Source organism: Streptopelia decaocto, assembly GCF_964273445.1.
Source record: "Streptopelia decaocto genome assembly, chromosome: 1".
Lineage (NCBI taxonomy): Eukaryota > Metazoa > Chordata > Aves > Columbiformes > Columbidae > Streptopelia > Streptopelia decaocto.
The window spans coordinates 154,848,996-154,993,174 of NC_138663.1; the positions used below are offsets into that span (position 1 = coordinate 154,848,996).

The window sequence follows — 144,179 nt, forward strand, 5'->3', positions numbered from 1 at the left end:
CCGTGGAAATGCGTCACTCAGAGCAGTGACAGCAGAGGATGTCATCTCCATTCATGCAGGAGATGCATTGCTCTCTGCCTCCCAAGCACGTGGGAGCAGAAAGGCAGCGCCTCTGCCAGCGACAACAAGCTTGCACACAGGCAGGTTAGAGCTCTGGGACAGAGCAGAAGATGAGTAAGGGACACAAAACCAGTTTTGTAACACCAGATGTAATTGCCCCGGATTGCTACTGCTGCAGTGCTGGATTAGCCCATGCACTGTGGCAGGATACTGTTACCCATGGCATACATTTCACTTGATTATAATCTCCTACGCATCACAGCCACCCCTCCTCTGAGCTCCATCTGTGCTGAGATTCTGTGATTATGGTCCTTAAACATTTTTAAAATAATTGTCTCTCATCCCCAGTTAGGCTCATATAGCTGAGGCTCCAGATCTCCACCTGGAACCACAGCCTTGGAGGGGACAGAACAACAGAGTAATTGCAGGGTCCATCACTGGCTTAAAATGCATGAAGAGACCCCTCATCTTTTTGGTGGTGCTGGCAGGGAATAGTTCTAACCTTGCCGTAACAGTCATCCCAAAATATCTTTTCTGAACAGCCTTACAAAAGCTGCCAGACAAATCTTTCATAGCTTTAAGTATTACTGGTACTTTCCAGATAACGTAATTCTGCTTTCCCTGGGCCATTCCTGACATATTACACACACACTGCGTGACTGCAGGGGCAGCAGGACAACAAAAGGTTTGCCAAGGCTGACTACCTCCCCGGAACCCAACTCCTGGGACTTCTCGCCTCTCGCCTCTACAAAACACACTGATACGGTAGGTGAAGCTGAGGAAATGTGCCAAGACCCAAGTGTCCTTCTGATTAAAAAAAAAAAAAAAAAAATATATATATATATATATATAAAAAAACCCAGCCAAAACTTTCCCTTCAAACAGTCAAACTTTGCTTTATATCCCCAAAGGCAGCAAAGCCCAATCTGCACTTCTGCAGAGCAAAACCAGCAACTGTTTTTAATGTCCTAAAGAAGTCATAAGGGGTACATTGCCAGCAGCTCTCTCCTCAGTGGACTAGGAAGGGCTTAACTACGGCTTCTGTTTGTTAAGTATCCAGATGGTAATCCTTTTAGACTTTTATAAAGCAAAGTCAGCATCCTATTCCTGCTTAAAAGACAGCCAGCACAGGCTTGCCTGGGAAGCAAGTGCACAGCAAAATACAGCAGGTAGGTCAATACTGAATTTACAGCCCTTTTATAGGTCTGGACAGCTGTTACAAAGATGCGATGATAGATCTAGGTGAAGATGTCCCTGCTCATTGCAGGGGGTTGGACTAGACAACCTTCATAGGTCCCTTCCAACCCAAACGATTCTATGATTCTGTAAGAGTAGTTCATTCAGTCTTAACACAGGTAGTTTAAGTTGGTCCCTCATTTGTGTGCCCCAAACAGAGCCAGTGAAGGCAGCTCTGCTGTAAAACCTCCCATTAGGTAAATTAAGACCACCAAAATCTTTGCTCTATAAAAAGCCCCATGGAATTAGTTCAAGATCTCTTTCCTTGCCATAAGGAAAAAATAGCAGATGGCATTGAGTCCTTCTCTGAGTAACCAGCTGAGAAATGGCAGAGGGACCAGGGGAGGTAAGACAACACCCCGTGGCAGGGCTGAGTGCTCCTCAGTGAAGAAGTAAAATTCTTCCCAAGCTGTGAAAGAGTTCAGATGAAAGTTCAGCATTAATGACTGTTTTCCCCAGGGAGCAGGGATCTCCAAGCAAGCAGGGTGAATAAGCAGATGAGAAAGAGGCTGGCACCAAGGGAAAAGCCTGTCCCTATTGAAAACAGTGTTGTCCGAATACAGTAGAGAACTAAGATTAACGAGAAAATTCGAACTCAACCAATCCCTTGAAGGCAAACAGCTTCAGACTTTGATAAATTAACTACAGAAGGCTTGAAGACAACCACAAAACTCATTGCTGAGGGTAGCAGAAGTGTGTGGGTTTATAATAAAAGAGGAGTAAATATGCTGAAAAAAAATCCAGGGGTGTGTTGTCAGTATGTGAACACAAAGGCAAAGGATCTGGTTCACCCATGACTTTATCCAGTCAAAAGCACTTCTCACACCCAGCAGTGCCAGATGTTGTGCCTTATTGTTCCCTCCACAGCTTTACCGCCTCCACCCAACCCCAGGTTCCAGTATAAGTTGGGGAATGACCTGTTAGAGAGCAGTGTAGTGGAAAGGGACCCGGGGGTCCTGGTGGACAGCAGGATGACCATGAGCCAGCACTGTGCCCTTGTGGCCAGGAAGGCCAATGGCATCCTGGGGTGTATTAGAAGAGAGGGGGTTAGTAGATCGAGAGACATTCTCCTTCCCCTCTACTCCGCCCTGGTGAGACCACATCTGGAATATTGTGTCCAGTTCTGGGTCCCTCAGTTCAAGAAGAACAGGGAACTGCTGGAGAGGGTCCAGCACAGGGCAACAAAGATGATCAAGGGAGTGGAGCATCTCCCTTATGAGGAAAGGCTGAGGGAGCTGGGTCTCTTTAGCTTAGAGAAGAGGAGAATGAGGGGGTGACCTCATTAATGTTTATAAATATGTAAAGGGTGAGTGTCACGAGGATGGAGCCAGGCTCTTCTCGGTGACAACCAATGATAGGACAAGGGGCAATGGGTACAAACTGGAACACAAAAGATTCCACTTAAATTTGAGAAGAAATATCTTCTCAGTGAGAGTGCCAGAGCACTGGAACAGGCTGCCCAGGGAGGTTGTGGAGTCTCCTACTCTGGAGACATTCAAAACCTGCCTGGACACCTTCCAGTGTAACCTCATCCAGGTGTTCCTGCTCCAGCAGGGGGATTGGACTAGATGATCTTTTGAGGTCCCTTCCAATCCCTAACATTCTGTGAGTCTGTGATTCCTCATGCAAGTGCATAGGAGCTAAATGACCTGTATGAGTTTACATAATGGGTCTTTACTGTGATAGGAAACACATCCAGAAGCTGGACAAAATGTCAAGGAAGTTACTAGGAAAAAAAAACAAAACCCAAAAAACCCAAGCCACAACAAACTGTTACTTCTCGTATTACAGAGCATGTGCTTAAATAGCACTCCAAGGCTCTTCACTTGCCAACAAGTGAAGGGAGGTCCTCCCCACACCACCCAAAGCCAAACCTTAACTCAGTTGTCTCCTTGCTTCTCCTGTTAGGCAGAAGAACACTTGCCTCACAGGTAAGAGATCACACAGACAGATAGTACAGAATGCATCTATTCTCACATGAACGTGCCCTTTTAGCCTGACCCAGAGCAGCCTAAGTGACAGAGGATGGTTAGATGGTGGAAATAAGCCCTCGATTTATAGTTCCATTCCTCACTGTCTTGGTTCTTGCAGTGAGCCGAGGTGATGCAGCACTGGGCTCCCCAACAACTTTGCTACCCAGCTGTGGGGCTGGCACTGCCAGGGAGGGACAGAGCATTAAATACACAGCACATGGCCAATAGCAGTCAGGAGCCGCTGGAAAGGGGGGGTGCAGCCTGGTGTCCCCTCTTCTCAGCATGAAAACTTGGAGCATTTCTTCATTCTTCTGAGCTCTTCAAGATCCCCTATGGCTTAACACAATTTAAAATGATTACTGATCTGGCAACAATGTGCTTTGCTCCCTTCTTTGAGATGCGTGTCATCTCATTGTATGTGCAAACAAGGTTAATTTAACATGTGACATTAAATCTAGTAAAGAAAAAAGAAAAGAATGCTTTTGTCAAGCATTGGAACAGGCTGCCCAGGGAAGCAGTTGAGCCACCTCAGCTAGGTGAGCAAAAAAAGGCCTGTACCAAGGAGAAAGGATTTCTTATTTTAAAACAGCGAGTTTGGTTTGAGGATCATATTCTGTATTGCTTTACACCTTTGGCTGTTGCTAAACAGGAATGCCACCAGTATCACCTTTGAGCGCAAGTGACTTTAAGCTGTGGATTCATCCCAGAATCATAAAGAATAGAAAAGAAAATCCTCCAAGGATGAAGATGCTAATCTGGAACAAATTTCACCTTGCAGTAGTTTGCACTTCAGCAAACCACACAGGCCCTGTCAACACCAGCCTGCAGACATTCCGCTGGCTGCTGACACCAGTTAAGAAGTCCCTGCGATTTGGAGAATGCAAACACGTTTTCCACATCCAGAGAAGTCCAGCAGATGCTACAGCAAAAAAAGATGAGGTGAATTTGCTCTGGGAACTTGCCATTCTTCCTCAGTCATTCACCAGGACACGCAGGACCTCCAACAAATCCCACAGGAGGTTCTGAGACCCTGAATGTTTTAATCAAAGACTTGAGTCACACACTGAACATGTTAAGACAAACTCCAAATTCCTAGAGTGGAAAAACAATGTTCCTTTTTCTCTGTTTTGCGTTTTCTCTTTTCCTTATAAAAATGCAACGGTCCCTTAAAGTTTTTGATTACTGATACGCTTTGGAAAGGTATTTTTATACAGAAGTCTCTGGTGCCACTAAGATATCTTTCCTCAGTGGTACTGAGTTAAAGGCTGTCCTTCTGTATTATGTTATACTTGTCAGCACCGAATTTCATTTATCACATTATCACCTCTTATAACGTGTCAGGGATCCTTCTGGAATTCCCCAGCTTATTTTTGTTTTCACTGTCTTGAATAATTTCACATTATTGTCACCACACTATTTTCTTTGTTTCTCAGTAGATTTTTAGGGACACACTCAGTAGCACAGCTTCCCACGGGACACTGTAAACCTGACTATTTATTGCCTCCTTGCTCTAGCAAATTAAAACAAAAGGTAACTCCCCCTTCTCATCCCAGCAAAGCTTGATTTCTGTAATGATCTTTAGTGACTGACCTTATCAAAAGTTTATGAAAATCCATGTATACTGCATTAACTGGAAGACCCTAAACTACATGCTTATTGACACTTTCAAAGAACACACAAAATCTCCTTCCTTTTCCACACTATGCCTTGCTATTTACCAGCTAACACCAATGCTACTTTACCTTGTCTGCTTTAACTCTGTCTTCTTCTGGAACAAATCTGGCAGGTTTCTTGCTCCTGATGGGTTCAGAGAAGATCTTAACATTTTCATACTTACTTATCACCGTTTTTTAATTAAGGTTTTAACAGTTTTATATCATGTTGCACTGAACTTGCTACTATTAACAGCAGAGGAACTTTAAAATTTGTTTTAAATTTAAACCATTCTAATCTATAATCCAGTAACATGAATATAATTCTGCTCTGCCAGTTAACAGTTGGACTCGATGATCTTGAGGGTCTCTTCCAACCAAAATGATTGCATGATTCAATATATTAAAAGAGGATGCTACTGCTGAGTTCAGTGACAGGCAGAGTTAGGAGGAATACTCTTCCCAGCTTTCCTGGTAGCTTGATAACACCAAAAAAGACCCACACCACCAGACTTAAAATCCCCAAGACCCCAGCCACACAACTCACATTAAAAACAAATACATTCTAAAAGTATTTGAAGAGTTAGATCTACTTCGTTGCATTTGGCAGCCTGCTGCGTTTTGTCTTCTACAAATGGTCTAGAAGGTAAAATTCCCATGAGTGTTTACAAAACCAGAAAAGGCAACTGAGTAATTGAGAGCTTTGTGAAATTGGACATCAAGTTAATGACAGAACAACAACAACAACAACAAAACAAAAACAAAACAGAACCAAAATCACCTTTTTACACACAGTACTATTCACAGAAGTCTGGAGAAATTTAATTCCATGGGGAATTAAATGGGGAATGGGGAATACCTCCAGACAACACTAACTTTCAATGTTAAACAAAAGATGTTTGGTGGTAAAAGCATTTATAGAAATTATATAGTAAATATAGTCAACAGCTACATTTCAGAGTATCAGTGTTGCTTCTTATAACAAGAAACTAAGCCATACCTACACAATTTGTAAATGTGCTGTAACACTGTTCCTATAGCTATTGTACTGTTGAGTTGCTTACACAAGAAACACAGAATCACACAGAATTGACTGGGTTTGAAAAGACCTCAGAGATCATCGAGTCCAACCCTTGGTCCAACTCTAGTCCATTTACTAGATCATGGCACTAAGTGCCATGTCCAATCTGAGTTTAAAAACATCCAGGGACGGCAAGTCCACCACCTCCCTGGGCAGGCCATTCCAATGCCTGACCACTCTCTCTGTAAAGAATTTCTTTCTAATATCCAGCTTAAATTTCCCCTGGCAGAGTTTAAGCCCATGCCCCCTTGTCCTATTGCTGACTGCCTGGGAGAAGAGACCAATCCCCACCTGGCTATAACTTCCCTTCAGGTAGTTATAGAGAGTGATGAGGTCACCTCTAAGCCTCCTCTTCTCTAGACTAAACAACCCCAGCTCCCTCAGCCTCTCCCCATAGGTCTTGTGCTCAAGTCCCTTCACCAGTCTTGTTGCTCTTCTCTGGACCCGCTCCAGCACTTCAATATCTTTCCTGAACTGAGGGAATACACAATATAGAACTGCCAGTTCCTCTGATTTCATTTGAAAAATAAACTATTTATGTTCAGCATCAGTCCCAGTGCCAAATCTTGGGGCAGAACTGTAACAGCAGCACCAGTGTGAGCTACATTCAACCCCGGTGACAAATACAATAAATATGACAGTGGGAACGTGCCTGCTAAAAAGACCACGTCTTTAAAAAAAGGCCTGGCAGCCATCCCAGCAGGAGCGTATCTGCTTTTTTCTTTCTAATAACAGCTACTGACCTCGCTCGGGACCACTCGTTTGCACTGCTTGTAAAGTCAGGCATGTCTGTGAAACTCAATGTTTATGTCATCAAATTAATACAGTTAACATCTTAATACTAAGTCTCAAGTACTAAGAAAAGAATAAGGTGTCTTAACTATCAAATTTCAGAGGAAAGAAACTGGTGAGCACTTGAATGAGCGTCCAAGTGTTTCCTACACCAGGTGTGACTACTAAAGACACGCAGCAGCCAACGTGTGAAATACACAGCCACGGTGACAGAAAGGCTTTTTTCCTTTGACATTCTTCAAGAGAGCGTCACCTGAATTCAAAAGCAGCTCATCCAAAAAGGCAAATGCCTATAAATCTAGAAGCCTACATTCCCACCTGTGTTCCCCCACCTCCATCACTTCTACTGCCAACCTCAAGTTTTTCATTCATTAGCCAGGGGTTGTTCTCTAACTTTATGACTGCCAAAGTTCCCTTTAAATTTCTCTACCCTCCAGTTGAATTTCTTTCTACAGAATCTTTTCCAAAAAGGAGAGGGGAGCATAGGATGGCTGTGAAGAGGTAAACACACATACAACTCTCAAATTCTTGAATTGTGTAAGGAACACGTATTTGGTTGATCTCCAACATCGACAACATCCACCTGTTTTAAAACAAGCAACTGCAGGATCTTCTGATGAAAGTGTGATTTTCACGTTTCCACTCTCTCCTTCAGCAGACACAATATTTCCTATGGTTTCGATGCCCACTTAATGGGAAGCTGTTATTTCCTCAGGACTGTCAGTTCCCTGTAGTCTCTGTGACTCAGGGCAGGAGCGGATACCCAGAGCCTCCCCGGCCAGATGCCAAGCAGGGCACTGAAGACTTGACCTTTTCTTGGCAGTAGGAGCTTCATGAACTTTTCTCTGCGTTTGGGCTACCGCCAAGTTGCCACACACATTATTTATGTGCTAGTTTGCCCACAGTGAGTTGCCTGTTTGGGTGAGCGCTCCTGAACGGAAGGCGAGCGCAGGGAACACTAAATCTGCAAAAACAGAGCAAGAGGTCGGAGGAAGCTGAGATTTTATTTCTGAAGGTTGGTAATGCTTGGGACTTCAAAGCTTAAGAGTGTTCTTGTTTTGTACTGCAAACAGGGAAGAGTTTAGTGTAACATAGTAAGTTCTTCAAGCGCTGCCCGGTAATGTTACTCTAAATAGCCTGCAATGCGACTGGTTGGAGCAGAGAGTTATTCCTTCCAGGTGCGTGCCTGTATAAAAACCTCTGGAGCCTGCATCCCCCCCGCGGGAACCTCCAGCACCCTCCGTCACAGCAGGTAACCACACAGCAAACAGCTAACCTGTCTGACGTGTGCTTGTGTTCTCTGCTCACTAACAAAGGAAATACTTCCGTCTGAATTGTTGTATTTCAGGTCAGCCAAAGAAACCAAGTGTACATGACCCCTACTGTTGTGCAAGATGTGGCTATCATTGCTGGTTTTCACTGTTTGGATACGTTTACCTTGTGGACTCATATGTTTATGACAGTGATGTTCCTCACATTGACATTTCCTTTATTTCTTAGCATTTATATTAGTATTTTAACATACATGTATTTTTATTAGTGCATGAGAACATGAGAAAGTTGCATGAGTTCTAAAACAGGATGTTTGTGTATGGTGTGAGTGTTGAGGGCAAAGCCCTCTCTCGCAAAGAACATCTGAGCAAATGGAGTTGGCTTTTGCCCAAGTGATTCAGACTAAAATGGACTTTGCTGTGTAACTTTGTGTAGAGGTGAGAGAAACACGTATCAGCAGAGCTGTGTTTACAGCTGAAGACCCAGTAACACAGTACTGCTCACTACCCTACTTTTTTTGGAGGGAGGGGATGTGGGGGAGTGAAGGGAGGGCTATGTAACTAGATTTGAAAAGCTCTTTCCCAGCAATGGATTTTAGAAGTTTAAAGAGGCAGAAAGTTTATTCTCATAGGGGATAAACTGTTACCTTACTGTTTATCATCATCTTATGATTTGCCCTTCAGCGTTTAATTACCTTGTTAGTTTTATGTGGCATTGTCAAATAGATATAAGTTTGTGAACTATTGTTTCTTCCTTAGGTTCTGAAGAAACCAAATGTGATTTTGTAAGTTGTTTTGTTCACAACAGTTTAAGATTATTAGTTAAGTCAATATGGGTTTAAAAACTTTGGAAAGAACAGAATTTAGATGATTGTTTCCCTTCAAGATCATTTTGAAAAGATACCAGCCGCTAACATTCAGAAAGAGCCAACAGTTTCGAAGGGAACAGATTTTGATTGCAATAGTATTATACTAAATCAAAATGCTTTCAGAGATATACCATTTTCAGAGAGCTATGGATCAGAAAAATGTCAAAATAGTAAAAAGCACCAGTGTTTACAATTCTAGTAACAGAGCAACGACTCGACCATATCACACATAGGGCAAGTAATAGTGCAAACACCACCTATTTGCAAACAGCTTACTCACTTCTTACTTGTGTCTGTAGTCTTCAGGCACAGTTTGTCATTAAAAATGATAAAATAAAGCTGTGCACCATGAAGGCCAAGATCCTAATATACAAGAATTCTTGAAATTGTAAGACTAAATCTGTCCTGTAGTTTGCAGCTAAAAAATGCTTTGCTTTTTACTCCAGTTTATGAAATATATCATTAATAGTTGTGGCAGTAGGCTATATATGTTAAAAAAATCAAACCCACCTTTCTGTTTTGCAAAAACTACACCTATTACAAGATATTATTATAGCATCTAGAAGCCCCAGGATAAACCAGAGCCTGGTGTGATACGTGACATACAAATGCAAAGTGCATTATCTTTATCTCCCCAGTTTCCCATCTAAGAACTCAGGCAACTGATGGATTTAAGGACTGCATCAGTCTCACCACAGTATCAGTGTAACCACTGAGTGTCTTTTAGACCTGCCAATCATTTTATGAAGGGATTTAATAAAAAACAAAGCACCTTTATAAATATTTAAGCAGGCTCTTCTTTTAGAGGAGCTCAAAGGACAAAGCATGAGAAAGGACAGTAATTTTAATTTTGAAAATGTAACGTCTAATTTAATTTAGAACTCAGTCTGTACTGATTTAGTAATAACAGGGTATGTCTATCATGAGCAAAGATGCAATTTATTTACTGCAACTATTTAACAATGGATCAACAAATATACACTTACTAAGCTTGTTTCCAAGCTATTTTGTGGTATTCACTACTATGCATAGCCAGCTGAAATTTGGCCTGTTGCAGTACAAACTTATCTTAGCATAAAAAAAATACAGAAGGATCACTTTCTACCCAAACTGACAAGTTAAACAGTTTACTCATTAAACAAGCCTTTCCAGTTTTTACATAGAAGGTACCAGACAATGCAAAGTCTCCCCCTGCTTTGCAATTTCAGAACTGGCCTTTCACTTAAATAGCAGATTTCATGCTACAAGAGCCTTACAAAATAATGATAACAATAAAAAGCAAACAAAAGCACACAGACACAAAAAAAACCAACCCCAAGCAAACCAAGCAACCAACCCTGAAAATGTAGTGCTTCTCATGTTTAAATATGAAATGTTCAGGAGACTGGGTCCTCACACAAGTGTTTCCTGGCTGTAGCCATCACTGGTTCTGATATTGTTCTCTTTTCATTACACACCTTGCCAATTACACAAGTTTTACTTTCTCAGAGACCTTCTAAAACATTAAAACACGATGAGATTTTATTTTATCTCAAGATACTAAAAAGAGGCATTTCGGAAAACTGGAGGTATATTTTTGATTACGTGAGACTACACAGAAACCATTGCTGTTGTAAGGAGGCACAGTTTCATGTGTGAAATGTGAACATGGATGCATTAACTCGTACACCAGAAAATGTTGTAACTGCAGCATTACTGTCAGCCTCTTACCTACCATAGTCATATCTCAAATTATACACAAAATGTATGTAACAACCAGAACCTGTTACTAGGTAGGTAGAGGCCCTCTGAGAAGAAAAAAAGTATATATATATATAAAAAAAAATACTTCTGCAGAAATCAGTTTAAAGCACTCTCTTTTCTGAAACAGTACAAAACCCACTGCCATGACGGAACAGATGCAGCACTAGCGGAGTTAAAACACAAATCCTGTCCTCATCAATGAAAAGAGTAGCAATAAGGAATGTATCAGGTATCAGTAAAACTGCAATGGTGTCAGTACCATGTGTGCAAAATAAACCACCCACGCAAGTCAGGAGTCATTCTGCTCCTTAAAAAATAAATAAATAAATAAATCTACTTGCAGGCATTGCTGAACCCCCCCAGTTGCTGCCAAACCTCTCCCCCTTCTGGCCAGGGTATCTCCAACAGCCTCCTATGGTATGATGGAACCCAAATTACACAGCATTTCGTCTACAGTGCACATGGCTGGAAAGAGCAGACAAACATGCCTTCTCAAAAATGAACAGAATAAAGCCAATGATGGATAAAAACGTAATACGCTTCAGCCATCATTCTACATGGGAAGGGTGAACCTGTACAGTCTCTGGTCAGAGCAAGTTATGAGCCTTTGTTTTTTTTTTTTTACTCTTTATACATATGTGCGTATATATACACACATGCATATATACATAGGTGCTATCACTGAAAAATACTCTAGTTGAGCACAAAGTTTCACGGTCATGTTTCTCCCCAGGCAAATGCAGATCCAGCCCTACTCCTGCTTTTACTGCTTGTAGGTTGGTATCACGCAGTTCCTTCTTATGCCAGGTGCTGCCCTGGATGCTGAAGGTGCACAGTCATTCATAACACACACACACAACTCTCCAAAAAAGCTTACCCATCCAAACTTCTCATTGAAATTATTTCCTGACCACCATTTGCATACTCGGCAGTTCACTGCATTTCAGGGTAATCCAATTAGCTGTTCTGCAAGAAAAGGCAGGGAAGAAGAGGCAAGTGCATGCAAGGAGACAAAAATCAAGAGCACTGACAGCAGCAAATTAAACAATTTTACGGCAGGAACATCACCGTCCAGAGTTCTTTGGGAAACAGTAAATCACACAGTTAAAATAACAGATGTTAAAAGGTTGTTCATCTTTGCCAGCTGTTACTTCAACTGGCAGGAGGATCACACAAGCAGCTCACTTTTCAGACTAATTAGTAGCATCCTTTGAGTCACAGAATGCTAAGACTTTGCATAAATGATAATATAAACATTGCAAAATAATAAGTGATAAACGTGATAAAATGAAAAGTCTGATAGTATTACTGCATTATGTCACCTCTCATCACGGCTTCCTGTCTCTCCAACCTGTCGCTAAAAAAAAACCCCAAACCAGAGCCCACCCAAACTACGTGCTGCCTTCTTCCAGTCATCTCTCACACAAGGAGAGTGCCCACAAGTTTTATAACATTATTCTTCCCTTTCCATTTCAGCTCTTTTGCCATGATCTCTGCACAGCAGCCACCGTTCCCCAACAACATTCAGAGAGTCATGGACTGCCCAACTGAGGAAGAAGAAACCTGTGAAGAGCAGTTTGAGTCTGAAAACTGCACCTGCAGCTCCACGTGTGCATCCTCAACAGCAGAACCCAACTCAGGTTTAATCCAATTTAAATATTGCAATTTCTATGGCATGGTAACATCTCATATTTTCACTTTTCTCAGTCTTCAAATAGGAAATGTCACTGTGTCACTCTTCCTTTTGATCTCTACTTTTTCCCACATTTTTTCCCTATATTTATATTTATTATCAGACCACATCTCCAAAAAGAACTCTCTAATTAAGACTTATGTTTAAAAAAAAAAAAACAAACTCTGGATTTTATTTAGACATCTGATGATTATTCTCAATTACAATCAGAGATTGATTATAAAATGCATTAACTGGGTTGGCACTGTTGAAGCTTTGTGATTACAAATTTCAACAGGCTAAAATGCTCAAACACCTACCAAGGACTCCAGGCAGACATCAATTAAAATCCATTGAAGCCAGAGCAAAACTTTTCCTTACAGTTAATTTTGCACCATCTACACATGTTGTGACAGACTTCCACTAACAGCACAGCCATCGAAAACAAGAGTGTCCTTGTTTCCAGTGAGATCAGACAGAGCAGCAAAGCCGAGCTCTCCTGAAAAATCTGAAATACCTGCCCTGATGAGACATGTTAGCACAACTGTAGTACGGACACTTAGTGAGCAGCACCATGTGTCACTTGAAGAGTATCTCACTACCCTCCTTTCGTGGAAGGGTTAAAAAAACCTTGATAACCACTAAATAAAGCTGAGTTTTCTTCAATGGAAGAAGTAAATCCTAAATTACAGCTTTTTTTTTTTTCTTTTGTAAAAAGAAGCTTAATGTTTAGCTATGTGTTGGTTATCCTCTAGCAGCCATATCAAGTAAATTAAGTATATTAGCATATAAAGACAAAAAGCAAGATGCAACTATTTGGTGTTTGTATCTGATTTTGAAAGTCGCTAGAGCAGACAGGTCTCAAATAAAACATGAGATGCAGAAGGCAACTTCTCTGTATTTAGTATTTTGACACGCACTAATATATCACAAAAGTTTTGTGAGGGAGGGAATACAGTGATGACTAAAGGATTCAGAACTACCTCTGGTTAAAAGCTGCGATAACACTTCAATACTTCTACTCAGAACAGAGCAGTCACCTTGCAAAATTTTTAAGCAGCTATGATATCACACTGACAATAAGAATTTGCAATAGCTGATCTGACCCAAGGATTGAAATACAAATAAATATTTTGCAGCAAACAAAAAACCCGTAATTTCCCACTGAATAAACTCCCCACAAATGACAACTACAGCACACACCCATACAATGGCATACTCCAAAATACAAGCTAACTTGGTCCTGAAGGTTTTCTAGCCCTATTAGCAGAGTGATATATTTGAATTAGTAGATTCTTCCCAAAAGGCTCCTTTCTATCATGAAATTGCCCATGCAAACACTCAAGAGTGGCAGGCAATGACTGCTGATCCTTTCAGTCTATGGCCAGCCAGACCATCCGCTTCTGGACACCAACCAGTCCCGAGGCCAAGGACCTGACAGCTTTCCCAGTCCATGTGTCTACGTACTACCTTCAGAAAATACTTCTTACTCTTTAACAAGTTGCATACAAATACCTGCATAGAAAAGTACAAATTGTGTCTTTTTTCTCCCACAGATTTACCAGTAACCCTTAAAATACTACAGAACTGGGTTCCTAGAGTTTCCCACTACTTTGACAAAGAGCACTACACATACGTGGGCCACGAGATCGTCATTCAGGAGTCCATAGAACACTTTGGATCCGTGGTGTGGCCAGGGGTAAGTACGTGATGCGGCACCCAGAAAGCTGACATGACAGAAGGGTAAACCATGACAGTGGCACACAAATATTGAGGAAGCTTTCTTAAGTGACACTCCTGGTAGCTGAGGTTTCTCCATGGAGAACAAAATTGCGAGGTGCTTGAGCAGAAAGCTCTGCCTTATGCCAATTTGCCAGTCCACAACAAAAGAACCATGGCACCTACGTATTTGTAAATTAGAGGCAGATGTTGAAGAAAAGTTAAGAAAGGGAACTCAGAAAGAAGTGTTCAGCTTCTTCCATATTTCCTGGCAGTCACTGCTGGGAAGAAAACAAGCAGTGGTACAAAAAGGAGGCTGAAAAAGAAATTTGGGAGAGATTAAACAAAGGACCTTAAAACAAATTTGCTTCTTTTAAAGAACAAGCTGGAACAGTTTCATTGCAACATGGAAAACAGTACTTGCAAAGACTGAAGAAGAACTGTTTGCTTCTGCTCTTAAAACATGAATTTTATGTGGATTGAGAAAACTGCCTTTAAGGGAAGAAGGTCAACTGACAAAGACATGAAAATTAGGATTTCAAAATTTTTCAGATCCACATTTATTAAAAAGCTCACAGAAAATGGCAGACAATTTCAAAACAATAGATGAAAAGAAAGCGTATGGGTGGGTGAAACAGTATCTTATTTCGAAGTGTCAGTTCATCAGTTCTCACGTTAATCAGGTGTCAGAATGCAGATAGTAAAACTTTCCAAGAAAATCAAGAGGTCGCACAAAGTAGACTGGTGATGCATTAGCTGTCAGCTTTCCCAGAGCTGGTAGCCAGTGTTGCATTATGAAAAGCACAAGAGTTTCAACAGTAACAGTAACACAACTCTAAAGGAGAGAAACAACAGGGGGAAGGTAGTTTCTTTGGCATCGGTTTATGTTGTTTACAAACAGCCAATTTATATTCTATTGATGACACCTTTACAAAAGTTTGATAAACAATACTTCCATTCAGTGTGGTTGTTCGTTGGTTTTCTTCTTAAAGTTTACACTATTATCAGCAGATAAGTGTTGAGTAAATAAATTTAATATTTCCTTTGAAAACAAACAAATTAAAAAAAAATCTCTGCTGAAGCCTGAATCTACTTTATGATACTGATAACAAACCATAACATTTATGATAATAACCCAGAACATTAGGCTTTCCATATTGTTAAACCTCGTGTTTGCTGTTCTGACTGTGTGGTTCACATTAAAACACTGCCTACCTTGAGCTGTTAGAGGACTCTCAGTGTACAGAGTGTGCAGCAAATCCACATGCCATAAACCTAAAAATAAGCTGCTTAACTTTCTTTAATATAAAAACCAGGACACATCATAATTCTTTCCATGTTACATTTTTATGTTACAGCCTTCAGTGTTTTTCATTGTATATATAAAAAAACTTGTATAAAAAAAAAATCTAATGACTTTTTGTGCAACTTACCTGTTACCCCCTTATATGTTTGTGTTAACCGTTTTAGGCACTGGCTTTATCTCAGTATCTGGAAACAAATCAAGAACAATTCAACCTCAAAGACAAAAAAGTTTTGGAAATTGGTGCTGGAACAGGCTTGCTTTCCATTGTGGCCTGTCTCTTAGGTTAGTAAATTTATATTTCCTTTTGGATTTCTTGTGAAAGATGATCTAGAACTGCCACTGTCACTTTAAGGCAATGAAAGAACAGTTGAAGTAAACTTTGTCACTGCCTTTTTAAAAATGAAAATTATTGTAAAATACTGTTTTGTCAATAAAAGTAACTACCCTAGTTATTTGTGAGGGGGAAGCTGGGGAACTTATGTAGATAAAGTTTCATATATATATATGTTCAACTACATACTGATGAATTTACACAAATTCGTGTTTTCTTTAGGAGCTTATGTCACAGCTACTGATTTGCCTGAAGTTCTTGAAAATCTCTCATATAATATTTCAAGAAATACACAAAACATGAATATGCACAAACCTGAAGTGAGAAAACTGGTATGGGGAGAAGGCCTCAATGAAGACTTTCCTGTATCAACTCACCATTATGATTTCATCCTGGCAAGTGATGTTGTGTACCACCATACAGCTCTGGACTCCCTGCTAGCAACTATGGTGCATTTTTGTAAGCCAGGAACAGTATTACTATGGGCAAATAAATTCAGATTCAGTACAGACTATGAATTTTTGGAAAAACTTTGCAATATATTTAACACAACCATTTTAGCAGAATTTCCAGAATCAAATGTCAAGCTGCTTAAAGCCACAGTGAGAGAGAATTAAAGAGGAAATTGTTACTAATTTGGATTTAATGGGAGCACCCTGCAGTTTGGAATGTTCTGAAGCATTACGGTGCACCTTCTGTGCATTTATGTTTGTAAAGTTGCAGTTGTATCTGAATTTTGCATTACAAGTTATGACAAAGCGTATAGCAATGTGTCTTTGGTTGATACATACGACCTGTTCAAACTGACCAATTTCACTCCACTGAAGGAACAATGTTAGTAGCAACAGTTAGTAAAAAGGCTTTAACAAAGCACTGATATTCTGGGCTGCACTGAACTTCTGTTGTTTGTAAGGTATTTTCTTCCAGCAGCTTTCATTTCTGTACTCTTTCAGACACCAATACGATTTTTAGCTTAATTATTTGTTTTTATTAATTATAAAATCTTTTAAAGTATCAGAGTGCACATGGTGTTTTTTGATCTTCAACTTTGCAAATTTATTCTGCTGTGTTTTACATTTTTGACATTATTAAACATATATGTATAGCTTTACAATACCTGATCAAGATTTAACTGTCTGGCACCTTTATACATGTATCAGCCTGTCCTGATACTCAACTTCACATGGATTTTTGAGTTTGCCTGAAATCACTCCAAAATGAAGATTTACAAGAGCACCTATGCATCAGCAATTCCGAGTTACACATTGTAACAATTTGAGAGGTTGAATTTTTCTTAAAAAAAATTAAATGTAAACTCTTGCAAACAATACAGGTAATGATGTCCTGTTACTTTAGTCTAATAAATAAGTTTTTAGCTACTCTTGCAGTAGCTTTAAGGCCTTCATACAATTGAAATAAAGATCAAACATGTTAAAATTCAGTTTACTGTAAAAAATACAGAGCTTTTACAGGTTTGTCGTTAAAAGTAACAGTTAAGAACCTAACATGCATGCAGGAAGCCTTTCCAGCCTAATTCCAAATCCTTGGTGTTGGCAGTTCTGGCACATCCATTGCCAGCAATGGGATGCACAATAAGGAAACCCCCTGATGACAGGAGTTGGGTTGACAGGTATTAAGCCTTACCCAGGTACCTTTACTGATAAATACACACAATTTAATAATCAGCATTCAGTAACGAAAGCATGCGTTCCAATAAAAAGTCAAACATATTTTCATGTCCTGCCCCATATAAAAATCACTTGAAGATTACAATTGTTGATATTCTAGAATACACAATAATCAGGTGGATACATGACAGGAAGCCAGTTTTCAGTGAAAGTTGCACAATGAGTCCATCCAAGCAACTTCATTAGCTGAAATAAAGAAAGCTAACATTAAAAAAAGAGAGAAGCTCTAGGGTCATATTTTAAAAATCTTAATGCTTCCAACAAACACTCCACTGATATCAACATCTTACTAGAGATGTCTTATCAGAAAGATAACAGATATGGAGAACTGTTGCTCTTTGAATTACTTAGTCCTGAAGGGAAAAAAAAAAACATTCTGTACCATCTACAGGGACTCCAGTGGTGGTCTACAAAGATGATGAGGGGTCTAGAGCACCTTTCTTAAGAAGAGAGAATGAGAGCTGGGTCTGTTCAGCCTAGAAAAGAGAAGGCTGAGAGGGGATCTCAATGTTTATAAAGGGTGGATGTCAAGAGGATGGGACCAGACTCCTTTCAGTGGTGCCCAACAATAGGATGATGGGCAACGGGCACAGACTGAAGCACAGGAGGTTCCATCTAAACATGAGGAGAAACTTCTTTACTGTGAGGGTGCCAGAGCACTGGAACAGGCTGCCCAGAGAGGTTGTGGAGTCTCCTTCTCTGGAGACATTTAAAATCCGCCTGGACACATTCCTGTGTGATCTGCTCTGGGTGAACCTGCTTTAGCAGGTGGGTTGGACTAGATGATCTCCAGACGTCCCTTCTAACCCCAACCATTTTGTGATTCTTTGATACAGTCTTTCAATTCAATGCACAAAAATGTCCTAGGAGTTACAGTAATTTCCATTAATTCTCCATCTATATTCTACTAACAATATTTGTGATTAATAATAGTAAAAATAAGTGATTAAACAGCAACATAATGGGATTTTATACATTCAGAAGATCTTTGGCTAAAGCTGTCTCTACTTTCCTTATGCCCCAAAGTAAGTTTCAGAAAGTAAATCTGCTAAAAATGACAGTTTCTCAAAAACTAGCTATTGTAGAAAAAGAAAGAAGAAATCACTATTAAAAATGGAGGCCAACCCACAAAAGCTTGGATAAAGTTAAAATGTTAAGTTTAGTGAGTTCTACAATGTAAGAGGTATCAAAAATTAAAAAATACTTCTTATACCTTACTTTTAAAAGCTTACTCAGCATGAACATAGCCCATTACTTTACACCTTACCTGAATGCAGTTTTTCAAATTGTCTTTCGTTGGCTTTTCTTCTGCAAGTTTTGTGGCAAATTTCAGACCTCTCCCATACATTTTATTTACCAATGCGTGCTTATAGGCAAAAGTCAAAACCTACAATGCAAAAACCAAAAAGAAATTAAGTATTTTAATATTTTAATCTTATCAGGCTTAACAAGTAACAGCAGATTCTGTTCAGGTAGCAGAAGTGATTTAAACAAAGCAAAACATTTACACAAGGTAGCTTGCATTTTTCTTTGCAGTAAAACAGATGATTCACAGTAGAAGTTGTGAACGTGAACTTGCTAGAGACTATTTCTGACTTCATAAACATATTTAACTTCAGAACATCTCATGTAACACAGATGTTACTATTCTGATTTTTTTATTCACTACATTTCTAGGTTCTTCGGATTTTCATTCTCTAGAGGCAACTGTATAGTACATATTAAAAATAAGATAATTAAAAAAAATCAAGAACATGGCAGGTATATTTTTTTGACCCATAGAAACAAAGACTCAATTGAGAGTTTTGATACCTAGGAAGTCACAAACTTACTGCAGAAACAAGTATGAATGTACATAGTAAATGAGACATTTCTATATATACACACACACAGAAAAATGCACTTAAGTACAAACAAGCAATGAAGACAGGTAAGCATGAAGACAAGACACAGGTTTTGGGTCAGTTCCTCACTATTGGCAATTTATTAAGAAGTGATTATAAAAAAAGCTTCCTCTTGATAACACTAATTCTAAAGAGACAGCTTACAATACTTGTCAATGCTATAACTAACATGCACATATTAATGTGTCTACTTATGTGCTAATGTAAAATAAATCAGGTTCTTAACACCCAAACACCGACAGCATTCAGGGTGTTGCAATATAGTTCATACCATTTCACCAGTTACAGCACTAAGAATTAGTGCAATTAAGACATTGTTTCAAATATTCCCCTTCGAACACTCATAGCAAATACATTTTTTAAAAAAAATTTCACTCAAGTTCCTGAATATGGTAGTGTTTCTGTTGTTGGCAAAGTTTATGAAACCTCATATTAGAGTTTGCTATTCATTTTCCTTCACTCACTACAATATTTTTCCTTTCCTCTTACTTCTCCAACAAAAGTTAAATTTTCCCACTCTCCACTTAAAATATCTCATTAAGAAAAGATAAAAACACTTCAAGGATGTTCAGAAATAAATATTTTGCATTACAGCAAAAAAAAAATTAAATATTTCTTAAGAATATAAACACTAAGGAATCTGAGTTCCCAGTCCTGCAAGTACTGAAGAACTTGCCTAATTTTTGCTGCCTGAATGCTTCCATTGAATGTTAAACACATGCACAGGTCTTTGCAGGATCGTACTTAAAAGATTGAGCTAAGAAATAATAAGCTTAATTATTTAGCAAGTAAAGGTATAATTTTGAAGCTCTGAAGTATTGCCAAGCACTCAAGAGTTGCTCATTCTTCTTCTGTCTTCAAGTAGGTATTTTGTTCTGTTCAAGTATTTATTTAAGCTGTTGTAGTTTAAAACACATACATATACGCAACAATGAGCATACAGCACCACTCACACACAGATTTTCCAAATATTGCTATTGGAAAAATACTTTGCATGCTGCATTCTCAATCCAATTATTTTGGATATTTTCCTGAAGCAAAACACATTAGCAAACACTTTGGAATAACTGCTCAGTGGATCCATTAGCAGATTTAGTTCGTTAAACTAAACTTAAAAAAAATCCCTTCTGCAAATGATGATAGAACCACAAAACAAAACAAAACCAAACAAAAAATAATCAAATGGAAAATGCATTGGAGCTCTCAGCAAATAACATATTGGAGGCTAACCAGAAATAATGTCACTGCTCTATTAAGAAAGCTCTTACCTGACCCTGTAAGTTTTGAATGGTTATTGAACATCAGTGATAAAGGCAGGAGGAAAGCCACTTGACAGCATTTCTTTCGTAACAGGGCTTCCTAGAGTTTTTGTGGCAAGAAAACAAAGCATTTTACGAAACACCCTTGCTCTGGCCAAATGAAAGTTTGGGTATTTCTAAATGAGAAAAAAGTTCTCTGCTGGACCAAAAGGTTGAAAACAATGCTCCAAGAGCTCTTGATAAAAGACGATAATTTCTGTCTTAGTGTTTGGAAAAAAAACCCAATCAACTGTATACAAATAAAACTACTTAACGTTCATTAGCACTTCAGAAGTTAGAGAATAATGCATGAGATGCTTTAAAATCAGAACAGGTTTACAAACAAAAAATGTTAGATAAGAAATAATACTTTTAAACTTGTACACATATTGGTCAAATTAAGCCTTATAATTAAAATATTGCAAGCTTTACAAGACCACAGAAGTGAAGACTATGATTCCTGCATATGAGTAAACAACAAGTAAACTGGAGCGCTATTAAGATGTAACAGAGAAAACCACTGCTATCGTAATGTGTAACAACAGCAAAAAACCCAACTTGTAGCATCTAAAAGCAGTTGCTAGATGAACAAATAGGAATTAATTTCAAGTATTTGATATTGTTTTCATAATATCAATAAATATAATTAAGGCTAGCTTTTATGGAACATGGGATATAGCCCAAAAATTAGCCAAAGAGTGGTGAACAAAGGGTAATAAGGAAAGGCAACACATAGAACTAGGACATTGGGGGGATAAATCACTGTTAGATACTTTATTCCTCAAGCTAATGCCCTGTAATACTAAGTGTGCTAAGATCCAGACCCACGAAAGTGGTTTAATGTCCATCTCCTAATGAACTGCCTGACTTGCCATTGGCTACACGATGCCTATTTAGGACAGTAAATTGCTGAAATGATCCATCCCAAGACGTTTGCAGGGCTAAAGTATTTAAAAGCCTGAAAACACTCTTTAAAAAAGAATACTTTTTAAATCCAGCAACATTATACAACCTATTATAATAAAACTTTTCTAGTATACTAACAGTTATCTATGAAAACAGACTTTTATAATCAGTTAGTTCATTATTTAAACAGTTGATTAAAATGCATCTACATGCATTAAAATACTAGGGTAAGCAATATAATCTATCGATAACACACTCCAACTACTTGCAAGAACATTGAAGTTGTAATGTTTATAATTACCAGCAGGCAATTTTTTTCAGGTTCATAAAAATCTATGGTAATAAACTAAAGTTTCTTAGCTATGTTTGTTGACTCTGCTCTGTTAACGGGCCTATTACAAATAAAAGTAATATTCATATTAAAAAACTGACTTTTATTTACAAGAGAGGGAGAGGAGTTAATGGAATCAAGAATCCAGCACCAAGTTTTTGGCAATGAGTGAATACAATCAGCTGGAAGAGACAGCTGCATCTGACAGTGCAGGCAGTAAAATGAAAAACAATCCATGCTAAAGATGTTTAGAAGGCAAGATGGAAAGGTCTGGGGTTTTATTTGTTCTTAAACTTATTTTTAAATATGACTTTTTGCTTATCCCCAACAGCTAATTTAAAGGTTGAGGGGCATTAAATTCTAGAGATGAGTCATTACCAGTAACAATCAGGCAACACCATACTACTCTCCTTTAGCTGTTTTGTTTCAAACTGGGGCTTTTGGCCTACAAATTTTAAAGCTATGTTCTAAGTAAAATAAAAATTGCATAACTTATATTCCATTACTAAAACCCCTATGTTAGCATAATTAAAAAATACTTCCTGCATAGAGCTGTCTCAACTGGAGTTTATTTGAAACGCTTTTGTGTACACAGGAGACATAAATATTTTCTTTCACGTTTCATTTAAAATAAATCTTCAGTTATCAAAAGCACTTACTATCAAAGTCAGTACCAGCTTCCCTATGTACTTGCCACAATATGGGGACAGGGATGATACTTCAATGGAAAACAGGCAGTTCAAAGGCACTAACAAATGCCATGTGGCAATGCCCTGGAGAGAGGTGAAACAAGCAATAGTACTTGGTTTAGTAGAGGGTGAGCAGAAACAATCAGGAACATCATCACTTTTCTGTGTATCTTTAAAAACGACATAGAACATGGTCTGTTTTCAGAATTTCACTTAGAATTTTAATTACTGACATCAGGATGAGCTTTGACTTACAGAAAGCTTAGAAGTAAGAACACTTAGAGCAATGTTCTATCTAAAGCCATATTGGCACTTGAATGATCAGTGCGATATGCAAGTGCCTTATTTCCTTTCTTTCTCACCCAGTTGTTCCATCTTTTGTGTGCCAATGCCAAAAAGGCATGACCATGTACAGGAAGAACGCCACCTTTTTGTTTCCAGCAGCATGCTTTAGAATAAGCTGGCTGCCTCTGAGGACTCTCATTTGAAGGACGTTCACTCAAGGTCTATCCTGGATCCTACATCACTACTCCGCTCTACCCTTACACCTTCAAAATCTCTTAAATTCCCCAAAAGGAAATGAGTTAAGCAAAGTTAGGAGATAGAGCCAAGTCACAACACTTCATTTTATCAGTCTGGTCTGAGCCATTCCAGAGGAGCATCATAGAAAGGCCGTTAAAGCCATAACTACTTCTTTTTTACCAAAGTGAATTTTGCTAAGCACAAGTCAGCTGCACTGAAGAACAGAATCAACCCTTTTGCCCTCAGCCTAGCAAAAAAACAGAATCTGTGTTGAAGTCTTAAACACTACTCTACAAAATTAACTCCTCAACATTCTTTCTAAACTCCCCGTCTCAAAGGAAGCAAGCTACACAGACAGTACAGTTCCACTTAAACATCAAAACTCCAAATTTTCCTCTACCAGTCTGCAAAATCAAATTATTTGCACTAAGCTATTCATTTTGGTTTTAAAATAACCAAATACTCCACAAGTATAACAATATATTGCATGCAATACTAAGGCAGAGATTTATACAAGTGTTTTTTCCAAATAAACGGAAGCAGCTGTGAAGGAAGACGACCAAAGACGACTATAGATACTTAAAACATTCTATTGGCCCATCTCTACGGCAAAATACACTTATTTTTATTCAAATAGGAAGCTGAGAGAGCTTTAAGCACAATTCTACTTACAAAACCTGTCTGCCATTAAAAATAAAAATTAATGAATACTGATCACACAGCTTGAACATAAAATGCAGTTTGGCAGAGATGGGTGGCATGAAGGAACTGTAAAGTATTAAGTTAATTTTTGAAGAAAAGTTACAGCCCATGACACACATGTACAGCTATTATCACAGTTTACAACAAAGACAGAAGGAATATAACTGTAATTACTTTTTTTTTTTTTAAGGCTTTTTTGTGTCAGGCCATATCATAATTATATGGTCTAAGTCATGAATAGCGATCCTTAAAAAAGCTAAATAACACATTATTAGATAATCATCATATGTTTTAAGACTTTGATTGACCAAAGAACATTCCATCATTGGCAAGAAACTGTAGTGCTAACAGCTGAAACAACTATTCTGAACAGCGTAATTGGTAACTACAGCCAGTTCATAAGAAACTACTGGATGGGCATGACACCTGTCAGTAAAGGAAATGAAAGAATATGAACAGCCGCAAGCATGAAACTTCTAGGAAGCAATAAAGGAAAAACAAAAAGTTTTTATCTCAACTGAAAATAACTCCCTTCATCCTAGCCCTAATCCTTTTCTCCAAATCTGTTATCATGGAAAAATCATTAGAGTGCTCTACTACCTCCTTTCAAAGCAAAATTCTCAATCCCAACAAGGCCCAAATCACATCATTCTCACTCCTCATTGCTTTCAAAGAGTTTCTAGAAAAATAAAACCTCAAAGTATAAAAGTGAGCAATTAAAAGTCTCAGTTCCAATAATCATATGAAAGCTTTAAGCAGCAGCATGTATTTCTTCCCCTTCAAACTTATTGTGTTGTTGTTGTTAACCTTATCTATAGGTACTGCTGCGATTAGAATTACTGAACAGTACTACTGGAGAGATAAGGGAATACATCCATCATGTGAATACATCCATCATGTGATCTTTAGACACATTAAATTGACAGCCAGCAAAAGTAACACTACATCATTACTGACTGTTATGGTTTAACTTGGCAGGCAGCTACACACCACACAGCTGTCCGCTCACTCCCCCCACAGTGGGATGGGGAAGAGGATCAGAAAAAAGCTAAAACTTGTGGGTTGAGATAAAGACACCTTAAGAGGACACAAGAGGAAGGGAAAAATAATAATAATGATGAAAGAATACACAAAACAAGTAATGCACAATGCAATTACTCACTACCTGGTGATCAATGGCCAACCTGTCCCCAAGCAGCAGCTCCCCAACCAACTTTCCCCCTGGTTTACATACTGAGCATAACGTCATATGGTATGGGATATCCTTTTGGTCAGTTGGGGTCAGCTGTCCCACCTGTGTCCCTTCTCAACTTCTCTGCACTCCCAGCTTCCTCGCTGGCAGGGCAATATGAGAAGCTGAAAAGTCCCTGACTTAGTGAAGCACTGCTCAGCAACAACTAAAACATCAGAGTGTTATCAATACTATTCTCATCCTAAATCTAAACCAAAGCACTATACAGCTACTAGGAAGAAAGTTAGCTCTATCCCAGTCTAAACCAGGACACTGGCCAACATTCATGCACCTGGATCACGGAAAGCATGAAGAAAACCACCTCAGAAACTAGCGAGCTACATAAATTATTTGCCAAGCAGTCACTGAAACACAAAATTGTTGAAGATAGAAGGGAGCTCTGGCGACTGTCTAGTTCAATACCCTTGCTCAAAGCAGAACCATGTATAGCAGGTTGACCTATACTGTCAACTGTGTCTGATCAGGTTTTGACTGCCTCCAAGGACTGAGACTTCACTCACCTTTCCAGGCAACCCACTACAGTATTTGATCATCCTCACAGTAAAAACTGTCATTATCTCAACCCATAAGCTGCCTCACTTTTATGTTTCAAATTCTCTTCTCCATCCCACTGCAGGGGAATAAGTAAGTGGCTGTGTAGGGCTCACGATAGTCAATCAAGTTTAGATTTCAATTTGACTAGTAAAATCAAGAGGGAAAAGCAGACAAATATGCTGCATAAACGCGATGGAAGTAATTTCCATATGAAGTGCTACAAACATCTAAATGGTTTTGCTGGCCTGTCAGTACCAATTTAACCACACAGAAGCATCAATTTTCAGAGCAAGACTCGAGTATGCTGTGGTTAAGGCAGTCAAAAAGACAGGTTCAATCTGTGCAATTCAAATCAGAGTTACTCATTCCATGCCCCGAGTACACAGCTCAAGAGTGCTAGGAATCAATATCTGCCTTGAAAAAAAAGATTCCTGTAACTAAGAGTGATAAACTCCCAACAAGATATCTATATTGACACTTCCTCCACCGAAAATATTACTAACAGCTTAAAGAGAAGTAAACTAGAGATCACTACACTGGAACAGAGTACTGTACTTTCAAATATACAGCAAGAAAATCTTGTGCCAGACAACCTGATTAAAGCACAAAATCTGCTACCACAGGATATTATCATCAGTAACAGATTAGAATAGGAATGCTGAAAAGATGTATGTGTACGTTAAAGAAGTGAAGGTAACCACCATCAGCCTTCTTGTTCAGGCTTCTAGCTAAAGCACCAGTTCTTACAAGGCAGATTATTTACTGTCAAGGAAATTAAGCAATTTAGTTACAAAAGAAAAATTCTGAAATTAACAATCTGAAGTGCTCTGGCAATTTAACTTAATTATAAACAAATACATTCGTCACTTAATCTTTCAGTAAAACACTGTCATATGCAAGAGCTAAATACAGCAACTAATTAATAATACTCAGTACCTCAACAGTTAAACATGTGAAGTCATAAACTCCGTAAATTACAAGCTATTTAACTAATCGCCTACTATGGATTTTTGTTTTCCTTTCAGAATAGCTGTCTTGGATGAAGCAGAAAAAACTTAAATCTCAGGATTAGGAAACTGAAATGACAGGGAAATCTGTGCTAATAATACATGTAATTATTTCTGAGGTTTTCTTCCTTTACTTCTACAGACATTACTGACAACAAAACACAAAACTTCTCTTGTCCGTAGTGCAGAAGAGGCTACAGAACGCAGGACTGAACAGAGTAGGTACCCTGCATACTTCTGTGTACAGCTAGAACAGCGCAGAGGTTAATCAAAAATATTCCCTGAAAGGTACAGAAAGAAGCAATTCAATAAAGCAAGCAGCTTTTTCATGGAAATCTGGTACTGTTCTATACCCTTCCCCTAACGTCTACATTCACATGTCCAGAGATAGCCTTACCATGGATTTGACAGGCTTGGCAAAAACTCTGTGGAAGAAGGTTGTTAAGGGAGGACAACATATGGGGACAGCATGAAAAAGTAGAAGGGAGGGATGCATGAGGCTGTGCACACAAAGGCAGTGCATAATTCCAGGAGAAACCATAAAAAAAATCCAACATGCAAAAGACAAAAAAAATCTGCTCTGCTCTCTTACCTTGCTGTCAAAAAGATCGGTCCATTTTGTTGTTTCCCAGAATGTCTCTGTCAGAGCCTCTGAGCAGCTTTCGTGATCCTCATCTTTGCCTTCTGCATCACTGGAAGCAGCCCCTTGTTGGGCCTGCAGATGAAGAAGTTGGTCAGCTAGTGCGCTTCCTTTTCGACAAAGCGCATCCACTAAAGTAGTCTTCTGTTTTTCCATTTCACTATATTTAAAAAAAAAAACATTGAAAAAATAGTAAGGACTTTTTGCAGATACCTCATTAAGAACAGAATCAGTGCTGTACTGAGTTTAAGCTAAAAGCTTTACAGCAGTTAGTACACACAAAATAAAAATAAGCACCAAGATAACTTTAAAAGCATGGCTATTTACTACAAATTAAACTAATTGTAAAAAATGATGTAGAGAGACTATGCATTAAACAACCTCAACCATTCTTCTAAGTCTGAAATGCCTTTGGTGTCTTAAGGCAAGGGCAACTCGGGATTTTAAAATTGAATAAGGCAGCATCTGGAAAAATAGCTTTACAGTTCTTGGAGTCAAATCTACTACTACTGTAAGCAGGTACAATTCTGTTGACTTCAAAGAAACTGCACTCATTTAAAACACCACTGAATTTGGTGTTCAATTCCAGATGTTAGCTTCAATCACATGACCTAATGGGTCAACTTACCAAGAAATGTTTAGAATGAAGTTCATTTATGTCATAGCTTTGCTTTTATATCAGCGATTATAGAATTATATGCAAATATTCAGGATAGGTACAACAGACAGACTAATCTTACAATTGAAATCTGGTATTTTATCTGAAATAATCAACAAATATGTCTGTTGCCTTTTAAGGGCCTAATCTTAAAATGTTCTGCCCTATTTGTGACTAAAACAGCACCATGCTACACACTGCAAAATCCACCAGTTATTCTCCAGACGAAGGTGTCACCTTTAAAATACTGTATTCCTAGGAATATATACTGGTAATTCAGAGGAACAATCTAAAACTAAAGAAAAACAAAGCGTCTCAAAAATACTCTGAAGCACAAGGTCACCACGTCTTTCACAAACAAAATCTTTTGTAAGCAGTTAGTTCCAAGTCTGCTGTCAATTTTTTCTTCAAACACAGATCCAAAAGGTTACAAAGTATTATGAAAAGGCAGGTAGCATTCAAAATACACACCTCTATATCATGATTCTAGAGGTCCCTCGTACATGAGATTAAGCTTGATACAAAAACTTAATACCTCATTTTTTGGACACATTTAAATTCTGAAAGCACTCATTAATTTTACTTAATACTTCTAAATAACTTGCAGGATTCAGTGTTCCTGTATTCTGGAGATATAATAAAGTAACTAAATAATTTTGTAATGAAGTTTGACATTACCTGTGCCTCAAAGAATACAACTTATTAAAAAACGTTACAGTCATTCAATTTCCTATAAGCAGACACGAAGTATGTAGATTACAGAAATAGGATGCAAGAAAATTATTTACTGGGTAGGTACTTTTTTATAGTAGTTGCATCAGGCCTGGGATCAGTCTTCATGGCAAAATATACTGCTAACGCTGTCTGATCAATATGAGAGATTACAGTATTTGCAGCTTCAACAATTTCATCAAGTCTTTTCATTCGTTCCTAAAAGAAAAATAAAGGTGTTTAGCACTATGAAATCACAATACTTGACTGTTGATTCTACTAACACTAGGATAAATGGGAAGGTAAGCAGAAATAATACAATTCAACATGTCCTTTTCTCCACTTTCTCCGATTTTTGATTCAAAAAACCTGAAAGTCTGCGTTGTCAAGATTTCCCAAATAGGTAGTCCATTGCATTGCAAACAAACTAAAACATGAGGTGGGTATATGCAAAATGCAGAGTTTACAGAAAGAAAAAAACATTTCAGAAAAATAAAAATCCTCTTAAATAAAAGTAGCAGTTATTAATTTCAGAAACAAATATAAAATCAGAATGAAATTAAACAAAAATATTCAAACTACTGACTATCTAAAAAGCTGTTTATCTTGAAGATGAACAAAAAAGCAGATATATATAAACTTTTCTGTTCACAGTTCCAATTCTTGAGGACAATGATAGATGGTGGATTTATCCATGTCATTTCAAGAGGTTACTGTCCTCAGTTGTCTGAGCAATTCTGGTAGAAGAAACTACCAACCCAGCAGAGGAGTAGAATGGGATGTGTGCTTGCCTTGACAACAACTATTTAGAATAACATTGTTGTAGCCTAAACCAGTCAGGAAAAATACAATGTGTTTTACTTAACAATAAGTAAATTATAAGCAAACATACTATAGGCAGGCATATTTTCATTCTGCTGTGGGATTAGGTAAATCACAGTCAGTCAGGAAGGCAGCTGTCAATCTAGTTAGGAATTTCTGCTTTATAGTACTGAGTACAGCTATGGCACTCACTTCAAGACCAAATATGCATGAAGAAAGATTTAGCTGTTTATGTTACAGGGGTGTATTTAGACAAAGATGTACTAAGACAAATCAAGTTCTGGAGTGTTAAATCACCTTTTCAGAATCCAGCTGATGAAGTCTTGCAACATACAATGGAAGATGATTAGGAAACGCTTCTTTCAACTCATTATACATGTCACTGGTATCCAGCCTAGAAGAGAAGAGGACATTGCATGAAAGTACAGATTCTGGATTTTTTTCTGTACAGATGCTTTAAGCTTGTGTAGTCATGACAGCAGACATACTTGGTCATCCACTGTATTTTCAGATCTCTTAAAGCTTCAGCAAATTCTTCTTTCACATCTTTTTCCTTTTCCTGTTCTCTTTCTTTCTCTTTGCTGCCATTTTTACTCTTTGCTGGTGATGGTATCAAATGATAGTGAACTGTAAGGACATCCTGGAGATGGGAAAAGAGACACGTACTGAGAGGAATACAGTACACTTTTTTCTGCTGCTACACAAAAGCTAAATCATAGCAAACAACTACTCTGAGTTGCAAGTATACATATCCTAAGTAAAGATTCTGAGAGTAAACGTATTAGTTATTAGGAATTCAGGAAATGCTTTACCTTTTTATCTCAAGCAATGCAAAGATGTAAATATTCAAACAGCACACTGGGTGTAAGACAAGAAAGCCTAAAATTTAGCAAGTTTGACATTTTTGTATTAATAAAATTCTACATGATATTAGTTGGGGAATCAGAAGGTTTGTTCATTTACAGAAAACCAAATAACTTGGTTAAAAGACAAAGGAAAAAAATCAGTTAGAGATCCTAGCCTACAAATCTGGCAATAAACAAATGAATAAATATGACTGAATTATAAAAAGTAATACAATGTTAGCATAAAATTGAACCATGCCACAGAATACAAAACTTTATTCCTCTCAAGACAATACTTCTTCCATGTACCTACTGAATTAGTTGATGCATACACAGACAACTGTTTTCCATTCTGCTGCTACAGACTTTCCAGTTTCACCTCTGTCTGTGCTCAAATTAAGGAGACACAAAATGGTTTGGGTTGGAAGAGGCCTTAAAGATCACCTAGTTCCAATCCCCCTGCCATGGGCAGGTACGGCTTTCACTAGATCAGGTTGCTCAAAGCCCCACCCAACCTGGCCTGGAACACTCCCAGGGATGGGGCATCCACAGCTGCTCTGGGCAGCCTGTTCCAGTGCCTCACCACTCCCATGGTGAAGAATTTCATCCTTACGTCTACTCTAAATCTACCCTTTTTCCATTTTTCCCCTTGTCCTATCACAACATACACTTGCAAGAATTCCCTCACCAGCTTTCCTGTGGACCCCCTTTAGGTACTGGAAGACTGCTAGGAGGTCTCCTCAGAGCCTTCTCTTCTTCAGGCTGAACAACCCCAACTCTCTCAGCCTGTCCTCATAGGAGAGGTGTTCCAACCCTCTAATCATCTTCATGGGCTTCCTCTGGACCCCCTTCAACAAGTCCACATCTCTTCTATAATGAGGGCCCCAGAGCAGGGCATAGTACAGCAGGTGGGGTCTCATGAGAGCAGAAAAGAAGGGGACAATCGCCTCCCTTGACCTGCTGGTTATGCTTCTCTTGATGTGGCCCAGGATACAACTGGCTTTCTGGGCTGCAAGCGCACACTGCTGGCTCACGTTGAGCTTCTCCTCAGGGCTACTCCCAATCCATTCTCCACTCAGCCCGTATTTGTGCTTGGGGTTGCCCTGACCCAGGTGCAAGACTCTGAACCTGGCCTTATTGAATCTCAAGAGGTTTGCATGAGCCCACCTCTCCAGGCTGTCAGGGTCCCTCTGGATGACATCCAACACATCAACTGCATGACACAGCTTGGTGTCGTCAGCAGACTTGCTGAAGGTGCACTCAAGTCACACTGTCCATGTTGCTGACAAGGACGTTTAACAGTGCCAGTCCCAATATCGACCCCTGCTCAACACCACTCGTCACTGGTCTCCACTTGGACATCAGGACATTGATCACAACTCTTTAAGTGTGACCATCCAGCCAGTTCCTGAGATTTTTTTAATTCCTGCAAGATTTTTTTAAAACCCTATATGCCAGCACAAAAATATCCCTACAGTTTGAGTTGAGTTCATGCTACACTAGTCAATAACTACCATCAGAAAAACAGCTACAGCTATTTAAAAGGAAAATCCTTACTGATCTCAGACCATGCTTTGAAGTCTGTTTCCTGAGACGATTTATGTATGAATTTGCAAATAAGCCAACATCAGATTTAAGTCATTGCTTCAAAAACATTACATTTGCTAAGGGAGGCCATTTGGTTGGTTTTGTTTAGGTGTTGCAACTTTTTTATAAAGCATTTCCCAAACAGTGGGGGCACATGCCCATATATTTTACATAGAGGATATTTCACAGAGAAGATCACTTATGCTTAAACGCTCTAAACACCATTACTTTGTTGCAACATTGTGCAAAATACTGTTTTGCATGCTCAGTTGCTGTGGCAATTATATGAAAACAAGGTTGTGAAAATAAGTTTCCTATAAACTTAGCTGGATGGAGCTATTTCAGGTTACATAGCAGATAAAAAGGTGACTGTCAGAAATTGCTATGCAAAACCCTGCAGTAACAGACTGCAACACTACACTTCAGAAACTATTCAAGAACTCTGATGTCAAACAATTTTATTCAGACTGACAGTTCAAAAAGACCAGCAGCTTGCTATGGGTTACTGAAAACAATACTGGTAAGAAAAAGTGACACAAATATTCTCTTAAAACACTTTTTTCCACCTACTTAATATGTAGTCACAGATGAACCACAAACTTTACATTTACATATCTTTTTAAGCCCTGTTTCAGAACACTAATCTATATTAAAGTATAGCTTTCACAGGAACTATCCTGCACATATGCATTTCAAGTATGAAAGGCATGACCAGGCAGGAGACTCAAGACTTCAGCAAGATCTAGGCCAGACCATGACAGAACAGGTCATGGAAGCAATTATATGCAGTGGACAATATGGACATGAGGAACATGGTATGGGGCTGGCTAAGATAATGCCTAAGATGCCTAAGAAGTTAGTCCAGTAGAAAAATCTGAATCAGTAGCTCACAGTGTTTTTTAAAAAGACATCCTTTATCAAAACTGACACTTCCCTAGGAAAGAAACATGCCTTCCTAGAAATATTCTTCCAATATTTCAGGATTTCCTTCTTGAAAGTCCTCTTAGATCTTACTTGGAAACATGTTTGGAGTTATGTATTTACATGGCCTCTGCATTCTCAAGCCCTGTCTACAAGAGCAGGCTCTACTACCCTAGATTAAGTTTCAAACCAAGTGTAATTATATTATCAAAGTCCCACTTACGTGGATGAACACTTTCATTTAAGAGACAAATTCTATGTAGCTAAACCATCAACAGTAAAATGTCATCTCACCATTCTGCAAGTATTACAAGCTATGACTGTTGAAAGGAAACAATGAGCTTCAGACCTAAGCAGCCTCCTTTTGAAAAAGATCTTACCAAAAAGGAGACACACTCTTCTCTACAGACACCAAACTTATTTCATGGGATAAACACAGTTTAGGTGCTTATCACATTTAATTAAACTATCACAAGATCATAAGATGGACAGAAGGCTTCCTTATTTTCTCTATTCTACCTGTAAACACAAGCATTATTCATAAAACTTGGCAACCCCCTAGATACCAGCAGACACTGTCACTGTCATTACAGAAACATTCAACATTAGAGATTACAGAGAAAAAAGCCAACTCTTCACAATTCAGCACTTTAATCTGTTTTCTTATTCAAATGTCACTCTAACTGTTCCAGAGCGACAGAAGTACTAGAGTAGTGTACTGGATTTGATATTATATATAGCTATAAAAAGACAGAGGGATAGGCAGAGAAAGGCAGAAATTGAGCATATTATCTATTGAAAAATTACTACGGAAACTTTCAAATTAATGAGAAAGCTGCCCTTTGCTTATCCTCTGACAAAATTAAGCAATAATCAAAACTTTGGAAGCATATGGGGTCCACACATCAGTCAGTGTACTCTGTGCACAGTTTGATAAGACTCAGTGAGTTTATTTTTAACTAGAACTACAAACCACATACATAAACAAGCACAATGCCCCCCAAACAGTCACCTCTTGAAAGACTTTAACAGTTAATTTTGTTTAAAGGTTTAAACTTCGATTTTTGTCCAATAGTTCAACATCTGGTATTTTACGTAGAAAAGACATATGAACTATTGTTACTTTAAAGCATTCACAGCAAAATTAACCACAGGAAAAAGCTCCTTGAAGGAACACATCCTTGGTCTCATTTTTCATTTAATAAATACCATGCACATCTGCATACACACACATTTGAATGTGCATAAATAATCTGTATCTACCTTTAGATGCGTATGATTTGTGCAAAGTTGCTTATTTTTACAGAAATACTCGTATTTAATTGAAAATGAATTAATGTTATTGAAGTCACCAGCCAGGCTTACAGAAAATTAAATCAGACATGTACTTCATCCTATTTTTGAAGGCCTCCTGATTAAACAGGAATAGAGCCTTAATGCTGAAAGGAAGTCATTGAACACATTTCCTTTTATGTTTGACTTCACAGTGGTATTTATTAGTTTTCCACTAGTACTTATCAATATCTGCACAGTGCATTTCTTGCTTCAAATTGGATGGAAGGATAGCAGAGTGGGGAGAAAGATGTAGAAACTTTCTATGCCTCTGCTAGTAGTTACATATTGCTGTTCAAAAGCTGCAATATGTATCAACAACAAAAAAATGCATCTAACAGACCAGAAAAAGTCAGTGATCTGTTTTCATTCTGCCTATGTTCAGGACAAAACTTGGAGACAGTGGGGAAAAAAAGAATCTAAATTTAACTGGATTACAAAAGTTAGATTGTGAAAGAAGGAAGGTACATTGAACCAATTTGTTTTTCACATGGTTGTTTAGCACGTGTCTCCCCATTAGAGACCAATGACACTTCTAAGGGCACATCAGCTTCCCAATCAACAATGACAGGGCACTCTACTTCTGTGGGGATCAGTTCAAAGGAAAAATATCACTGAATTCTGAATTTCATACATATCAGAGGTTCAGTAATCAGAGATAAAGGTTTTTATTTATTTATGTATTTATTTATTTAAGTCCAAACACACTGAAGACAGGAAGACATTAAGTAAAAACCCATGCCCTGGTGTCCCAGGTTGAGGGATGTGATCCTTTTCTTCTACTCTGCACTGCTGAGGGCACACTTGGAGTTCTGTGTCCAGTTGTGGGCTACAAGAGAGACATGGACATACTGGAGAGAGTCCAGTGAAGGACCACAAAGTTGACAGATTGGAGCATCTCTCCTATAAGCAAAGGCTGAGAAAGCTGGGGTTGTTCAGCCTGGGGAAGGCATTTGGGTGGTAGAGAGGGAGAAGGAATCTCATCAATCTATGTAAATATGTGTAGGGAGGTTGTAAAAAGAAATCCAGACTTTTCAGTGGTGCAGTGTGACAGGACAAGAGGCAACAGCCACCAACAGGAACACAGAAGTTCCCCTCTGGACACCAGGAAATATTTTTTCGCTGTGGGGGTGACTGAACAATGGCACAGGTTGCCAAGAGAGGTTGTGTAGTCTCCAACCTTGGAGATGCTCAAAAGCCACTTGGATGTGGTTCTGGGAAACCAGCTTTAGGAGGCTTGAGCAGGGGGATTAGACCAGATGACCTCCAGAGCCCCTTCCAGCATCAGCCATTCTGTGATTCTACAAAAATAGAAGTACTTTTAAACAACCAGAAATGCCCACCATGGATTTCTGGTAGTGTTGGTAGTGTGATGCACATATGTAAGTTCCCTCCCTCATCAACTGATACATACATATATATTTATTTTTGTGTGTGTGTGTACATATATATATATAAAGCTTTACACAGACTAGTCACCAGTATCAGAGAAAAGAACATATAAAATGTGACTTGTAAATGAACACTCATAATCCCACAACAGGGCCTGGAGTCATCTGTGAAAAATATGAAAAATCTACACACAGTTTTTTTGATTGACTGGGTCACAAAATAAATATATAAACATGTTTTCCATGCTGGAAAACATCATAAACATACGTAGACTTATGACAGGGCAGTGTAAATATTCAAAACTTGTCAATATGGAAGCCCTCAAGAGTTGCATTCTCAGAAAAATATATTCATTAATGGAGCTCTTATGGATCAATGCTTTGAAATGCACTGTATTTTATTTATTTGATCATAGTATGCTGACATCTCTTATGAGGTAGAAATATCAAGAACAACAGTTTTTATTTTGGCTTGAGTGGGGATACTGCTCAGATATGAACATGTTCTGAAACCAAAATTTAAAACTAGACCAAGCAGCCTCCTGGATCTGTTTGATAGGTTTTGCTATGCAAATTGAATTATGATTAGAGTTTATTAACTCTCTTGTTAGAAATTCACTGCATGAAAACTTTATACCCTGTTCATCAGGAAGCCATACATTCACATGGGATTTTAAATCATCTTTCTAAAAGTGATCTGCATACTTTTCAGATGCAGCATGAAAATAAAATTGCAGCAGTGCACATTAAAATCCTTCTTGTAAAGCCTAATCACATCCCACACAGTTATTACACCAAGACCAGAGTAATCAGCAGGCTCAGTTACCAGCTCACTGTTACACAAAATAACAGATTATGGCAATAAACTGCGTTATGGATGATTCTCATGCCTTACTGCTAACAAGAATCGTGACTAATCGTGACTAATTTGCATGCCACTCCTGAACACAGTACCTTGAAAACGAAAGAATGCAAATAGCTTTACAATGTAAGAGCAAAACAAGAAAAGACAGTAGCTTTATAAAGGTAGCCTATTTTTTTTCTTATAAAGACTGTTTCAGCCTCTGACTGCCAGCAGAATATTGTATTACCTAACGTAAGAATGAGAAAGCACAATATTAAAACACTGCTATGTTAAAAGTTACTCAACTCCCTACCTGAACTATCTTATACATGCTCCAAAATTATTTCTGTAAATTCTAGCACCTGCTACATCACTGTATAAGCTCTACCCTTATAAAAAGTTATATTTAATTTGAGTAGAATCACAAATTGGGAGAATTTTCCATCAAGTCCATCCCTCCTACAAAAAAACCTGTTTTTTTGTGACTGATTTGAAGGTAGCTCCCAGTTCAGTAGACTTGTTATACAGTTATATATTCAATTCTACATCAGTGTTATGTTCATATTCAGTTCTTAATTTGCAGACAGAATAGAATAGGTAAAAACACTTGTTACATAAAATCTTGACCACAAGCACTGAAGATTCCTGAGTATTTAATAAAAAGAAAAATTACAGACCACTAATCACCACATGCGCTTTTACAGCACTTATTGCAGAAGTATCCAGATGCTCACAAACCTCTCAGCTTTGTATTACAGCAGTGTTTTGTCATTCTACCAGTAGACATACTTAAGGTGCTGAAGCAAATAACTCAGGACTAAAGAGGTAGATGAGGGAGACAAATTAAAAACCAATACTGGTAGACAAATTCTTTAAGTCATACGCAAAAAGACTTAAGTACATCTTTTTCAAAAACTAACATTCAGTACCTTTTTAAATTTTCCTTGTCGCTTTGCTGCAGACTGCCCCTGGGAGTTAGAATAACATACTGTAAGAAAACATGCACACACCACACAGGATGGAGACACCTTCTCTGTACAGTTATGGTTATAACTTCAAGCTACAGATTTTTAAACTTTCAGAGTCAAATCTATCATCAAACATGCTCTTAAAGCATGCTCTTTCAGTTCTTAAAAGTTAATAAAACAATGTATTATTGTGCATCAAGCCAGTTATTCCTGTAAGAAAAGCAAGTGTTGTTAATCACTTAGCTTAAATTAACAAATTACAGAAACTCAGCCTCAAAAGTATAGATTTTAGATTTTGACTGTTTAGTGGCATTGTTCTATTTAATAATAAATATATAGAAATTATGCATATTTTTTCTCACATTGCATCCCATTTGCTTACCTAGAGACAACTGATGCCTAATTGTCCTTTTTTGTCTCGTGGTACATACTAAAGGCAGCAGAAAGTATCTGATACTATTTTATATTGCCCTTTTTCCAGTGAAATACAGCCATGACAGTAGTGCCTTAAACTATGACATGAGACACACCTCAGCTAGAATTTCTAGCCTCGTGAGCTCTTAGGTATTCTTCATCACAGGAAATCTGACAGGTGATACCTACCTACCTACTTCCCATCCCAGAAATCACTGTATATAACCACATATTCTGGTTTTAAAATAAGATAGATAAGAATTACAACCAATAGATCAAACAAATGCAGAATTCAAGTTAGGAAAACTATACTACACTTACCGTAACGGATTTACCATGAATTTCATGAAAGTATACTTGCAACCTTGCAGGAATCACAAAGGAATATAAGACTAAGTACTTTAGAGTTCATAATTACTAGGGTTTTCCTCATTGATACATAAATTCTCCTGACAGACATTTTCTAACCTGTAGTTACATACAATCTGCCCAAAGTACTACCTACAAACAAATCAGATTGAATAAACTAAACTGTTGTACTCAACAAGATATAAGGGTATGTTCCCACCTACTCACAGAAACTTATATAAAAACATACTCTAATTTTGTACATTGTTCAGCCACATCTAGCAATATATGGACAAAGAACTACTTCTAACAGTCACCAGGATTGATTCAAACTTATTCTGAGCTTTGCCATCTATTTAAAAATAGCTAAGGGAATATTCTAAATACCTTAGCACCAGGTACACACAAGAGTGATCTGGTTACCACAATCACTGTTGCACTACAGATTCATACAAGTTAGAAAGCAGCTTTTACAGGATGCTGTATTATGACCAAAAAATAGCTTTTTTTTTCCTTGCATCATATACAGAGATCTTACATCATTCTGTTGGAGCATACATTCATATCAGTGGTTGACAAAATCAGTGTGCCGCAGGTAAGAATATCTGCTTATGCATTTGAGTCAGCAAAGTTCCTACTACTTTGTAACAGTAACATGTAGGTGTTAAGAAAGCACATATTTTTGCTGAAAGTTGTATGCATGCAAAGAAGAGTATAGCTGTTTACTAGAGAATCAACATGCACCAATAGATATGCATGTATTTTTCATTCAAAAACTATACTAAACTAAGCAATAAACAAAATCTTTTCAAGGCTCCACACCAAGAAAAAAGCAGTTGCTTCTAGAAATACAAGGATTCAGAGTGAAAGAAATAGAATTCACAATTTAGAAAATGCAACTACATCGGAGATTATCAGATGAAAATAAAAATAGAACTACTTAGAAGTTACTCTGACTTTATAATGAAACAACTGCCTCTAAAATGTGTTATGTTACTAAACCTAGTACTCTTTATTAAAACCATGAAACACAGCACTTCCTAGCATGCCATTTATTCAGTTCAAAAGTTTCTATAAAACAAGCTGTCATCCATTCCAAATACTCACAGCTTTCTTTCCAAGTTCTGTTTTAGACAGTGTAAGAGCTCCTGCAAGATAACATCCTGGTCCTGCTCCTTTAGGTATCCTATTCAAAGAAAGAAAGTTCAGTGTTAAAATCAAATTCATTAATGTTCCATGTGGACTACAATAAAGAACCCAAAAGAAGACCAACACAAGAGGAACTGCCAAGCTTAACAGGTAGACACTATCAAACTAGAGGTAGCTGGTTAGATGTAGATGAGAAAAACAAGACTTCAGTAACTTACTTGTCATCAGGCAGAGATGTTACAAAGAATGGCTGACTGTGTTTTGGTGGTAATGTCAAACTGTTGGATTTCTTCTTCCCTAAGAGAGCAAGGCTATGGTTTTCATAAATATCTAAGCTCAAGGTACTAGACAACCTGTGAGAAACAATAAACGGAAGGTCTTTGATGCGATCCAGCTCACTGTTCTGTTCGTGACGAATTTGTAACCGAATAGTGTAATCTCCTTTTTCCAGTTTCACAGAATACTGAAAGAAAGAAGTTCTTATGAATGTCAAGAATAAATACTTCACCATTCACAAAAAACTTGGCAATAGAACTGTCATGTTCTTCTTGATCCATATAGCTCTAGCCATTTAAAATATGCTAGATTGCTTAGTTTTGAAATCTCTTGAAAACAGAGTGCTTTCAAGACTTGGTAGCAGCCAAAACACATTAAATTGACTGAAAAAAAAAATAATCCATCATTTTCAGACCACTAAGTAGTCTGGTATCATTTGTTCCTATCTAACACTGTATCAACTGCTCAAATAATAATCAGAATTCTTGCTAGACTTTCAGTTCAAACCTCTAGCAGGTTTGCCTTGATACACTTTCAGTTTACTATGTAACTTTGGGTGCTCTGTGGTTTAGATCACAGGACATCTTCTACTGTCTCAAACATTGTACCAGCTTTCACACCAAGGGACCAAGTATTCCCCTGACATTCAAGGGTGCAGTTTAAAGAGCTGACAGACGCTTTGTCTTGATTCTGCAAAGCTTTTTATATATTCAGGTAGGAACATGCAGATAACATCATCAACATTTATTAAAAAAAACAACACTGCCTGTCTGTTTAAAAGGCTGTCTGAAGATACCAACAGCATACAAGACAGCCTTTGTGGATACAGAAGCCTCTGATCTATCAGCAGACAAGTCAGATCTGCAGAAAAAGAATGCATCCTTTCCACCTAAAAGGTTAACGTATCATATTTGTAAAAAAAACCAAAACCAAACATAAAGATAACACGAACTTGAATTTACTTCGTCAGATGCACCAGTCAAAATCACTAGTCAACAGCTTTTTATAGAAAAAAAATACACCATAACTCTTTTTCCTTTCTTGGAAGAGAAAAAAATCTTAATGTTCTATTTCATGGAAACAAACCTGTCAACCATTATTTTTTTCATCTAAATATATCACCACTGAACCTGTCTTCTTGTGAAGACATTATAGCTATGGATCAGGACAGGAGCTAACAGCAGGCCTGAGGGGTGAAAAAGAACAAAATTTTCACATTGTGCAGAAAATTAAAGGTAAAATAAACACATTACTCTGTACCTGGTGCGGATAGGCATCTCCTGAACCCATTTGTCTTTTGTTCTGGTCAAAAATAATCCAGAGTTGACTATCAAATTCAGATTCATACAACAACTCACAAAGAAGTGGACAGCTTGGAGTTACTTCTCCACTCTTAGGCTGTTAAAAGAAAGGTCAAAGCATGTAATCCACTACTGAATAAAACAAGTTCAATCCTTATACACGTATTCAAAACAATAAGTGAACTAAAGCCCATTTCAAACAGCAGCTCCAAAAGAGAACCAAATCCAAATTTTTACTGTAGAGTGTGAATCTAGACATTGTTTCAGACAGAAAGCTAGCTAAAGTTAAAATCTATTCTTAGAAAAAATGCTGTATTTATTAATTATTAAAAAAAACACAAACCAAAACCAAACAAACAAAAAAACCCCAAACCACACCAACCAACCACTTATAAGCCTTACCTGATGGAAGTTATAAGTCAAAATCATCTCATACAGTTGACGATTATTTGGTAAAATATCTCTGGAGCCCAAAGGTTTTATTTTTGCACTCACTGGTCTGCAGTTAAACAGCAATAAACAACAGAAGGTTGCTATTAAAAAACATGTATCCTCTATTAAAATTCGTCTTGCTTAAGCAGAAGAATATTCTGAATTACAACTGAAATCAACACATGCAATAACACCTCTTAAAATATTGTAACTACCAAAGCAGCATCAATTTCTCAGTTAAAACCAATGTCAGTTGAATGAAAGTGGTGTGGCATCATTTACGTTTACATTTCATTCACACATTCTGACAACCTTTAATTACATGATAGAAATTTTTCTATAAGATCCTGTCAGCTCTTTCACTGCCAAGAGCACAGACTAGTCCCCAAGTAAAATATCTGTGCTGGGTCATATCATAGATCCATTTAACCCACGTTTCCTAGTCTGGTGGACACCAGATAGACTGCTGACAGAAGAGTTAAGTACAGACTAATACCACACTTGATACATCTCCCTAATACTCACCCTGCCTCAAAGCATTTGAAACTCAAGATACTGAATGAGAAGCCATTCAGTACTTTCCTGTGTGTTATGAGTCATTACTTCATTCAAGAAACAGTACTCATACCTTAATTTAAATATATAAATATTTTCTTATTAGTTTAATTAATTACAATTAGTTTACTGTCAGATTAATGTCTCAAATATTACCAGGAATTAAAAGCATTTTCATTTTCCAAATCAAGAATGAGGTAAAGAGGTATTAAGGGATAGTTTTATTTCCTCACTTAAGCCATATCAAACTAGGTACTTCTGAACCTAACATTAGGTGACATGTTCATTAAGCATCAAACTCCCAGTGACCTCAGTTCCAGTTACAAGTATCCAAAAGTCCCAGACAGAGCCCAAGGTCTTCACCCAGAGGCCCAAGTACGGGAAAGTTTTGAATTACTGACCACTGTGACCACAAATCTTAAAAGTATTGCTTAAACTGTATGGCATTTCTTTCTCCTCCCGAAGCGACCCACTTTAGTAATTGCTGCACTGGTTAGGAATTTTCCAACAAAGTTTCTCCTCCAAATCAGCATGTGTCAAACTGACAAGATAAACACAACTTCCCACATCAAATTCTGCACCAGATCCTACAAAAATGCTTCCAATCAACCAGAGAGAAGACAGTTTTCCCAGGTCAAAACTGGGCAGGACCTGAAGGCACTGCTTAGAAAAAATAAAAGAACAAAACGAACAATAGCACCAATAACTCTACAGTTTGTTTCTTTTTACTTTTAAGTGTCTCCTTTGGAAGCAATGGAATATTTCTGTAAATATGGTTGTGTGGGGTTTTTTTTTGTGTGGGTTCTTTTTTTTTTTTTTTTTAATTTGCTTAAGGAAAAGAATTTGTATGGAAAAAAGTCACCATAATTCTCAAATTGTCTTGAAGTTAACAGGAACAAAAAAAAAAAAAAAAAAAAAAAAAAGAGAGAAAGGTAAGAAACTTCGATTCATGCTTCCAAACCCACTTAAAATTTTACAAGAATATTGTTGTTATCCTAAATTTAACTGTTAACTTGTTACTGTTTTAACTACATATAAATAGTTTTCCAACTTTCCCAATACAGTTCGCCAGAAACTCTACCTGAGCGTCTGAACCCAGCTTTTGAGATTTATGCAAGGAGCAATATCTTCGTACTTCAGCAGGGACTGGACATCAAAGCGTACGATGCCTTCTGAAGCATGCTAAAGGAAGAGTACATAACAATTATGCTTCTGTGCACTTATAACATCAGCTATGGATCATCTGATATGTCCCTTAAAAACACAACACAAGCTGTATTTATCTATCCTACGAGAAGTAATATTGTGAGTCTGAAAGCTTCACAAGCTTATGTCTATTTCACAACAGCAGACACACTGGGTCTTGCAAAACTTCAGCAACTGGAGCTAAAGTCTTATTTATAATTTTTTTCCCTTAATAATTAAAGTACTTTGTACAGAACTGTACAAGTCAAACTTTGGGCAGGACTGAGTTTTGTTTGTGCATTAGCGATGATTTCATTTGAATATGTAATTCAATAAATACATGTATTATTCATCTAGAATCTAAACACAAGTATTCTATGGTGCTTCCACTTCAGATTATTATTACAGAATAGTTTGACTTTGCAAAAGAGAAACAATACTACACGCACAAGTGATGTAGTAGTGGTAGGCAAAGTGATACACAAGTGATGCCAGTGATAGGCAAAATCATTTGAAAACTTTTTTTTCTAGCAGTATCCAATGACAAAGCTGCCAGTAGATCAGCACTCTTAAAATTTATTTTATGAAAGTTACAGGTGCGCAAGAAGGAAGGGCAAAACTGTTTGTATTCACTCATTTTTAACTCTCCATTTTTCAGTTGATCTAATGTTGCTGGGGTGGGGGAAACTGCTGTGCATACCACCACCAGCTCTTTCTTTTCCCGCTCTACTGGTTCAAGACCTGGTACCTTAGTACAACGCATCCACTCTTTTCCCTCCAGTTTATTCAGCTCTTAGAGCCTGAATACATCCAAATTCACCTGAGGATGGCTATAACTTGCTCTGGTTCTTAGCTGAAAATAGGGAGAAGCCCAGATAAATTAGCATGGTGCTTCTTCACGTGGATGTTGCTACCTCAGCTCTCAAAGAGGACCTTCTCCTGAGGGAAGCAAAGTCAAGCCAAGCCAAGTTGCATAGGACACCAAAGAACACAGGAGCAAGGCAAAGTACTGTAAATATTAGGATACTGATGTTTTAAGCAACTTTTTCAATCCTTTAGTATCATGAAGCCTTAGGAATCACAACACTGTCCACCCACTGTGCTTTCAACCTGCCCTAAACAATGAACCTCAAGGTAATTGACACATCTCAATAAACCACTGAGCAGAAAATAAATTTCAATGACATCTTATTCTGAAAGTGGTATTCAGAGTATTGTCCTTTAGCAACTCTAGTCTACATATTCAAGTTCTGCTGTGGTCTCAGCAAAGTTCACACGAACACTTGCTAGTGAAAGTATAGTTATAGTTTTAGCCTCTTAGTATGTCCTTTCTGTTGGTGTTTGTTGTTTCCTTTATATTTTTCCCTACTGATTTATAATGATAAGGCATAGAAAAAAATAACAAATAATGGTAATAGGCATTTCTGTGGGACTGAATTCCTATTTACCTATTTTTAAGAGAAAACATGAACATCTTACGTATAAGGATACTTTTAAGTCTTTCTAAATATAGGCAAGAATGAAGAAAAGCTTTTTTATTCTGACATACCATAGGACTTGAATAAATCAAAATAAACACTCTGAAGACTTACCATGTTTAGCTGAGGGGTAGCACAAAGTACACCATGGAAAGAAATAGTGTAATTAATGCTAACATCACTAAGGCTTGCCCACCACCGAGCAACACAAAATTCAATGGTTTTTCCAGCCTGGATGACAAAAGCACAAAGTTAGACACAAGCTCTCACCTTCTCCTTCTATTCACCTCAGCCTCCCTTATACCAAGAAAAAAAAAATGGAGTATAGGTCAAAAACACCTGTAATGTACAGTTTACTCCAATCATATATGTTTGTACAGTACCAAATAAGATATTATACTTGGTCCAGAAAACACAAGACAGCTCCAACAAATAATGAAAAAACAAACAGACGAACAACAAAAAACCCCACAAAAACAACCAAACCAAACCCAACCCAAACAAACAAAACACAACCAAGAAAACCAACCAACAAAACAAAACTACAAACAAATCAACCACACAACCCCCACCCCCCAAAAAAATCCCTAGAGTGCCAGGGGTATAGCTGACAGAGAAAGGTACAGCTTTTATATGTTATGTCTTTCTTTCCTATCCTTTATACTGGACAGACAGGTTAGTTCATAAATGAGTTTAATATGTGTGCCCCAGAAAATGTGTATAAGGAAAAGAGCTAGCATTGTTTAAGATAAGCCTGCAGAATCTAAGCAATGTGAATAGAAGCCAGTCAGTTATCACCTGGCTTCAACATCAAGGAGATGTCCTGGGTACCACATTAAGCACTAAAGGCAAAATAAGCTGTACTACATCTATACAAGTCATAGCCCTATTTGAAAGGGAAACAAACTGTTTCGTATAAACAAGAACCAACAAACTGAAGAGATTAACATGTGTTATAAGGGCAATATCAAATAATCAGGAAACCCTAGCAAGCTATTAGAGATCTTCCCAAAACCAAAAACCAGATAAAAATCACTATGCGCTAATATATTACTTTCTCTCTCTTCCCCCACACCACCAGCTAAGGGAACTTACTAAGACAGGAAATGCTTCAATCAATGATCCTTTTTCTGGTAAGGATGAAAATTTGTAGAACTCATGACTTCTATATGCTTTTTGTTTCACTAGCTGAACAGCATGAAGCACAAACTTGGCAGTCACATCAGCTGAACATGAACATACTGTCACTTCTAGATTAAAGGAAAAAGTTAAGTTTAGTTTCAAGAGCCAAGAATCACAGAAGGAAAGCAGAGACTCACCAGAAAAACACTAGTTTCACAAGTATTAATAATTTGTAGTCTAAGAAGTTATGCAATACCCCAAGTGGCTCCATATGTGAATAACACTTACATATCAGTTATTTACAGACCCTTTCAGATTAAGAAAAACTAGTTAAGTTCAGAGATCAGTTAAGAGAGATATGATTCAACTAAATGGTGAACATAAATTAGATAGCACAGATGTATAACCTGTACTGAACAAACTACTACTGCATTCCAAATTAAGAGTCTTATCACTAACTTCAGTCTAAATGAAAGATTCTTGAAAGGATTATTATTTAGTGATCTCACACAGGAAGACAAAAAAAACTTTTTTTTTTCTCCCTGCAGAATTATGAGCTACTTGCCCATTATGAAAAACATTTTCTTCAGTTGAGACATCTTTCAACACTACATCCATACACCTTAAAAACCTCAAAGGTCAGAGAGTAATACTTTTCCATAAACATGGGGTATTTCTCCTGTTATGGGCAACGACTTCAGATTGTATTTGATGATTTCTAGGAGACTGAGAATCAGGATCCTACTATACTAGAAACCATGGGATAACTTAAAGTCATTCCTCTAAGAGCTTGGAATCAAATAAATATTTTATGTATTCATGGGTCGAAACCTTCAGTTCTTATTCAGGCAGAACTCAAAATTATTTCAAATGAACTCTGTCAAGTCTAACAGATGCATTTATTTATATTTAATTATATGTGGTCATTTTCCTTACCAGCCCATGTAGCTCCCTGTGGAACATCAATGAAGTGCCTTCGGATTTGACCAGGTTTAAAATGAACATCTGTATATGTCAGGTCATAGCTTGATGATTCATCTACTCTGTATGTCAGAAGAAAACACAAACAGTAGCTATCAAACAAGCTGTGAAGCCTTTTTTTTTTTTTACAGTAGTTTAAAATGCAAAAATACTCTCAAAAAAAATGTACAATGAGACTATTTAGTCCTCCGCACCGATTGTTTCAATCTGTACTAGTACAGAATCTGACAGCACAATGTATCTAAAAGATTTAAAACATCAGCTCCACCACATTATGCTGACACCCTCCCCATCTCCCCAAAGTCAGAAGTCATCTGAATTCTGATGGATCAGGAAGCTTCATCCACTGTGGCTAAGCCCACCTGAACTGACAGCCTTCTGGCTGCCAGGACCAAAACTACAAAAAAGTAAATGTCAGTTGCAAGAACCTTTTCAGATCTTTGCTCCCATATTAATGTTAGTAGTAAGTTCAAGAATTCCCAGAAGAAAGAAGGTGGTGAATTAAACAACAAGTGGGTACAGAAAACTAAAATAAACTTAAATCCCAGGTTTACTGACCTTGTGGGTATAACAACAGTTATTGGAACTCTGAACAGAGGGCCTGCATTAGGCATTGCTATATCATATCCGCACACCTAACAAAATAAAATACAGCCACTTAAAATCTTTGGTCAAGAGAAAATTATAGAAGGCAACTCTAAACTTAAAGCAGTATTTTCAATCTTTGTAGTTATCAGTGAGAAAAAAAATCATTTGACCAGTGCCACCCTAGAAATAGCAAAACAGCAACACTCACCAAGAAAAAAAGAAATATTAGTTTTCTCACTTATTTCAGTCTTACCCCAGAAGTTTTCAAGCTTTCAACCCACATTTGATAGTCCCTATATCAAAAACTCCACCCAGTTTCAAGTCAGAATTTGTCCCAAACAGCCTTTTTATTTCAGCTATTTTTTTTTAATTAAAAATATTTTAATCCTTGTTTTCCAGATTTATGATTGAGAAAACAAAATCTGATTTTATGGCCAAGTTTTAAATACTATCTCTGAAAATTTTTTCTACCCTCACTTCACTAAAATGTTCCCAGGGGTACCATAGAAGACTTGCAACTCTAAGCATCTTAAGCAAGTCATTTCTAAAGAGTAAGCTGATATTTTCCTCATTATGATCAACTACAACGCAATGGAAACATTTAAATATTAACATAAGGTTTGGGATGAGGATGAAGAGGGCTGGAAAACATTTTTTGTTGGTGGGTTTCTTTTGCAGGAGTAAAGAGGATGATTGGGAGAGAAAATGAGAAATTTAATGGCTTTCATATTAATTTTGTCCAAACTTAAACATAGCCACTTGAAGTCAGCAAAATGCTTCCGCTGTACACAGCCATTACCACACATTTTTCTCCACCCAAAATGAGATGAAGTAGATGTGAGGAAACAAAAAAACAGGTTCTGTCACTGTACCCAATCAACTCCTCAAGGTGAAGCAAAATCTTGGGTCCATATAAGAGTGCATGGCTACACCACAAAAGATTGGCCAGTCCTTTAGACACCACAGAAAAATATTTAAGACCTCATAAAAACACAGATCTCTATCCTCAATAACATGGGGCTGAGCCTGATAGTCAAAGGTGATAATATATCCAGAGGAAAAAAATCCTTAATGTATTATTTATTTGGTTTGTATTTCTGTATGTTTTTATTTTTAAACACAGATACTCGAAGTCCCATTGGTATGTGCTGTACAACATTGTACAGCATAATTATTGCTAAACCCTGGATTCAGCATGTATAGTGAAATGGAATGTAGCAGTATTTTCTGGTCTGTATAGCATGTGGCTTGTATGTCCTTAAAATTTACTTCTAAAAGAAATTTAGATAGTTACCACATTAAAAGGAAAGGGCACATAATGTTGCTTAGAACACGGATACTTCAATACCTCTGCATAATGTACAATACCTCTGTATAGTGTAGTCCTTCTCTCAGGCCACGTGGATCCACACGGATATTTATGTGCCGACACTGGTTCATAAGCTCTAAATGACTAGGACACTGGACCCACGGTGCATTTGAAGTTAAAGCTAAATGAAGCTGGAGAGATATTCTTTCAGTGTTTTCTGTCCAGAAACAAATTTCAGAAAACATTATAACACAAATGTGAGCATATTCTACTATAACACAGTATTTGTCACTATGTACACATAAGCCAAATATACAGATCAATAAAATGTAATAGGAACCAAGTCCTTCGGGTCCATAGATGTCAGATTCTCCACAAAGGAGAGTATTCTATATTATTTCTTTTTAACTTGAGAAAAATAGAATAGCAGCAGTGTACAGTAAAATAAAGGTCGTACCCAACTTTGAAAGTTCCCCCTCGAAACAGTCAAAGCTGACAAAGCCAAAGGTAAACAATGCTTCAGTTAGCTACAGCATAATCTGGAAGCAGGTATAAACTTTCTTGTATAGATACAAAGTCTTGCCTATGCAGAGAAATACAATATGAAGCAACTCTACTGATTCTGAAGGTTATGCTAATTACCAAATTACATTCTAGAGCAACCTAAGCAAGAAGTAAAGTCTATTAAAAAGTGCTATGGGTTAAAGCACAGCTTCCAGAAAAGCATCTCAGCTTTAGCTAAATGCTTTAGTGATTAAAAAACAGATTTCTCCTGCTCTAAAGATTAACAACACTTTGAAAAGTCTTTCACGTTTTCTAGTCATAATTAACCTTAGCTTAATTTACAGACATTTCATTACATCTTCACCAAGTAGAGAAAAGAGCACTCTATTATCAAACGTAATTTCCTCATAGGTACATGAGAAGTAATAAAAGCTCAAAGAGAACTTCAGACAGACTGAGCAGATCAGCCTCCCTTAAACTAAAGTTCTTCAAACTCAGTCCTGTAGAAGACACCAGACACAGCACAGAAATAACTGGAGAGGTACTAAGGAAACAACATCATGCCAGTCATCCATGACTCCACAACTTCATTTTAAATTTCTTCAGAACAAAGAGAGACCCCTTTTTTCAGTGAGAGGAAGCATGAAGCAACAGACTCGCCCAAAACATGGAAGTGCTGCAGTTATAAGTCTGAGGTTACAAAAGTTGTTTAGCTGCATGCCTTCCTTTACCATGAAATTTAGAGTTGTACTTATTCCTTTTATGGTACAGATTCCTATCACCCCACATTATCACAGCTTTTCTGTTTAAAGATTACACTTTATTTCCCTCCCCTGCATACAGAAGCTCCTTCCTACCTGTATTCTCAGGAAAGACAGGTTCTATGCCAACACCATGGTCAGAAGGTGCAGCTACCTGGGCAGGATCTCTGAGGTAGATTCCACGGTTGCTGCCAACAGTAACCGTAAAGCCCACGTTATTTGTGAATGATGAATTTTGAATGAGGTAGTCGTAGGCTTTATCAACCTGTTAGAACACATTCCAAATTAACAAATTGCAACTTGATAGTACTTTATGCATATTATCTTCAGTCTGAAGTGTTCAGCAAGTACAGCAACAGTGAAGTAACTTGTGCTAGCTGGGCAACACTGACTGCACCTCACACAATACTCAGTATAGATAATGAGACAACATTTTCAGGCTGCAACAGCTGCACAAAATCAAGAACATTAAAAAAGACAAATCTCCTTTGCTTTCCATCGAAAGATGTGTATCAAGTTTTCAGAGATGACTTCAAAGACAAAGAGGACTTCAAAGGTCCAGACCTACTCTATTAATTTAGTGCCTTTCTCATGTGGAGCAACACTAGCTAAGCATTTAAACCTTCTATACAACAGAAGAAGCTGAGCAGTTCAAAAGCAACATGCAATATGGAATGCCCACGTAAGTCTTATATATTGATATAAGAGAACCGGGTCATGAAATCCGGCCCTGGATTTAAGCAAATGAGCTGTCACAGTAAACTCAGATGGCAAGTTCACCTTTCTGTCTTAAAAAGACACTATTCTCTCTTGCTTCGTATTCTACTGACTCAAAAAACCTTAAATTCTCTTATACTTCACAGTGAGCTACCTTCACCAGCGGAGATTAGGGCACTCTCTTTCAAGACAAAAACAGTGGACATAAACAGCCTCAATCTCCCATGCTTTAATCACAGACCACTAAATCATAAGATATGACAGACATTATTTCACTTTTCTGCGGCAATGCTGTTTGATACGGCTACCACCATTGTTGTCTTCTGTATCAAACGTGGTCTTACAGATGTGCCTAGTGGATGTTACCTACTAAGTTTTAGCATCTCCTGAATGTGAGTTTAGTGATAAGCATTTAAGATCTAGCATATTTAAGTATGAGAACAAACTCTCAGTACCTCTATTTGGCTAAGACGGCAGTGACTGCAGGCAAAAAACCAGCAGCAGCTCTTTCAGAACGTAAGCTTATGGATAGGGAGATTGCCAGTCAATACCCCTTCATCATCAAAAGGATCACATTGCAGATTTCCAAGCTACTTAGAAGTCAGGATACAATGAACACAGACTTTTCAGTGCAGGGCCAGAGCGAAGTCAATCACACAACTGCAGCTGTGCTGCTCTGTGAACCAGCGTGGGTATCTCTGTATTTCCACTGCCCAGAACTTACAGTTTCAGCTTTTGTCTGCACAGAACAAGTTCTTTTCTCTCTGACAATAGCATAAAAACATTTTTGGACATTAGAACAGAATTTAGGCATCCAAATCCATATGTGGGTGACAAAATCCCACATCCTAATTCTAAGTCCATATACCTTTTTGTTCAGTCTAAGAATGTGTCGTTTTTCTACAGTAACTGCATGCTGAAACTGAAAGAGCTGTCTCATTCCTCCTCCTACTACATTCCCTTCTCTCTCAATCATATCTGAGAATCAAGAATCATCTAGAAACCTGCTCTTTGTGGGTTAGTTTTCCACTAGTAGTTACTTATGTTGTCTTTTTTTGCCAGCAAGTACCTGAATAATACCATGTCCTTGTGCAAATACTTCTATGTTTTCAGCTTTCACTGCAGTATTTTCTAAAGCTCTTCTGACAGAATGAACAGTGTAATGAATATCATTGGCTTTGAGTCCTGAAATTAAAAATAAGGGTATTATTAGACACAACAGAAAGTCACAGCTTTTTTTTTTTTTCCAGAGGAAAAAGTATCTAACCTCTTTTAGACTATGAATCTATGTTTAACATTGTAGCATATTACCTGACAATACTAATGCAATGCCTCCACATGCATTGGGAGAAGACATGGATGTACCATTCATGAGTTGCGTTCCTCGCAGAGTCCAGTTTGGAACAGAAGCAATAGCACCTCCTGGGGCACTGATACTTACTCCAAGGGCTCCATCAGTGCTAGTGTTAAAACAGAATGGTTGAAAAACAGATTTTTTTTTCTGCATACTTTTTCTTGAAGTTAATCCATGCACTTAAAAGATAATTTTAGCTTTAAAGAACATTCACAAGTATATTACTTCAATAAATCCATTAACCCATTAAACCCAAGAAAAAGCATGCCATTAAGTAGTAATTAAAAATGTCACACTAATCATCAGCCATGCCTGCTTTACAGTGAGAGTTTTCTAATCTTTCACTCCTTCGATACTCTACACCAGACTTCAATTTAGTCAGCAGAATATCTTCTGGGATTTGAATTAGAAAAATGCATGTAAACAAGCCTATTAAACACTTCAATACATAAATTAGTATTCTACACAGCTTATTTAGCAGTTGTTATTTTTAAAGAAAAACAGTAAAAGGGAGAGGAGACTAACAAAGATTCAAAATCCAGATATCTAATTTTGCATGTTGCCACTTCACTACCAGGTCAAATTCTGAATTACAATACAGAACCTGAGACAAGGAGAGCAAGAGAAGAAGATAAAAAAAGGGAATGTCAAGATGTGACCAGGATCGCCTGGGCCTAAGTCACACTCCTTTCTTGCCCAAGCATATATAAGAACAGAGCGGGTACCGATGCCACAGTTAAAGCACCATCTAGTTTTTAAATGTACAAGCCAAGTATACTCCATCTTCCTTGCTCTGGATAGACAAAAATTGCACCACTGTGCCTGAGCTACTAAGTTCTTTGGAGAGGCAGGGAGGGCATTTTAGGGTATTTCTATCCCACACTAACAGCTTTGTATGTCTAAAATCAGCCTCAAATCAGGCTAAATTATAAAAGACAGTACACAGCAACTGTACAACAAACAAGAAGAATTCCAAAGTCTAAACACAGGCAAGAACTCAGGAAGAGATGCTATTCTTTTTTTCTCCTTTTGGCTACCAAATTACTATAAAATAGTCCTGAGGCACAAAATAAAAATGGAAGTTTTCATTGCCCCTAAATTTTCTTTTATAGATCTTTCTAACTTCCTATAATGTGAGGTAGAAACGTTTTTTTTTTCTGCCTACCCACACCTCTACTGGACTCAAGCAAAAACCTTGAGTAATTTGGGCCATCACAGCAACATCCCTGAAGCCATAAGTAACACCACTGCAGTAACAATATTTCTTTTAATCTTCAACACCAACAGAACAGTTCACCACACCAACTTAATGAAATAAGTGTTATGGAAAAAGTCCTCTGAGAAAATAAATTTCAGGAAAATAACAGATTTCCAAACAACTTTTAAACGACTTTCATAATCTCTGAATAGGCTTGCACTCATCAAATACACTTTGATGAAAAGTACAGGTTGTGCCAAGGCAGTTCAGAGGTCTTCCCCCTCCCTCAGGAGTTCTAGAGCCCAACATACAAAGGTCTTCCAAGAACAGGAAGCCACCTATCCTCTTCCAAGGGAAAGAAATAGTTTTATTCTTGTATTAATGATCAAGTTTAAATTTTGAATTGCATAATCTGAACACCAAAATAATGAATTTGCTCTTTTATTATAACCTACCTAGGCCCTCTGGATGACCAAGTATATTGATTTGCTGGCAGTTTTTCTCTTAAAGAATATTCAGCAACCATCATGTCAGGCGATACATAGGCACCAACACCTGTAAAAAACATTCAAGCATTTTAGATGTACAATGAATTTTTATTAAAAGCAAAATTAAAATATTTCTATGTTTTAAAATCATTATAAGAATAATTTTTGCTTGACATTTGAAAATGGAAACACATATTTTCCATCTTATTAAATCCAGGTATTTTTACAAAGCAAGTGTAAAACAGCATGCTGTGCAGTAACAATGCTGATAGTCATACTGTATAATATTAAAATATTATGTGAACTTCAAAGTTTCATTTTTATTCAACTTGAATATATTCACCTTCTACATTTCTTCACAACAGATCACTGTGACATGTCTCTACACTCTGCTTCGCCCCTTTGGTTGTGTTTACACTGTTACAAACTACACAAACTGTACCTCAATGCAACCTGTGTGAATTGCTTCATGCTCACATGGTTCACAGCTACGCCACCTGGAGTAGATGGCCACATCCACCCAGCTCAAACACAGTGATGAGACTATGATTACTTTCCTGTCTATCAGTTCAAAGTGCCCAGAGCATGTAAATGATTATGTCAAAGCCTGCTGAAGTTGTATTTTCAGAACACGATGTCGAGGATGCACATTGCATCTGTGCTGCGTACTAATTCTGAAGTGTGTGCTGCATTTTCTTTACGGTACAGGTGCTATCAGGATGGTAGAAAAACACCATACCAAGCTAACGAACAAATTTGGCCAGGTCCATGTCCACACTGGCTGAGTGAACTAAGCCAACCTGTCACTACCTTGCTTTACCCTCAGAAACCAAACCAAAACAACCCCTATGTGGTTCCCTCTAGATGGAGAAGGAGGAGCAAGCTACTTTGTATTCAGAGCGAAGTATCACCCAGTCTCTAGAGTGAAACAGCAAGTAAACTAAACTGACAGGACATATGGACTGTAAGAGGAAAGCCAATGCAGACCTGAACAGATCTTGTTAGTTCCAGTTCCAACTCCCAGTCTCAGTAGTGGAGGAACTGTCAATTAGCTTTTAAAAAGTAATTAGCACTAATTCTAACAGCCGTCCTGAAATAGTGTCTCTCAAACTTTCCAGTCTACATGCTAATCTCCTCGCATGAGAATCCTGAGATTTAACAAGCACCTTGTTTAACACAGTAACGCAGCAGACATTTTATATAAAAATTAAGACTAGGGAAGCTACCTCCAAATGCTAATCTTATACCTAAATCTTTCACTGAAATATTAAAACATACACTAGCCCATCAATAATGCGAATCCTTATACCAGTAATAGACTTTCATAGAAGTGGCATCACAGTTCAAAGAATTCTTCCCCTAGAAGGACTTGTCTAGGACACATCATGGGATTACTTTATACCCAAATAAAAACCTTTGTTTCACTACCAATAGAAATCAGAGTATATGATGAAGACAGAATCTAAAACCAAGATTCTGACAATTCAGAATGCATTACAGGACTTTCCAGAAGATTAATGAGAATCCAACTTACTTATACTTTTATAAGCTGCATTTACCAGCAGCTAATGGTCCAAGTGAAGTGGTGTGCTCAGATGTTTAGTTAAAAAAAAAATAATAATCTTGGAATCTTCGAATAGGTCAGACCACAAAGATTTCTTTTGCAAATTTTATACAAAGCCACATCAAATCAAGACCATCTGCCTCCTACCTCTGTTTTATACATAAGTAAGGTCTTGAACTGCAAGACAACAATCTAAATTTTTATATCTAAGCATGCAAGTGCTTCCCTCAGAATTAATCTTGTAGCCCTGTGCCTTTGATATTTTTTTAGATTTAGTTCAGCAATCAGCCAGTGATCTCAAACATGTAACACAAGTACAAAGCTGGGAAAGACAGAAGCTGAATACTCTCAAAGTATTTTTTTTGAAACAAATTATTTACCTATTACACTAGATGTAGTTCCACCAGGACATCCTACTGTAGAAAGGCAAGGGCCATTATTTCCTGCACTTGAAACATAGATCACGTTGTGTTTCCACACTGCTTCATTAATTACTTCACAAATTCTCCTGATGTAAGAGAAAAAAGTAAGTCATTTCATCAACAATATCGCTTTCTTCCCACAGAGCAAACTCCCATTTTTAGTAGAATCTCTGTGACCAGTCACAGAACAAGGACTATTATGCAGCCTGCTGCCCGTATCTAGCAGATGTGGTTCCAGTACAGAAACTGACCACGAAAAATATCTTCTGGTTTTAAAAAGGAGTAACATTTTTCTAACAATATTAGGTCTTGAAAAAACCCCAAAAATCACGTTCCAACTACAAAAATCCTTTAATATTCTAAAATCATCTTTGTATTATAAATCAGTAGTACTTTTGATAGGTTTACTTAGTTTTCAAAGGTAGTAGAAAATGTAAACTGCAACAGTTTAATGCATATGAATCATTTAGACCTGGATGATTAATTCTTACTGAGAGTTCATTTATACAAAGCTCAAAAAGTATAATTCCATTTGTGTGATATTAAAATACTCTATATTAACCACAGTAGTACTCACCCAGAATTTGGCCAATGTGTTGCCTCTCCATAGCTATAGTTGACAAGATCACATTTGTACTTTATTGCTTCTATCATCTGATAAAGTAAAATAGAAGCCAAAATACATACTAGTCACAGAGTAAGTCACTTAAAGAATGGCAAAAAACATCTGCTTAAACTGATCTGCTACAGATCTAAGGAAAAGAGATAAATATCTTTTGACTCTACAAAAGAAAATGATTTAATTCACTTCAATCAGTTATTTAAGTGGTATCTTCCCAGTGAACACAGTATCACAGTATCACAGTATGTTTGGGATTGGAAGGGACCTCAAAAGATCATCTAGTCCAATCCCCCTGCTGGAGCAGGAACACCTAGGTGAGGTCGCACAGGAACATGTCCAGGTGGGTTTTGAATGTCTCCAGAGAAGGAGACTCCATAACTTCCCTGGGCAGCCTGTTCCAGTGCTTTGTCACCCTTACTGAGAAGAAGTTTCTTCTCAAATTTAAGTGGAACCTCTTGTGTTCCAGCTTGATCCCATTACCCCTTGTCCTATCATTGTTTGCCACTGAGAAGAGCCTGGCTCCATCCTCATGGCACTCACCCTTTATATATTTATAAACATTAATAAGGTCCCCCCTTAGTCTCCTCTTCTCCAAACTAAAGAGACCCAGCTCCCTCAGCCTTTCTTCATAAGGGAGGTGCTCCACTCCCTTAATCATGTTCGTTGCCCTACGCTGGACCCTCTCCAGCAGTTCCCTGTCCTTCTTGAACTGAGGGGCCCAGAACTGGACACAATATTCCAGATGTGGTCTCACCAGGGCGGAGTAGAGGGGAAGGAGGACCTCTCTCGATCTACTAACCACCCCCCTTCTAATACACCCCAGGATGCCATTGGCCTTCCTGGCCACAAGGGCACAGTGCTGGCTCATGGTCATCCTGTTGTCCACCAGGACCCCCAGGTCCCTTTCCCCTACACTGCTCTCTAATATGTAATCTCCCAACCTATACTGGAACCTGGGGTTGTTCCTGCCCAGGTGCAGGACTCTACACTTGCCCTTGTTAAATTTCATTAGGTTATTCCCCGCCCAACTCTCCAGCCTGTCCAGGTCCCGCTGGATGGCAGCACAGCCTTCTGGCGTGTCAGCCACTCCTCCCAGCTTAGTGTCATCAGCAAACTTGCTGATAGTACACTCAATTCCCTCGTCCAAATCATTAATGAATATATTGAATAATATTGGCCCCAGCACTGACCCCTGAGGCACTCCACTAGATACTGGCCTCCAACTAGACTCCGCACCATTGACTACCACTCTCTGGCTTCTCTCCCTAAGCCAGTTTGCAACCCACCTCACTACTCTATTGTCTAGACCACACCTTCTCAACTTAGCTGTGAGGATGCTGTGGGAGACTGTGTCAAAGGCTTTACTGAAGTCAAGGTAGACCACATCCACCGCTCTGCCATCATCCATCCACCTTGTTACATTAGAAACAGAATAGAAAAAGCCACCCCCTGAACAGTCTTATTCTTGCTACGTTCTAAACTATAAATTAGGACATTGCCCTACGAGAAAACTGCAGACATCATTCGTATTGTCTTGAATGTCTGTCCTCAATAATATAAAATCCTTCTTTCCTGTGCAGATTGGTTAAATTCCAAAAAGTCACAAAACCATTATTGTACATCTTCATGTTGCTATAGCAAGATATTCTATATGCCACAAATATAATTTTCTATTTTCAGTTCCTTTTCCTGGGTAAAATTTTTCTCCCTTAACTCACTTTATGAAAAAGGCCTTGGGCTTTTCATCATTGTATACATGTAGAATAGTATTTACCTTATTCTTAAGAAAAGAGAGTTAAAACAAATTCAGCCATGTGGGTAGATACTAGTCTAATTCTAGACTTATTTAAGTATTCTATAGCTATTTAAGTAACCATAAAAATACAGTCACAACACAGAAAAAGGAACTTCAAAAAGCACACAAGTAACTTAGTCCATGTGTCAAGCCAGCCAGACACACTGCAACTCTATCATTCTGAAAATACCTGCAAGTGCTCTGTGCAACACAAGTCTTGCTTTATATTAACACATTAGTCTTAAGATATGTTTTAAAATATATTCTGGCTGGGTTTTTGTTTGTTTGTTTGTTTTTTTGGGGGATGGGGGATGTTAGCTTTGTTTTGGATTTTCCTCCCTCCCCCTTGAAGAACACTGGGTTGTTCTGGTTTTTTGGTTGGTTGGACTTTTGTCTGCTTTTGGGTTTTTTTTTGTTTGTTTGTGGGGTGTGCGTGTGTGTTTTCTTGGTTTTGTGTTTTGTTTTTTTTTACTGGTTGTTCTGTGGTTTTGTTTTTTTTTAAATTTGGAAATATTCTACAACCATAGAAACACAGCCTATAAGCAATTGGGCAGGAAGTATCCCACAGTATTCTACAATTAAGTCACATTGCTGAGATTAATAATTTATTCAGTGAATTACTCACAGCTCTTATTAGACCAGTGCCGGTTTCCATTGTACTTAGTCTTGTATCGCCAATCTTGATCGCAAGAATCTGAGCTCCAGGAGCCACACCATTTCGTTCTGGTTCTTCTGGAAAGTACCCAGCTGCAATACTAGCCACATGTGTTCCATGTGCTCCTGAGCAAATGAAAAGTTGTATCACTATATGGTCAGCAAACTTCATTTATACCAATTTAATATACTACAGGTCAATTAATTTTCTCTTATTGAGCTTTAAGTATACCAATTCAGCTGGCAGCCAGTCACAAGTGGTGTTCCCCAGGGCTCCCTGTTGGGGCCAGTTCTGTTTAATCTCTTTAACAGTGATCTGGACAAGGGGATCAAGTACACCCTCAATAAGTTTGTAGACAACACCAAGTTGGGTGGGAGTGTTGACCTGCTTGAAGGTAGAGAGGCTCTACAGAGGGATCTGGACCAATGAGCTGAGGCCAGCTGTATGATGTTCAATGAGGCCAAGTGCTGGGTCCTGCAGTTGGGTCACAACAACCCCAGGCAGCGCATCAGGCTCAGGGAAGAGTAGCTGGAAAGCTACTTGGCAGAAAAGGACTTGGGGGTGTTGGGTGCCTTGAGCCATCCCAAGTATCAGAATAGGGACACAATACAAATTACTTCTCACGATACCCACACAGCAGCAAAATTTTCTTAAGATTACTTTCATTTACCTCCACTTGTCACAATGGAAAGGAGGTTTCCATCATCATATATATTAACAGAATAATTCAACATCTCAGATGTTCCAAAAGATCCATATTCCTGAGCCTCTTTGTAGGTTCTCAGCACTGTACAGCTAGTTAAGTCACCACTCTCACTTGTATCTATGCAGGCTCTGTTGATAAACACAGAAAAAGGGAAATTTTCCAGCTGCTGTAAACTTTTGGTTATGTACCCCCATCCCCAACAAAGAGTACCACAAAACCTTCATGAAGTCTGGTTCTCTGTTTATGGTATCTTACTTCTTCAAGTCACTATTTTTAAACCTGTCTGTTTACTCTTACATTCAGAAACTGCAAAGATCTCTAAATAAACTGATTTTCAAATGTCACTAAATTAAAATAAATCTATCTTTGAAAAGCAAGCATATGGAAATTCAGGCAATTTCTTCAAGGAAGAAATTTTATTAAAGATAGCTGTTCAGTGCTGGTACACAAATATTTTAAGTCTTACCCACTGTTTTCTATGACGCACATTATCAGTTAAGAAAAGTGCCACATTACATCCTCCAGTTTGTGCAAAGACTTGTGGGATTTTTTTCCTTATCACCAATGGATACTTAAAGCAATTTTACCCCAGAGGAAAATCCCACAAGCTCACACTTTTTATCATGCTGTCTTCAATAAGACTTCACTTTGCCCCATCTTCATTTGAAATCAGAACTTTGTAATGAAATTCAAGTGACAACGCAGGATTATGTTAAATAAAATAATATTTAAGACCTCTAAAGAAGGTGGATTTAAAAGTTAAAACAACAGCTTGCATTGAAGACTTATGTGTAGAACAAGACATTTTAGACAAATTTAGGCATTTACCTCCAGGTCTCACCATCATTCCATACTATGCAATCATATACTGGGCCAGGATCACTATATTTTTTCTCAAAAGAATTCAACAGTTCCACTTGATTTTGTAGTTCTTCCTTTATTAGTTTATTTACCTAATAAGACAACAAAAATACAGTTAGAGTATTTGTAAAATTATTACAAGACAGGTATTCCCATATTATTTTCTGAAGCTATATGTTTGTTCTGTTTCTTCATCAAGAATGTAAGACCATCCTAGGAGTCAAACACATCTGGAAGTTCAATGGTCTTCAACAGTGCATTAGTTACTTTTGGCCTATTACATATAACTATTTCCAGCTTCTGCAACTGTAACATTTAAAGTCTGTTTTTTTTTTTTCAGATTGTTTAATGATACATAAGTGGTATATTCAATTAAAACTTACTAAAAATATGCTGCAAAGTATTTGAAGTAATACACTCTTCATATTTAACAAGTTTAGAAAGTTACCAACATGAATCAAATCAAACAACCATCTATATACAGACTTTTAAAATTAATCAGATGATACACTGGTAAGTTCTCTGTCCTTCACTCATCCAATAAAATATTTTAATCTTCTTAAACAGCAACAAATTGTTGCAAACAACAAGTTTACAAATTCATTTAGATTTATACCCACCTGGGAGGGAGAGCTATGAGCAGCATCAAATTCCTCTTGTTTCCTACAGGCCTCTGCTAGAGCCAGTCTGTGAACAGGATCCCAGAGCTTTTCCTTGCGTTCTTTCTGTAACATAAAACCAGGCTCCTCAATATTTGACAAATACATGTCAAACTATGAAGTCTACAAAAATAATTTGAAAATTCTGATTCGAGACACAATGGCTAAAGAAATTCAGTATGATCCTATAAATAAACAACAACTGCTACACAGGAAAAAAAAACCCAAACAAACAGGTATCAGGAATTTCTAGACTTTTTGACTCAATGCACCACTGTGAGGAAGACCACCAGGCCACCTTCTGTTGTTTTTAAAAATCACAGAAGAAATAGATCATGTCAAAACTAAACAAAGAATCAGTGAGAGAACAGCTCTCAAGCTCTGGTTAGCAGCCTATGTGTGTTAGCAAGTCACATACTGTAGTTTCCTAGAAAAACTTAAGAATTAGAACAGTGAAATATGACTAGACACCAAAGACAAAATTTAATTCCTTACCTGAATCCTCTCCTTAAGAGCTTTAGGATAGATATCATAGCCATTTTTTATGCCAATGTGATACTTGCCTGAAGGATTTACCCAGTTTGCTGGAATCTACAGAAAAGTATATTCAGAAATAGGTTAACTGATGGCATTAAAAAAAAAAAAAAAAAAAAAGCAACACTGCGTAAGGGAGCTTAGCAGAACAGACTTGCAAATATTGCCAATTAAATTCCCTGTCTCCATGACAGTATCTACTGCACTAAGATTCTATAATATGGTATGGCATTTTCAATCCAGTTCCAAATAAACCAGTATCAATTGATGTAACACTCCCATTGAATGTCTTTAAGTGTCAGTTGCTCTGACACTCTGTTTTTAAAACATACAGTCCCAGCAGCAACTTTTGGGTAGAGGCCTGGGGAAATCATAGCACTATAAATGAAAAGAAGCACCCCAGCATCAAGGTGTATTATGGTTAGAGGTCATGACAAACATCTGAACGTCTAATCTCATATCTTGCTGTAGTTTAGAGTCTCAGTAGACCAGATCCACTGTTCCTAGTAACAACATCAAAAGAGAGCAACAGGTTCACCCTTACAATCCTTTTCTGTGCAAAATTCAGATAAAAGCTGATAGTATGGAGATAACCAAAGATTTGAGGCCCACACATCACCTCATCCATCTAACCAGCCAATTAAGAACACTTCAGTAACATCAGCAGTTTTATGTAGGTGAAACCTCTACTAGGTCTCATCATACCCTTTCTGAAAACTCTACACCACTTTTGTTCTATTCATAGCAATGATGCAGCGAGCCTATAACTTAGTCGTCACACATTTTTCAGTACCTAAGACTATCTACCATAAGCTTAACACCATGCTTCTTATAGTTTACACAAACGTAGAAAATCCTAGCGCTTCTAAAGACAGAACAACATCTGATATTTTTAAAGCACGTTAGTATGTTTTCTTCAGCCAACTTCCAAAACTGTATCAGATACTGATTAGAACAAAGAGTAATTAAATTATCAAGCCCCAAACAAAACTCTGCATACACCTCCATTCAGCTATAGAGAATATTCAATATTAAGACATATAACAAATGAAAGACATGTCATATGAACACACAATCTGTATCAAGATGAACAAATGCAGTATTAGTTTTGGATAAGATCTAGTTCGAAGGAAGTTAAGTTCTGCAGAAACCTAAATAGGTCTTAAACTTGGTGTTAAACAAGAACAGAAAAAAAAAAAAAGATACCCAGTGGTGTCTCTGTAGCACCTAATACTCACCTTTAAAGTTCTTCCAGAAAGACCAGTAATTTCTCCATCTTTAGGTTCTACAATGGTACATGTAGTTACATCACCACTGCCTGTTGTATCGATTATATCTATTATCTTGGGTTTCCCATCAGTTGTAACCTGAAAATATGAGCACAGAAAAATTGAAAATGTAGTTGATTACTCTCCAGCATACAAACCAGGAAACATTTCATTTTTTTAAAGAAAAATATCAACTAACTTCCTTGAACACTCAACCTTTAGCTGAGTGACATAAAATCAATTTGAAACTAGGTTAATTTTCAATAAACTAAGAGCAACATCTCCATATTTCTGGTTTATACAAATTTACTAACTCATTGCTAAAAATAATTTATAAGAGAAACAAGTAAGAACATTGTATCAATAAGCCACAGGCACCTCAATTTAAAACTAAGCCTAAATTTACAAGACCATTTGCAAAAACTATTTGTGTTCAAGCGATTTGCTCCATTGCTTCCACCTCATGACTCCAGCCAAATTTTGAAGTAATGAGTGCACAACCCTAATAAAATGAAAGGTGCTGAAGTAAGTGCTTGAAGGGCAATATGAATTCAGAGGGTTGGAACAGCTCTGCTGTGAGGACAGGCTGAGAGAGCTGGGGTTGTTCAGCCTGAAGAAGAGAAGGATCTGGGGAGACCTTATTGCAGTCTTTCAGTACTTAAAAGGGGCCTATAAGAAAGATGGGGACAGACGTTTTAGCAGGGCCTGTTACAACAGTAGTAACAATTTTAAAATAAAAGAGAGGAGATGCAGACAAGATAAAATGAAGACATTTTTCACAACAGGGTGATAAAACACTGATACAGGTTGCCCAGAGAGGTGGCAGATGCCCCATCCCTGGAGACATTCCAGGCCAGGCTGGACAGGGTTCTGAGCAACCTGATCTAGTTGAAGACGTCCCTGCTCATTGCAGGGGGGTTGGACTAGATGACCTTTGAAGGTCCCTTCCAACCCAAACTACTTTATCATTCTATGAATTAGCCATATGCATCTGTTTTTACAGTTCTACATTAAAAATTTGTTTTCTTAAAAAAAAAAAAAAAAAATCAGTAATCTTCCCAAGATGTCCTACACAATAACTATACTGACAGTGAAAAGAGCTTCTTGTTTAGAAAAGCTGTAATATTTACTGTTTTTTATCATTTAAATATTTAGTATTGTTGCCCTCATTCTCTATCAATAATTTTTATGCTTGACATAACATATATGGCAGGTAGTTTTGCTGAAATCATACTCCGCATTTATGAATTCAGCTGCTGGAAATCAACATGATCAAGCTGCTTCATAAAAGTCATTCTATTGCTGCTAAAAAGACAATAAGGGTCTATGTTTTAATCACACCTCAACAAATAAGGATAAATACTTCCAAGACCTTAAATTCTCATGGTTTAAAACAAAAACACACCAAAAAACCACTCAACAAGAAACCCCCAAACAAAAAAAAATAACAAGCCACCTCCCCTACAAATAAAAATAAGTTTAAACTTTTAGAAAAAAAAAGAACCAAACCCCAAAATCCCAAACCCATAGCAAGCATAAAAATGATAATGATATCCATTTCCTGGAAGGTAAAAAATACTGCTTTTAAAGAGGCTTGATAAGGAAGAGCTTCCATTATAGAAACAAACTTTCTCACTCTGTTCACAGAAAATTCCTGTTCAGTTAAAAAAAATTGTTAAAGCACATTAACCTGGTAAAACATCTACTGAACAGTTACACAGTAGTGAAAATGTGCTTAAGAAACACAGTGCATAGGCACTCATGCCATATAATTTTCTAGTGTTTCTATTTAACGTCTTCAAACACCAGTCTTCACTCACAGAATAGTCAAGTGCTGCTCCAATAACAAAGCAACTGCAAGCCAAACCTGAGACTACCAGAATCAGACATTTTTCAATATGCCTCCAATCAAAGAGAATTATTCAGTGATCAAAGCACAAGAAAACAAGAATCAAATGTAATCCAAGATGACTTGTTTGAAGTAGGTAAGTTATACTGCAACAGGTGGCCAGACCACAGATTTATGCTGCAGCAAGCTTAGGTAGTTTTAAAAGTTGATACCTAGCCAGGAAGACGATGTGCAGCTCCTACACTATACAGCTCTTTGCCTCCTGGCTGAATAGCAGGTCCACACATGCACAAAAGTTTGAACAACCAGAATGAACAAATCGGAGTCTTTCAGTCAGACATGAGAAACTCCCAGTTTCAGGTGCAAAGGTGCAAGGTTCAACTCCTAACGGCAGCGATCCAGAGAGGTTCATGGTCATTTAGTGCAAGTAACTGATATGGCTTCTCCTGCTGACAAAAACTGTTGTTTGGCATACTGCCCATCAGTAGTAATGCTACAGTGAACCTCAGAGTTCAACTCGGTTTTCATTTTCAAGTCCTGTAATTCTGAGAAAATAATAATAAAAACAAAAAACAACAACAACCCCCCCCAAAAAAAAACAAACCAAAAAAACAAACAAACAAAAAAAATCAAGTGAACTTGATCAGTTCCCCCGTGTGAAATACTGAAATAATGAGACTGTTATAGATGGTACATTTTAGTACCTTTTGCATTAAATTTCAAAAAATTAAGATTTTATACAGTTAAAATATTTTATAGTGTATTTATAATAAAATCCACAGTTTTACATTTAATATCATGGTTTGCTCACAGTCATTTGAAAAAAAAATATAGTTTATAACATAAAACGATTGTTGTTTATACATTTTAGTTTGAAAAACATATACTTTCATGCCAGCTCTGACTTTGTAAAACAAATAAATTAGTAAATTGAGCACATTAAAAATAATCTATCTGCACAATCCTGGCAGCTGATCAGTATAACAGAAGTAGAGAAGCAGCAGTACTTATGACAATCTCAACTTAAATGCAAACTCAGATTTATTTGAGCATATTTTTCCTAGACCATACAATGTTACTGATTCCAACTGACAGCTACTGCAGCAACAAGAGATGACCAAGTCCTTCAGCACTTTGGTCATGGGACAGCTGATCATCATCACAAATACATTTCAAGCCATTTTTTTAAAAACTCAGTGCTAAAAAGCAAGTCAAACTAAACTAGCTTCTATTGCTAAAAAGCTGTCTCAGAAAAGTACTAATTTTAGTAAAGAATAATTCCAACAGGCACTTCACAAAACAAGCAAAACTGCAAGAAGCAAATGAATTGACTTATCCATTGAGAAATATAATATAAAGAGTGACAACAGCAACAGGGAAAGGACAGGGTGGAGCTGAACAAAGACCAGAGACGCACAACCACAATGCTCCATTAAACATACCTTACCCACCCACCTAAAATTTCACCAAGTACTCTGCCTTAATGAGGAATTAGGAGCCATAACTCAGCAGGTAACAAGAGGAAACAGATTCTACTAAAAGGGCTGCGGCAGGGGAAAACACAGCATGAAAAAAGCAAACTGAACTTTACAGTTGGCATCAACAGGTGGAGTGTATAGCAATGGAAGATAACATGAAAAGAGTTCCCTAGAGGGCATTGACTATGAAAGATTCAGAAAGAAAATTAAGTTAGAGTAACATTTTGTGTGGCAAAGCAAGCCAATGAAAAATGAAATAGATGTAAGAAGGTTTGTTAAGCACAGTAACTATTCTCTGTGTAGTTTGTAAAGCAGCAAGTGTCCAGGAAAGAATATAAACATAATGGCACTTTCCTGTTACACTCTGTCCCCAAATCTTTTTGTCCCTCAGCAAGTGATCATAAGCCAAACATTTATGGTATCAGTGTTTACAAACAAAAGTATAACCTCAAATGAACCTACCCAGGGATGAGACACTAAAGAGCAGCAAAGCATGAACTGTTTTGACTAAAACCTCCACTGTATTCAAAACCAGGTAGTCATTTTTGCCTGTAATCATTATTGACATTAACTCCAACTCAAAGCTGGAGTAATACCTATTAAACTTGTTACATATAACACCTTCTACTCACTCAAAGCAACTGACTAATTTCTCATAGTTTTAAGTGGATGCCAGGCCAAAAACTGACAATAAGAAAAATCAGCAGCAGAAAAGACAAGGGCATTAAGATAATTTAAAACAAACAAAAACTTCCCCAAAATTTGAAACTACTTGTCACAGCACAGCTACGCTGTCTCGCTGTCTGTGCTCAGGACACTGTATTAGTCTGTGGAAGCAAAACGTAAACTGCCCAATACTCCATGGAATAAGGACATCTCTTGCTGAGAAAAAACACAAAGCTATTCTACAGACTGTGCATTGCCTACGTTCTCCTTTATATCTCCCTGTACCCTGTGCAATAAACATCCTAATTCTGTAGCTTAGCAAGTAGCCTAAGTCAGGGGTATTAAGTGGACAGTGCGAGAAGAGGACAGTTTATTTACATGTTTCTCTAATGTCCTTGTAGACTCACTTTCATGCATTGCAAGATGAATTTTTTCCTCCCAAAGTTCTCTACAAATCTTTTACTTCAATACCGGCAATTTTACTCTCCACATAAAGAAAACAGGTTGAAGAAAACTGTTAGAGTCAATACTGAGATCATGACGGTCCATAAAAATCCTTTATTACCCCTTCGGATACCTATCTGAGAACAAAGATTCCCTCTAATGCCCATAAACTCATGTTTTTTGGTTGACCACTCCTCCTTTACAATATCTATAGATTTAGACTTTTTGCTTTCATATGTGAAGCTTCAGAAATGTGCACATCCCATTTATACTCATATCTTCCTAATTGTCTGTTACTATTTTCTGATCTGCCTATGTTATTATCTTGCTTGCTTTTTGGCTAGCATTCTTTAAGCTTCCTAATTACTATTCCACTTAGCCACAACTTTGTGCCAAAAGCAGAATGTTTCATTCCAGCTTAAAACAATCAAAGTTACAGCTGACCAGTGTGTCCTTCCACTCCACCTGTCCTCTTCATTTACCTGAACTCCATAAGGGGTCATTTCAGAACACGGAACTAAACATCTGCCAGAGTTAGGTCCCTGAACTTCATCACTTAGGAGTAAAATCCACGCCTGTGCCAAAAAAAGGGCATAATCCAACACAGGCCCTGCTTAGGTAAATTAATAAAGGATGCGGTACCTAAACAAGTTGCATACAACTCTCTCTGAATAATTTCTCAAGGCTTCCTTTGCCACACCTGAGAGAAAACATGTTGACAAGAAACCGGAAGCAGCAGCGATATAAAAGGTCACATACAAACTTACATGATAAAGAAATGTTAAGGGACAAGACTTAAATAAAGAGGTGCTGGGAAACTCCAAAATCAAAATCACACAGACAGAAACCCACAAAACTGAGATGGAGCTCACAATGGCAATCACTGTGCAATCTGAGCTGCAAAGCCAGCAGATCCAAAAAAAAAAAAAGCTGGCAGAACCAAATTTCACACAGATTGTTATTGCAATACAACACACAAAAAGCACACTGAGATAGAGAGGCATCCAAATTCTGCCAGAAATATACTTTTCACGTAAAATATCTAAGTGGCTATTTGCAGACTCCAGCTACCTACTGTTGAAATAACGCTAAGGCTTAACAAAGCCACAGACTATTATTTTGCAATGAGTTCTACGTGAAAGACGGCAGCCAAAGAGCATCAAAAAGCATCTATGAATGGCTTAAAAGGAGGATCCTTAAACAAACACCCGAAGTGGCCGGTGCGGGGCCCCGGCTGCAGGATTCTTGTGCCCTCCCGTACTGGAGCCCACGCTCACGCCAACGCACGCTTAGCGGGAACAGACAACAAACAAACAAGCCCCCAGCACCGCCTTTCAGGAGCCCCCCTCCGCTCTGGCCGCCGCCTCGGGCCGCCCGAGGAGCACACAGGCTGCTGGACGATCGCCCCGGCCCCGCACTCCTCCCCGTCCCCCGGGAGCGCGGCCGCTGCCCGCCACAAAGCCACGGGGGCAGTCCGGCAGGGCCCGGCTGCGCCTCCCCCCCGCCCCCGAGGGCCGCCCGGCGCCGCTCCCCCAGGCCGTGACTCAGGGCTCCTCCCCACCCGTTATGCCCGTTACCTGCATGCCCGGCGCCCCTGGGTCCACGCCAGTGTCCAGCACGGCCAGTAGCACCCCCCGCCCATCGAAGTCGGGGAAGCGGGCGAGAAAAGCAGCGGCGCCGGTCTCCTTCTTGGGAAGGAGGCCGTGGAAAGGAAACGGCTCCTCCGTGGCGGCCGCCATGTCGGGAGAGGAGTGACGGGGCCGCTATACACACAAGCGCGGCCGGCGGCGGTGGCTGTCGGGGGAGGACAGGCGAGACCGGCGGGAGGCGCATGCGCCGTGCGGCACCACCAATCCGCGGGGAGGCGCACCCGCTCGCGGCCCGCAGAGCGAGAGCGCCAGGGCTAAACCGACCAATACGGTCACGTCGGAGCTGGACGGGGGGGAGGGGCTCTCGGTGGAAGCAGCCAATGAGAGAAGCGACGTGCTCCACGCACGGGACGGGCAGCCGGGCCCGAGGGGGCGCCGCAGGAACAGGGCGTGGCCGCGCGAGGCGAGGCGGGACGGGGCGGTGCGCGGAGTCCCCGGCGGCCACGTCCTGCGGTGACGGGGAGAGCAGGGCGGGAATCCCTGGTGTTCGCCGAGGGCACGTTCGAGCCCCGCTTGCCCAAGGGCGGGGCGGCTGCGGCCTCTTCGGGATTCGGTCACGCCTCACCGCTGTGGGGGAAAGGGACCTGGGGGTCCTGGTGGACAGCAGGATGACCGTGAGCCAGCACTGTGCCCTTGTGGCCAGGAAGGCCAATGGCATCCTAGGGTGTATTAGAAGGGGGGTGGTTAGTAGGTCAAGAGAAGTTCTCCTTCCCCTCTACTCTGCCCTGGTGAGACCACACCTGGAGTATTGTGTCCAGTTCTGGGCCCCTCAGTTCAAGAAAGACGGGGAACTGCTGGAGAGAGTCCAGCGCAGAGCAACAAAGATGATTAAGGGAGTGGAGCGCCTCCCTTATAAGGAAAGGCTGAGGGAGCTGGGTCTCTTTAGTTTGGAGAAGAGGAGAATGAGGGGTGACCTCATTAATGTTTATGAATATATAAAGGGTGAGTGTCACGAGGATGGAGCCAGGCTCTTCTCAGTGACAACCAATGATAAGACAAGGGGTAATGTGTTCAAACTGGAACACAAGAGGTTTCACTTAAATATGAGAAGAAACTTCTTCTCAGTGGGGGTAATAGAACACTGGAACAGGCTGCCCAGGGAGGTTGTGGAGTCTCCTTCTCTGGAGACATTCAAAACCCACCTGGACACATTCCTGTGCGACCTCACCTAGGTGTTCCTGCTCCAGCAGGGGGATTGGACTAGATATTTTGAGGTCCCTTCCAACCCCTAACATTCTGTGATGTGCCATTGCTGCAGTGTGGGGGTGCACGAAACCCTCCCAAGTCAGAAGCAGAGCCAATGTTCAAACATTAACTTTTTTTTTTTTTTTTTTTTTTTTAATATATTTACTTTTGCTGATTCATTGTCTGGGATGAAAACCTGTTCTGTGGTTGCTGTGCCTGCAGGAGCACTGTGTCTCCATTACTGCGGGGTGACGTGGCTTTTGTCGTGTGTAGCACGGGACTTTGATGCTTGTGCAGCTGTTCGGCAAAGAGAAAAATTACGAAGACTACCTAAAGTCTATGGCAAGCTCCTAATAAAATTTTTGGTGAAGAAATTCAAGGGAGAATCTCAGCTTTGAAGAGGGATTTTAAAGTTAGTTTCTAGCCTCCATGGCTGTGTGTAAGCTTGCAAAGAAAGCTGAGCTTGTAAGGAACCGTTGAAGGAAAAATGGTGTTTTTACACACTGGGGACCAGGCACCTGACCCCAGCTGGGGGAGGACTGAGAGACATCTGACTATGAATCCTTAATGTAACGCAAAGTCTCTTTCAACTAATTCCAGAATGCATAGTGATTCCTGTATTTAAAAAGTTAAACTAGGGGGAAGGGTAGCCAAAGAGCCAGGAATCCATATTTTAAATAAATCAATAAGGGGAGGGGCTTGTTAGAATTAAATGAATGAGATAGGTAAGCTGAGGCAGGCCTCAGGTAGCCTGCAAATCTGCAGTATTCAACTGATGGGGAATAGGAGAGGGAATTTGCAGCTGGGATTCGGGGGGGATATAAGCAGGGGCTTTTTGCCCTGTTTCCTGGGCTTACCATTAGGTAGGACACCCAGTTTTTCAAAATCGTTAATAAAATACGCTTTGCTGAGAGATCCTGCGTGAGCCTGTTATATTGGCAAGATGATTGTTTCCTACAAATTGTCTAGTATCTGAACCCAAATATCTGCAGAACTTCTTTCAAAAAGATGTTTATAGTGTCTGACACATGGCTCTTTAACCATTTTAGCCAGGAATAGGGGTACAGACTGGTTGGTTACTTGGGTATCACTTAGCTTTCTTCAGGCGAATTTCTGTTCAGAGAGTTATATTGGGGGAAAAAGGTGAAATTTTTCTGAATACATTAATATGTTCACTGTAAAGTGAAGAGGATTTTGGCTTTTGAGAATTTTCTATCTGTATAATGGTTTTGTTTCATGGGTCTGATGAGATTATTACTGAATGTTTGTTACACATTTATCTTCATTGAACTAGACCTCACATTTGTTCTTTCTTAGCAGAAGTGTGGGGGTGTCTGCTAGCAAATAGTAGCATATTTTGCATTTTCCACATTTTGTGGGCTACCATCAGCAGTCTCTTGCAGCTCATCAATGGCTTTAGAGATCTATGAATTTTTATGCAAGTAAAGTACCAAAATAAACCTGGAGAGCATTGCTTTAAAAATACATATTATTAAAAAAAAAAAAAAATCAAAGCTGTACCATATGTACTTACTGTGTAACTCAACCTGCTTCCCTTTTTGGTTTTCAAATATCAGTCAAAATTTTACATTTTGATGTGTAGAAACCATATGCTTGACTTCCTTAGAATACTGCTGGTGTCTGACAGCCATACTCAGATTTTTAGAATTACCTAAAATGTGGAGTGATCTTACTTCAGGGGAGAGAATTATTCTGACAAGGTGGTTATTCACTTGTTTAATACTTAATTCACTGCCCATTTGAGTTCAGTTTTCCTTCTGTGTATCATTGCTAATGCATCGCAATGGGAGGTGCTCCTATTTCTGGCAGCATATTCAGATCAACAGAAGTCTAATACATCATATTGCTATTATATTTTGAGACATTAAGCTACATCAACGTCTCAAAATGTTTCATACCCCATTCAGTAAACAAGCTGTATGTTACAATTTGGAAACATTTATTACAAAATTTGAAAATTTCTGCTCTGTTCTGTTGCCTTCGTCTTAGAGTTATACCACAAACAACTCATCTAATTAGCAGGTACCTAAATTGTATGCATATGTACACCTCAGTGATGTGTACTGCCAAGTAGCAGGGCAGGTTCTGCAGGAAAAATCAAGATTTGAGGAAGGTGTGCCAAATGTCTTTTAACAGACTTTAAAGGAATTATCATGAGAGGAGAAAGCAAACCTACTTTCAGTTACAGTCTTTAGGACATAACCATGCTGTATTAAATGTATGAGTACAATTGCTGCATTTAGGGCACAGGGTTAAGTTTGTGCATCTTACGGAGCCTTTGCAGAACTGAACGTACAGAGATTTGTGGAATTCTACAGTTCTGAGCTTCTCAGGTTTCTCATGTTTAGTTTGCTTATAGAGCTTGTTACAATAATTTTGCAATATATTTATTTTATAATGGTAACATGCACACTCAACGTTTATTCCCTTTACTGTATCTAAGTTTCTGTATTTTAATAAATAGAGCTTTATTTTGCTCTGAGTAATACTGTTGCTGTTGCCCAAAAATAAAGGCAAAAGTAGAGCTGCCATGTTAAAAACTCAAGAGTTTGTCACAAAACTTCTCGAGACAATATGGTTTGGTCATTATATTGATGGTGTAGCCTCTCTTGGGATCTAAGTTTGTTCATCCGGGTTTGCTGCGTTAAATAGATTCACATCTGCATATTAAGGATCATTTCAGATGTCTGTATCTGAGTCTGGGGGCTGAGCCAAAGTGAAGGAGGAAGGGGCTGCTGGCACATCCCAGGAGTTGGGTTTTCAGAGGTTCATACAATTTTGTAGGTCTCTATGAAAGTGGGGAAAACCAGGGCTGCTTGTTTCCCCTAACGATCCTTCCTCTACTGTGCAATATGCTTTAGGTCTGATACCACGTGGATGTCCTCAGTTGGCTTGATGTCTGTGGGCAGGTGATGCTCCACCGGGATTCGACTCTGAATACTCCCAATACAGATGCGCTTCTGGGTCTGCTGGGAACCAGCAAAGCTGCTTCAGTCGTGACAGCCCTGAGCAATTCCCCACCTTGCTCGTGGGTCGGGCCTGTCAGGACACAGGCCCAAGCCAACTATCCCCTTTCATTTCACATGCAGCCCTAATGTGCCTTAGATAAGGGAGGCTGGAGATATGTCTTCTGCCCAGTGTTACACCCGAAAGTCAGGCACTGGGAGTCAAATCTCTTTTCTGTCTGAGCTTGCACCTTTCTGCAGACTAAATGCTTTGCCTGCTGCAGGGTTCTTTCTGAGTCAGGTGTTTCTGTTTTGAGTGGAAGCATCCCAAAGTGAACAGGAGACGACATGACCTAATATCCTGCTAATGCAAGCATTGACATGGATGGAGAAATACTGGGGGTTTAATTCATTCTCTAATTGGCACCAAATGGTTCCATGCAAAGTATCAAGTAGAGCTGAGCACAAGAGTTCTTTAAATTTTAGTTGCAAGCAATTATCTTAGGTTACAGATTTCACCCACTCGGGTCTTTTTTCAACCCTGCCTCAGGTACGATGTGTTGAGAGGAGGAATGAGCCTCCCAGTTAGACTGGGAGAGGAGGTGTTTGATCAAATCACGTTAGGCAAGGGAGGCACTTCAGTATTCTGACTGAGTTCATTAATTACGGAGGTGTTCAGTAGAAACTGCTTCTTATTCCCACCTGATGAGACCAGGTTAGCTTCAGTATTTAATTTCTAGGTTATAATAAGGATAGATGGTCCTTGAATGAGATGGATGTCAAGATGTACCTAATTTCTGCTATTGCCTTTTGTGTTCCTTCCCTTCACACTGGCTTTTGTTATTCCCATGCAAGTGTAAATAAAAACGAGTTCTCCAGAAGCATGTTACCCACTCACCTCCAGTGTGATACTTGGCCATTGTCTCTTATTATTCTGCTTCCCTAGTCACTTGTGCTGGTGTGGCTTCATGGTGGAGCAGATCAAGGAATAAATCTGGCTGAAGACTATCCCACAAAAGCAGCTGGGAGCATTTACCTGGGACAGGTTCCTGTGCTACCTCCATCATGCTTGTGCTGGTGCAGAGTGGAGATGGTCCCTTGCAGCACAGTTAAATGCACCGTGGGATGACAGCACTGCACGGGGAGCCCTGACCACTGTACATGGTCCACAGCACGCTCTGGTAGGGAAGCTGGGTCTACAGGATCAAGATTTTGGTTACCAGGCCCTGTACTGAGGCTACCACAAAATGCCCGCGTAGCTACAAGCCTAAGTCTTTTGCTGGATCCATTTCATAAGGATTTTCAGAAAAGGTTCAATCCTAGTACTTTTTTCTTTGATTAGTACAGAACAGTTCAGTGTGGATGGAGGTGTCAGATCTACGTAGTGTGCACTTTGACACTCTTCACAGAGAGGAAAACCTGTACTTGTCTTTTAGTTTTGATAACAAATATTCCTTTGTGGAGAATGTATCTTCAGCTTTGTCTTTATGAAGTTAGCTACTTGGTTCGGTCAGTTTGACACGTTCATCCCTTCATAAATGTAAAACAAGGAGATCATTGTATACATACAAAATGATAAGATCATTAATCAACAATGGCTGGCTGTTTCTCACTTAATCATATATAAAATATGCCTGTCAGAGTTAGCAGAAGCTAAAATTAATGAGTCCTTATTGTTCTTTGTCACAGACTCTTGAGGCCCAGCTGAAGGTTTTAGGCTACATTGTTGTTTGCAAAATTATTAAAAATTATCTGAAATTATATCCGTATGGAGAGCTATTCATATATTGCTTTAAACACTTTCTCAATAGTGTTGCTCAAAAGAACTAATTAGTCCTGAACATTTAAGAAGGTGGGGTTCATTTAGAAAGACATGAGCCTCAGCAAAAAGCTCCTGCTGAAGTTCAGTACCAGCTGAAAGTCAAACATCTGGTGGTCTTCTGTGGCAAATTATTAATAGGTTGCTTTTAAAAAAATTAATGTTTTTTGAGTTTGCCTTTTTTTTTTTTTTTTGGCATAAAAGAAGTAAAGAAGAGAACCGTACTCTGTGACAAATGCCTACAATGAAGGAAGGCTCAGATGGGCAAGAGTGATGAGCTCAGGGAAGACTATAAGGAATGACCACCAGTTATTGTAATGAAAGGCTGAACTTGGCACAAAGGGTGTTGAAGGTGAGCTTTGTTTTAGATATCCAGTTGCACCACTGGGGTTTTGAGTTGTGTAAACAGCCTTGCTTGAGATAATTAGGGGAGAGAAACAGCATGGGTGGAGAAGTGTGTAGGCGACTCAGCCAAACCTGAAATTTTAAAAGCTGAACAACCAAGAAAATGAACTTTGATGAGAGCAACTGACTTGAGCTGGTTTCAACCCACGTATTCCTCCCTGGAAACTGGGATGCCCAGTGTCATAACAGTGAGCATAAAGGGACTGGTAATGGCAATTGGGTTTGTATTGTGATCCAACTCTGTATTGCGAGCACTGTATTGCACTTATTATTTTAGTTCATTATTGGATCACTTGCTAAATAAAAATCCTGTGTAACATCAAGTATCTACAAAAAAAGAGATTTGGTATTAAACATGACACTCCACTTTGTGTAGAAAATCTTAAAGAACCTGCTCAGAGAGTACTGGGCTATGACACATCCCCAGTTGAAAGAGCCCTGAGGACTACCACAGGCCCTCAACACAGCTGGCAGTTGACCCTGTAGGAAGCGTTCCTTCTCTGAATGCCTAATTCAGAATCATCCAAATCATTGGAGGTTGTCTTCCAACAGCAGTGTGATTTTCTAGAAATTTATCTTTCCTAAGAAAATTAGATGTGTTTTTCCCCACATGGGGGAGATGAGACAGACACTTAAATGTAGTTCTCTCATTAACTTACAGCTGAGGTTTGCAGTGGTATAACAGAGAATGATGAGGAATCAGCAGATGTGGCCTCCATGGTACATTTTTTAGCTGGAGACCGTTCAAAACCAAGGTAATGTGTCCTGTTCAAAAACATGCATGAAACTGAGACAGCCATCCCTTCATCGGGTGAATGTATGAGTGCAGGAGAACAATCAATGACATAATGAATATAGATGACTGAAGCTGGTTTGGTTTAACGTAGATGTCACCTTCTTCCTTCATGTGGTTTCACACTGATTTTTGTTATATTACACTTCTGCAATCACAGGACTACTGTGTTAATAGGGTGATTGCTGAAGCAGTTGGCGTTGCAACAGTGTTTATTCTGTTACATGAAAGTCACTTTGGGGTTTTTAGGCTTTTAATTAGTCAGATTTTGTAAGATACCACAGCTTTGTTTCTTTTTAAATTTATGAATGCAAATGCTCTTGTGCAAGTCACATGTCACAGCTTAACCCCAGCCAGCAACTGAGCACCACCCAGCCACTTGTTCATAGTCCCCCCTGCAGTGGGATGGGGGAGAGAATCGGGTTGAGATAAAGACAATTTAATAAGTAAAGCAAAAGCTGCACATGCAAGCAAAGCAAAACAAAGGATTCATTCACTGGCTGACACGCCAGAGCGCCGTGCTGCCATCCAGCAAGACCTGGACAGGCTGGAGAGTTGGGTGGGGGAAAATTTAATGAAATATCACAGGGGCAAGTGTAGAGTCTTGCATCTGGGCAGGAACAATCCCAGGTTTCAGTATAAGTTGGGGAATGACCTGTTACAGAGCAGTGTAGTGGAAAGGGACCTGGGGATCCTGGTGGACAGCAGGTTGACCATGAGCCAGCACTGTGCCCTTGTGGCCAGGAAGGCCAACGGCATCCTGGGGTGTATTAGAAGGGGGGTGTTCAGTAGGTCAAGAGAAGTTCTCCTTCCCCTCTACTCTGCCCTGATGAGACCGCACCTGGAATATTGTGTTCAGTTCTGGGCCCCTCAGTTCAAGAAGGACAGGGAACTGCTGGAGAGAGTCCAGCGCAGAGCCACAAAGATGATTAAGGGAGTGGAGCATCTCCCTTATGAGGAAAGGATGAAGGAGCTGCATCTCTTTAGTTTGGAGGAGACTGAGGGGTGACCTCATTAATGTTTATGAATATATAAAGGGTGAGTGTCACAAGGATGGAGCCAGGCTCTTCTCGGTGACAACCAGTGGTAAGACAAGGGGTAGTGGGTTCAAACTGGAACACAAGAGGTTCCACTTAAATATGAGAAGAAACTTCTTTTCAGTGAGGTTAACAGAACACTGGAACAGGCTGCCCAGGGAGGTTGTGGAGACTGTGATTCCCATGGGCAGGCAGGTTCAGCCATCTCCAGGAAAGGTGGGCTCTATCACGCATCACAGTTACTTGGAAACACAAACACCATCACTCCAAATGTCCCCTCATCAGGGATATTGATGACTCTCTTTAAGGCCATAGAAACAATTATGTGACAACCTGGACTGACAAGAGAAAAAGCAGCACAGGAGAAAATTACAAGGTTCTGTACAAGGTAATGGCCTTTTGTTTTCTGTTTTCCTGTGGGTGACAAAGAACAGCGTAACCTATGCTGTTCCTGACTTATATGGTCCTGTTGTCTCAGCTTTTGGTGTTTTATATAGAGGTGCAGACATCTGGTATGTTTTCTGTTGAGATTCACATCAGCTAAACAGTATCACAGGCACACTGTACTAGCTGTATACAGCATATGGGCCTTTAACAGAATTTCTTGAGCAGTACAAGGCTAAGATGACATCTAGAATTAAGGAAAGCATTCAAAAACAGAAAGCTTGAATGATACCTGAAACCTTTTAGATTGTTTTTGAGTTTGAATCCTCAGACTTTTTTTTTGTTTATTTGTTTTCTTTAAGTGCTCTCTATTTCCATTTCTTAATTACTCTTCAGTTTTCCCAGAAAGCAAAGATGTGGCTAAACAGGAATTTAAAAGAAATTTTAAAATCCATTGGTACAGTTTTGCTGAAAGAACAAACCACCAAGAATCTCCTGGAAAGTTTTTGACTGCTTCCAGGAAATAGTTTTTTTTAAGAGCTGCAAAGCTCCTTTCAGTAGATAACGAGGACAATGGGCTCCTCAGAGGGATTCCCCAGATTATTTCACTAAAACCCAAAGACTATATTTCAGGAGCTAAGAGTGCCCGATGGGTCCATCTGATCCAGTATCCTGTCTTCCAGCAAAGCCCATTAGCAGACACCAAGGGAGGAGTAAGATCTGGGCAAAAAAATTATATTTGTGGGTAATCTCCTAGACTTCTAGTATTTTCAGCTTTGGGGACTTCCTGAACCTGATGAGGCTTTTCTGTTTAGTAACCTTACATGGATCTTTCTTCCGGATACCTATTTAGTCTCCACTTGAAACTATATGTTGGTGGTGATAAGCTTCCAGCTATGTAGTATATGGTTTTTCTTTTTATCTGGTTTAAAAATGCAAAAAAACTATAAGCTATGTGTTTCAGACTCTGCAAACTCTTTAAAGACATAGCTGGAGGTATAATGACTGGAATGTGGGATTTTTTTGCAAAACATAAAAACAACACCCCCCAGTCATTGCTTTTAATAGAATAATGTCATAAATTAGATATTTCTTCAAGTTCTCCTCTAGAGGGCAGCAAACATTCAGTCCTAAAAGTCGTTCATGTTTCTTAAGGGTGTGATGAGGAATATCCTGAATTTGAGATAGGCCAGGGTTAGCTTGCCCCTTGGCCCCCATGATTCAGAGTACAGCTGCACTTACCACCTCTACAGCTTTTATACCAAAGGACAAAGCCTGAAAGCTTAACTGTAAAATACAGGGTGTGAAACCAAGGCTTCACCTCATAAACCAAGTGAGATCAGAGTAACTGAGAAGTAGAAACATATCCTACACTACATAATCTATCTCTCCACTGTTTGTAAGGTCAGGTGGAAAAAAGGTTGTCATCCACTAAAAATTAAGTAGTTTTCTTTTTCTGTGCATTGTTGCAACTAATGCCAGTCATGTGTGATAAAGTTTTAAATAAACTTTTAAAATACAACTTCATCATAATGGAGGGCAACCAAAGGCTGTGTGAGAAGCTCAAGTGCCTTTGACAGGTCTGGTGATTCAAAAGCATATTCACACTCACCCAGTCAGGACAAATGACATCTCTGGCTGTGTTCTGTCTCGTGTGTCTTTGTCATGGACGTGGTGCTATGCCTTCAAACCGGAAAAAGAAAACAGATACAAACAAGACAGCAAAAACTATTTGCTGGATCTGCCTATACATTTTTTGTGTGTCTCCCATGTGGCTTCATTCTTCAGTGCTGTCTCATGCCACAAGACAAGTAAATGCAAATTATTACAGTGGCCAGGAAGTCTGCGACAGGTTTCAGGGTGTATTTCTGCACCTCAATGCAACACCTGCTCTTGCTCCTTCTTGTAGTGGTGCCACGTGCTGCACCAACAGTGGGCAAACTCTCTTAACTGTTGTATCAAATTCAGTGCAAGCTGAAAAGGAACAACCTTTCTTTCCTCATCCATTTGTTAAAAGAGCTATCAAGTACAGTGTGAGCTGGTGCTATATTTACTACGGAAGATAGCTGTGCCTTTGTGTAATCTTTGAATGAAGCTAGATAAAAGAGTAAATTAGACAAGCCTAAGTGTAACCTTTCATGCTGACAATGCTGCAAATGCACATTGGTATGTCTCATTTTATTGTTGTGTTGATCTTATTAATAGAAACTCTGTGATTCACAACTCTTTTCTTTTGACCTGGAAAGTATGCCTGACCCAGGAATGACCTGCTTCCCTTGAATTTATTTCCTGTACTGGAAAACATAATGCCCTCAAACTTGGAGTCTGATGTAGAGCTCCCAGGAACAATGGAAGGAGTTTGATTTTCCTCTGCTCATTCTGTGGCTTATTTCCAGCTCCCAGAAAAGCCAAGTCATTCTCAGTATGGTGTAGCTGGTTTGTACTGAACTGCACTCTATAGGAGTTCTTGCAGTCTTGTAACAAGGACATAAACTCTGAATGTGTTATCCAAATCCCATACCTCAAATCCCCAAGTAATTTACATATACTTAGGTTCTCCACTTGTGATCATATTGCTTAGTTCATCATAAGGCAGAGGAAATTTGAGGAAGGGATCCTCAAAGAATATCATGTAGACCAAAAGAATGAAACATGCTGATGTGAAAGGCAGTGGGTGTTGCATGTTTTTCCTGGAAGAGTTGTCCTCAGAATTAAGGAGACAGCATTGTTCTATTTGATGTGTAGGGTAAACTGCATCCAGGTTGGTGAGAGAGTATATGTTTCAATATTCCATCTATCTGTATGGCTGGATTTACTCCCATCACTTTCTGGGATGGCTGACTTTTGTTAGCAGCTATTTCAGCTTCTTGCATGTCTGTAAGACTGTTGTTGAATCATGTGGAGCCCCCCCCTGCCTGTGTCATCCCTCGAAGAGAGGCCAGTGGACAAGATCAGCATCAGATGAAGCATCAGTTCATCATGTGTAGGGCTTGGCCAGGGAGCAAAGCTAGCCCTTGTCCATACCTAGTGGCACATCCTCAATGTCTTGTTGCTGCTGATCGGTCTTCATTGGGAATTATGGCACAGGTGGCCCCTCATGGAGCAGTCTGGAAGGCCAGGTGCCATGGTAGGTGACTGCAGGGGGAGCTGGGGAAATCCGTACAGCTTCCCTGAAGTCCTCTGGAGCAGTGGCCTTGGAGCCCCCATGCGATCTTTGGGAAGTTTACATCTTCTTTTCCGAGGCAGCTCTCTCCTCCACCAGCAGAACAACTTATCCTGGCTAGCCAAGAGGGGAAAGGTTTTTGTATTTATGCTCTGACATGCCCTGAAGGACTAGTTTAAGAAAAGGTTGTACGTCTGCTTGCTGTCATATACAGTGAGCCTCAGGATGATGCTTTTGCTTTAAAAGGTATACAAACCTCAAATCTTTGAAATTTCTGCCTATATTGCCATTTTACATGTCACACTTGACTGCATTCATAAATGGCATCATCCCATCCTAAAATCAAAAAGTTTTCTTTACCTATATGAGTATCTCAGAATGCCTTCAGAATTTCCTCTCCTTCCCTCTATTAGTGTTGTAGCTTTTTTGCTCTGTCATCAGTCACAATTGTATTTTTACACAGATGAATTTTCATCTTCCTTAGATGGATATTTAAAAAACTTATTAAAATGCATACAATTTAAGTAGGAAATAATAACATCTGATACTTAATATACAAAATGCCTTTCAGATTAGCCATGCAAAGGAGATAGAAATACAAGGTGTTTCAAAAAGGTAGACACAATATGAAATCAGTATCCCTTTGAAATTGGGTCTTTTTGAAACACCCTGTAATTACCTATGTGACCACTAGATGTGACTATTGCTCTATGTAAACATAGTTCATCATTCATTGCTACAAGTTACCGTCCCTTAGAAAACTATGTGCGGCAACTTTATCACTTTCTAATGTTGTGTCCTTAATTCCATACATTGAATTCAGCATTTATTTTAAAATTACATCTTAAAAGTTGTAGAGCAATGAAAACACATTATTTCATTATTCTGAAGTCTTAACAATTAGATCTTTGTATTAGAAGAAAAATATTTTCTAGAAAAAAAAAGTTGGTAGTAGAAAAATAAATTAGTAGATCTTTGCATGGAAGATCTGCTAGATGCTCTCTGATTTAATTCTCAAAATATTTCACGCTTCACATAGAACTGGGAAATCAGAAAACATGCTTTTTCAATTGCCAATTTATTTCTTCCAACTCCAAAATAACCCTTAGGCCTAATTTAAAATAAATTCAATAAATGTAATTATTTTTCCTATATCACACTAGTGGGATGCCTAACCCTTATTTGTCCTGTCCAGATAGCTACCTGAAGTTGTCTCCTGGAGTCAAAGTCTTATTCTTGGCCATGAATTTGAGAGGAATGCAAATATTATCAGGAAAGTGGAATTGCAAAGGTGAATTGCAAGTCATTGTGAGATGAAACCCAGTTCAGAATGGGACTCCAAGACTTTTGAATCCTCAAAAATAAAGGACTTATATTCTGAGAGCCTGAAGAGATTGTGATGCATGGACATAAAATACCGTTTTTTTTAAGTCAGTGCAGATGGTCCACAGGTTTTAAGCTGTTTTGTGTTGACAGAAAAGGTGGAATTTCAGAGAATATTAAATTTACGCCTATTGTCTCTTAATGTCCCACCGCACACCACTTTGGAGAGTCTGACTCTCATCTCCTTGATCACCTTCCCATAGGAATTAGGAAGTCTGTGAGGTGTCCCCAAAGCCACCTCTACACCAGACTGGAGAAACTGCCTGCCCTAGGCTCTCCTCAAGGGCACTGCTCCAGCCCTGACCATCACCAAACTCACCGCAGTTTATCCATGTCTTCCCTGTATTGGGGGGACCCAAACTGGCCACAGTATGTATGAGCAGAAGGGGGTCACCAGTACCTCTCCCACCTCCTGGCTGTGCTCCTGCTGTTGGCCATCTCTGCTGCCAGCGGATACTGGTGGCTCATGTTCAAGTGATTGGTTAGAACTGGGAACACAGCACAGAAGTAAGTTTTCAGCTCTTTAAACTGCAGGGAGTCATAAGTGAGTTCTGCAGCATCTGTGCTGGGACATGTGCAGGCGCCTGGAGAAGGGGATGTGGCAAAGTAAGGGTTTTCAGATAATATGAATTCATTCAGGGAAATGAGGGCAAAGGAAGATTGTATCTTATAGATAAGATACATATTTATATGTATATATATGTACATGTACTCAAAAATGTCATTTTGGATTATTGTGGATGCTTTGATGAAAACATCGAATCAGTGCTTGACAGAGGTTAATGAAAAATAAATATTAAGAGTTATTAGCAGAAGGTATGGAGAATAAGACAGAACATCATTATGCCACAGTTCCATCATTTATTACATGCAGTTCTGCTTGCTTCATCTCAAAAAGTCAAGAACACAAAAAGCATCCAGACGGGAGAAGTAGGAGGGCAGAACTGGAAAAAAGTTCAGAAAAGAGCTACAAGGATGAGCAAGGAGAAATTGCTGAGAGAAATGGCAGACAAGTAACAGTTTTGGGTTCCTAGACTGGTACTACAGTAGGTTTTCCAGGCTGCTCTTCCCCACATACACTCCCAAAGAAAGTACTGTTGATGCAAAAACCTTTGCTCAAACTCATTCAGGTTATTGCCCAGGTTGTGCAATTTGATCTGACAGGATTCTGGCTGGCAGCTTCAGCTACTGTTATGTTGGTATTCTTAGATGTCTGAAAATGAAATGTTCATAGGGTTAAATACTGTCCTGCAGGAGAGATAAGTAGTTACATTGCAAAAGCCGTACCCAAAAGGGGCAGGAGTCACTCCCGTGGTGTTCACTTCTGGTCGGAAGCATGGGCAAAAAGAAATGCTGTTATTAACCCATTGATAAAATCAATAGCTTCTTCCTGTTTTATGAGCTTGCTGAAAACTGGTTTGTGTTTGTTTGTTTTGGTGGGTTTTGTTTATGTGTGTGTGTGTGTGTGTTTGTTTTGTTTTTTGTTTACTTTCTAAGTGTCCCGTTGAGGATCTTCCAACTTTGTGTGCTGTGAAGTCTGCTTTATTACCAAGTGAGGATTTTGTCCTTTTCTGCCAGCAAGAGCTGTAATCCTACCATTCCCCATAGTATTTCTCCATCCTTTGACATCCTTTGAAGCCCTACTAGAATTGAAGTGATTCACCACCCAGGGCAGCATCCCATCTGTGAAAAATGTTATAAGGCCTGAACGAATTATTTAAGCACTGCTGGACATTTAAAATATGGAGGGCTCATCCCCTGGAGCAGTAGAACTTGGGTGGCTGGTCAAATGGCTCAGGAAGAAAAGTGAGGCACATTCTGGCTGCGTTGCAGTGGCTGAGGACTACAACCTTCCCCTACATTCACACTCAGATTTCAGCCTGCGGACTCATGGCTCGAAGCTGAAGCACGGGCACGTGGCACCTGTCCAACTTGCACCATGCAGGCATCACGCTCCTTAGTCAAATGGCATCTACCAGCGATCAGTGTGGACATTCTGCTTGCCTATTCGTAAAATCAATTAATAGATGTTAAATGCACATTTCCTAACCCTGAGACCTCAGGTGTGATTCCTTTTCAGTCAGTCTGAAGTATTTAATATTCAATTTCTTGGCTTTTAAAATTAAGCATGAAAATTTTGGCTATGCTTATCACCTGCAAGAGCCTAGGTGACTTCACATACCATTAAAATCTGTGTCAATTGTCCTGATGGTAACCGTGTTCAGAGTCCTGCTCATCACCTTAACTTAATCTCAGTGTTTATATAAAATATATCATCACCTCCAATGTCTTTCATGTGCTTTAAGAGAGGATTCTTTTCTTTTTTGATTAACCTTATTATCTCTTTCTTCTCCCTGAATTTTCCAGAAATTGCTGAGAGCAATGGCAAAGGATAAGAAAAGCTAGAAAATTACAATAAGCTGTGTGCTAAAATGGATCTCTTAAGTACTTTTATTTGGTGCCTAAGGTTAGGTAATTTATGTTCATTGAACATAAACGGCCTGATTTTAAAAACTGCTAGCCAGTCACAGCTCCCATGGATCGTGAGACCATCACACGCATAGTAAGACACATTTGGGCTGGCCGGTGGTAGCTACCAATCTCAGTTTTCACATTACATTCCCAAATGAAGAATCTATCCATTGAGGATCTCCATGGTTCTCTTAAGAGTAAGTAAAATGGCTTACCTGTCTCTCAGTGGATCCAAGAAATGACAGAAATCAACTGTTTTACAAAATTTAATGTTGCAGGTCACTAGATCTCTGGCTGTGGGATTTCACAGGAACCATGTCTTTTGGAAAGAGTCCCATGGGAAAGCAATTTTTCCCAGGCCTCAGGTTCTGCTCTCTCGAACTTATGTAGCTCAGCTTAGCAGCAGAGCTGGAGACAAATAACATTTGGAATGCATCCACCCAGAAGTATTCCAGATTCTTTCCCTCAATGATCTGCAGTCCATTGCCTCAGCAAGGCAAATTACCAAAAAACATCAAAAGTGTCACAGAGTTCCAGCACTTCCAGTCTTGTGTTCATGGATAGGTGAAAGAAAAGAACCAGCTGAACAACTCAGCTCAGCAGGAGCCCCGGGAGAAGAGCTGTTCTCTTCAGGTCAGAAATGTGTGAAGTGTTCCATGTATAACTTCAAAGAGTCAACATGAAATCGGTCATTCACCAAGAGGCCTCAGTTCCTATCCTCTATAGGAAAAGAGACCGGCACAGTGTAGCAAAGAGGGAGCAGATGGTTGTTCCTTCCCAACTATGAACTGGTAACTACCAATGCTGCACTGTAGAGATTTTTGTTTAGGCACTTGTAGTGATGGAGAAATATACCAGCAACTGCTGGTTTAGCTTGTCTGGGATGCCCAGCTCATGTTGCTACTAACCTGTCCCAGATGAATTTGCAATACATCTCTGAAGCCCTCTTCTCACTCAGCTCCCTTCTAGTCTAAACCAGGCTGGCACCACTGCCTGCCCCGTGCGGCTGGAGTCTAAACTTCCTCCCTAATTCATTTGGATCTTAGTTAATAATACTTTGGTACTTACGCAACACTTGAATATTCAAAGCACTTTACAAATATTCTCCAATTAACTTCGAAGTGTTTTCTGGCAGCATCATAGAGAGTAGCAGTTGAAAATGCTTAGAAAATGCTTAGAAAATGCTTACCCATGACAAATTTCAGAATACTCAAAGACAGGGGCATCAATCGCTTCTGTTGGAGACTATCAGAAAAAGTGATCACCAACACCTAATAGGACCCTCCCTTCTTCTATTCCCTACCCTCACTCTCAAAAAATCTCCCAGGTTTTCACAAGATGTCAGCTAATTAGATATTGGCATGTGTCTGGTCCAGCCTCTGTAATTCCTTTTCTTCCTTCTGGCTGATGGAGTGTCATCTGTGCTGTAATTTGACTAACTGATAGTATTCTGTCTAATTATACAGCATTAAAGAAAAGGATTAGGGAAAAAAGGACAGTGAGCAAAGCAAAGGTGAGATATCTCTCAAAAAAATGCTTAGAGGAGTTGTGTGAATAGCTAGACCCACAGCATCATAAAAAGGTTTGGGTTGGAAGGGATCTTAAAGATCATCTAGTTCCAACCCCCCTGCCATGCACAAGGACACCTTCCACTAGACCAGGTTGCTTTAAGACCCGTCCAACCTGACCTTGAACGTTTCCAGGGATGGGGCATCTACAACATCTCTAGGCAACCTGTTCCAGTGCCTCACCACCCTCATCATAAAGATCTTCTTCCTTATATGTAACATAAATCTACCCTCTTTCATTTTAAAGCCATTACCTCTTGTCCTATCACAACAGGCTCTGCTAAAAAGTCTGTGTCTATCTTTCTTGTTGGTACCTAAAGAGGTACTGAAAGGCTCCAATAAGGTCATCCCAGATCCTTCTCTTCTCCAGGCTGAACAACCCCAACTCTCTCAGCCTGTCCTCACAGCAGAGCTGTTCCAACCCTCTGATCATCTTGGTGGCCTCCTCTGGCCCCTCTCCAACAGGTCCATGTCTTTCCTGTACTGAGGGCTCCCAAGCTGGACACAGGACTCCAGGTGGGGTCTCACCAGAGCGGAGCAGAGGGGCAGAATCACCTTTCTCGACCTGCTGGCCACGCTGCTTTTGATGCAGCCCAGGATGCAATTGGGCTTCTGGGCTGCAAGTGCACATTGCCAGCTTATGTTATCGTTCATCCACCAGCACCCCCAGTCCTTCTTCACAGTGCTGCTTTTAGTGCCTTCTCTGCCCAGCCTGTATTTCTGCTTGGTATTGAGTGATATTATATATTCCAGGTGATAACCAGGACTGATGAAGCTATCTTTCTGAAGGCAAAAAGCGAGAGTTAAAAGCATCCATTTTGGAGAAATGGGATTTAGGATGTGTTCCTTATGTAGATAGAGTGAGGCACTGACAAAAACAGTCCTAAAGTGTTGATGCAATTTGCCTTTAGCAATCTCAGAAATATGTCCCTGCAATTAGCTTTTTAAATGAATGCACTGAATTGTTGGTTAAATTGCCTTGGGTTGCAGTTAGGTAAGATCCATTTTAAAGTCGACAGGGTAGAAACCACTCATCTCTCTACATTCATAACTTAGTTTTCACAGGATGGAGTGAACGGATTTAAAATCCACCACTGATGACTGAGAGGTTTTGCTTCCTTTTCTGTCTGCCTTGCTACCTTCTCCTGCATGCAAACTTCTGCTGACATTTTGTACATGAATTCATTTTGCTATCCCAGCACGAAGAAAATGAGGGGGGTTTCTTTGGTTGGTTGGCTTGGGCTCAGTTTTGTTTGTTTGGTTTGGTTTCTGGTGTTGAGTTTTTTGGGGTGTTTTTGGTTTTGATGTAGTGTTTTGTTTGTTTGGTTTGGTTTATTTATTTTTTTTTAAATTACTGTGCGAAATGAGCAGGACAGAGGAGCAAATCTTCTTTTTGGTGGTGACAAGTTGTTATATCAGGACTGCTGTCTCTGAGACCACAGCCTAACACAGGGGATGAACCCTTGAAGCCAAGTGGGATGCAGTTGCTACAGGGATGTCCAGAAAATGTATTTATATGGCATGTGCTGCCCAGGAGCCCTGAGAGCTCCAACTCCTGACCCCTTATCAAGGGGGAAGAGAGGGTTTCTGCCATGCAGGTACGCTGATGGCATTTCCCAGGGTTACTTGAGAAAAGCTTGCCTCTGTGACTGAGTCCCATGCCAAAGTTCTTGAAAAACCTTATTTAAACTTGTCAAATGAAATATAACCCTGAGATCATACTGGACAAGAAGGTTAAATTGATACTGTGTTTCAATGTGGGCCAATGTCTTTTGGACCTGAGCCTGTCTGGCACTTGCACCAACCCAGCATGACTTGAAGGCTCAGGGTTTTGAGGAGCTTTGGGGCACGTTAAAGGGGAAAGCCTGGGCCTCTGCTGCCACTTAGCATGGGCTTTACCTTTCCTGCAGTGTGAAATGGCTGGGCTGGGTCGGCTCAGCTGGGTCTGGAGGAAACCTCACATACAAAGATGGGGTAGGCAGGTCAGACCAGTGCCTTCCCAGTGAGAAGCTCAGGACAACTTCCATCTTGTGGCACCTAAATTAACAGTGGGCCAAGGAACACTGTGGGCAGCTTGGACTAAAGCAAAGAGGAGACAGGAAAGCAACAGTCTGGTTCACCAGCAGAGGAAAAGAGTGGCTGCTTGTCAGATCTCTTTACATTCACAGGAAAATGGCAAAGGCCCAACATTTATTGCTTTAGCTATTTCCTTAGACATCTGCAGACCTCTGTTTAAACAAGCTTAACAACCTTTATTTATTTTTTTAAGAAAAAAACAAAACAAAACAAAACAAAAACAACTGCTGTTTTTTGGCCACATGGCTCCTAGAGAGAGATTTTTCAGTGCCTGTACCATGAAGCTTGTCCCAGACTCCCACCCCACAGGTGTCTTTCTCTTTAGGGAGGATATGTAGGAGGAGAGATGAGTTTATCATTATAGGTCAGACAGAGGAGGCAAACTGCAATTTGCCTTGTAGGCAACAAAAGTGCTTGCTGAATTTCTTCCTTGCCTGTTCTCCTCTGCTGCACATCAGCAGAGATCCCTGTGCCTGGGCAGGCCTCCCTCATCTGCTGGACCAAGTGCCTACAGAGGAATGCTGTCCCTGTGTTTCTGTGTGTTATCTAAGTTGGAGCTGACCATGGCTCCAGGTCTGTAACAGGTGAGGAAAACCAAGGTTATACTTTATAAGGGCTAAATATGGAACAACTTTAAATGATTAAACTCGTATATGCTATTAATGGGTTAGTCCAGGAGACATGGCAAGGACAGATGAATAAAACTAATGAACTAGCGGCAGTTTTCAGTAACTACTGAGAGAGGGATGTTCTTGCTTAACCAAGCATGGCAGGATAGCTAAACTTACCTTCACTTATACACTGGTTAAGGGCTGATAGTCCACCCAGCACATCCTAAGTGCTGTAGCTAACTATATGACTGAATGGGTCAGGAGCCATTCCTAAGTCTTCTTTATCTAAAGAATGACTTAGGTCAATACTAACATCAGCAAATATTTTAGATTTTAGTGGCACTTCCCTCCAGACCTGTGAAAGCAGAATGAGTTTCTTTTTCTTCTTACGAGGGAATACAATACCAGCCTTATGATGCAGCCTGCCCTCTTTGCAGTAAACCCAACATGGGCACTGAAATAATTTCAGATCTGGGCTCTTTGAAAGGTGTGGATCTGTAATCCTGAGCTACAGGGAATGTACTATATTCTGTCTCTGGATTGCAATTAGGAGAATTCATAGGTTTTATAGTGGGCTTCTGCTGAAGCCAGAAGCAAAATAAATGTCTGAATGAGTAAAGTCTTTTTACATAAGTGGAGACCAAATTATCTAAGAAATTAACAATAAATACCTTGCTAAATTAAATCTTGTTTTCTTCAAATAGCCACAAGGAGATTGAACATTCAGCAGCAAGCTGATTACATAAAAACAAAATCATCTTAGGCAAATGCCAAATATTACAAACAGGGTATTGTTTAACATCCTGATAGTCAGATAAGAGTTTATTAATGTTATTCAGACTTTACTCAAGCATTCCCTTTTATCTTTAAATGAAATCAAAGGCAAGATTGAAGGCACAATAATGCTTCAAGTCAAAATTATTATACTATTAAAATAGGATTTTATAATGAAAGCTGATTGTATCTTTCTCTATAAATACCCGCTTCCTCTTAGTGACATACAACCTACTCCTTACAATATTACACTACCAATAGCTATTTTCTCTCCTCCCTTATATATACACACATACATGTATATATGTATGCATGCATTCCTGATCTAACATACACAGAGACACTCTCACACACCACTTTCACACATCCTCAGGGGCTTCTTCAACTAATGGAGCACTCTAGCATTCTTAGGCTGAGATGAAATATTCAACACCTTACAGAGGTTATGCAATCCTTTTTTATATGTAATTAAACTGCTCTGGTTTACGTGGATTAAAAAATTCATAAACACTTCAGTCATTTTGGTTAAAGCTTCTGCTAGTACAATGGAGTCACTCCCTGTGAATTTTTTGTACAAACTTTCTCATGGTGCCATGGAGCGTTTTCTTCCTTTCCTCCAGAATAACTAACATGAAGGGACTGACATGAAAATTATGAGTATTTGGGTTTTTTTTATTGTGGAAGCAACATCCTCTGAAACGTTTTGTCTGTAATCCAACCAATTTACTGTATCCTTTGTCCCCTCATCTGCTTTCCCCAAATATGCCCAAGCCCTGACTCCCCAGCCCATGATGCTCATTTGCCAGGGGCTGCACTGCTGTTGCTCTCTGTGTGCACACTGGCTCCTGGGCTGCTGCCAAGCTGGGGGTATTACAGCTGAATTCTGCCAGACCTTTCCTCAGTGACAACACCAATATAAGCGCATTTCAAGAGGCACCCGTTTTCATATGGTTTATCACAGACTTTTCTTATTTTTTTCAGGTTCTGCTAAAAAGAACCAGGGCGTTTGATGGTTTTTGGTGGGCGTGAAAGACACCTGGACACACAAGGAGACAGGCAGAGCAATTGCATGAATTCCTTTTGCCTTCAGAGAGCCAGCCTAGAAAAGAGAAGGGATATAAAACATTGTGTTCAGACCAAGCTACAGCTATTAACTGAGAGGGCATGGGAATAGGGGTAGCACTGCAGATGGGCAATTCTGTACTGTTAAAAATGCTTTTCTTGTTCCAGCCACTGCTGGAAATAGGATACGGGTTAACTGATTTTATGGATGGATCAAAAAGGGCATAAGCATTTCCATCTCTCATACAACATTTAAAAAAAAAAAAAAAAAAAAAAAGAGGAAAAAGCAAGTAGTTCTCTGAGCAGCAGAACTGGTGTATTCTGTTTCCTTCTGTGCTGCAAGGAGACAAGAGCTGTTTTTTCCCACCCCATTTCTTGTCCTCCTCACTCCTCGGTGTAGCAGACCACGCTCACAGCTTAGTCCAAGCTCTGCCAGGCTCAAGACTGTCATGCCCTGGCCAGCTGCCTCTCAGTCACTTACTGTTTGCCAAAGGAAAGCTTCTCTTGGGGATTGATGGGAAGCTGAGAAATTACTACTTTTCCTTTCAGGACCGTGTTCAGTTGTGCCCCTTTTCTACCCAGCTGCTGCTTTGCCTGGTGCCTGATAGTATTTAAGAACTCGACCAGTCTGTCACATTTGATTGAAATTGGCTGGTGGGTTAAAAAATTATTAGATGGTGAACAAACAGAGAGATGAACACAGAGGGGGATAGGCAAGACAAAAACACCTCTCCTCTTGAATCTACACCTAATAAAAGTTTAATTAAAGTTTCTCATGAAAGTCACCTGGATGAGAACCTGATTTATGCTCTCATGATTTAATCATATCATCATCTGACTTTCTATCTGAGAAATCTAAGTATTATTTTAAGTGTAAGTCCATCAAATTTCTTGCCTAAGAATCAGAGCTCCTCAGGTGCTGGTTTTCCAAGCTCAAGGTAATATTTTAGCAATAAATATACCATGAATTTTATTTCCTCCTCTGAGTTGCTTTGCTTTCTGTTACCGAGCGATATGAATGAAAGCACACTGTTTTTTGTAGACAGTGACCATAGAAAACAATACATAATTCAGAGACAAGTCCTGAATGCCGTTACTGAAAGCTGCTTTGCTCTCTGCTTTTTTTTTCTTTCAGCTTTTACTCTTTAGCTGTCTTTTAAAAATCAGGTTAGTGCTCATTTTAGAGTCTTAGTAACTTTATTTACACAGTGTGAGAGCAGCAAGGGGGAGCGTTGGGTGAGAGAGAGGGTGAGCCGGTACAAGGCTCTTCCCAGATTTCAATAAGAAAGGGCTGACAAAAAAAGGCTTAATAAGGTAACTGCTTTAATGATACAGACTAGGAAGAGAAATATAGATGGTGAGTAAATGTTAGGTCCCTTCAGACATTGGGCAACTGCATTCAGCAAGGCTCCTAGTACAGATGTGTGTCTTTTAAGATTTTCCTCTGCATCTTCCATTTAAAAAATAAGTTGGTACATATAAAACGTGTATGAATCATTTAAAAATGTCACTAGAGTTACATTAAAGGGTAACATAACACTCAGTAGCAACTAGAAATAAATCCCTTAGCATAGAAATCTGCTGTACTTCAGAACAGCAATTACAAGCAAACAAGAGGAAACAACAAGATTCTTGAGTCTTCTGGCTGTATCTCCGAACCTAATTAGTATAGCCTCTGACTACGTCAGAGTGCTTCATTAATGAACCTCTGAATCATCCGTACTCCTCTGTGACTGATAATCATGACTCAGAATTACCAGCTGCAAGAGTGAGGTAGTTTGGTGGTAAAGACATTACTCTGCCCACTGTCTCCAAGTTCTGCCATGAGCCTGCATGGGCAGGCTGTCATCTCTGCACCTCAGTTCCTCACTGAAAGGCAGTGGTCTTTGACACGGTGACATTTATTTTACTTGTAGAATGGATTGTGCATTGCAATGAGCCTTGAGCCCAGCAGTCTTTTAGGTCAGAGGTGTCAAACTCATTTTCAGTGGGGGCCACATCAGCCTCGCCGTTGCCTTCAAAGGGCCGAATTAATTTGAGGGCTGTATAAATGTAGGAGTAGTTACATTTATGCAGTCCTCAAATTACATTTGGCCCTTTGAAGGCAACTGTGAGGCTGATGTGGCTCCCGGTGAAAATGAGTTTGACATCCCTGTTCTAGGTTGTCCTGAAGTGCTTGAGAAAATAAAGAAAGTGTTCACAGCTGGGAGCCCTCAAATACGGAATGACAACCATCCAGATGTTTCACAAGGAAGGTATTTTTGAGATATCTGACTTGCAGCAGTTGGGAAAGGAGGAGTGTGGTTTTAAGGAAACAGTAATTAAGAGGTCATAGGTAAAGAATGTATAAAACAGAAAAGGCAAGAAATAGTGAGCAGACCTAAGTTTAATGAGCAGAGAAAAGACTGGGGTAATTCAGGGAAAGAAAATGAAGTTACTATCAGGTAATATTAAAGGAGATTAATGAGAAAAAATAACACAGAAAAACCTGGTAGGGAAACCAGAGAAGCCAGTTAAGCGAATGGAAGAACTACCTCAGACAGTTAATTAAAACAGAATGTATCTCATAAAATACTAGGTAAAACTAATATCCACAGATGCCATCATATTCAGATTGATCCTGATGACAAAGATACATTCTTGCTACTTCTGTTCTTGCAGAGACACATCAATAATGCATATCTTAATTACATTCAACTAGAGAACCTATGTATTAAAGTGATGCCACTTTGGTGATGAATAGAGAGGTCTGCCAATTTGTCATCTTGCAAAGTACAGTCCTGGGAAAAGCCTGGCTTGCCTGTGTAAAGCTATAAGGGCCGGGCTGTAAGAGAATGATGAAAAATACATATTAAAAAGTACATTACATTGAATAGTAGTAGGTATCTAGCATGAATACAGTGCTGAATTCTAGCCTCCTCATTATAGCTCAGATATATTGTTAGATGTGCCTGAAGGACAAACAGTCCAAAAAGTGACAACAAAAGAGAAGAAAGCTGAAGCTTCTACAACACAAAACATTGCAAAATCAAGAATCCACTAACCTGAAAATAAAATAAAACCAATAAAAATAAAACATTTGAGGAAAAAAAGTTATTGTTTGAGGAATTTAGATACTCTGAGTAGGTTTATCTGATTTATCTAATGTTCGTGTAAATCCATCAAAGGAAAGCTGAAGCTATCTTTACGTCCCTGTTTTCAAGTAACATCAAAAATTCCAAACAGGTTTTGTTGCATATTGGCACATATATCACTTACTGTGCTCTACTGTTAACATACTCTTCACAATATGAGAATGGTAAGATTGTCTCCCTGAGAAGCTGTCAGTCAAAACCCTGTTTACTCTAGCATGTCGTAAAATCCAAGTGTAACAAACTTCTCTGTCAGTTTTAGGTTTTGACTGTAGCTGGATCTGACATCAGATCCCTATAAAACAAATTTTCACTGTCAGTTTAGATAAAAACTTACTTGTTCTGAAACAAAATTTAGGTAGCAGTGTTGGCTTTTGATTTCTTTTAATTGTAAAGTCTAAGGATAAAACTTCTTCAGCCAAAAGTACTCTAACTGGAGAGCAGTAACTGATTGCTGATTGACATCTGAAACAACCCTGCCTGGCAGGAACTGCAGGTGCTTATTGCTTTTCTTTTCCCCTTTTTTTACTTGTCTGTAGACAAAGACATGCTTTTCCTGGGGAAGAAGTGAAACCATCTTCTCCTAGGAATTGATCCTTAAGCATGGAAAAAAGCATTCAGATACAGTGGCATAATATCAAAATTCAGAATATTTAGATGCTACCAGATTTTACTTCTGGGGAGAAAGACATTCATTTAAAGATGAAATACTGAAGGTGGACTGTATGGTCTATGCCTATGACATCTTGTAGCAGAGTTTCCAAGAACATCTTCAGGACATGGAGATGTGCAGCCTGCGTTGGCCTTGAGGCTGTCTTGTGCGGAGGCCAAAGTGTTGAAAAGTGGCCACTTGTGCACAGTTGGGCATCTGTTCTCTGTCCCTCTCTCTGGTCCTCTCAAAAGCCTCACATCATGGAGCTCACCACACCCACAGGCTGTTTCCATGCCCTTTTAGGGCCTGATGCTGTAGCTCGGGGCCCACACCCTCACGAACAGCATTCCTTTTGACAGGTCCAAAGTGCAAGATGCAGCTTGTCCATTTCTGGGTGCTAGTGATGGTAATCAGAGGGGTAACTGCCAGGAGGGACCCCTTCCCTCCCCTGCTGCACAGAAATTTTGATGCGGGACAACCCACTTCTTATGGCAGCCAGAGCCTGACTCATGATGGACACTGTCAAGTGTGTCAGAAACACTGTGCAGAGCAGGCTGGTTGACACAGAATGGCCCTGCCAGGGACAGTCAGCAGATGATACTTTCAGGCCCCCCTCTCCTGCTGTGCACTAACCCCTTGGCAACCTGCACAACACCCAGATCTCTGCCAGAAGCATAGACCCCTCAGCCCAGCTTCTCTATGTGCTTCAAGCCCTGCAAAGTCCAAGTCCTAGGAGACAACCAGGCTCACACTCTCTTCATGTAGAGAAAGTTCCATGCAGGTTAGGTGCTTCATATGGGGTCAGAGGGACCCCATGACAGAATGGCTCTACAAAGCAGGGTACCTACTTACTGGCTACCAAAGGTTATACCTCTCCCCTTCCAGGATGTCTTCAAACCCTTCTCACCCCCTGGCTCACAGCTGATTGAAATCTTTTCAGGAGTTGTAGAGTCATGCACGGACTTTCCTATTGATGAGTGTGGCAGTTGCACATCCCCCTGATGAGATCCCCGCCTTCAATAGGGCAGTTGATGGCTCTTTAGCACCTTTTGTGTCCCACTGTGCCTGTCCCCAAGTACACACCTAGGATGGTGCTGACAGCCACATCCTCCCCACACTTGGGACAAGGTGGCTTCACCTTCCCCAACCCTGGGCTGGGGGACAGGAGGGGTGGGACTCTCAGTCAGTTGACAGGGTCCTCAACAATGGAGGTGCCCAGAGAAGCTGAGAAGCTTCTGGACCATATCATAATGCCCACAGCCAGATATAAACAGGCTATGAAATGGGTTCCCCATCAAAGACCCCTTTGAGTGGTCTTCTCTGTGCAGCAGGTCTGTGAACTGGACTCCTCCCCTTAGACTGGGATGCCATCTAAGGAGACTTCCCGGGACTGAGTGTGCCTCACCTCCTCATTTGGGTGAGTGGTTGTTTTTCTCTGCTGAATATGTCCTTGAATGAATCCTTGCCTAACCCAGGCAAATGTGAGCCCTCACCTAACCCAGGCAAGTGATTATTTCTTCTGGGTACCCTTGAGTGAGAGGCTTCTTGTTTTGTTTCTTGTGAGTGTATGCACACACATTGTGGATCCTTATTATTCTTATCTTGTTGTACTCCAATAATCTCCTCAGCTGATATCCAAACCTGTATTTTATGTTGTGGGAGTGCTAAATAATTGTATAAACCCAGTTTCTAGTTGCTTTATTTGCTACACTTTTCCATCTAGACTAAAGTCTGTTTTTGAACTTGTTGTCCACCTAAAATTGACTTTTGGGGTGGCTCTGTGACAATGAGGTATTCAGATGCCTCTTTACCTGTAAGTGCTCAGTGCCTGTGCCAAGTTCCTGTTCCTTTTAGGTACATATGAGCTGCTGTATCTAGGAAACTTCTGTGTGCAAAGAGATGGTTGGAGAAGGAACAACTTTTGATTGTTAGCTCTCAGACAGCTTCTTGATGCACACCGTTTCCTGGCTTCTGCACCGTACTGTCTTACCATCTTTGTTGCTGTGTTTCTGAGAGATACCTCTAGGCTATCACCAAAAGTCAGTGTGCAAACACTGCAGGAAACTAAACCAGATTTATTAGCCATGCCATTTCTACTCCTGAGATGTCCCAGACCCAGAAGAAGCAGAAAGAACCACAGAAGACATTATAAATCATAGGCTCATTTCTTGGCTGTCAGGCCAAGACCTTTGGCACTAGCTTTAGATGGGAATACCATAAACCCAATGAAGCAAACACTAAAAGTCTCTATCTGAAGCCATCCATGCAAAGGAATCTTCTAGTGCTTAGGAGATATTAAGGAAGGTGTTTTATGTCATTCCTGTTTGTGTCTGCGAGGGATCTGACTATCTAATATTTTATTTTACCTCATCTTATAGTCATGTTTCTTCTTTCATTCCCAGACTGCAAGGACCACTGATTAGACACAAATGAGGCTTTGTCTTCTCAGTCAGAGTGCTGTAACATCTTATTTCACACTTCGACTCTCATCTTTCTGTTGAAAGCCCATTCATGTTGGTTTTTGTTTTTGTTGAACTTCCTCACTCTCTGCTTTCTACATGTCTGAGCTCAGAGCACTTCAAGCATTTATCTTCATGTGAGATCGCATTGGAGTGATGTGAGGTGTTATCTCTGAATAATTTTTCACTTTAAGTAATCCATCATAAGAACTCAGATGGGACAAGCATTACGAGTTTTGTGTGGCAGAAATAAAGTTCCGCTGTGGCAGTGGAACAAGCTAAAAAGATCATATAGCAAATCTTCTTGTCCTTCTTTTTTTCGTCTTTAACACTGAATATGAACACTGGATTGACACCACTCTCCCTATTGAGCTGATAATACCTGTCAGTGAAGATTTTTGTGAATGGAAGATGCAGGTAACTAGTCTTCTATTGCTTTTTCCTGTTAGTAGAATTCTGGACAGAATACACATTCAGCAAGGCCAGAATTTTTAATCAGTGAGACATGGTAGTAGATGCGTAAAAGTGCAATGAATTTCTGTGGTAAAATGACTGATCAGCTCACACTACTTCTCGTGGAGTGGAAGTCAGCTAAAACTGGCACATGCTAGAATGTATAGGTGTCTTCTGTCCTGTGTGACCCTGTCTCGGGAACTCGAAGTGCAATTAGGACAGAAAGTGCACTTCACAGGCAGGTAGTATAATCATTCACTGTTCAAGTGAGCAGGACAAAAATGTGTTTTGGAAAGGCTGTTTTATTCTCTGTAGCTCTTGCGGTGCAGAATCTCTCATTAATATTTGCTCTGTCATTCAAGTCTAAGACAAATATTTTAATCGAAATATTACTCTCACTGCAGTTTAAACATAAAACCAAGGAAGATTTAAAATCATCTCCTGACATGAATGCTTTGATATTAAAAATAAATCTCACTTGTAAAAATAAAAGCTATGCAAAAAATACAATTTGGAGCAAGCACTCCCTGCACATGAGAACATCTTGTACAAGTGCCACAATTACCAATATCTTTCAGGTTTAAAAGGATTAATTCCTCTGCTCTCCATAGCAATCCAATGTGAAGATACTGTTGCCCTTATCCACTAGGCAATGACCCAGGGAATCATTGCTGGATTGGAAGGCCAAAGACAGAGAAATAGGTTTTGTTAGGAAGGAGTTAAAGGGAGATATGTTCCTACAAGAAAGTAACGAAGCAGAGGGAAGAGGACAGGAGAAGGCACAGTGAATGGCTGGCCCAACAGGGGCTTGCTGTCTTTGCTTCCTTCCATAGTCAATGGAGAGAGGAAAAGGGTCGTGCCAGCCCATCTTAGAACAGGAAACTACCATCTTGTATTCTGCATTACCCTCACCTCTGCCACCTTAAGCTAAGGCTGCATGAAAAGCTTCCAAAAGAGGGAGAAAAGGCAAAGAAACAAAGAAAGTAGGAAAATGAATGGATAACAACAGAGAGTATGATGGCAGAAGGGCACTCCAATGAGGAGAAGAACCACAGTTATGCAGCAACTTAGCGTGAGTTCTCTCAACAGGAGAGAATAGAGTTAATGCTTTATCTTGCAAGAGACAAGGACCCAACTGAGGATCTCAAAACCCAGGTCAGTTGTAATTTAGAGCAGAAATGAATGAATGTTGCAAGCTGAACAACTGTAAGAAGGAAATGTTCAGCGAGAGAGACTGGAGAAGGATACTGTAACCTTGGAAAAACAAAAAAGAAAAAAAAATGATATGAGGTTTTGCTGGTGGAGATGTAAAGAAAGGATGGGTTTTGAAGGTTCTTAGAAAAGTAAAGGTGCCCATGAGAAGCATAAGACAGGTCAGAGAACTGCACAGCTGGGAATCTGAATTACTGAAAGCACATCTGAAATGTCAATGACAATAACATAAAAAAGGGATAGGAAGAAAGAAAATTCAACTTTGGTAGTCTTAACCTGAGGAAGTACAGGCCTAAACAATATCCCATCTCTGCATCCACAGAGTCACAAAACGTGACACACAAGAAAATTCAACTTTGGTAGTCTTAACCTGAGGAAGTACAGGCCTAAACAATATCCCATCTCTGCATCCACAGAGTCACAAAACGTGACACACAGTTTGCCTAATTTAGGCTTTTAACTTGCACCTAAAATTTAGGCACGTAGGGCCTCCTCCTGAAGGTTTTCGAAAGCACACCCTTCACTTCATTAACTATACAGGAGACTCATTCAGTTTATAGGGACTGATGAACTAGGAACAGAAAATTGAGGCACAAGTCTGGTTTCTGAGCACCAGCCTCAAGTATTTGGGCAGAGAAGACGACATAGATTTAAGAAGCTGAAGTATACAATAGAGTGTTTACAATGCAGACAGAGCAAAAGAGTTCTCTCAGAAAATGGAATTCCAGAAAAGTAGGAAAAATAAAAATATATGCCCGAAATATGTTGACTGAGGAATGGAAAGCCAACAGAGGAGGCAGGACAGGACACTGAAGAGTGGTGAGTGAGAGAGAAACTGATGGAAAGAGCCAGTGAGAAGAGCAGAAGAGATACTATTGTACCTTAGTGACTAAGAAAGATGATGATTCCTACAAAAACAAGTAAAAATTAGACTACAGTAAAGCTTAGCAGAGGACGTTGAGCTTTGCCAGACCCGTATATGTCAATAAATCAAGAAACAGTGGCAATTTGGTAATTCAACTGTTAAAGAAAGGTTTGAGCCACATAAACTCAGATTTGGTTCTAAGTTTCACTTGCCAGCTTTGAACACTGGATTTGATTCAGTACCTTTATTACTTTCAATGAAACTCAGGTGCATATTGAAAACTTGAGATATTCCTAAGCTTTAGTGGTGTTTGGATTAAAATTTAATGTTTATTAAAGAGGTAACAAATAGGATTTATTTGATTTGGAACTTTTTTATTTTGCCAATTTAAGCTATGGCATAGTGAAATTAGATCAGATTGTACATACATTTGTCAATACTATGAAGGTAAATGAAAGATGATCATGAAGATCTGAGGGTAATATTTGGCTGCAGCTCCATAGACAAAGCTATCCCTCTGCAAAGGATTAAAGGCAAATTCTGTAAAAACTGTTGGCCAAACAAACCAAAATTTTTACAACATAAAATATACTGGTACAACAAAAAAAACCTGTTAGAGATAAAATGCACGAGAGGTGATTACTGTGGAAGTGCAGCTTGGTTAAAATCTGTTTAGAAACTCAGCCACCCATGTTTTCAAGGCAGTCATTCACTATTCACTGCTGTTCTGGTGAACTGCAAAGTAGCAGTGCATAATCACCACCTGGTCTGACGTAAAAATGGGATTTTTATTTTAAATAGCAGTTCTCACATTGCTTTCTCACCAGCAGAATATTTTAGGCAGTGCTGCATACCATGGTTCTCCATACTGTGATCTATATTGTATTAAATTCAATGTGAAAGAAAGGAGGTTGATTCGCGTAACTCAGCTATGAAGTGTACATTTTGTTATTCATGATCTGACTCTAGAATCTTGACCTCCATGTGAATACAGGTCTCCTGTAATCTCCTATTACATGTGGTAGCTTTGAAGCAGTATTTTACCAGTGGAAGCTTTTTTAGATTCAACCCCCCAAAAACACATGAGAAGAACACATCTTTTGAAAATCCTCCAGCCTATCCTATTTGTGTTCACTTTAAAATCAGTGGGAAGTGGCTACATGACACATCAATTTTTAATCAAAAATATTTTAGCAAAATGTGTTTGTTTCGGAAGCTACAACAAAATGAATTATACAGTTCTTTTACTGTACAACTTAAAAGAGAATACTTAATAACACCATGCAGCACAAATTGTGCTTACATAGTGATTTTCACAGAGTGTCTTAAGGAAAATTACACATAAAGAATACAAAACCATAAATTTAGTTCATTCAGTGAAAGCCAAGGAGAGCAAATAAAATTTAGGTCTGGATTTATAATCAGAAATTGAATCAACAATACAAACCTCAGTGGGCAATGTGCTCCAGATGTGAGAAATAGTATCCCAGCAGAATCTCTAGCTTCCAACAAATGTTAGCATACCATTAAAGCAACTGAAAAAAATAGCACAGTTATTACCATAGTGACATTCTGCCACATACGTGAACAAAAGGCAGTGGGTTGTACTAGGTTAAAATAGAACAAAAGATTAAAAGTAATGTAGTGCTTTTCATAACAGAACTACTGGTTGAAAAATGGAAAGATGAGTGAGAAGATACTGAACTATGGTAATCTGTGGTGATTAACATGTGTCTAGAAATACTCCTAACAGACTAAGGACTGACTAATAACAAGTAAAGTTTTGGGATCTGTTGGTGCTTAGACATCAGATGACTATGCAAAGCTGAGTTTTAATTTCAGCAAGCTTCTAAGATAGTGACTTCCCAAGTGGATTCATATGATATTCTATGGTTTTCTAGCTAGCTTATATACTGGTATCTTATAAATGTAATGTTATCACTAACTGGTAACTGAGCAGCCCACCATAAGCAATACAGTCATCACTGAGAAAATTCTTAACGCTCTTGGTACTCAGTAACTTGAATAAAGGGCTTTAATTAAAACTTTTAAGCCTTTGAACACATTGGCGAAGATGTCCATCAGAAGCCAAGTGTGGTATGCCAAATGCCTCCAACAATACTCGAAAAACATTGTGACTATGACAAAATATTCTCTCTTCCCTCCCCAGCTCCTCCTAGCTGGACTTTTTTATGTTAGAACTTTTTTCACAGCATTGTTCATGTGGCTCAGGTACGTGACCAGATTGCCGTGAGGTAAAATCACAGAATCACACAATGGTTAGGTTTGGGAGGGACCTCTGGAGATCATCTAGTTCAACCCACCTGCTAAAGCAGGTTCACCCAGAGCAGATCACACAGGAAAGCGTCCAGGCGGGTCTTAAATGTCTCCAGAGAAGGAGACTCCACAACCTCTCTGGGTAGCCTGTTCCAGTGCTCTGGCACCCTCAAAGTAACGAAGTTTCTCCTCATATTCAGATGAACCTCCTGTGCTTCAGTCTGTGCCCATTGCCGCTCATCCTATCACTGGGTACCACTGAAAGAAGTCTGGTCCCATCCTCTTGACACCCACCCTTGAGATACGTATAAACATCGATGAAATCCCCTCTCAGCCTTCTCTTCTCTAGGCTGAACAGCCCCAGCTCTCTCAGTCTGTCTTCATAGGAAAGGTGCTTTAGACCCCTAATCATCTTTGCAGCCTGTTGCTGGACTCTCTCCAGTAATTCTTTATCCTTCTTAAACTGGGGAGCCCAGAACTGGACGCAGTTCTCCAGATGCAGCTTCATCAGGGTGGAAGAGAGAGGCGGGATAACCTTCCTCCACCTGCTGTTCACACTCTTCTTAGTGCACCCCAGGATACCATTGGCCTTCTTGGCCACAAAGGCACATTGTTGACTCATGGTCAACCTGTTTTCAACCAGAACTCGAAGTCTTTCTCTGCAGTGCTGCTTTCCAGCAGGTCTGCCCCTGACCTCTACTGGTGCATGGGGTTATTCCTCCCCAGGTGCAGGACCTTTCACTTGCCCTTGTTAAACTTCATCAGGTTCTTCTCTGCCCAGTTCTCCAGCCTGTCCAGATCTCACTGAATGGCAGCACAGCCTTCTGGTGTGTCAGCCCTTCTCCCAGTTTGGTATCATCAGCAATGTTAGTGTGTATCTGCTGAGAAGCAGGAGCTAGCAGTGCCTACATTCCTAGACCCTGAAAAATGCATGGGAAGCAACTTGCTGCTATCCTTCTTCACAGTGGGCTAAGTTAAATCATGTTGCATTGCATTTGTCACCAGCTGGAGCACATTTGTCAACAGTGACCGTGGCTCAGTCATCAGGCAGCTGCGGTGGCTGTGAGAGTCTAAGCTCAGAGACCGACATTTCCATACTTGCTTCTGATCTGAGCTGGCGTCCATGTCAACTTCCCAGTTAATGTCACAAAGCAGTTGGGATTTCAGGCATTGTATCTGCTGCCTTCTTTTGCCTTGTGAGAGAAATCATGGATATTGAGGTTGAGGAAACTAGTCAGCAAACTAGTCCATCACCCTCCAAATCCCAAGAGCTGCTATTATGAAAAAAACCCCACCCAGCCCAAAAAAGTGTAGATACATCTACAGAATGAAAGAAAAGAGAATAAAGCTGCTTTTGCTTTGAGGCTGAATGAGGCTGGAAAGCCAAATTGATGAGAGTTACACAGTGTTTTATCATTCATTTGGCAAGCAACGCTTTTGCCTCCTTACTGCCCGATAGGTCATGTTACATGGTTGAGTTAAGGTACGATGGGATCACATGGAAATTGAGCAATTCTTTTTAGCACTCTTTAGCTGTGATATATTTTTCCTTTGGAAGAGTAGCTTCCAACTAAGTCATGGAATATTGATGTTTAAAGGAGAAACAACTAGAGTTCAACTAAATCTGAAGTTATTGTTATGATTAAACAGAATGTAAAAAATATAACGGCAGTTGGTTTACTAAAAGAGAAAGGAACATATAATATTAAAAGTTACATCAAAATGTCAGTTATTTTGAGAAGGGAAGTGAAAGACTTACTGTCTTTATCAGAGGAAAACCAAAAGTAATAAATTAATTTTGCATGTAGCAAGACTTGTGTAAACATACATTAAGTCAAGCACAAAATGCTGCTGTCTTGGGAGATACAGCTTGTTTTGGATAAAACTGATCTGCTTTGTTGTGTCCAGTGTGTGTTAATACACAGGTAAAAAGTGGTTTCTTAGGGAATACAGACTATAAATTAATCAATCTCCCAAGGGCTGACACTTCAGCAGATGATAAAATATGCTTTACTTAATCAACAGTCATTTTTTTGGTGTTTAAATGGGTGAACACTGGAAGGCTTATCGTGGCTATGCCCACATGCCGCATAAGCATGAATGAATCAAACAACAATAAGTTGATAGAATCAGTTACAGAGATTTTGTTTAAAATTTTTTCTACTTCAACTGTGAATGCTGTTGTTTTTGGTTTGGTTGGGTTTTTTATTTGTGAGGGTTTTTTAAAATTTTTTATTAGAAAGAAGAACTGCAGGTTTCCCTATTGATTTATTTATTACTTTGGCAATTCACCTACAGCTATATAGATAAATGTAGTATTAAGAAATGTTGCTGACTAATAACTGCACAGTTAACCAGTCAAAGTAATTCTTTTACCACTTTAATTTATTAAATAATTAAAAGATTCACCACAAAAAGAGGAACAGATAGACTTTTTAAGCATAGCACTGATAATTAGCACTTCAGGAGAAACTAAAGAGTATAAGATGTTTATTTCTTGTGCAGCATCTTTCCTGATTTACCGGTGGGGTTAGGAAGCACAGTAATGAAATGTTTTGTTCTCTCATTGAAGGATGAGGGTTTAATTTTTAGAAGAGAGTGCTGGGAGATGAAAGGCCTGGGTATTTGGTGAAATTTCTTCAGATCTCAAAGTCCTGATGCCATCCATTTCCTCAGTAATATTTGGAAAGTGCCAACTACATGAAATTAAATACTGACAAAAATACCATTCTTAAAAAAAATTCCTTATGTCTGATACTTATATGGTTGCTTCACCATTAACTGGGATTAAAAAAACAGAATGGCTTTCTGTTGCATGAATTTTCTTCCAGCTTTCCTTTTTCCTCACACATTTAAAAAATGTTATACTAGCAAAATTTTATGAGTTCATTAACACTTGGGTTAATTGTGCCTTCATTATAAATAGCAAGAGAAGCTTCTGGTTACCAGTACCTTAGTAGAACTTTGCAGTTAGGATATTAAAGCACATCAGTTACATGAGCTTAATCAATTAAATGTTATCAAATGTTACCAATATTATCAATGCTAAAACTGAAACCTGAGTCAATATCATCTACATTCTTTTCCATATCAAACCCTTAGTCCTCAGTTCCAAAAAAAGAGAAAAAAAAGGATGTCAGGTCTTAATTAACTCACAGCAGTGTTACCAGTCTCCATTATTTTGTAAAATGCTTTGAAAATCTCAGAAGTTTAATGCTAGATTAAGGAAAACAGCACTTATTACAATAATTATTAACAGTTTACAGTTGTGATTGGGGTGCTGAATGCCCTGCTTATTGCAAAGAGGCCAGAAAAATTTCAATTTGTTGCATAATCAGCTATATGCTCTTCAGTACACAAGCTAAATACAGTAGATGTCAGTTACTAAATATGTACGGCTTGACAAAACAGCTCCTCTCTAACCTCAGTTCTTCCAAAAAAGTGCTATCAAATTGTGTAGAATTTTAGCTTTATTTAAATGTCTGTATGGAAATAAACAGGCTTGAGCCTGTGTGGTTTAGATGAGAACCATCTGAACATGGAGCAGGAATGACCGGAGAAATGCTGTCTTCCTCGAGGTTGTGGGTACACAGCTGCCAGTGCTTCTGCTGCTGCTTCCAACTTTCCCAAGTGTTATGGTTGGATGAGGTCCTTGGCACTTTTATCTGTTTTAGGTGTCTATTTTAGAATTAGATGAATTGGTACCCCTGGGATTTCTGTAGACAGTGGTAATGCTGGGACCATAGAATCATAGAATAGTTTGGGTTGGAAGGGACCTCCAAAGGTCATCTAGTCCAATGCCCTTTAATGAGCAGGGACATCTTCAGCTAGATCAGGTTGCTCAGAGCCCCATCCAGCCTGGCCTTGAATGTTTCCAGGGATGGGGCATCTACCACCTCTCTGGGCAACCTGGGCCAGTGTTTCACCAACCTCATTGTAAAAAATTTCTTCCTGAAACATGGGAGCAACTGACAAAACTTGAGTCAGAGTCATCCTCCATAAGCTTGGAGAAGCTTTGAAGAAGAGTAACAGTGACAGTCTGGAACTATTTACAGCAGCAGGAGATACAAACTAGGATGAGAAGAGAAAGACAAGCTGTGGCTTCTTGCTGAACAATAAATAGTTTAGCATTTCCAAAATCAAAGGTGGGAGAAGCAGAAAGAGAAAGCTCCATCTGCCTTGAAGCAGTTGGAAGAGCTGATGGGAAAGAAGGACTTTCTCTTATTTATCAGACTCTTACTTCTTGAAGAATATAAGTGAATGCTTTCTCCATCAGGGACAAAAGCCAACAGCTTCATAAGAATTGAAGCGTAACATATTGAGGAGACCTGATATTCCCTCAGAGCCTTCAGTGATTTTGTTTTGGAATAGTTTTCTGCAAAGTGATAAAAATGAGAAATTCTTGGACTGAATAGAAGGAAATCATAAGCTTAATTTTTAAAGAGGATTCTAAATAAAAATCTGACCCTGTTACGATTAAGATGCCTTACTGATCCTTCTTCATTTAGACTGTTATGACCTTGGATGACAACTTAGCTTTTAGACTTGGTTAGTCCTTAGAGTTGGCAGATGTTGACAGGACCATTGACCTTCTGTTTACTTGTTTATTTCGCTACTTTGAATTTGGGTTCAGGATAGTATCCTCAGTGCTCTTGGAGAAGAACATTAAAATGTCAGATGATACCTGCAAATTAAGCTGAAGATTTTGAGAATTGCTCATGTTTTGTTGTCCTTCATCAGACAATGAGGAGGGTAATAGTGAATAACTCCAGCTGGCATGGGATTAATTTCATCTAACTTCAGGTGCTTAAAAGCTAAATATGTGCAGAAGGGTCACTCGAGTAGTGGTAAAGGGTCTCATAATGCATTTCCTCCTGGATTTAGTTCAGGAGGCCAGAAAGAAGGACTAGGATGTTTCTAGACCTGAAGGCAACACTAAAAAGAGCTGGTTACTTGAGGTAATACTTAACTGCAAAGAAAGCAAACCTGTGAAGAAAGGTAGGTATGATTAACTGCAGTAATGGTGATGTAATGGACAATTATCAGGCTCAAATAAGGAAAACTATTAGGAAGGGTGCAGTGCTCATGCTAATCATGTTTTAAGATTTTTATATAGTGATATCTCCAATAAGAGAAATCTTAGGCATAGTTGACAGTCCCTCCTACAGTTCAATTTGCCTGACATATTCCATTAGAAGGCTCTGTTTCCAGATATTTAAAATGCTGCCAAAGATTAACCAAAGTTCTGGGCTAATTTTTTTCCCCCAGGCTGGGAATTTGTAGTTTCTGACAAGATTTTAGGTGAAAATGAGATTGGGGACAAGCTCTTTATCTTACTGTTGTTAAAAGTATTATTGTGAAAGCACTAATGCTCCCACGCTATAAAGAAGAACCTTCAAGTTTACTGGCAGGGTGTATGTTTTTCCTCCCATAAGGATCTGCACAAATTTAAATGATTTAGACAATTACTGAACATACTCAGTTTGGCAGTAGAGGCAATAGAGCTTGATCTTTGCAGTGGCTGAAGATGTTACCTGTGCTAAGCACTGGCTAGATGGAACTGCAGGGTCCCCTGTGCCCCCCAAATATGAGTCTGGTGGCTTCACTTCAGAAACAGTTAGATGCTGGATTGAGATCCCAAAACAAGCACTGATGCTATTATGAAAAGTGCTCCCTGACTTGTGCTCCAAACTCTTTCCACTAGCCTCTCACATCAACTCTTATAAAACCATCCTTGATACCTGTGTGTCATTGGCTGAAAAACAGTAACAGTTTTGAAATACCAGAATCTGTTTGTCTGAAGTTGAGCACCAAACTTAGTGGGCACTTAAACCACTTATCTCCTTTATATCTATGCCTAAACAATTAAAGCCAAGTTGTCTTCTGGCTCCTGAAAGCAGGTCCCTATCCCAGCCATGTCTGGACTGCACATTAAGATAAGAGCTGTGGCTGCATTTCTATAATTCTCTGCCCACAGGCTGGTTTCCACTGGAAGAAAAGGCAAGGCAGAAACTGCAGGGTGCCACAGTAGCTTCCTGGATTTAGGTGACTGGGGAGGAGGACTGTGAGCTTCTCTGCATCATTATCTGCTTCATGGCCTTGCATGCATGAATAGGCTCTGCAGCCTCTTCCACCTCCTCTTCTCACCTCCTTTGGGTTTGGGTGCCCATGCTCAAGCCAGCTCTGGTATGGTCCAACTCTGTCATCTAGGAGCAGATGGCTGAGAAGGAGCTGATTCAGAGAGAGTGGTTCTACCCATCCCTTAACTTGGTACCTGCTTTTAAACCCAGGCTTAAGCTCACCCCTCTGTCTCTACCTGAGCTACACAACAGGAAAGGCAGTGCTCAGTCTTGTACTGTATTAAGCCTGGCCTTGCTGTGCTGGCTTGACTTCCCAGCTTGACCTTGGCCCTGCCTTATTGCTGTGAACTGTCCTGGAATTCTGGACTCCTGGCTGACCCAGGTGACCAACCCCAGACCTGCTCTGCTCCTCATGCTTGGGTGCTGTTGGTCTGTGTGGGTTGGGTCAGGGTCCTGCCTGCAGCGCCTGCTCTGCTTCTTCCCCAGCACAGGTGCTGCTCTGGTGTAAATAACAGCACATACCATCAGTACGTAAACTCCATCACCCACATCAAGATGGTTGGTTGGCAGCCATAATAGTGTTTAAACATACCCTCTTTTTTTTTTTTTTTTTTTTTTTTTTAAATAAAATTACATTAAATACAAGAGAAGGTAGTAATAAACATTCAGAAACCTAGAAGTCCAAATATCTGGAAAAATATCTAATGAAACTAGTCACTGCTGGGATGGTCTTGTAGCTCTCTGCTGTTTCTCCCAGCAGGGTGCAGTTTGGGGAGAGTGAAGAGGGATGATGCTCTTTCCACTCCAGAGCTGAGTAATGAAAGTGCTGCGGTGAAACTGGGCACCTTGGGCCATATCTTCATATGCCTGAAGCTAAAGCTAGAGATCACTTGTGCCTTATGCTCACAGAGCATAGGTTTTACAAATGAAGCAAGCCAAAAGAAAAATAAAGCATAGGAACACAGAAGCAGTTTTGCCAACCGCCACATACCTTTTTAAGTTAAACGTGGAAAAGCAGTACGTTTGTCATGTTGGCATATACACATAGCTGAGGGACCCTGTGGGATGAGCACAAAGCAATATCAGGAAATGAGAATCGTCCTGTTGATGCTTTGCAAGCCTGGCTCAGCATCCAGGAGCAAAAACAAATTCTAAAAATTTCCATTATTCAGCTGACCAAATGTGCAATGGTACTCACTACTCAAGAGAGCTGCATATGCCATTTGCCAGGAGTTACTGGTAGTAGGATGTATTTTTAGTACTAGCCCAAGATCATTGTCTACTGAGGTGCAAAAGGTAAAAAAGAAAAAAAAAAAAAAAAAAAAAAAAGAAGAGAAACAAGAAGGAAAATGAGCATTTAACTAACAATGGTAATGTCTACATAAAATGGTCAGGAGACTGATTTTTTTCCAGACACATGAACTTTACAAAGCAAAAATGTTAGCAAATCCACCTATTAAATTTATCACTAGTTCAGTTTTCATTGTGAGACGTTTTTTGGAAACTCCAAATTTAATGTGCTATGAATTTTTCATTGGATGGGCCATTCTCACACTGAAATGAGGCTGTGCCACTCTGCAATAAATTCTTCTGGCACCTGTATATCCCTAAGCTATGAACTGCACTTCAGAGTGACTGAACTTTGTCTGCCTGATAACCTCCACACAATATAAAAAAGAGTCAAGTAGAAATTTTATGGAGCTACTTATAAGCTTATCTCTGGCAGAAGGTTTTGCTTTCCAAGTCAGTCAGTAGCAGAAGTCAATCCAAACCTGTCAGTGACACTATTCTCATGGAAAAAGTGTGTGCTAATGCATCTGGAAGCAAAGAGAAAGTAATTCCAAGCCCCAGTATGTGCTAGCAAAAGGAAATTCAAACAAGAAAAGGAACTGCTGGTAGTTTTATTTTTACTTGAATCATAGAATCATAGAATACCAGCTTTGAAGAGGCCACAAGTGTCATCTGGCCCAAACTTTCTTGGCAAAAACATGGCCCAGCACCCTGTCCAACTGAATCTTAAAAGTGTCCAATGTTGGGGAATACACTGCTTCCCTGGGGAGATTATTCCAATGGCTGATAGTTCTCACTGTGAAAAATTTCCTTCTTGTGCCCAGTTGGAATCTCCCCAGGAGTAACTTGTACTTGTTACCCCTTGTCTTTTTGATGTGACTCCCTGTACAAAGAGAGCCTCCATCTTCTTTGTAGCCACCCTTTAAATACCAGAACATGGTGATGAGGTCTCTCCTAAGCTGCCTTTTCTCAAGGCTGAACAAGCTCAGTTCTCTCAGCCCTTCCTCCTATGGCACCTTCCCAGTCCTTTGATCATCTCTGTGGCCCTTCTCTGGACCCTTCCAGCTTGTCCACATCTTCTTCCATTTATTTTTCTGAAGCATTTTTCTATAACTAGAAAATCAGAGTAATCTATCATTCTCTCTCATCCAAGGCAAAGGGCAATCCTGAACATGCCTTAAAACCTATCAGTCTGAAGAAAAGTCAACCCAAATTTCACTGCGCACAATGTTTAAAAACCATGGATCATTACTGTAGCTCATTGTCCTTCCGTATTGCTTTGTCCCATTCCTCACATTAGCTGACACCTGCCCCTTCCTTTGAACTGCACTACTTCATACTTAAGGCCAGCATAGAGATGCATTTTATTCTTCCATGCCTGCAGTTTCCTCCCTTTCTCTATCATTGCACTCTTCTAATAAGCTCTTTGCTAACATTTCCTTCTCTGTGTTCCTAAGACATGGCATTTTATGTCTGTGCACAGCTCTAATTTTTTCCAGTCCTTTGACTTCCTTCCCTTACTCCACTATCCCTGTGTTTAAGGCTGTGAGTCTCTGCCTCAGCTGCCTATTTCACCTTCTCACTTGCCCCTTAGCCCTGGTTCAACTCCATCTCTCACCTCCCCATCAAGATTCTTTCTGGACCCTATCTCTGTCTGCCTGCATGGTGTGTTTTCTCTAATCACAATCATATTGTCTTCTCTATCACTTTTTCTACCTAAAACTCATCTTTTGCAGACAGCCTTTTCAAATTAGGAGTAAAAATAATAGCCCTAATACTCTTTGTCCCTTCTATTTCTTTCACCTTAGTTTAAATTGATATAATAGTTCAAAATTTTGCATGTAGCTGGTCCCTACGACTGCTGCACAGAGGGCTGGCAAACAGCTGATCCATTTGCAGAAAAGAGAATTTGGTTCTTCAGCATCCAAATGCCATGTTAGGTAACTTCTCATATAGGAGATCCACTGACCATCTCTAAGGAAATATTAACTCCTGCTGTCATGTTTGAAAACTAAACAAGCCTGAGAAACTAAAAGAAGGCTGCATTAGAAGTTTAGAATAAGCAAATGTAAATGTCTCTAGCACCCTTCTGTTGTTTCACTGGACTGACATGTAAGGAAGAAAAAAGACATAAATTCAATATAGAGCATAAATTGATATGAAGAATAAATAAGTACAAATAGATAATAAATAGATATAACTTAGTTATTTACATTAAAGATTAAAAAATGACATTATTTTAGCTGTGGCAATGCATTAGTATCCCTTAAATCTCTCAGTTCAAGAGAAGACATTTTTCTTTTTCCTCATGTCTATTTTACACTGACTCAACCCTCTTTATGCTCTACATAGTGCCTTGCACAACAGAATTCTGCTTTTCCCAGAAAGTAAAATGAGCCATAAAAATGATCATGCATGCACAATTCTACAGAGAATAAAAATGAAAAGCAGTATTTTACACTACTGTATTTATAGTTTCCTTCTGTTTTATATCACTGCTGGAAGTGGAAAAGGTAAGGATGAAACAGAAGCTCCAATCCTGAAAAAACAGGACGGCTATTCTTCATTCAAAACTTTATGAGAGATAGAAAGAGAGCAGCCGCAGTTGAGTAAGACAGTTTTTATCACATGCTGCTTCACCGAACAGGCTTTTGACATAGTCATATTTTGTGTTCCCCAAAATAGCACATTGGCATGCTTCAGTTTCTGAACTTGTTTTTTTTTAACTCCTTTGAATTTAATTAGGCTATTCATCAGCTTGGTAAATGCAAAGAACCTTTTAAAAGGGGAACAGTGATTGATTTTTGAAGTGCTATAATCACTCCACCTAGCTGTAAAAAAATATTTTCCAGGTAGGTATTTCAAAGGATATTAATATTCACTTTTTAAAACAAAAAGTCCTGTGTCCTTATTTTAGTACATAACCGGGAGGCTGCCATAATGTCACTGAGTTAATTCCTTCACCCAGCAAAGCCCCTGTATAAAGCTTCCAGTTACATCCATGTTTCATGTGAATCTTGCTGACATGGGAGGAAATTTTGGGAGCCAAAGGAAGTTTGTTCTACACAAAGTCTGGATCTGGGTCTAGATGGACCTGCATGCAAATCAAAACGGTATGGCCATACCAGCACACCACTCCACTAGCATAAACTACAGTTTTCTGCACCCAAATAGCAGTCTTGAGAAAGGTCTCAAGCACATGTGTGTGTCATGGCACTGGGCAACACTGAAAAACTGCAAAAAAAGTATAGCCCAGATCTGATTCTTCTGCCAGCAACCCAGAGGAATCAGGTGCAATTCAAGCCCCTGTTTTGCAGAGTCTTGCACTGACTTATGATGAGAATAATACTTTATAGACTAGCATTTGTAACTTAAACAGCCCCAGGGAGGAAATTCACTGCTGAAAGATGTTTCTTTTAAATGTTTTCAGCCTTAGATGGTGTCACAGACATGCCCCTGCTGCTGAAACTGAGGTTATTCCCTAAATGACAGAGAGTTGCTCTTCAGACGATCATTGCAACAGCTTGCAACTTTTGCTTTCTTAGCAGGGACGAAGAGCAACAGCTCAATCATCAGAAGCATCGCCTGTGTGACAAGGCTAACTGACCCCCAAGCATGTTGTCACCACCACAAATTTGGCTGCTGAGACCTCTCACAGAGAGAATGAGAAATGTTCTGCCATGTGAGACGCCTGTGGGTCTGCCTGGGGCTGGCCAGCTCTGGACCAAGGACTATCACTTGCATCTTCTGTGAGGCTGCACCTCTGCAACCAGCAAGTGCTGTCATGTAATGAAAGGGGAGGCAGCAGGACACCTTCAGCATCTCATTTCCACACAGCACATACTTCACAACACTCCCTCTTCCCTTCTCTGCACCATTCCATTCTTCACTGTCTCTTGCTTCATCTCTCCATCCTCCTCCTTTATCCCTCAGCTCAGGATCAGCTCTTTTCCAGCTGTTCATCAAGTATCATCCTGCACTTTATCTTTACTAAGTATTTTTCTCTTACCTTGTCATTAATAATATCTCCTTTCCATATGTCCCTTCATGTCACTTACTCTGCTGCTGTTTCTTTCCTTTCCTTACCTCTCTGCCACCTTGGCTCGAGAAACACACAGGCAGGCTTGATCCTATTCCATCCACAGCCTACAGCCCACTGAAGTCCTGTGTGAGCCATGGGGAGTGTGCAACATTGTGGTGCACACCCACAAACAGCCATACCTTTAGAAAACAAGCATATATTATGCCCAGTCCCTGGAGATTAAAAATTACAAAGTGTGTGTGGGAGTATAATTGCCATTCTTGTCATTTTACGATTGGGTTTAAAGCATGTTAAATTGACCACTGGAAAAGTATTTCAATTATCCCATTAACGGCACAGAGAAAGCCAGTCATGAGTCACACCAGTAAATTTTAGGGAAGACAAACAGACTCATGCTGTGTGCACACAGTCCCCTTCTATTGATATAATACTTGGTAATCCCAAAGTGCCTGACTCAGTGCTGCACGTAGAGAGCACTCTACAAAGCTCAGGAGCCTGCTCGTGTTCATAGAATCATAGAATAGTTCAGATTGGAAGGAACTCCAGAGGTCATCTAGTCCAACCCCTGCAATGAGCAGGGACATCTTCAGCTAGATCAGGTTGCTCAGAGCCCCGTCCAGCCTGGCCTGGAATGTCTACAGGGATGGGGTATCTACCACCTCTCTGGGCAACCTGGGCCAGTGTTTCACCACCCTCATTGTAAAAAATTTCTTCCTCACATCCAGCCTAAATCTTCCCTCCTTTAGTTTAAAACCATTACCCCTTGTCCTATTGCAACAGGCCCTGCTAAAAAGCCTGTCCCCATCTTTCTCATAGGCCCCTTTTAAGTACTGAAAGGCCACAAAAAGGTGTCCCCAGAGCTTTCTCTTCTCCAGGCTGAACAACCCCAACTCTCCCAGCCTGTCCTCACAGCAGAGCTGTTCCAGCCCCTCTGATCATCTTGGTGGCCTCCTCTGGCCCCTCTTCAACAGGTCCATGTCTTTCCTGTACTGAGGGCTCCCAAGCTGGACACAGGACTCCAGGTGGGGTCTCACCAGAGCGGAGCAGAGGGGCAGAATCACCTCCCTTGACCTGCTGGCCACGCTGCTTTTGATGCAGCCCAGGATACAATTGGCCTTCTGGGCTGCAAGTGCACATTGCCGGCTCATGTCCAACCAGTACCCTCAGTCCTCCTTCTCAGCAGGGTTACTCTCAACCCATTCCTCCTCCAGCCTGTTGCCCTGACCCAGGTGCAAAACCATGTCCAGGGGTGCTCTCACAGCTCCTCCAGCCACCCTTCTGCCCCCAGCAAGGACCCTGTATCACAGTGCCTGGAAGAAGCAGAGTACAAGGTAAAAGCCCTTTTTTCCTGCCAAGGAGGAGGGGAAGGTGGCACCGGAGTCGGTATGGTTTTCTGCAAGAACATTGCTGGCTGCAAGGATTCTGGCATTGCAGGCTTATAGAGCAGAGATCTGTAGCCCAAACATTTTTGTTTCAGGACAAAGCAGCGTGCAAATGGGCACGTAACTGCAGCCTTTACTGAACTTTACTCTCGTCTGTCACACATCTGCAAAAAGGCTGAACTTTTGTTTTGGGAGGGAGTTTCAACTCCCTCCAATGAAGAGCACTACTCAGCAAGTGAACCCTCTTCCCTCTCCTCCATTTTATCTAGCAGATTTAAATAATTCATGTAATAGCTACAGAAAATCCCAGAAAGAAAAGTGTTTTAAAATTTGCTTCCATTTGTGTACTTTAGGCTTCAGTGAAACAGCTTAAAAAATATAGGCCCATTTAAGCTGAAACAGCACAGTTTTGGGGGTTCTTGCACAAAATACTTTTACACTTAGAGTAGTTTGCTCTGAGCAATCCTTTTCTTCCTCAATTTTGTTGTTACAAATAGCAAACCTTCCTGCCTCCATGCCACATTATCTTGAGAGAACAAATGCTACTTACAGGATTCAGAGCACTGTACATGCCATCAAAATATTACAATGCGTTTCAAGTCTAGAGACAACACCATACAAATATGCCCTAAGAATGCCAGATGTGATGAAAGGCTGATGAATAGAATGATAGAATAGATGAATGGAGGAGCCCTGCTTCTTCTTTTCTTTTTTTTTTTTTTTCCTGGGAAAGTTGATAGCTTTTCTTTTTCCCAAAGAATAAGCTATTTTCATTTATTACAGTTCAATCCCCCTGTCATGTGTATCTGCCCCGTAATGGCTGCAGGATATGTAAGTGCTTAAAATGGATTCTGGTTGCAAAATTAATTCCTGCTTTCAAGATTACAGGATGTTTTAGCTACAGTTTTTATAAATGACTGTTGCAGATATCTTGATTAGTTTACTAAAATCACTGGATTATGTTCTTACATGTTAAAAATAATTTTTATTAGTTGTATTTCTTTTTTTTCACCTATAAACTATTTCCACACATAAAATTAAGTAGTTGTTAATAAGCCAAACATAATTCCAACACCAGAAATAAAAGCAGGATTGGATCAAGTCAGCCTAATTTAGCAGATTGCTTGTACATACATTTTAGGTGCCTAACAAAGCAATCCTTCTGAAGTAAGAGCCAAATTTTTCTCTATATACAATTAAGATGCATCATTGACTTTGATGGATTCTAGAGGGAGAGACATCCTGTCTCTCAAAGCTGAATGGCCTGGATCCTGACTGATGAGAAGCAGGAAGAGACTCCTGTTATCTGAGTTCCTATTATATTGAAATGTTTCTGCTTGCAACTTTAACCAGGTAATCACCTCTATTTAAAAGATTTTAAAAAGCAGCATGTTACCAAGGTCTGGAGTTCTTTATGGTTTTGCACATACTTTCTGTTTGTTGCCTTTAGATGCCTTTAGTTGCCTTTAGAATTAAGAGAAGGCACTCTTTCATAATGCTACAGTTCGCAGAAAAGTCCTGCACGTCATGGACTCATCCCTGACATCCTACATTGTGCTTCATGACATCCATTTATACCAGGCTTCTTGTATTCCATCCCATGACCTGGGATAATGAGGTGTGTGCCTGGTGTGCCAGGATTTGATGTGTTGCAACATGACATTATCTGCCTTGGGAAATGTGAAATGAAGGCATTGTCTGAAAAAATGTAATTAAGGAAAAGGTTTCTTTGTGCTTAATAGCAGAGCATGAACACTACCAAGACCGCTGTTCTTTTCTGAAAAGAAATAGGATAACTAATGCCAAATGGAAATGTTTTTATTCTTACTTTTTTGGTTGGAGAAAGCATTCTGGAGAATACACAGCTTCAAAAAAAATGGAATGAAATGAAGCAGCTGAAATCGGGGCTATATAGTGCTCTTGAAAACTTAACTGAGGCTTATGTTTGCATAATGTATTATTATATTTTCACATCACCTGCACCCCACTAAAAGGAGCTATTCCTTGAAAATAAGTATTCAGAGAATTCATATCCTCACAAAGGAGCCATGTCTTGGGAATCAAAAGCAAAAGGTTTGCTGGATGATCAGGACTCTGGGATGAATTTGCTCTTGTATAATACTACCTGCTCATGAAATCAGCTTACACTGCTGCTGAAATCACGGCTTTTTTTCCATGGAAAAAACACCACAGTTGTGTGGTTCACAGTTATAACAACAAAAATGCACCACTAATCATATGTACTTACGGCTATTGCTAATATTGTTAACATCTGTAACGGAGTAGCACATATGAATAGCCCCAATATGGATTTGTGAACCATTGCCCTGGGCATCCTGGAACCAAATGTTATACAAGCACAAAAGATGGTATGTGTGCTTGGAAGACCTTACATCCTAACACGCCATAACAAACCAATGAACCTCGTTGGTACCAAATTGGAAGGAAAACGGAGAAAAAAGAATAAAATATGGAGAATAAGACCATATGCTTATATAAGTGAGCTGGGATGCACATTACTTTTCTTTCCCACAGACTTAAGAGAAAGACAAAACCAGATGTGTGCAAGACCTCAAGGCTCATTGTATGTGAGACTGTGATACCTGGGCTTGTGTTGAGCAGCCTCAAAAAAAGGTCCGGGCAGGGATGCTGCCTTTCCCAGGAGAGATCGATGTGTGGTAAAACCCTAAGAAGAAGTTATGGAAGATGAGGAATACAAGGGGACAAATTAAGTAAAATGTTTGTAGAAGAAGATGTTTGTAGGATTGACTCCTTAGATTTCCATCCTCTACAGATTCCTTTATATTGAGTTTGGTGGAATTTAAAACCCATTGTTTCCCTTTATTCATGGGATGAAGCTGCATAGAGATGATGAGGCTGGTCATACAGAGGAGGTGAATGCTATTTGGCCTCATTGGCTCACCAGGGCAAGGATCTAGAAATTCCATTTTCATGCTATGACAGAGTATAACTAATAATAAGTGCGGCTGCACCTTTGTCATGCTCTGAAGCTCCTGTATTGACAGCTAGGTCAGTGTGAGAGGGCCTTATTGTAAATGAGAATTACACTGTGTGAGCATCTACATTCTTTTCCAGTACTTTACTCAAAGGGATGAAGCACACACACACCTCTGCCAGGATGTCTTTAAGCCTCACACTTCAAAAAGACTAGCTGGCCCACTTCTGCTTGACGTGGTCAGAAATAGCTTTTTGAAGTAGCACAAGTGGAGTTAACCCTGCTCTAATAGATCAGTCAAGAGTGCGTTGATAAAACCTTAGCAAATTCCCCACGTTGCTCTGTATTTCATCTCTCCTTTAGGTTTTAAATGTGCAGTTTTGGCTTCATGAAGTCACTGAAATAAAACAAGCAAGCAAACCACAGCACTGAAGTGCTGAATATTGATGACAGCACAATTGAAAGAGCATTGTACTCAAAAAGGACCACAGTACTAATTTTGTCCTGTCTTTGTCCTGCATGTGTTGGGCATCCTGTAATTGTTAAGGCAGTCAAACGACAAGTTCCAGCAAAGTCAAATTGCTTTTTCAACTGATAGAAAATAACAACACGAGGCTTTGGTGAAAATTGTGACATGAATATTGCACACTCAATCACATGCTCCAAAACAGTCACTGATGTAAAAAAATGGATTACTAAAGGTGCTGTTCTTTGTTACCTACCATCATGTACAAAAGATGCCTGTTGTCTAATATCATAAATATTGACTAAATGGACTTCACTGAAGGATATAATTATTTACATCAATAACAGTCATGAAAGACATTTTGGGCTCCTTCTGCAATATTTGCATCTGTTGAATTTGTATTTTTTGGGTTATATAAGGAAATTTAACCAATAATACTGAATTCATACTGAATTACTTCCTCTCACAGGTGGGGGTCTTTTGCATGAAGAAGATATGCAAATTTAGGACTAGGTTTTCAAGGCTTTCATGATTGTGTTGGTTTTGGCTGGGATGGACTTGATGTTCTTCACAGTAGCTGGTATGGGGCTACGTTTTGGATTTGTGCTGGAAAGAGTGTTGATAATGCAGGGATGTTTGAGCTGTTGCTAAGCAGGGCTTGCATAGAGTCAAGGCATTTTCTGCTTCTCACACCACCCCACCAGTGAGTGTGCTAGGAGTGCACAAGAAGTTGTGAGGGGACACAGCCAGGGCAGTTGACCCCACCTGACCAAAGGGATATTCCATATGATGTGACATCGTGCTCAGCATATAAAACTGGTGGAAGAAGAAGGAAGGGAGGACGTTTGGAGCGCTGGTGTTTGTATTCCCAAGTAACTGTTACATGTGTTAGACCCCGGCTTTCCTGGAGATGGCTGAACACCTGCCTGCCCATGGGAAGCAGTGAACGAATCCCTTGTTTTGCTTTGCCTGTGTGCACAGCTTTTGTTTATTTATTAAACTGTCTTTATCTCAACCCAGGAGTTTTCTCACTTTTACCCTTCTGATTCTCTCTCCCATCCCACTGGTGGGAGGGGAATGGGCAAGTGGCTGTGTGGTGCTGAGTTGCTGGTTGGTGTTAAACCACAACAATGATAGATGGTTGTATCACTGTATAATGATATTGTTAGCAGAAAGCAAGCAATAGCATTCAAACTCACATCTGGGCTAGACTGGGGACTGAAGTCCATATTTAAGCTCTAAGCAAAGATTCAGTTTGGTCTTTGCTGGTGCAGAAATCCTCGGAGTGGACCCTGAAAGAATGTGAGTTTGCCCACACGGGAAGATGCAGGTGTACCTCAGAGCTCAGGGTTCCCAGACTGCTCCCTGGTGGCATCCTATTATCTGCCCACATGCCCAGATGAGCTCTGTGTGCCCATCCCAGGGACACGCTCTTCATACTGCATGAATCCTGTAAATTAATGCTTTGAACTTTCTGGCATTTAGACAAATGTTCAAGTGAAGTGGCCATTCAATTACCTCACTGGCAATTTCACTCATTCATTGTTAGTGTTGCTCTATTGTTAGAAATGCCATGTTGGTTCTGGTAGTTCCAGATATATACATATTTTCACATCAGCCTGTAGAGGTGAACTGCAGGTCTTGCAGGTATTTCCATTACAATGTACTGGGTTTATCCAGAAGAACCAGTGAGAACAGAGAGCCACATTTATCTTTCAGCTTGGCATGTGCACATATATTTCATGCTAGACCCTGCAGCTGCATAAAAAGTTTCCGAGGACAAGCAATAATGGGTTGAAGGAGACTGACTGAAAATGTTTCCTCCACAGTTTTCACAGAAAGTCACAGGATATGTATAAGATATTTTTAAAAGTCTTTTTACTGCTTCCATTCTTTTCCTGGTGGTTCACTTTTCAGCTGACAAAGTGATTTATTAACTGTCTTTAAAAAGTTCCATTTCGCTGAACAAATGATAAATATCAAATCCTGAAGCCTGTCCCAACATCAATATCAAACTGGCTCAAACATTTGCAGGCTTAGTTTATTTTTCAAAGAATAAACAAAAGATGAGTGAATGAATACTCAATATAGAAATGCAATAGAAAAGAATTATTATTAATCATAGTGGCTGGGAGATCCAACTCGCTGTGTTAATTCCACTACAGGCATGTGAAAATTGTGAATCAGTCACTTTTTCCCCTCCTTCCCTGGAGGAAGTGGGCCCATGAAGCAGGAAATGTAGTTTAATAAGTAAATAAAACAAAACACTAAATTCTGCTCATCTCATTCTCCTTCCCACCATCCACCTTCTGATGTACTGCATCCAGCTCTGGAGCCCTCAGTACAGGAGAGACATGGACCTGTTGGAGAGGGGCCAGAGGAGGCCACAGAAATGATCAGAGGGCTGGGACAGCTCTGCTGTGAGGACAGGCTGAGCGAGTTGGGGTTGTTCAGTCTGGAGAAGAGAAGGCCCTGGGGACACCTTATTGTGGCCTTTCAGTACCTAAAAGGGGTCTGTAAGAAGGGTGGGGACAGACTTTTTAGCAGGGCCTGTTGCGGTAGGACGAGGAGTAATGGTTTTAAACTAAAGGAGGGGAAATTCAGGCCAAACATGAGGAAGACATTTTTTACAGTGAGGGTGATGAAACACTGGCCCAGGTTTCCCAAAGAGGTGGTAGATGCCCCATCCCTGGAGACATTCCAGGCCAGGCTGGACGGGGTTCTGAGCAACCTGATCTAGTTGCAGGTGTCCCTGCTCATTGCAGGGGGGTTGGACTAGATGACCTTTGGAGGTCCCTTCCAACTCAAACCATTCTGTGATTCTGAAGGTCATCTGACAATCAGTGTTGTCACTTCTGTTAAACTCATGGAAAAGTATGATTTGGTGCTCCTGCAAGTAATCACAACAGGGAATATGGTCTCATTACCAAATACATACGTGCAAGCAAACCGCACCCCCACCCCCTCCCCCGCCCATTTAGTTGAAAGGCAAAAATTGTGAAGCAATCAAAATTTATTAATTCATTAGAAAAACTGATTTCTTACCATTCTTGAATGCCATTAGTTTCACAAAAGCATGGTTTCATTTAAGCCATTTATAACTTGTTCACTGTATTTTGTTTAAGCTCCAGACTTCTTAAATGATTTTTTTTCAGTTCAAATTATGTATAAACATAGCAGGACATGTAACTGTGAAAATATTCACAACTTTGGTGCAACTTGCTTCTGATGCTTGATAAACTGGCTGTTGGAGAAGTTAAGAGTGGAAGGGATGCAATGGTGCCCAGATGCTTCGATACCTGGTAATACTCTACACCTACCACTGTCAGTCAACTCAAGCCCAGGGTCCTCCAAGAAAAATGGAAAATCCACATGATCAAGTGCAATACTACCATCACTTTGTTTTATCAGCATTAATTGTCACTTACTCCTTGGAAGGCGGCGAAAAACTGAAGAGGTCCAAAACCTCCGTAAATGGACTCAAAAGTTCTGTGGTCTGTTGCTTCTTAAATTGCATTTCAGCACTGGAAGAAGAGGAGCAAATGGCATGAGTTTCCTCTTTTTTTGACTGTACATACTGTTTTCTCCAAGCAAACGCTAGTCATTACCTAAAAGATGATCTACCAGCATAAGCTGAGCCAGAATACCTTTAGGCTCTTAGAAATATAGCCACTCTGCACGTTTCCTGATGTCCATATGGCACAGCAGCATGTATCAGAAACAAACTCAGTTTTCAGAAAGAATCTGAAAAACTGCTCAAGGCAAAGGATTTTTGAGTAGAAGCAGCAGGTCAGGAGTGGAGATCCTACACTGAAAGAAAATGCAAGGAGCTGGAAGGAGTCAGGGCAGATTCCTCCACTGACACAAATGGTTTCTCAGAGGAAAGATTATCCCTGGAGAAGATGAGAGAGCAGGCAGGTTTGAACCAGGAGCTGAAGGAATTAAAGGCTTTCTGGATTTACATCTGAGCTCAACCTTTTCTGAGAGAACTGTTACATGCAAGTATTTCTTTGAATCATTTAAAAAGCAAAAGTTAATTCTACATTGTCTTGTGATTTTCAGAAAGATGAACAAGAGGAAAAATCTTGTAGCTCAGGGAAGACTGAACATTTATTTTCATTTGCTCTTGTAAAGGTCCCTGTTGTGTCAGATCTTGCTAAGAGACAGAGAGGCCCCTGCACAAAAGGGAGGAGAGGACAAAGAGGAGATGAATGGCATTTTCCTGCAAGACAAGAATAGAGCACAGACAGAAAAAAGTGGAGTTTCTGACCTATCTTTCCTTATGTAGGATACCAGATTAGTAAACAATAAGTGTAGCTTGTTTCCCTGGCACTAGCTGAAGGCCAAAGATAGCGCATCGACCTTCTCCAGGGTCTGCTGGGACAGGAGTAACCTTCAGGGTCGGGCTTGTCAGATTTGCTGATATCACAGGAGGTTGTCTCCGTGGCTAAAACATAGGCTGCTGTGATACTTCTTTTTGCTGCTTATTCAAGTGACCATGAAGAAAAATTAATTTAATTTCTCTGAAGCAGAAATGCACAAAGCTTGTGTGGGTGGAAAAATATAGGGCTGAACAGTGTTATGATTTGTCTTAAGAGTAAATATACTTAATTCTATAGCCCAAATCTCCACCAATATTTAGCTTTCTACAAAATAACAAGAAACTCAATTTAAGTGAATGGCTTTAGCATCAGGAGGTTGACAGAGTCTGTGACAGGTGCTTCTGGAGAAGGCAAAACAGAAAGAATCAAGAATAATTCTGCTATATGGACTGGAAACTTTCAAAGGGAAACCCTTTATTTTTAGGGTGATACTCAACAAGCTCAAAACACTGAAGTCGAAGTCAAAGGAAGTGTGTTCCTGAGCAATCCCATGTATCATCCAGGCCCAGTTTAGTCACAGCCAACTCTGATCAGTGTTTCAATCCTCAGCATCAATAGCTGGATACCTTCTCTACAATGTTACTCTGTTCCCTGGACTTTCCCAGAGAAGTTGTGGATGCCCCTTCACTGAAAGTGTTCAAGGTCAGGTTGAACAGGGCTTTGGGCAATCTGATATAGTGAAAGATGTCCCCACCCATGGCAAGAGAGTTGGATTAGTTGATCTTTAAAAGTTCCTTCCAATCCAAATATGATTCTGTGGTTCTGTGACTTCTGCTTGTAACTCATCAAATAAACTCAGTATACGTTTATAACATAGCTCCAAATTTAGACGGTAGAGCAAACTCCATCATTTTGGTTTGCTTTGTTTGGTTTCAGAGATCAGATTTGGTAGAAGGAAGATGCCTTCTTCTAAAAGAAACAAAAAAAAGTACTTGTGATTTTAGATCAGATAATTGCAGGAAAGAGTTACAAGTGTGCAAAAAATCAGTTAAGAACCTAATTTCCATAGGGAGACAGTAGAAGTCATGTTTCTAGCTAGCATTTATATGTTATGAAACTTTCTTCTTCAGTGAATATTCAGTTACTCAATTTGCAAGCATAAATGCACAATTTTAATGATCTACTTAGGCCAACATATTGTACTGCACTCCGAAATGGTTGTAAACTATTTATATGGCTATTTTACTGTCAGTGTAACATACTTTTTTAATTTGGAAATACTTCTTTCACTTAGCTGCTGGTTATTATTGAAGAGAGACATGTTCTTTACTCTTCATATAGGTGTCCATTAAGTGATGATAAATATGGTCTAAAATATCTATCATAAATTATTCCCTTTTTTTTTTCTTTTCAAGTGTAACAATGTCCAGTTACTATATATTTTTTTTTCCCTGAGGGTAAGATATATCCATTTTATCAAGTAGCTCTAAATAAGTAGGGTGAGGCAGTCAGGATATTTAACTTCTGTTCAATTTCTCCTTGCCCTGTCCTTGCATCTTAAAATTTTGCCATATATTTCTAGAGAATTGGTAATAGGTCCATGATGACAAGATGTGTGTCAGTCAAGTAGTGAATTCCTGTTCCATTTTAAAATATAATACACAAACATTCTAGTTCTCTACTTTCATAAAGACTAAAAATGCAGTTTCTTTTGTTTGTTTGTTTGTTTGCTTGCTTTTGTTTTCACACAAAAATATTTTCCAGGAATCTTTTTCTGGAATTCTGGAATTCAGAAACTAATGATTTTTTTTTTTTAATTTATGATTTTATTTTATTTATTTATTTATTTATTTATTTATTTATTTTTTTTAAACTCAGTGGCCATCCTCACCACCTTACTGTCAGCTTTCAGAGTTACACTGTCCTTAGAGGTACCAGCATCAGCCTTGATCAAAGAAGAAAGATGGAGTATCAAAGTGAAGGTGGGGATACAATATTGCCTTAGCACATAGGAGCTACACACCACTGTAATAGTTTTGCTTTTGTAATAGCTGTACTACTGTGCTGCAGTAATATGCTGTGCTACTGTAATATGCTGGACTACCATAACGGCTTTGCTATCCTCACTTCAAGAGGAAGAGTCATAAAATGAAATTGCTAAAAATAACTCTTAAGATGAGAAGCTGGTCCTATTCAGCTTACTAAAAGGAAGATGAGGTAAGATCTTGCATAGCTACTCATGCATGTAGGGGGAAAAAAAAGATCTAAAAGTGAGCAGTTCTGGCTTTTAGGAAAGAAATTAAGACTGAAAGTGTTTTCAGTCTTACATAACATGAGACAACCAGATCCAATGAGCAGAAGTCAGGCAAATTCACCTTGACATATGATGCAGTTTTCTAACAGGGAGGATGATAAATTAACACTGATTTTGGAGGGTGGTGTAGTCACTATAATTGGAAGGTGACGTTAGTTGCTGTCCTAAAGATAGGATTTGATCCAGCTTCTGAGGGCTTGAAGGCTGCAAGGCAGGTACCTACGTGAGCCTAGGTGGTGGTATTGCTTCTTGCCTGGAATCTTGCAGCTCCAAATACCACCCTGCCATCCACTTTCAGACACACATCTTTAGGGGAAGGAAAGTTTGACAGTCTTGCCTGCACAGTCCCACAGAACTAGCAGCCCTGCAATAAATGACTGGAATGTGTTCCAAAGGCTCCTCACTTGAATAAGAATAACTAGTCAAATTTTGTTTTCTCCATTTTTCTCCCTTACTCTTAAACATCAGAATTTGACTGGAGCTGGATGCAGGACAGCAGAGGGACTGGTACTCTGAGATGTGCCTGTCAGTAGACCAATGATTGACATTTACTCAAAGTCCAATTGAACATCAAATCGGGGATGAAAAAGAAATGTTTCTGGGATAAAAAAATATCTCCATACTGGAAAGACTCGTGATACTTTGCAATTTAAGTAAAAGAAAACCAGGTCCTTTTTGCTGTAGTAGATCCCCTTCACTGTAGACTGATGCCTCAGTCTTGGCTCTTCCCTCTCTGGTACAAAAGAGTTTAGTTGCCTGAGGATTGAAATATTTAAGTCTAATTAAAGTCATTGTGTTCAGTACAGGAATGTGTGGGTGACATTTGCATGTCTTTAATACATGAGAAGTCAGTTTAAGTAATTTAACAGTCATCTCTGGCCTCTGAAGATGACATACTCCATGAAAAGATTAAATCACCACTTCTCTTAATGATCTCCCTCATGAATACAGCATCAAATTGAGTCATCAAATGTCACTTGTTACCCCAAAGCTTTTTGCTTACTGGGGGTCTTTTGGGCCCTTCTTGCCCCCCAACTCCTTTCAGTCTCTGCTATGATGTGCACATCTTGCCAGCGTGGATGAGCAGCCCACCTCTGCCTGCCCTGGTTCCTCTCTGCTTCCCCGCAAGGGAGCCTGTGGGTCTGTCAGCCAGGAGCAGAAGGCTGGTGCACCGAGTCACACACAACTTCTGTAATATATGGAAGGCAGCACTTGAGACAAGACCCCAGATCATCCTCCAGAACTGGGAGCTGGTGCCTCCATGCAGAGCCAGCAGAAAGGTGTCACATCTTACTGGGCAAAAGCAGGAGGAGCCCACTAGCTGGTAGGCTCTGAGTGCCTGTCCCTGTGGCTCCAGGGTAAGGAGCTTCCAAAAGCTATAAACAGATTCAGAAGGCAAACACAAATGGAGAAGGTGCAAGCAAGCAGAGGAAAAATCCTTCTCACACAAGGGAGCGGTGTCTACCACCTTTAGCACAACTGTGTCAGAAAATGAAACAATCTGTAACAAAGTCTACTTTACCACTTCTCCCCAGAGCTAGCATAGTTGCCCAACACTTCATATTCACTTCTCCCAGGACCTGTTCTACTTGAATGATCCACACCCTCACCTTGGGGCATTGCTTCCCATCCCTTTTCCCACAAGAACCAAAGTCCCATTACTTGCTTTTGGTCACACTTTCAAAATCTGCCTCCGAGCTACTATTGAAATACTCTTGGAATAAACATTGCAGGGAGGAAAAAAACAAGAACAAAACAAACAAACAAACAAAACCCCAACATCCAAACACACTGAGATAAAAAAAAAAAAAATCACATATACAATCACATTAGTCATAGTATCCCAGAACTCCACTCCCTGTTCAAGACTCCTTTGGGCTAGACAGGGTACAAACACAGAATAAAATATGGCCATGTCACAGACATTTGTAATTCTTTGTGTATTAGCTTAAAAAAAGACAAAAATTCTGGTAGATGGCATTTTAAATTCATTTTGTGTTGTACAGACAGACCAGAGAAAGTAGAAGGAGTGGAGAGCCTGGTTGGTTCCTTGCTCCTCTGGAAGTCAGTTGATCATTTCACTGTATGCCAAAAGTACCCAATATATATACCATATGTTGTGACACAGAGTTTTAAATTATTTATTATAATAAGTCTTGTGGAAGGGGAACAAATAAAACAGTGGGTCTAACTGATGTGCAAAAAACTGCAAAAATGTCAGGGATTCAAAAAGAAAGTGCCTACATTTCCTTAAAGGAATGGGTTAATGAAGTGGGGTAGATGTCTCTGAAGATACTGGAAGGGAGGTGAAGCCTCACTAAGTCAGATGCTAATCTTTCTTCATTAATTGCACAGAGACTTAAATGCTAAATGACTTTGTCTATTCAGAATCCACTCCACCTAGTCCTCTGAAGATATGGACCTAATAAAGCATGACCAGCTCTTTTAAAAAAAGAAACTAATAGCCATAGTGTCCTACTTTCCTGTCACGTAGATATTAACAGAGTGATGAAAATGCTTGCTCCAGAGCAGGACAGTCTTGGTTGTGCACCCTCATAGATCGAGGGACGTTTGTCTCCCATCTTTCCAAGGAAAATATCCTAACAAACTGTTTCTGGTGTACTAAGTAGAGGAGAAAATTTCTGCTCTTTCTTCTAAAGTGAAAAGGTTATAAGCTACCAGGTGAAAAAGGACAGGCATGGTGTTTCTTACCATGGACACCATCATCCAGGGATATTTGAGTGTGAGTTCTGTTATTTTGACACACTTTCCCTCCTCTTTTATGGGAAATAACACAGATATGTCATGCGATTGAGAATGCCCCCTTTCTGAGTTGCAAGAAATAGATGAACACTTGTAATTTTGTGCTCAGCCACATCAAGAAGTTGCCAGTATATATGAATTGGTTATGACACCAGAGTGGAGGAGGGCATAATACATGTAATATAGTGAAAGCTTTAACTTAACCCCCAAGTTTCAGCTACTAAGAGGTAGCTAACTTATGTGTGGGGACTGCTGATCTCTACTTGGTAGTGATGTGCAGTCTTCAAATTTATCAGCTGGCTTTCTGCAAGTCTTACCAACTATTGGCAACGTAAGCACACAGTTACCATATTGATCTGAGGCTTTTATAAAGCAACATTTTCTATACTAACTCAGTAATGAACAAGAAAAAGCAGACACCCAGAGCAAAAGGTTATTTTGCAAGGAAGAAAAACAGAACTGTTATTTTAAGACTTTAGGTTAGGAAGTTCCTTCCTTCCTCTTCTCTCGTCAAAGGTAAAACCCAGTTTGCCATAAAAGCCCTGTCTGCAGGTTTGCGTGAACAGGCTCTATAGAGACATACGGACATGGATGGAGAGAGGATTAATGAAAACAGCTGGCCAAAGGCAGGTGATGGAGCTGAGAGGGAGCATGTGAGGGTCTCCTGGGAGCTGATAAGCTTCATTGGCCACTCCTCCACTGAGCCCATGAGAACTGAAAAAGTCATAACACCATGAGTCGGCTGAATTTGAGAGTGGCTGCCAAGAGGCACCAGCCTCAGCAACCTGTGGGGTGTCTTGGAGGAAGATGAGGAGGATGAGGAGGATAAGGAAGATGCTGCCCTGCACAGGCTGCATGTGGGTGTACACCCACCCATGGGGCTGGGACCCTCAGAGGATGGCGAGACAGAATCCACCCCACAGCACTCAGCCCCCAGAGTTAATGTGGAAACAGGAGGTCAATGGATAATTACCTGCTACTAATTGTAATAGCCTGCCTCTATTAAGAGTAACGGCTTTAGTAATAAAACTCTAACAGATACTGGCTGTGGTCTGTGTCTCTCCTTATTTGGTAGCATGTCAGGGGAAAGGGAATTTTCAAATTTTCTAGCCTATATTTCAGTAGAGACTATGTTTTTTTTTCCCCAAAAAACTCCAAAATTTTGTTCTCAGCCTTTCATTTTTCAGTCTGTTTTCATTACTATTTGGGAATTTTAGTTATTTTTAATTATTCTCGTCTCTCTCACTTTTGTTTTGTTTTGTTTTGTTTACCTCACTGGCAAAACTGTATGTGGGGAAGAAAACACATCTTGTCAAAGCATTAAATGCTCTTGTTTTGTTTTGTAGGGAAAAAATAACAAAACATCATTTTAATTTCATCAAAGGGTGCATCTGAAGAAGAACCAACACTTTTCAGTTAGGTCTGTTAGGAAATAATTTAGATACCTCCTTGGGCATACTCTGATAGGAAGAAACCAATACAGCCATGTGACTACCACATGTTCTGGGTAGAAGAGGGTAGCAAATGAATTGTGAAAGCAACATTCTTCTTTCCTCAAGATTCACAGGCACTTTCTGCCTAGAAACAAGCTCAGGTTAATCTATTAGGAAATGAATAAAAAGTAAGATCACATTAGAGGCTTTTTGTAAAATCGAGTCTTCAGCAATCCTAAATATAAATCCACAGTGCTTGGTACCAATCTTGTCCTGCTCTATCTATGGTTAGAGTTTGTCTGTGTATGGGAATTTAGCTACAAGATAAAATAGTCCTTTATATAAATATCTTATGAGTCAGTCCCAGCTGTAACTCCAAAGTGGTGAAGTCGTTAAGTAAATGCTGTTAAGAAAAATTTAAAATGAGCTATGATTTCTTCACAAGAAAATGCTTTTATGGCATTTAATATAAGAAAAAAATGCTTTAAAAAGGCAGTATTGAACCCAGTTTCATGCTATACAAATGGCTATTTGAAAAGTAGCAGGGTTAAAATAAGACAGAGGTATGAATCAACATGTCTGGTATAGCTGGTATAGCTTCCATGAGGGGTTTACACCAACCACACTGGGGCATTCTGTGATGCTTCTGTAGATTCAATCTCACAGTCTTTTCATAAGAAGAGAAATGGATCTTTTATGAATATGAAAAATGATGTATCCTTTGCATAATGTGTTTCTGTCTGTAGATAAATCTTTGTATTATTAACTCATCAAACCTCATCTGTTCTTCTATTATTAAAACTGGATAAATTATTTATACAATTTTTAATCAGTTCAATTAATGTTTATAATGGTGGCTTGTGATAACTGAGTTCTACTTCTCACAATGAATTTTAAGAAATGATAACTAAAAGTCACACCATTTTTCTAAGTTTCCTTTATTATCAGTGGTATTTAATGAAAACATAATCCAAGCATTATTTATTTTTTGTCACAAAACAGTTAACTTCTTTATGGCTTCATCAAAACTGGACTGCCTGGGGAGCAAGCCAATTTTATCAGCAATTAAAAAGGTAATTCTTTTAGATTTTAAAATATACTGAGTAACATTTTTATGTGCCATATGTTAAAATACAGCCGTGTTCTGATAAGTGATAATCATGTACAACTGGTTTCATGGGATTCTAATTTTTATTGTTCCTCAACGGTTTCATTCCACATCTGTCACTTTACAGCCAAATTGTGATTACCAGCTATGCAAATGCAAGTAGTGGAGCATATGCAATGTTTCTTAGGTATACAGTCCTGGCTTGGAAAATAAGCACCATCAGCAACAAATTTTGTTTCAGTTTCATTGACGTCTTTAGATGACCCTGGATGTTGACACTGGATTGTCTTATAAACTGCCAATAGCCTAAAAGTGATAACAGTGCCTTACTCTTGTGTGGTCCCATCTGGCCTGCATTGCCAACAACGGTAGAAAGCTTGTGAGCATTCCCGTTTGATCTGACGGCTTTACGTAAGTCTAAGTTGGCACTGAGAACAGATCTGTGGCTGATGGAGGTCCTGGTGTTGCTAATCTGGAAGCCGATGAAGCTCCCACTGAAGCCAGCAAGACATTGTACGAAGGAAAGGTCTGTCCATGCAAACCATGGTGAACAGGGTCTCAGCATCTTCCTTAAGTGCCAGCTTTAGGAGTCGCTCAACATGAAGGTGGCAGGGTGAAGAGAAGGGTGGCTTTGATGGAAAGCAATGGGACTCAAGAGCTTAAACATTCATACTTATGCTTTTGGGGAAAGCAGGAAACCTGAAGTCCTACTATGTTCTCCAGAAATACTGAGCAACAAAGCAAACTTCAGACAACTTTCACTTCTTTAAAAGTGGAAACCGGGCAGAAAGTCAGAAAGAAAAGAGAAATAGCTGCAAAAGTCAAGATTCGAGACCAAGATAGGAAGACAGCAGAAACAACAAAGAAGAGGTGCATTCATAGGCAAGGCCCATGTGAAATAACCCTTGTCCTAGGAGAGGAAAGGAGGATTAGGGGCCTAGACCACCTTTCTTATGAAGAGAGAATGAGAGAGCTGGGGCTGTTCAGCCTGAAGAAGAGAAGGCTGAGAGGGGATCTCATCAATGTTTAAAAATATCTCAAGGGTGGATGTCAAGAGGATGAGACCAGACTCCTTTCAGTGGTGCCCAGCGACAGGATGAGGAGCAACAGGCACAGACTAAAGCACAGGAGGTTCCATCTAAACATGAGGAGAAACTTCTTTACTTTGAGGGTGCCAGAACACTGGAACAGGCTGCCCAGAGAGGTTGTGGAGTCTCCTTCTCTGGAGTCATTCGAAACCCACCTGGACACATTCCTGTGTGATCTGCTCTGGGTGAACCTGCTTTAGCAAGTGGGTTGGACTAGATGATCTCCAGAGGTACCTTCCAACCCAAACCATTCTGTGATTCTGTGATTTTCAAAAGCACTTGGACTTCATGGCAACGAAATAAAATTTCTTATGTGGAAGAGGTATCATTAGGAAAGTATGACAAAAAGGTAGTTAACTTTCTTTGAGGCAGTTTAGATCTGGAGACAAGCATTGCTATCACAAGTGGCACTGGCCAGCTTTCTGCAGAGCACTGCCTATGTTCACTGAAACATCACTTTTGGAAAATATGAGCTGTGTTCCCAGAACTGTTCAGTTCAAGAGAAATGATTTCCAGTGTATTTCTTTGCATATGAAATGAGTGTACCTTTGGTCGGTGTCATGCCCTAGTCTAAGGGATGATAAATAAGAATTCAATACTCATGTTTCTTCCAGGATGAAAGCCTAGACCTTGCAAATCTGGCTGCTTAAATTTAAAGCATCTGAGCTGTGGCTGAGGTTGTAGAACTCAGACAGATGATAGTAGGAAAATGTCATTTACTAAGATTAGTTAACCTGTACATGTTTTCAAAGTGTTCAGAAAATGTGTAGGTCCACATAGCAGCTGGTAAGTAGTACTGTTTCTCTGATCTGAATCCCTGCAGATTCTAGGGAAAGGACTATTTATCTAAGAAGCTGCTCCCTGTCTCAGAAGCATGTGGTCAGCCTTCGTGATGCCCTGAGAAAAAGCAGGAACAGGAGGTAGCACTCTGCAGAAGTCACTACTCCAATGCATGTGAGGAGAAGCTTTCCTTTTCTACCCACCCAAAAGACTTAAGGGGAGCACAGAGAATAACAATAATATGCAAGTGGTGGAGCATATGCAATGTTTCTTAAGTATACAGTCATGACTTGGAAAATAAGTGCCATCAGCAACAAATTTTATTTCAGTTTCATTGACATCTTTAGATGTTTCTGGATGTTGACACTGGATTGTCTTATAAACTGCCAATAACTTAAAAGTTATAACAGTGCCTTACTCCTGTGTGGTCACATCTGGCCTGCATTGCCAACAATGGTAGAAAGCTTGTGAGCATTCTCGTTTGATCTGATGACTTTACTTAAGTCTAAGTTGGCACTGAGAACAGATCTGTGGCTGATGGAGGTCCTGGTGTTGCTAATCTGCAAGCGGATGAAGCTCCCACTGAAGCCAGCAAGACATTGTACGAAGGAAAGGTCTGTCCATGCAAACCACAGTGAACAGAGTCTAGGCATCTTCCCACAGAATAACCCCCCAGCTGCCATGGAAAATGAAATTTTTACTTTATTTGATGTGCTAGGGTCTGAATGATGTAGATTCAGAAAGAAGATTTTTACTATTTTCTTGAGACACCTCTAATTAAAACAAAACAAACAAAATCACAAAACATCACATAATGGAAATAATGGATTCTTCATGGAGGTCTGAGGGCCTGGAAAAGTTAATGGTATCAATGAGAATACAGGCAAAGAGAATCCTAAGGACACATCAAAACCCAAACTTAGATGTTGCAAAGAAGAAGGTAATTATGGCAGATCTCTGCATGGGATCCAAATAATTATCACACTGAGCAGAAGCATGCCTGAAGTCAAGCTACCGAGTGCAGGGTTGTGAGGTGACAGACAAGATGTACACTCAAGTACATCTTCAGTCTCAGCCTTGACATAGACATCCCACCACTTTGCCTTTTGTCCTCACAGGATCATGTCCCTAGGAAATGGTCCTTCAGTCTCTCTGTGAAGCTGGGCAGGGCTTGCTCCAACCTTTTAAAACTTACTTGTCGCTGCTGCTGCTTTTCTGTAGGATAGGGTAGTGGGCGGAGCAGCTACTCGGGACGTAAATACTACAATCCCTGCCTCAGGGGTTTCCAACCCCCTTTATAAGGTCTTTAAGTGTCCTAATGTCATGCAGAAACTAAGAACAGTTAAGAATTGCGACATCAGACTTAAACGTTTTTTCCCCTATGTGCCTCATTCTGCTTTAAGCTAAGGAAGAGGAGATGAAACGAACAGAGACAGGTGGGTGCATAAAGCTCTCACAGTGACAGTGCTATGCGCTAATGGTCCCTGAGATCTTGATGCTACTTTCAGGCATCATCAGGGGAATCTTTGCAAGCTGTTTGCTTCTGTGTAGGGGGAAGAAATGGTCTCACAGTAGCAGAGAATAGAAAAGTAATAAAAAAATTAAATTAGATAAAATTAGTTTAAATAATGAGGAAGAATATAGAGGAGATGATCTCAGAGGCAGGTGCCCTTTTGGAGAAAGTAGCTTTATTAGATTTTGATTTAATTTATTAAAGCTAGGTTGACAGTGTCCTTTTTAAATGCTGTGTGGAACATCATCTTCTACTCCTGTTGATGGACCATGACAAAAAGCAGTGCATCTAGTATTGAGTGTGGTGAGAGGGATGAACTTCAAGTTTTGTTCTGTTTTTCATCTTCTCTCCATATTTTGGCCCTATTTGACAACTCATGTCTGCTAAATAGGCTTTCTACAGAAAAGCCCTAAAGCCTTCCAGTTTTATGGTACCTTGTGGCAGCTGACTTGGAAATAACCTCAATAACACAATGAGACTTACACCTGGTGCCTAAATAGTAAAAAAAAAATAAAAATAAAAAAATTGCAATTTTAGTAGTTATTTTAGTTAAAGTCAGGTGTTTTCAGTTGCCTAACACCAACTTTTAATTTCTTGGCTCTTTCAGATGAAATCAAGAGGCATGAGGGTGTTTTCTATGCCCAAATCAGGGATAATCTAAACTTTCTTGTTATCAAATCACATTTCTTGTGCTTTCTTAACTCAGCTTATTTACAAAGTGTGTTATAACAAGGAAGAAATAGGGCCCTTGTATTTCTAAACCTAAATACATTTAGAAACAGCAATATGCTTATATCAACTCTGGGCACTCCTTGCTGGTATGGTATACTGCAGCACCCTTTGTGATAAAGGTTTATGAAGAAAGATGCTTATTAATGAAGCAAAATCTGATTTTCCCATATGTGTAGAGCTCTCTACACCATTCTGTGATCCCGTGAGAGTTTATAAATGATGTAAAGAGAAATTAGCATAAACCAGAATATTAAACTCTCGAATCAGCCTGTTCTGACTATTAACTTTTCTCTGTGTAAGTCTAATACATTCCAGGGATAGTGAGACCCTAGATGTCTAGATATCTAGACATGTCTCTTACTTCCTGTGGTCTCCTTCCATGAGTTGGACTCTCTCTAGAACTCAGTTGAAACTTAATACATGTTGGAGGCAGGATTTATTAATGTAACCAGTTATCTATTCTTTCTTCAATGACTTCTACAAGCCTAGTCTTGGCATCATTCTGTGTGAAAATCAGCCTTAGCTGAAGAACTGACAGCAGAATTGCTGCAACTCCTGTGATATCTGAAAATGTATTAGCTTCTGTCAAGCTGATTTCTAGAATTCTTGATTTTGCTGCTCTAGATACGACTTCAGGTGGGTAATGGAGTTAAAAAAAAAGAGCTTTAAGTTTGGGGTTTTTTTTAAACGTTTTTTTGCTTTCTCTCTTAAATGAGAACTAACTAAATGGTGCCTTTGAGCAGTCCCTTTTTATTTAAAAAATAATAGCATAATGGCTTGGTTTTCTCCATAGAGGATGAATAGACCATTATTCTAAGTCATCCTCTGCTCTTATTTGTATCCCTAATAATGAATAGCATTTCCATGATTTGACAGTTACTCTAGATTGTCAACAATGCAGATGGCAAACAAACTTGGGCTTTGTTTTCCAATGGTAGTCTCATTTTAGCACACCTCATTTTAATGTAACTTCTTCCACACTTCCGTGACACAAGCCACTGAGTAGTCATTTAGTGTAATATAAATGCAAGATCTAAGATGTGCAGCAGAAATACTGCCAGTCTCTCTTGTAATTTATTATTTACGATACATTCTCATTCATTTGCAGAACAAAAGTACATCACTATGTGTTTTAACTTATTAAATAGTAGATTGTTACCTCTAAAGCCCATGCTCCAAGTACAAAGTAAAGCCTTTAACTGGAATATGTCTGATGATCACTGTGCAAACTCTGTGCAGTACAAGTGGCTACTCAAAAATTAACATGTTAATGTAGCTGAAGAGCTGGTGAGTTGCCCAGATCAGACCTGAAACAATCATTCTCGTGGGGAAAAAATATGGAAAAAAATGTGAACGTCCCATAGTGAATACTTTTCCTTCGTAAAAAAACAAAAATAGTTTAGAAAGGTATTCTAGATTAACAGTTTGTTCAGCGCAAGCATCCACTAGATACTAACTTGAAGAGAAAGATCTGAAGAAAGAAGTTATATGTGTAATTTAGCACCTTTCATCCTAAGGCAAGATTGTGTTTATTTTGTCTTCACTGTCTTTATTGGAGTTACTAGTTTTTTGTTAGTATAGGAAAAAAAAAAGACTCTATTCTGGATCCTTTTTTTTTCCAAAAAATATTGCCAAAACATTACTTCAGGCACAATTCACATTCATAGATAGGTCTTGCTACTTTATTCTTGCAGAATACAAGATATCAGAGTGCAATTGTAAATTCCTTCCAGATTAAAACCTTTCATACATTAGAGTGACCATAAAGGAGACTGAGTGTAAATGGAGATAGCAAAAGCCTTTGGAAAAGCTTTGTCTTCCATTGCTCTGTGGTCACAATGCTTGTATAGTCACACCTCAGCAGAATAAATGTAACAAAATGATAACTCAGAGGTCTTGACTTATCCAGTGATTTCCAACTCTTTGTATACATGACAGCACAAGGACAAAGACAAGGGAGGACATGAGTTCCTGTGTGGTGCAAATCTCTACCATCAAGAATGACAGTATTTGAGAAAACAACTGGAAATGCCAAAAGGGTCAAAGAGGGGACATCACTGATATCAGTCAGCAGCACACCATGCCAGAACCTAAAGGGGAAAAAACTAGAAAAAAGCAAAGGTGTTACCTGAAGAACATGTTAACTAGAAGAACAAGGAATAATAATTGTAGGACCAGATACAGAACCTTTCACTGGCCGTGGTATGGTACTGCTTTCTTTCCTCACTGGAGAAGCTGTGGCAAACATTTTCAAGCTGGGTATTTAAATCAACATTGCCACATACCAATCTAAATAAATGTCCCAATTTTCAGATTTGATGGACTGTTGCAGCTCTTCTTGGCTCCAGAAAGTATGAATACTCAGCACCTCAGAAGATCAAGCTGTTTATGTGGGTGGTGATCATAGTAGAAAGTTAAACCAATGAAGCTTAACTTGCATGTGCAGAAACCAGCATGTCCATACGCAGGGCATTTTTTACCAGTAGATGTCTGACCTACCTACTATTTTATTCACTATATTGTAAGTATGCTAATCTTTGAAATTGCCCCAGCTAGTTTTTGCTTTCTGTTTATTGGCATATCACCCAGATTTAATAAAGGATTGGATTCAACTTGCAGATTAAGGCTCTCAAATGTAAGCCCTATCACAGAAAGCTAGTCAGTAAAGTAGTGGTTTTCAGCTGACCTGATGCAAAGCTGACATGGTGTCTGTTTTGAGGTGAGCAGAAAAACTCTAGACTAAAGTCTGCTCTTCTTTAGAGTTCATTCACTGTGCTTAGGAAATCTCATTGACTACCTTGGGAACAGAAACAGTTATCTCACACATAGAAATATAGAGTATGTGTAAATACACATAGACATCTTGCATTTTGGTCTTTTAAACTGGGACCTGAAATCCACTTGCTATGACTATCATCAAGCACCAAAATTTGAATTCAGTCTTCAATAGTCACTTCATACATCCATTGTAAAATAATTGCATAGCTAGATATATATTAAAAAAAAAGTCCTATTACAGATGTCCTCAGCAATACCTATATGTTAATAAGCTCTCCAAATCAGAGCATGTAGAAAACTTACACAGTTTTCTGAACCAGAAAGCACTGCTTTGGAGCTAAAGAAGGGATAGTTTTCCTGGTGTGGTCTTTACCAAAGAAAAGCTTTCTCCTCGTTTAGATAAGAAGAAAAATAAAAAGTAGGTCACCTGGGAGGACAGATATCCAAAACTCAGTTGTGTCTCAATGGCACAGCAAATTGCCTATCAAGGTACTTAAGCTAGATCTGAATTTGTTCTCTTGGATAAGCCTTGGCTACATTTATGGTTGGGGGGAAAAAAAGAATAAGTGTCTTTGTTCTTCTTGATGACTTCTGTTGTGGAAGCATTTCTTCGTGATAATGAAATCTGGCATGATCTCACTGAAAATAAAGCAAGAAGTCCTGGCACTGTCTCTGCTTACTAAGCTCTTTAATTTCTATAACTGTTTTTGTTTTATTTACTTGGGCTATTCAAAAGTTATTGTTTTATAATATCTGACATATTCATAGTATGCAAGAGAGAAAAAGCTTCAGTCAGTGACCTTAGCATTGTGACATTGTGTCAAGTCCTCAAAGTGGGAAATAATACCTAAATATCTGTAGTGGTTGGGCTGCACCCCCTAACATTAGACATGAAAAGAATGGAGAAGAGTGGTGTCAATAACTTCTTCCAGCAAACAATTCAGCAGATGTTTCTTTAACATTTTGTCCTAACACTCATGAAAAAACATGCATAGACACTTCTTATTGCTCATTATGCCGATGCCAGGAAGGACAGTCTCAGAGACTGTGCTGGGAATGGAACAAAAAGATCTCCTTTTTTCCTTACAATGACAAATTTGTACAGAGCATTCACAAGCTCTGTGTCTTCCTCTCCTGAATGAGGGCCCTCCACCAGCTCTTCAGTACAGTTCTGCATTTGAGGTTGTGACCTGCTGCTGAAGGGATCAGTCCTTTTCATGAGCTGGGAAATGACAGGGAAGGCTCCTTACCTCCTTGCTCAGTTATGTTTAATACCGTGTTTTCCTTTGCCCATTGGTATTTTGTCCATCTGCCTATGCTGCACACAGCGATTCCTTCCCTCACATCTGGAGAGACAGTGCTGTGGTGACCACATCCTTTTTAAGTTCACATTCAGAAATATAGCCACATGGTTTTCCATCAGGCTACTTAAACATTCTCTTCATTTGTACCTAACTTGGGACAATCTACAAGTCCCTACAATGTACCAGAAAAAAAGCAAAGAAAGAAATGAGAATCTACCCCAGCTCTCTCCTGAGCCTGACAAGTTTGTGGACATGTCAGGAAAGAGAAAGCCTGAATCTACTGTAGGGCCAAAGATCTAATGAATGGCCCATGTCTGCTTTGCTATATTGGACTGTAGTTAAAGTTAATGGCAATGATAGGATCTAGTGACTAGATAATCACTCTCTTTAGGCTGAAGAGAGTCTCTCACTTTCAGGTCTACAACTTCAGCCACTGGCTAATTGTGTGAATGGACGGGATTCTGTTCCCTGCATAATCAATGGTAAGATAGAGATACGCAGGTAGAGCAGACTGGATTTCCCCTCTTGCCTCCTGTGGCCAAGTGTCTACAATTTCAGTGAGATAAGTTCCTGTACAGGTCAGGCAAGTAGATAGGTGAGTGGACTTGTATCTCCAACTATTTCTTACTTACCTGTTTGAAGAGCACTGTTTGTCTTATAGCACTTTGTTATTGATGGCCGAGTTGGATATATTACACAACAAACCAAACATGGAAATAATTTATTCTAAGGGAAAACACATGCACTTGATTTAGGTTTTGAATGGTTTGCGTTCTCTTCCTTTGGGGGACTCTGATTTCCTCCTGTGGATAATGATTATTGTTTCAGAGAACATATGTGTTAGCATGAAAATCCTGCAGATAAAAACACTTCACTTGAGGAAAAAGTCCTCTGTGTCCAACAGGTACAGGTTTGCAAATCCTCCTGCTGTGCTTTGATGGCAAACAGATTTCCGCTCTTCTTTGGTGATACGTCCTCATGTTCACAGTGCTGCATTGTTTCCACATTTCACTGTGATTTGTTTAAATAGCTTGGCAGCCCATTGCACCACCTTTTGTGCCACCACTTTAATTGGTGCACCTGCTGCCTTAGGGTGCTCTGCTAAATGATGCCAGGGCAAATACAAACAGTCTGCAAACATGTTCAAGCTTGTCACCACTGTACTTCTCTTTATCTCATCAGGAACTGAGTCCCTGCTTTCTGTATCAATTACGCTCTCATTTAGATCAACATATATTTTATGCTTCCTTGCTGGATCATAGCATGAAGCATAATGTATTACGCTTTGCTCATGCTTTCATCAATTTTTGCTGGTTTTCTATTCTAAGGATCTTTCAGAGACTTCATTACTCCTGTTGGTCAGGTCAGTGACAGAACACCATGTTATCTTATTCTTCCCCTAACAGTTTAATTTTTTCACATCTTTCGAATAGAATAAATGTAAACTGGGACACAAATGTAAAAGCTTTTCAGAAGCCCTACCAAAGCAGAATTATTTTGTTCCACTTAAGCCACTTGAAGTATTTGGCTGTCCTTCACTTACACAGTTTTTAATTTAGCCACAGAACTGTAACACAAATGTCTTACGCTTTGAGAACTATAGAAGTTTCACTAGTCAGTATTCATAGCTATTATGCATATCTGAAATTAAATCAAGCAACTACAGATACCAAACCACTGTATCACCTAAACAACTTAGACTGAGCTATTTTTAAGTCTTTCTTCTGTTCTAAAATCTACAATATTTGCTTAGATTCATAGTTAGTTGCTTCTTCAATACCATTGCCCTTAACTCCTTAAGGTGTTTCTTGCTGTATATTTGTTTTATCTTAACTGTAACTGCTTCTTCAATGTTTTTATATTTCTCAGATTACTACCTTCTGCCCTGTAGTACATGCTGTTGCACTTCACAAAACTTCTTTTATTGAAGGGAAATAAATGAGGTACAATCTGCATTTGAAAGCAGTGCTGGGATCAGGTTTGTTTAAAAATCAATGCTTTCTGCTCTAGTACCCTTAGCTGTGCTTTGTTTGTTTGACAACAATGATATCAAGTTTCCTACAGGCTGTGGTCTCTGCAATGACTGACTTGCAGAGCACAGACACTGCAGTATTAGCCTTGCAATTTAAACAGGGATGTTGCCCAGCCCTCTGCCATAACCACAGTGCTTTACAGCTGCCATATGTCCCGGTGTGGCCAGGGCTCTGCTCCCTGACATTTGGATTAGCTGAGCCAGGCCCTGTGCAGAAGCTGGCTGTAGTTGGTACCGGGGCAGCCCCCAGCAGCACAGCCAGGAGGTGACTGCAGGCAGAAAAACTTAATCTGTAAATCCCTCACCTGCCTTTAACCCCTGCCAAGTGCCTTACAGGCGGTCACTGCCATCTGGTTGCCCTAAGTTAGGCAGAGGTAAACACAACCATCACAGCGTGCTCAGGCACATCTCCCCAAGTCTGATGGAGGGAATTTTAATAGGTTCCCTGAGGACAAATCATACATGCAAACCTACGCAGGTCCCTCCCACATTGTATGTCACCCCGTTTGCTGACTCTGTGCTCTGCATTTAGCTTCTCCCTTGCAAAAAGCCAGGTGATACATGTGGACTGATGCATGTTTATGGCCACTGGACCTCACATTTGTCAGGGGAGATGTTCGTACGGTTGTGGCATACAGGACCATTTCTGTGCTTCTATGAACATTTCTTATGTTTTTTTACAGGTTGATGAATGAATGACATTTCTTCTAATGTGGGATGATATCTGAGCTGTCTCAACCTGGCTGTTTCTTCGAAGTTAGGTCTTTTATTCTTTCCTGTGAAGACAGATTGAGTCCAGGCACAGCCTTTTGTGTTTTACTGGGCCCAGCATGCCAAGATCTTGATCCTTGACTAAAGGCCTTTGGCATTACTATGTTAATAACAACAAATTGTTTAGCAAGGTGATCTTGGCACCTCCTTGTAAAGCATTTCATTGTGCTTCCAGTCCAAAACAGGGTAACAGACTGTATTCTAAATTGAGGGAGAATGTCAATCCCTTTTTCTTCCCTTTCCCAATAGGAGCAAGCTGACATTTCCAAAAAGGCTGGATCCCTTTATTTCCATTGCATTTGGTACTTGGGCACTGCTTTCTGATGTTCTCGCTGTGAAATAATAAAAAAATCTACCATGAAGTATGATGAAGAGTTACAACAGCCAAATTAAGTTGCAGATCTTAATGCACTATAATGGAATATAACCATCTAGTTCACAGGTAGACATCTAGATGTCTTGTTCTGCAGGCTCAGTCTTACTAAATAGTAGCTACTTTCATTGTATTTTCTAGAATTTATGGGAATTGTGCAGGCTCTGTATTTTAGAAAACAAAGGCATGTACGGGTGATGTGTAAACAGCTAACCTTGTCTAATTTACTCTTGCAATCAGTGTATACCAAAACTTTGGGTTGAGGGGTTTATTCAGTCCACAATCTTACTGACTAATGCACAAGTTGCTTATATGGTAGGTGTGCTTTGACATCTTGGGAAAACTCTCTCTATTCTCAAAGGACTTCAAGAGCAAGGCTTTGTTTAATTTTCCTCACATGAAAACAAGGCCTCTGATGCCACCACCTCATGAGGATGGGCTACCTGGAATTTGGCTCCTTCATCATCATCATCTCAGCCTCCCACATGGAGTCCCTAGGTAATGAGTTCTTTTCTCTGACCCAGAAGACAGGGACTCTTGGTGGCCTGCTGTAAAACCAAGAGGACTTTCATTTGGTTATGTTCTTTTTCTCTCCGAAACCTGCAATAGCCTCTATCAAACAGAGGTCTTCTTGGTACAACCTGAGTGACCAGAACACTCCACCGCTGCTTTCTCCCTTTCACCTAAATGGAAACCCAAAATCCTTGGAGGAAGAACTGAACCAAATACCACCTGTTGGTTTTTCACTTCTCTTGACTTACAAGGACTATGTAAATGACATTTTCTTCCACAGATCTGCCCACCTTGCCTATGGATTTCCCCCTTCAAGTAAAGTCATCTTATTCCATGGTCCTAAGACAGATAAAAATCCACAATAAAATGTTTCCTTCTCTTTGTCCAGGTCATTTTTTGATTTAAGCACTTGCACTTTGTATGCAGTAAAGTATGAAATTTATTTTTCTTCATGAATCTTCCTATTGTGCTAAAATGCTTGCACTCTGTTCAGTGTCAGTTAATGATAGGCCATTTATAAATTAATTCAAGTGTTTAAAAGGATAATTTATACTTAGGCTAAATAGGTCTAAAGATATGTTTGGGCTTTTTAAGGTTGTTGCACATGTTTCACCTGAGAAAAAGACTTCCTCTTTTTTCTTTTTTTCCACAATAGGTCAACACTTCTTTCAAAAGGCTAATCTTCTCATGTCTTTGACTTTGCATAAAGATGAATTCTGAAGAAATTTTGCTCTTGCTCAGGTACTCCTCTGCAGTCCTGCCGTGTTTTGGGGACCTCCTCAAGGGCATTAAGTTATCAGACAGGCAAGGTGAATGTTAGTTTTCTGAGTTGAGATAAGGAGTTTCTGTTTCTGTTCCAGCTCTGCTAAACCTTAAATCATACGTCAAATCATATATCACCATCAGAACCAGACCCCTTTGGTTCTGTAGCCACAAGTCCTGACATCTGAATGATGGTGAGATGCTAAAGAGAAGTTTTACTTCCACTTAGAAAGTAGGGAGTTGCATGCTAGGCTCAGGGAGGTAAATAGACCAATCACTTGGGTGGAAAGCTTGTGAATGACTTTTTGTTTTCTACAGATCACAGGTTGTTCCCAGCTATATAATGTTGGCTCTTGTGGTCAAGGGAAGATAGACACAGACCTCAGATATTTTGGGAAGACTCTAGATCAATTTTATGTTTGCAGGGAGCTGTGACATACGAGCTACCATGAATAGCACTTGGGCTGCTGTGAACTCCCAGCCAGCTGGCTGCAGGGTGGCTGAGCCAGCTCATCTTCCCAGTGGCTGGTGTAATGTCTGCAGGCCAGGAGGGACAGCTCATTAGCTGAACAGGCAGCACAGCCAAGGGGATGGGACAAGGGACCGAGCCACTTCTTAGCATTAACAACTTCTCTGGCCTTTGCCTCACTCTCTTTCTAGATTTTCTTAAATTTTATCCATCAAGTTTTGCTTATTTTTATTGTTGCAAACTTGGGTGCTGAGAGGTGGGCACCTACCCCCACACATAATGTTCTGCAAACTCTACAGGCCACTCCTCACAATATAGCCCTTAATTCCTGAGCATCACTCTTCACGTCTGTAAAACAGGGTAAAGAGGTTTAAATATCACGTAGATGAGGATCTGACAACCAAGCAGTTCATCTGTGAGCACAAATCCAGAATCTCACTGAAATTAAAACTATTGGAAAACTTTCCATTCCCAGTGCTTTCGTTGGTGTGCTGACCAAATGTTTACTCCAAGAGTTTCCCAAACACTGACAACTAGACAGAGATCCTGGCAGGGCAGGAAAAGCACACACGCAAACCTCCGTGTTTTTCATACTTTAGCCTCACACTTCCTGCAGCAGCAGTGGCTTCCATGGCTTCAGGAGAAAACACCAACCTCTGACCGTGCCTGAATGAATGCAAATATTAACAGAAATGTCATAAACGAAACCAGTGTCCAGGTACTTCCAGTTTTTACTCTCCTACTGGAAAAAAAAAAGTAACGGTCAAAGAATGGACCTTTGTCCAAAGAGGTAAAGATGATCATGAAGGTGGATATAGATGACTTTGGCAATGAAAGACAGAGCAGGAGAGGAGAGTGAACTATTATTTACTGTCACATTTTCACCACCTTTGTTTTCTCCTTCCATGTTCTTTTCAGCAGCCCCTTTCTACTACTTCCTTTTTCCCCTCATTTATTCATGTTCTCTGTCCCATCACTTCCAACACCTTACAATACCCACACAGTCCAGCAGAGCATCTGAAGGGGAGAACGGGAACATGGGCATCAGCTTCCAGCTCTCCCAGTGCTGCCACTGCCATACATGGGTGCACTTTCTTCAGGCTTGGTTGGCACAGCCCTCCTGCAGGGGCTGGGGATGACTGGAGAAAGGGCAGTGCTGCTCGGTGATACTGTGGAGACCAGTGATTGGCACCGCTCAGGAGCTGCTCCATCTGCCTGTGGACCTCACCTCTCAACTCAACTGTGCAGCAGGTGCTTTGTAGGGTTATGTTAGCATTGCTTCTGTAGTTATCTGTGGTGCTTGGGGACCCCGGTCATGGCCCAGGACTCCACTGTGTTTGGCATTATCCTAACATGAAAAAGACGGTGCTTTGTAGGGTTATTTTAGCATTGCCTCTGTAGTTATCTGCGATGCTTGAAGACCCCAGTCATGGCCCAGGACTCCACTGTGTGTGGCATCATCCTAACATGAAAAAGACGGCGCTTTCCTCTGCTGGGGCAATCCCCAAACCTCACCAGGACACTTTTTAGGTACGATGCCAGCAGGCAGAGCATCCAGAAACCCCCTTTTTC

At 39.6% G+C, this 144,179-nt stretch overlaps 2 protein-coding genes across 4 annotated transcripts; one reads left to right on the forward strand and one right to left on the reverse strand.

Annotated features, from left to right (window-relative positions):
- Positions 1-7,719: 7,719 nt before the first annotated feature.
- METTL21C (methyltransferase 21C, AARS1 lysine) lies at positions 7,720-16,719 on the forward strand. The gene is made up of 6 exons (XM_082050249.1): positions 7,720-7,809; positions 8,825-8,850; positions 12,154-12,317; positions 13,906-14,048; positions 15,539-15,656; positions 15,928-16,719. The coding sequence occupies exons 3-6, from the start codon at positions 12,164-12,166 to the stop codon at positions 16,320-16,322; spliced, it is 810 nt and encodes a 269-aa protein (XP_081906375.1). The 5' UTR covers positions 7,720-7,809; positions 8,825-8,850; positions 12,154-12,163; the 3' UTR covers positions 16,323-16,719.
- A 283-nt stretch (positions 16,720-17,002) lies between these two features.
- Positions 17,003-68,768, reverse strand: TPP2 (tripeptidyl peptidase 2). Of its 3 annotated transcripts, XM_082050217.1 has the most exons (30): positions 68,518-68,766; positions 62,474-62,602; positions 61,197-61,292; positions 60,663-60,767; positions 60,010-60,134; positions 59,146-59,309; positions 58,446-58,600; positions 55,981-56,057; positions 55,362-55,489; positions 53,385-53,484; positions 51,689-51,837; positions 51,447-51,562; positions 49,757-49,925; positions 48,455-48,612; positions 47,057-47,133; positions 46,454-46,560; positions 45,491-45,645; positions 44,510-44,626; positions 42,814-42,914; positions 41,148-41,244; positions 40,705-40,842; positions 39,387-39,631; positions 39,127-39,205; positions 37,219-37,257; positions 29,858-30,009; positions 29,667-29,763; positions 28,636-28,766; positions 27,131-27,338; positions 18,661-18,780; positions 17,003-17,579 (listed from the first exon to the last, which is right to left on the reverse strand). In XM_082050217.1, exons 1-30 carry the CDS (start codon positions 68,677-68,679, stop codon positions 17,490-17,492), a joined length of 3,786 nt encoding a protein of 1,261 aa, XP_081906343.1. In that variant the 5' UTR covers positions 68,680-68,766; the 3' UTR covers positions 17,003-17,489. The 3 variants fall into 3 exon arrangements, with proteins under 3 accessions (XP_081906343.1, XP_081906344.1, XP_081906345.1); XM_082050218.1 differs by lacking the exon at positions 37,219-37,257 and having other exon boundaries at positions 68,518-68,765; XM_082050219.1 differs by lacking the exons at positions 17,003-17,579; positions 18,661-18,780 and having other exon boundaries at positions 27,161-27,338; positions 28,625-28,766; positions 68,518-68,768.
- Positions 68,769-144,179: the final 75,411 nt, after the last annotated feature.

Excerpts from the sequence above, each read along its gene's own strand:
- TPP2 (XM_082050217.1), bottom strand. The coding sequence starts at position 68,679 with ATGGCGGCCGCCACGGAGGAGCCGTTTCCTTTCCACGGCCTCCTTCCC. Across the intron at positions 49,926-51,446 it reads AAGGACATGGTATTATTCAG|GTTGATAAAGCCTACGACTA; the intron begins GTACTTGCTGGC and ends GTGTTCTAACAG. Across the intron at positions 40,843-41,147 it reads TGACTTATAACTTCCATCAG|CCTAAGAGTGGAGAAGTAAC; the intron begins GTAAGGCTTATA and ends TTCTTTTAACAG.
- METTL21C (XM_082050249.1), top strand. The coding sequence starts at position 12,164 with ATGATCTCTGCACAGCAGCCACCGTTCCCCAACAACATTCAGAGAGTC. Across the intron at positions 12,318-13,905 it reads AACAGCAGAACCCAACTCAG|ATTTACCAGTAACCCTTAAA; the intron begins GTTTAATCCAAT and ends TTTCTCCCACAG. Across the intron at positions 15,657-15,927 it reads CATTGTGGCCTGTCTCTTAG|GAGCTTATGTCACAGCTACT; the intron begins GTTAGTAAATTT and ends TGTTTTCTTTAG.